Source organism: Amphibalanus amphitrite, unplaced genomic scaffold (genome assembly GCF_019059575.1).
Source record: "Amphibalanus amphitrite isolate SeventyFive unplaced genomic scaffold, NRLGWU_Aamphi_draft 000618F_arrow, whole genome shotgun sequence".
NCBI lineage: Eukaryota > Metazoa > Arthropoda > Thecostraca > Balanomorpha > Balanidae > Amphibalanus > Amphibalanus amphitrite.
This window is the reverse complement of record NW_024882112.1, coordinates 53,038-194,394: the sequence shown is the minus strand read 5'-3', so window position 1 is coordinate 194,394 and position 141,357 is coordinate 53,038. Positions and strand designations below refer to the sequence as shown.

At 48.6% G+C, this 141,357-nt stretch overlaps 7 protein-coding genes and 1 long non-coding RNA gene across 21 annotated transcripts; 5 read left to right on the top strand and 3 right to left on the bottom strand.

Moving 5' to 3' along the window:
* The first annotated feature begins 30,222 nt into the window (after positions 1-30,222).
* On the top strand, positions 30,223-101,443 carry LOC122363370 (gamma-secretase subunit Aph-1-like). Of its 6 annotated transcripts, none has more exons than XM_043332566.1 (6): positions 30,223-30,263; positions 97,390-97,525; positions 98,075-98,194; positions 98,606-98,703; positions 99,584-99,834; positions 100,161-101,443. In XM_043332566.1, exons 2-6 carry the CDS (start codon positions 97,413-97,415, stop codon positions 100,341-100,343), a joined length of 765 nt encoding a protein of 254 aa, XP_043188501.1. In that variant the 5' UTR covers positions 30,223-30,263; positions 97,390-97,412; the 3' UTR covers positions 100,344-101,443. The 6 variants fall into 6 exon arrangements, with proteins under 6 accessions (XP_043188501.1, XP_043188500.1, XP_043188505.1 ...); XM_043332565.1 differs by lacking the exon at positions 30,223-30,263 and adding an exon at positions 30,339-30,453; XM_043332570.1 differs by lacking the exon at positions 30,223-30,263 and adding an exon at positions 85,602-85,622.
* On the top strand, positions 36,269-42,053 carry LOC122363368 (potassium/sodium hyperpolarization-activated cyclic nucleotide-gated channel 4-like). 2 transcript variants are annotated; one of them, XM_043332560.1, is made up of 7 exons: positions 36,269-36,742; positions 37,235-37,392; positions 38,633-38,932; positions 39,288-39,427; positions 39,774-39,932; positions 40,185-41,268; positions 41,684-42,053. In XM_043332560.1, exons 5-7 carry the CDS (start codon positions 39,834-39,836, stop codon positions 41,710-41,712), a joined length of 1,212 nt encoding a protein of 403 aa, XP_043188495.1. In that variant the 5' UTR covers positions 36,269-36,742; positions 37,235-37,392; positions 38,633-38,932; positions 39,288-39,427; positions 39,774-39,833; the 3' UTR covers positions 41,713-42,053. The 2 variants fall into 2 exon arrangements, with proteins under 2 accessions (XP_043188495.1, XP_043188496.1); XM_043332561.1 differs by lacking the exons at positions 36,269-36,742; positions 37,235-37,392 and adding an exon at positions 37,983-38,019.
* Positions 43,817-49,632, top strand: LOC122363369. 2 transcript variants are annotated; one of them, XM_043332564.1, is made up of 6 exons: positions 43,817-44,438; positions 45,619-45,729; positions 46,153-46,325; positions 47,581-47,702; positions 48,351-48,582; positions 49,505-49,632. In XM_043332564.1, the coding sequence occupies exons 2-6, from the start codon at positions 45,627-45,629 to the stop codon at positions 49,568-49,570; spliced, it is 696 nt and encodes a 231-aa protein (XP_043188499.1). In that variant the 5' UTR covers positions 43,817-44,438; positions 45,619-45,626; the 3' UTR covers positions 49,571-49,632. The 2 variants fall into 2 exon arrangements, with proteins under 2 accessions (XP_043188499.1, XP_043188498.1); XM_043332563.1 differs by having other exon boundaries at positions 46,121-46,325.
* LOC122363371 lies at positions 65,823-71,672 on the bottom strand. Its single transcript, XR_006253345.1, has 4 exons — positions 71,576-71,672; positions 70,041-70,136; positions 68,068-68,891; positions 65,823-67,546 (listed from the first exon to the last, which is right to left on the bottom strand). It is a non-coding gene; the product is annotated as an uncharacterized LOC122363371 (long non-coding RNA).
* Positions 72,462-90,511, top strand: LOC122363366. Of its 2 annotated transcripts, XM_043332557.1 has the most exons (3): positions 72,462-72,659; positions 73,196-74,422; positions 90,335-90,511. In XM_043332557.1, exons 1-2 carry the CDS (start codon positions 72,544-72,546, stop codon positions 74,391-74,393), a joined length of 1,314 nt encoding a protein of 437 aa, XP_043188492.1. In that variant the 5' UTR covers positions 72,462-72,543; the 3' UTR covers positions 74,394-74,422; positions 90,335-90,511. The 2 variants fall into 2 exon arrangements, with proteins under 2 accessions (XP_043188492.1, XP_043188491.1); XM_043332556.1 differs by lacking the exon at positions 90,335-90,511 and having other exon boundaries at positions 73,196-74,598.
* LOC122363367 lies at positions 74,693-93,279 on the bottom strand. Of its 2 annotated transcripts, XM_043332558.1 has the most exons (3): positions 93,131-93,249; positions 77,127-77,218; positions 74,693-75,981 (listed from the first exon to the last, which is right to left on the bottom strand). In XM_043332558.1, exons 1-3 carry the CDS (start codon positions 93,213-93,215, stop codon positions 74,938-74,940), a joined length of 1,221 nt encoding a protein of 406 aa, XP_043188493.1. In that variant the 5' UTR covers positions 93,216-93,249; the 3' UTR covers positions 74,693-74,937. The 2 variants fall into 2 exon arrangements, with proteins under 2 accessions (XP_043188493.1, XP_043188494.1); XM_043332559.1 differs by lacking the exons at positions 74,693-75,981; positions 77,127-77,218 and adding an exon at positions 90,605-91,893 and having other exon boundaries at positions 93,039-93,279.
* Positions 101,444-113,434: 11,991 nt separating the features above from the next.
* Positions 113,435-119,844, top strand: LOC122363387 (EEF1A lysine methyltransferase 1-like). 4 transcript variants are annotated; one of them, XM_043332596.1, is made up of 5 exons: positions 113,435-113,574; positions 116,787-117,097; positions 118,440-118,590; positions 118,932-119,141; positions 119,415-119,844. In XM_043332596.1, the coding sequence occupies exons 2-5, from the start codon at positions 116,807-116,809 to the stop codon at positions 119,558-119,560; spliced, it is 798 nt and encodes a 265-aa protein (XP_043188531.1). In that variant the 5' UTR covers positions 113,435-113,574; positions 116,787-116,806; the 3' UTR covers positions 119,561-119,844. The 4 variants fall into 4 exon arrangements, with proteins under 4 accessions (XP_043188531.1, XP_043188532.1, XP_043188533.1 ...); XM_043332597.1 differs by lacking the exon at positions 113,435-113,574 and adding an exon at positions 113,582-113,654; XM_043332598.1 differs by lacking the exon at positions 113,435-113,574 and adding an exon at positions 113,647-113,728.
* Positions 119,845-121,373: 1,529 nt separating this feature from the next.
* On the bottom strand, positions 121,374-125,289 carry LOC122363386 (sorting nexin-16-like). 2 transcript variants are annotated; one of them, XM_043332594.1, is made up of 2 exons: positions 125,124-125,289; positions 121,374-123,024 (listed from the first exon to the last, which is right to left on the bottom strand). In XM_043332594.1, exon 2 carries the CDS (start codon positions 122,995-122,997, stop codon positions 122,104-122,106), a length of 894 nt encoding a protein of 297 aa, XP_043188529.1. In that variant the 5' UTR covers positions 122,998-123,024; positions 125,124-125,289; the 3' UTR covers positions 121,374-122,103. The 2 variants fall into 2 exon arrangements, with proteins under 2 accessions (XP_043188529.1, XP_043188528.1); XM_043332593.1 differs by having other exon boundaries at positions 121,393-123,024; positions 125,245-125,259.
* Between the last annotated feature and the right edge of the window lie 16,068 nt (positions 125,290-141,357).

Here is a 141,357-nt window from a genome sequence, read left to right as displayed (position 1 = left end):
CGCTCAACGAGAGCGGGGTGTGGACAAACGAGCGCAGATTGACCACCGCCGCCCCGATACAGGGGAGTCGTCGACACGCTCGACATGCACGCAAGCTGGATGAGGTCAAGAACAGCTTTACGGCTCGAGAGGTGTATCCACAACGCAGCACGTCGCCAAATTAAAAACCAAAGAAATATAAACGTGATAAGCTTGAGACCATCGACCAAAATGTATGAAGACCTTTCGCAGCATAAAAGTAATACCTATTTATCTATTCCGTAACTACACTGGGACCTGAACCAAAGCTAAAGGATTTAAAGGACACGGCTTCTTGAGGTCAGCAGGGTTCGTGGCAGCGAGCTGGTGATTCGTGACAAAACCCATCAGCGACATGTGATAAGTAACCATATTGACGAAAATTGTTACTGCCATTGCTTCCCTGAACCATCATTGAAAAAAAAACTTGCAATATATCTTTCTGGATTTATTGTAGGTCATTTTTACACATTTGTCGCCAGTTTAATACAATGATCGGCATCTCATTTAGGCAACTGCTAGAAACACTGGCGGATCCAGGGGGGGGCCACGGGGGCCATGGCCCCCCCCAAAGGACTAAAGTGGCCTGTTTGGCCCCCCCCCAAAACGTCAGAAAAATTTCTAAGAAAATATACCTTGATGGAGGTTTTTAGCCACTAGGTGAAGTAAAGTTTCCACAGCATAATATGGAAGCAATATGGTAGCAGTGAGGGTCAGTCAAAAGTTGCGCGAGCGGAGTCGACCTTCAAAAAAAGACTGTTGTTGGCACGTGTTTATGGCGCGGCAGCTGGTAGTTGGCGGTGTTTCGCGTGGTGTGGCATCACTGGCGGATCCGGGGGGGGGGGGGGGGGGTAGCACGGGAGCCTGAGGTGCCCCTGACAGGCCCGTGGTGCCCTTGCTAGGCCTGTGGTGCCGCTGGACCCTGGCAGGCCTGTGGTGCCTCTGGCGGGCCTAGGGTGCCCCTGCTAGGCTGCTGATGCCCCTGGGACCTGACAGGACTGTGGTGCCCCTGACAAGCCTTAACCCGCGACCTGGTAGGGGGGGGGCTTTTTTTTGCCCCCCCCCCCTCCAGACTTTTCGATATATCTCCAGAACCGCTGCGCCGATCGTCACCAAACTTTCAGTACCCTCCCGGACATCAATTTTACACATTGTGACCAAAAAATTTTCCAAAGGCTATGATAGGTTGGCCGGAACTGACGTCAGAGTGACGTCATGTTCTGCCGTTTTCGACCCAAAAAAGGGTTTCGCGGGAAGAGCTGTCAGGCCTATAGCTTTGCAAATACAGAAAAATGATTAAGACATAAAAGCTGTAGAATGAACAGGGCTACAAAACTGCTATCTCGGATTTTTGAAAATTTTGGATTTTGACCCCCAAAACTCAAAAAATATTTTTTTTGATATAATAATCCAAAAATCCAAAAAGTTTTTGAATTTCGCAAAAACCGGAATATATGTGATAGTCCTTACCGCCTTCCATCCACATACCAAATTTGAGATTGATATCTCTTTTTTGGCGAAGTTATAGCGAAAAAACTGTTCAAAATTGATGACGTCAAATTTTCAAACTCAATTTTTAGCAATTCTAGACCCCGTAGCGCAAAACAAAGACCACCATTAGACTCCCCGTGACGAGCTGCATCGAATCAATACCGATTTTATGCAAAACTATCAACTTTAAAATTTGACCTTTTTTGGCCTGACCTTGACCTGACCTTGACCTGCACTTCACCAGAAAGTGACCTAAGCCGTACCTCATAGTCTTATAACCAACACCATTCAGTTGGAAACGAAAAATTGGCCATAAAACATGCATCACACAACCTTAGTAAAGTTGGGCTCATGTGACCTGACCCGTGACCCTTGGTGACCTGACCTGTGACCTGACCTGGTATTGTCAGTGACCTCTAATAGCAACATATCTACTAGGCAACTGACGCCCTATCGCTGATTCTCGACAAAATGCGTTTTCCCTCGGTGTTATAGCGCATTCCCTAGAAGACCCGTGAACGGTGAAACATTTCATCTTTGACCTGACCTGTGACGTCATCGGTGACCCCGAGGTCAATGAAATTTGGTTTCCTTCGACAAATTTGACAGGCCTTTCGAACGCCGTTTGAATTTTGCGGATCCGTCCAGTAGTTTCGGAGATACGAGGGGGGGGCAAAAAATAGCCCCCCCCCCCCACCAGGTCGCGTTATAAACAGACCCCACCAGGGCGCGGGTTAAGTGCCCTCAACAGGCCCGTGATGCCCCCGACAGGCCCAAGGTGCCCCTGCGACCTGCGTGATGCCGTGATGCCTGCGAGGCCGGTGGTGCCCCTGCGAGGCCGGTGGTGCCACTGCGAGGCCGGTGGGGCCCCTGACAAGCCCATGGTGCCCCTGCGAGGCCGGTGGTGCCCCTGCTAGACCGGTGGTACCCCTGGCAGGCCTGTGGTGCCCCTGCTAGGCTGCTGGTGCCCCTGGGCCCTGACAGGACTGTGATGCCCCTGACAGGCCCAAGGTGCCCCTGTAAGGCCGGTGGTGCCCCTGTAAGGCCTGTGGTATCCCTACTAGGTCTCTGGTGCCCCTTTGACAGGCCCATGGTGCCCCTGCGAGGCCGGCGGCGCCCCTGGCAGGTCTCTGGTGTCCCTGACAGACCTGGGGTGCCCCTGACAAGCCTGTGGGGCCCCTCACAGGCCCGTGGTGCCCTTGCTACTTGCTAGGCCTGTGGTGCCCCTGGCGGGCTGGTGGTGCCCCTGCTAGGCCGGTGGTGCCCCTGACACGCCTGTGGTGCCCCCGGGCACCAAGGGGGGTCATGACCCATGTGGCCCCCCTTGGATCTGCCACTGATACATAATATATTGATTTGTAAAGGCGTTATGGCTTATGCAATATGCAATTGCAGGCACATGGTATGCCTCACTTATCCCTTATTGGGGGCTCTGGCGGGCTCCTGAGGGCCCACGTCTATCTCCGGGAGCCCTTGACAGGCTCCTTTGGGTCCTTTCAGTCCACTATAGCATAAGAGGTCTCCATGCGAGTCCTATATGTACATCTGAGGGCGTACCCTGACGTCTGAGGTACCCAACTGCAGCTCCAATGGTCTCTTACACTGGCGGATCCAGGGAGGGGGCATTTAGGGCCATGCCACCTTCCCAGAGGTCTAAAGTGGCCCGTTTGCCCCCTCCCCCAAACGATAATGAAACATAGTTCAATCAGTGCGTGGCCTAGGAGCCGAGTTAGACAGGGGGTGTTTTACCACCTCCCGGCCCGCAAAGGGACCCAAGCACTGCCTCGAAGCGGGTTAACTGGTCGACAAAAGCAATGGTAAAAGCTTACAAAGTAATATAAAGGCATGGGTCGGGTGGGCTACCATTTATATATTTTTATTTCTAGTTAAAAAAAAAAAATCATAGTGTCGGGGCTGTGACGAAAAATAAGTGGCCTAAATCCGATGAGAAAACAGGATTTGGGGGTACCCTAGGTTTGGCTCCAGCATGAGTTGGCCCCCCCCCAAAACGCAAGCCTGGATCCGCCAGTGGCTAGAAAACAACTCATAGAAAGCACCTGGCTTCCACCCACCATTGATCCTATACTCATTTTCCCAGACTTCATTGGCGCTCGTATGGCATTTGTCGAGTGAATTCTTATCGGCGATTTATAAGTTCGTCACTGGGAATGGTGCCGCCTCGCCGTCAGTGAATATGGCGCAAGCGAATGTAGGTACTCCCTGTAAGGAATGGTATTCGAGTGTGTAAACACTGCGCGAGCAAACATGCTGTCAACTGGGTGCTTCGTGTATGCGCCAAGGGTAACGGTTGCAGCCGACAACCGAACACCTTCCGCGACAGCAACTGAACAGTGAGCACCTACCTAAACGACATGAACTTATCGGCTGATGGCCTTAACCCCCCCCCCCCCCGCGCCGATTGCTCTGTGAGGGTAGCTGTAACGCCTCGTTACAATAGCGGAAAAAGACAAGTTTGTGATGTTGAGCAACCCCGTCTAGGAATATTATGGCCACTTATGATTGAAAATGCAAATTGTAGAAAATTTGTTAACAGTGTACACAGTGCGTTAGAAGGTGACAAAAAACAGAGCGGTCGCCATCTATATAGGAAATAAGATAAAGTCGAAGAACACTTGCAATCCAATAATAGATTATACGCTAAAATGAGCATCAAAATCCAAATTATTTTAAGTGTCTTAGCATCAATGAATTAATGAAGAGCAACAGAAAAGTCGAGCAGCATTTACGTACCACAATAATAATTGCTTCTCCGAGTTTACAGTCGTCAAGGTAAACGATCAAAACATACCGGATCCACGCTCATTCAGCTTTTGATGACGTCCCAAGTCCAGATTACATCTCTGCGAAGCGTTTGATGAGAGGTTTTAAAGAAATTAAACTTCTGCCCGGTTGGCCAACGGTTCAGCTAAGCCGATTGATGTATTATAACACAAAGCTGGGGCCTTGGTTAAGCTGTCGCATCTCCATTCTCCACGGGCCGCTGCCGGCTGCAGGCTCAGGGCGGTGGTTTTGTGCTTGGTGCGCAGACTGTGCAACCAGGCCACGTAACGGTAACGCAGGGCCTCTCTCCTGTAAACATGGCGAGGACCGGCATAGCAACTATGATACTGTTCAATGTTAGTCGTTTTGAATTACCGTATTTGCTTAACTTTTCTGTTTCCCCTCGCTCCAGTTGCATTTTCGGTACATTTGTCGTATGTTGTAAGTGTGAGAGTGCAATAACGCCGGGGTGCTTTTTCTAGCAACGATCATAGCGTCGTGATTTTTTTTTTTTTGTAAGACTCGTATTCAACTCAGCTCCCTTTCTTAACAAGTATTAGTATGGCATCCACGCGAATTATAGTATCTTATATTTCAGTTTTGTATCTGGACATTCCTCATAATAAGTATCATTGTATCATATCCATCCTACTTGTGAAGTTTAAGCTGTATAGCGACGGGCGGGCGTTTTTCACAATTTAAAGTCCAAACCGTCTGGCCACAGCGCTCCTCGAAAAGCGCTGCTCTCGTAAGCTGATATAGCGATGAATGCTCACATCTGCACAAATTCCTCTCCCAGCTAGGGGTTCTAAGTCCATGGCTCTCTCAGCCATCACACCCCAACGCTAATTCTATCCCGTTCTGTCCGGCGGGCGGCGCTGGACGAATTGATTTGCTACTCTAACTAACAAGGGCCGCCGTCCGAGTGTAAAATTAATTGGCCTAGTTCATTTATAGTCAAAGTTTGTTGGCTGGTTGGTTTGACGATTCATTACACGTCTGTGCAGCTGGTAGCGCGAATCGATCTTCGCCAAGATTGCGGCGGCCGTCTTTTCAATAGTGCTGTTAGTGAGCCGAATAGCCAACTCAATCGAAGAGCTGCATAGTGCATATCTTACGTAACGGACTAACGGTCAAGTGTTTTTTTTTAGACTCTCCATGTCGTAGAAGGAGTTAGCCCTCGCCGGCACAGGGGGGAGGGGGTTGATGCAGCCCCCCTCCTAAGGTTTTTTCGCGAATAACTCGCGTAAAAAGCGTCCGATCGCGACGAAGCTTTCAGTACCCTTGCATTGATCCATTTTACACCTATTCTGAAAATGTCATGACCTTGACCCATATGACCTTTGACCTGTGACCTACTTTCAGAGACTATGTATGTACTTAGACCTTTCCGATGGCTCTCCCTCGGCTCTCCTTGTCTGAGCAGCTCTGCCCGGCAGCTCGGCGGCAGCTCGGCCGGCGCGCGGCGCCACATTCAATCGTGGAGCGCGGCGGCGATGTGCTCCGTTCCGGTAATTGGGCGCCGACCGTTACAAAAGCGGCCGAATCGGCGCTGCCGGCGCGAAACTGGCGCCGTCCGGCTCCCGGGGGGCCTCTCGGGCGGCGGCTGACGAGCGCCCGTTCACCGTCCGCTGGGCAGCGGCGGCCGTTTCGTTAGCCGGCCGCCGGCGCCGATGGCGAGTGGCTCCCCTAACGACCGGCCGGCCGCCGCTCCGACCAGCGCTCATAACGACCCGAGCGGCGACGATCTATCTCAGCCGACAGCGCGGCGCAACTACTTCGATAATATGACTCGGCTACACCGAGGAGTCGCAACAACTACTCCGACAATATGGCTCGGCTAAACCGAGGAGTAGCAACAACTACTTTGACAATATGGCTTACCCTCGCCGGCATAGGGGGGGGGGAGTTGAAGCAGCCCCCCTAAGGTTTTTTCGCGAATAACTCGCGTAAAGAACGGCCGATCGCGACGAAACTTTCAGTACCCTCGCATTGGTCAATTTTACACCTACCCTGAAAATTTCATGACTCTGACCCAAATGACCTTTGACCTGTGACCAGTGGCGTATCTAGGATTTCTCTCAGGGGGGATCCGCAGTCAAAAGGGCCCTTGACTGACTGGGTTGAAAGGGCCCTTAAGTGGCAAAAGGGCCCTTGAAGCCTGAGTTGAAATGGCGTTAGCCCGCGCCCCGTAGGGGGGGGGGGGAGGGAAACGGCCCCTGTCCTCTTCCGTAGCTATCTCCTAAATGACTGCAGATATCGCCACCAAACTTTCAGGACCTCTCCGGGCATCCATTTTACACATTGTGACCTTTTTCCAGAGGCTATGATAGGTTGGCCGCAAATACGTCAGAATGACGTCATGTTCTGCCATTTTCGGCCCAAAAAAGGTTTCGCAGGAAGAGCTATCAGGCCTACAGAGCTGTAGAAACATGAAAATGTTCCGATATAAAAAGTGTAGAATTAACAGGCTTGGGTCAAATCTGAGCACAGTATCAGAAAGAGCGTTAAAAGAGCCAGCTTTCGGTCTGACGAGACCATTTCAGGGCCGGAGGGATGATAGGAATTGAGGGAGACATTGGTCTGGGCGGGCACCTTGGTGACTCACTGGGGCTGAGCCTGTCCAACAGGACAGGCCGACCAGCCTCCCAAGTGCTCACTGCACCCGGTTACGAGTGTGCTTCCTTAGGAGCTGCAGTGCGCTCCAATGGGAGCCGCCCGCATGGAATAAAGTTGCCCGTCCAGGTCCAGTCCGGATCAGGGGTTGCGGCATGGAGGAGAAGGATTTGAATGTCCTGAGGATGGAAACGGCGAAAGGGGTGTTAAAAGAGCTATTAACTACGCTTTTCCCCGGTACTGTAGCTCTATTCATTTCCGAATCATGCGGTGGTTTGTTGAAAATTGTCGAAATTGGACCTGAAAATTGGCGAAATTTAACCTTGGATGACCTATGTGAACTGAATTTTGAACTAAAAAGTGACAGGCGTAATTTCGTCATTATTGTTTGCTTGCGTCCCTTCGAACACTGCCTTAGGCGTGTTGGTACGTGGCTCAGAAGCCGAGTTATAGATGCAGGGGTGCGGAGCCGGAGCTGGAGCCGGAGGAGCCGCCGGTGCCGGCATATTTTGCCCGGAGCCGGAGCCGGAGCCGTGAAACAATATAGCCCGGAGCCGGAGCCGGAGCGGTAAAAAAGGCGGCGACTCCGGCTGTTTTTTTTTTGAAGAGGAAAAAAAACGGCCAGTCATCCAGCGGCCAGTTAAGGCAGTAAAATATGTGGTATTCAAAATAGCCTTGTTATGCAAATACAGAAGCAACGTGAACCAATCCTTCATCTTTTCTTTTCCACCCGTATTTATTTGTATAAAGGATGAACTGAGTACTGGAGTCGAAGCCGGAGCCGGAGCCGGAGCCGAAGCCGTTTTTTTTCTCCGGAGCCGGAGCCGGAGCCGGAGCCGTCTGAAATTTCCACGCCTCCGCATCCCTGGTTAGAAGGACCCTGGCCGGCCGGGGGGGGGGGGGCGTGGGTGCCACCACATCGTTTTTTTTTGTTTTGCGACAGCTCGGAACACGTCGGCAGGCAACAGAGAGCCAAAACTGGGCATAGCTTCCTGACCTTTGATGCAAACCGGGCCTTGTGACGCCCGCATTTTTACGGAAGGCCTCTGGTCGTCTTAAGGACCCTCTGTTACCCTCAGAGGGACCCTCTGATGGCCTCTGAAGACCATCACTGGCCTCAAAGGGTCCTCTAGTGGCCTCCATGGACCTTCTGGGTACCTGAAAGGTCCCTCTGTTTTCTCTCCAGGGGCCCTTTTTACCTCAAAAGGTTCTCTTTTACTTCAAATGACCGTATGTTGGTCTAATACATGAGGCCCCTAGTGGCCTAAAATAGCCCTCATATCATCTAAGGTGACCCCCTGTTTGCCTTAGAAAAGAGGTCCCTCCGGGTGCCTGAGAGGCCCTGTTTGTGTCCGAAAGGGTCCTTTGCTGGCCTCATAAGGCCCCTAGTTGACCTAAAAAGTCCTCTGATTGTCCAAGGGCCCTCTGTTCGCCTCAGAGGGCCAGCTTTTTCCTCAGAGTGCCTGATGACCTCATAGAGCCCATAGTGGCCTGACATAGCCTTCATATCACCTCAGAGGGCCCTCTGTTGTAAGGCTCAAGTGGCCTTCTCAGAGGGCTCCGACTGCCCTGTGACTGACAATTGCCCACTCTTATCCCTCTTTTGGGTGACCTTTTCCCCCTCTGACACCCAAGCCAAAATACGATTTTGGGACACTGACTCCGAGGGCCAGTTGATTTTCAGAGGGCCCTCTTTGAGGTGGATGTTAGGGCCCTCTGTTCGCCTCAGAGGGCCCTCTGGTGGAGTTAGACTTCAGAGGACCCTGTTTTGGCATCAGAGGGCGCCTCTCTGTGGCATCAGAGGCCCCTCGGAGGCCTCAAATGGCCCTATTACATCTCAGAGAGCTGTCTTTGACCTCAGAGGGATCTTTTTTACTTCTTTGTGGTGTCTAAGGGGACCCTCTGGCCTTTGTTCGCCTCAATGAGCCTTAAGGGGTCCTCCGATGACTTCCAAGGACCCTCTTTGATCTCAGAGGGCCTGATGACCTCATAGGGCTCATGGTGGTCTGACATAGCCTCATATCACCTCAGAAGGCTCTCCAGTGGCCTCAGAGGGCACTTTGTGACCTTTGAAGGCCCTCCATTCGCCTTAGAGGGCCCTCTTTGATCTCTTCGATCTCAGAGGGCCCTTTGTTCACCTCAGAGGGCCCTTTGGTGACCTCCAGGGACCATCTTTGATCTAAGAGGGCCGTCTGGTGGCCTCATAGGGTACCTTGTGGCCTGACATTGACCCTCGTACCTCAGAGGGCCTTCTGTTCGTCTTAAGGGGCCCTCTGCTGGTCTTAGAGGGCCCTTTGTGTGCCTGGGAGGCCCCCCTGAGTACCTGAGAGGGCCCTCTGTGTGTTTGAGAGGGCCCTCTGTGTGCCTGAAAGGGTCCTCTGTGTACCTGAGACGGCCCTCTGTTTGCCTGAAAGGGTCTCTGTGTGCCTGAAAGGGCCCTCTGTTTGCCTGCGAGGGCCCTCTGTTTGCCTGCGAGGGCCCTCTGTGTGCCTGAGGGCTGAGAGGGCCCTATGTGTGCCTGAGAGGGCCCTCTGTGTACCTGAGACGGCCCTCTGTTTGCCTGAAAGGACCCTCTGTGTGTCTCAGAGAACCCTCTGTGTGCCTGAGAGAGCCCTATGTGTGCCTGAGAGGGCCCTCTGTGTGCCTGAGAGGGCCCTATGTGTGCCTGAGAGGGCCCTCTGTGTGCCTGAAATGGCCCTCTGTGTACCTGAAAGGGCCCTCTGTTTGCCTGAGAGGGCCCTCTGTGTGTCTAAGAGGACCCTCTGTGTACCTGAGAGCGCCCTCTATGTGCCTGAAAGGGCTCTCTGTGTACCTGAGATGGCCCTCTGTTTGCCTGAGACTCATGAGAGGGCCCTCTGTGTGCCTGAGAAGGCCCTATGTGTGCCTGAGAGGGCCCTCTGTACGCCCTAGAGGACCGTCTGTGTGCCTGAGAGGGCCCTTTGTGTGTCTCAGAGGGCCTTTGTGTGCCTGAGAGGGCCCCCTGTGTGCCAGAGCGGGCCCCCTGTGTGGCTGAGAGGGCCCTCTGTGTGCCTGAAAGGGTCCTCTGTGTACCTGAGAAGGCCCTCTGTATACTTCACAAGGTCCCTCATTGGCCTAAATGTGTCCTCTAATAATCCTCAAAGGGTCCCTAAAAGAGTTCTACAATACTTTTTCTTTTAGCGAATAAAATGGGAAGTGGTCAAAAGGGCCCTTGAAGTCATTTCAATTTTTTCCGTGTTATAAAAAAAACTTTTTTTCTAGGCTCCAGGGGGGATCCTAGGGCCCCCAGGATCCCCCCTTGGATACGCCACTGCCTGTGACATCTTTTCCGAGACCATGTTTGGCCGGAATCGCGATTCGGCGTATGTCGGCTCGCATTAGCCGCGCGTTTGCAAGCTTTTCGTGGTTTCAAACGTTCAAACATGTGATTTGATGTTGCTCCCATACATTAGGGTGGGTGTCAAGGTCACCTGATGGTCAGGCCCCGACCCTAGTTCGATCCTACACCTGACGGCGTCGCTGAGCTGTGGACAATTATCTCACAACACAGCCTCGGCAGGTCCTGCCGTGAGTGGCCGCCGGGCGTGGCCAACGTGGAGTTTGAGAGTCTGCTCGAGGAGCTGATGGCCGAGGGCGACGCGCTGCTGGCCACCGACGGATCAGTCATCCGGGAGCCCCTTCCCCGGAGCGGCTGGGGCTGCTTCATCCGCTCGGCTGAACTCACCCAAAGCGTATCGGGAGCTACGCGGCTCGTGCTCTCGAGCATGCGGGCTGAGACGGAGGCCGTCACTGTTGGACTGAACGCCCTGAATCAGCTCCTACCCGACTGTCAGCACATTGTCGTCGCCACTGACTCGCAGTCTCTCTTGCGGAAATTGGAGGGCGGCGTGTCGCCCCCTGAATGGTGGACAGACAGGCGCATCACCTGGCTCTACTGCCCCGGCCACGCTGGCGTGGAGGTCAACGAGAAGGCAGACCGGCTGGCGGGCAATGGCGCGCCCGCTACCAGCAGGATCGTCCTCTCGTCTTCCGACTTCCAGCAACTACTCAAATTCAAGATGGAAACTGACGATGCCAGGAAGCCGAATCCAGGAGAAGCGGAAGTCGGGAGGATGGCCCGTGTCGGTCTGAGGCCGGGCTGGATCGCGAGATCGGGCCTCTGCGGCCCCCGTGGGAGGATGGCGTGCCAGCTCGCGTGCGGGACGGTGTCTCGACGAACCCTGGCCGACATCTGCACGTTGGGAGGAGCGGAGACGGCATGGAGGCGGATCTTCGGCTCCCGTTCCGTCGACGAAGCTGTCGCCGAGGAGTAAGAGTAAGTAAGTAAGATGGTCAGGTCAGGTCATTGACCTTTGGTGACCTCGGGTGACCTCGGTTCACTTTTTCGAGTTTTACATGTTTCTAGGCTAGTTTTTGGAGCTGAATTTGAATTTAGCAACCATTTGAACATTTACCAAGTAGTTTTGGTGCCTTCGTAACATGTTACGTAGCTGTCAGAGGCGGTTGACACGTATTACGAATACCCGTCACAACCCCTACCGGTTGACCTGACCTGACCTGACCCGACCTGGTCTAAATGCTTAAAGACATCATCTGTGATCAAAACTAACACGATATTCGTGATTAGCACCCCGGAAAACCACATAGCAGCCACACTTTACGACTTTCTAACTGATCCCGATTTTACCGGTTTTCGGGTCATTGACCTGACCTGGAAGGTCACCCGATAACCTAGGACCTTAAAATTGGGTATCATCGGCTTCCTCTCGTGACGGGCAACACGCTCGTTTTTTCCGCGAAGCTCTAGCTCGATCAGGGGCCAAACGCGAGGGGGGTCGTACCAACCCCCCCCCCTTCCCCTTGTGCCGTCGAAGGACGCAAAATGGCCTGTGCCGGCGAGGGTTAACCCGCGCGGGGCTGGGGGGGTAAATTTTACCCATCCTCGCGAATTTTTGCAATAACTCAAAAACGGCGGCGCGCAGCGCCGCCAAACTTTCAGTACCTTTTCTTACTCAATTTGACACGTTGCCTGAAAATTTGAGCGAAATCCGTCGGAATTTTTTTGAGAAATTGACGTTTTAGTGACGTCATGTTCGCCATTTTCGCCTCATAAACGGCAAAATTTCAAACGCCGCTAACATCTTCATTTTTAAAGGAATCAAGACGTAACAAAAAAGGTTAGGTATACGTAATTCTACTTTGTCTATCAAATGGCTATCTCAGTTTTTTGAAAATTTTGGATTTTGGCCCAAATTTTTTCAAAAAACTGACTTTTATGGGAAAATAATTATAAAATCCAAAATTTTGCGCGCATCGAAAAAACCGGAATATATGTCAGAGATGTGGTCTATGTGCACCTACATACAAATTTCTAGAAGAATCGGTTCAAAAATGTGGGAGTTATTAAAAATTTCATGACGTCACGACACACAAAAATTTTGAAAAATGATTTTTTTGGAAGTTCTAGACCTCGTACGGAAACAAAAATAGCACCATTCGATTTGCCGTGAAAAACTGCATCAGATACACACCTTTTTAGGCCTTAACAACCAACTTCAAAATTTGACCTCACTTGACCTGACCTTGACCTGACCTCGACCTGAAATTCATCCAGATGTGGTCAATATCACCTTTTGAGTGTGCCTATTGAATTCTATGAATAAAATGACCCATAAAACATGTGTCGCACATGCCCTTTTCTATATTTTGTTTTTGGTGACCTGACCTGACCTGACCTGACCTTGACCTTGACCTCCGAATGATATTTTATGCAGCGAATATTGTCTTGGTAGCCTAAGAACACGTTTTGGGCAATCAGTCTCAGTCCATTCTTCGGCAACTACGGTGCAAGGCCGATACTGTAGAAACTTGCAATTTGTACCATTGACCTGACCTTGACCTTGACCTCAAGGCTCAAACTTTAAATTAAGTACATGTTTTTAGTTGTTCGTGGTGAGATCTTTCGATTGGCGTTTGAATTTTCCAAATCAGACCATTAGTTCGGGAGATAACAGGGGGGGGGGGTAAAATTTACCCACCCCCAGCCCCGCGCGTTCGGCTAGAGACCCCAGCCCCGTAAAACACCGTCGAGTCTCACGACAGCTACCTCGTCGCATCGCATCACTTTGAAAGATTCAAAAACAGAGCTGTGTTTTCAATACCCTTGCATGGAAAATTTCGACAATTCGCAGACGTTAACTTCAATCTTTTCTATAAATTAAGTCCGAACCTTTTTGATAGGAAGGATTCACAAGGACAGAGCCAGCGCTAAGCGAAGCTTGTTGCGGTGGCCCTGCCCTCTACCCTCCGATCGCGCAACTCCGGTTCTATGGCAGAATTTAGTGTCCAAACTCTAAAGTTTAACGTGCGCACATAGCCGCGCACGGCCGGTCCCCTCACTGACTTCGCCTGGCTACGGCCTGCCACCAACCACAACCATACTCGTCAGGAGGCCCATAAATGTCAAGCACCCGTCGCGCTTCGAACCCGGACTGTTACAATCGGGAACGCGTGCTCTCACCACGCGGAGTCCAACGCTCTACCAACTGAGCTACGGGACCGGCAATCTGCTGCTAAAATTAGTTTTAAAGATAAAGACAAATTATAAGCATGACTGTGTGGCATAGTAGCTGAAAAAACACACACACACAAAGTAACTTTGGTGACCTGAGGCTAGGCCACCGGCACCAGGTCAGGTCAAGATCACCATGTCAAATAGATACTATAATCGACAGCGATTTTGAACCCACATAAAACCGGTACACGTATATATGTGACAGAAAAGAACGTGGTCTACGAGTATAAGTTATGAAAGTTTCAGGTTGCCTACATATAATCCCACGCCTATAGCCCCACAACATGCAGTGACCCTGACCTTTTGCATGGGAACATAACGGGACGAAACGAAGGACTCCTCTTTCGCCCTTATGGTTTTCGGGTTTGGACGGGTGTTTCATCTCGAACGTGGACTAGCTAGTCCAGATGACCTGATTGATGTCCTCAGCGGCTATCTCTAAGGGATCCCTTGCCGCTATGCCGTGCGTAACTTTTGGTTCCGTTTAACAGTTTTTGTTCGCGTTTGCAGCGCTTCCCTTAACCCTCGCGGGCCCGGGGGGGCCGTTTTTCGCCCCCTGGCGAATATTTGCGATAGCTCTCGAACGCTTAGCGATAGGAAAGCGAAGCTTTCAGTACCTTTTCTCCCATCAATTTGACATCTTCTGAAGTAAAAAATTTGGACCTAGCCCCTTGATGACGTCACAAGGTCTATTTTTCTAGACCCCTGCACGGCAATCTTTGGCGTCACAGACTCAAACTTCAAATAGCTGCTAAAAATAGAGTTTTAGAGATAAAGACAAATTACGAGCACGGTTGTGTAGCGTTTGACCTAGAGAAAAATAGAAAAGTAGTTTTGGTGACCTGAGGTCAGTGGTCAGGTCAACAACCCCAAAATGTGGTTTTAGTTTTTCGCAAATCGCTTCGACAAAAATGGCCCTAGAGCTACGGCAGTGGTACCATCGCATTCGCCTTGTCAAGTCGCGTCGGATGATATATATTTTTTTTTTTTGTTCGAAAAGGTCAAATTTTATGTTGACCTCATGTGACCTCGAATGACCTCTGGTTGACTTTGACACATGAAAGGTCGTTTATGATGGATAATGGATTTGTACCCGCTGATCACGAATCTGGCATCTATTTTCCTCTAAGCCTTCATTTAGAGCTTCCGGATGGCAAAATTGTCTTATTTATTATTACTAACTTGAATCAGTGAAATAGCCTCTAGCGACTAGCAGGGATACTCTTCTGTGACCTTGACCTTTGAGCATCCTTGTATCGTAAGATGAACCACAAATAGGGAACTGATAAGCCTCAAAACATTAGTCAAAACATCTTGGAAGCTAGCACGCAAGATGTGCGAAAAAGTGCCAAGTTTGAGGTCAATTTTGAGCGTGACCTTGACCTTGACTTTTAATTTTGAGCACATTTTCGGAATCCTCAGATTCTCTTCTTTCGTTTGACACCCTATTTTGCCGGTTTGATGCAGCCTGCCGTCCTCTAGAAGGCTTACTTTGAGATCACTACACATGTGCCGGTTTTTGCCTTTGACCTTGACCTCTGACCTTGAAAATTGACCTGAGGTCAAAAATTGTAGGTGCTTTAGAATCGTTACGTAAGGACCCTTCGTTTGGTATCACTTTTTTCCGTAGCTCCCTTATTTACGGAGTTAGACACGGGGCGAAAAACGCCCCCCCCGGGCTGCGGTGGTTGGGATTACCCCCCGGGCCCGGCCGGGTTAACACGAAAAACGAGAAACTTTTGCTCACACTCGAGTAAACAAAACACTTCCTCTCACTGGAGCAAAGATGAATTAGGTACTTCCGATTCACACTTCCGACATTCACTCTCCGCCGAATGCTCAGCTTAGTTACGATCGGCGGCTGGGATAAGTCCTAGGGGAGACCAGGGAGAAGTGGGACATTATTTTGACGTTAACTTTGAAAAATCGTAAAAATAGAATTTTTAAGATTTAAGTAAATTGATTGCATTTACTGATAAACGGTTTATTTCTACTTCATTCTTTACTGTGTTTATGCGTGTTTGTTCACGTGCTACTTCTCAAATTTAAATTTTAGGAAAGGTTTTTTTTAGGAAATTTTAGGAACGTCCAGGAGAAGTGGGACAAATAATGGGAAGAAATTTGATTCAAATGGAATACCTACAATTAAAATTTGATGACCCATCACGAAGATGACCCATCACGCCCATGACCCCCTACATGGGCGAGGGATAATTCTACCAGTCGTTTTTGTCACGAAATTTCAAATTTTCCAATTTTTCTGTAAAAAATTACATGTCATAACTAGAAGCAGTGGCGGATCCGGGGGGGGGGCAAAATGGGCATGTGCCCCTCCCAAACGGCATAATTTTAACATTACGCCTATGGACGAGGCATGGAAAGAATCGATAAATTATGGTTGGCATGGCCCCCATCAAAACTCTGAGCTGGATCCGCCTCTGGCTAGAAGGAAACCTTTGTCACCATCGGATTCCTCGCACCATTGCGCGTCGAATGATATGTAGGTAAAACTGAGTGAGTAAAGACTGGGGAAAGGCAAGTTTTAACACAAAAGTTGGTTTTGCCCAGCCAACCGAAAATCTCTGGCGACGCGACGCCTATGACCTAGTGACCTGGAAATCGCTGTCAACCTGCAATAAGGAACGAGAAATCGAATGAGGGTCTTTCCATCAAAATCGGTTCATTGATTTCTGAGTTTTTGCGCTCCCCGTCCGGATATTAACCCGCGCCGGGCCGGGGAGGGGTGTTTGAACACCCCCTGCGGTTTTTCGCAGATATTTCAAAAACGGTGACGCGGAGCGCCGCCGTTTTAGGCACACCTGTTCGTGCATTCTTTCCGCACATGTTGTGAAAATTTCAGACCCAGGTCGCCTTAGGTCAGGTCACCAGGTCACGCCAAGTGACCTCACCTCAGAAAAAATAAGAATGCCCGTCCTAGCTACACCGATTAATCGATTGCCTTGAAACTTTCAGCGATTGATTAGAGCAACATTATCTATAAAATGTATATCTCGGAATTTTGATATCGGTGACCTAAGGTCAGGTCAATTTTGCGACCTCTCCATATAGGTAATTCAATGGGAGAAAATTGAAAACCGTCTGTTTTGCACGAACCCTAATCTAGACACTCTCAAACATCAAGATATAGGTAAAATTGACACACTGAACCGGAAAATGGCATCTGTGACCCCTCGTTATGTCCCCGAGGTCATCTCAGGTCACGAACAGAATCTAACAGTTTTTCGCTAATAACTGCTGATAGAGGCATGCTAGAGCGCTGAAAACGCCTTAGATGTGTTCGGCTCGACGTTGCAGATCGACTGATATGCAACATGACCTTTTCCGGTCAGGTCATGACCTTGACCTGAGGTCAAATTTTCAAGTTGACCTTTCAAGGTCAAATTATAGTTCATTCGATGCGTCTCATGGTGTGTCAAAAGTGGAAATAGCCGGTGCGCCGTCTGGCAACCCGGCAGCCCGCCGCCATAGGGGAATGCATGCTTTTTGTCGCTTTTTCGCTCCTTATGAGTCACTTGATCTAATTAGAGCTTAACTAGGAACGAGGCGGGTCACTTGGACGTATTCGGGAGCCGAATACGGTGTTTTGGAGCCAATACCTTGGAAACCCTACCCGCCCAATGCGAGTTTTTAAGAGTCTGCATGCCCAAATTAACCCGCGCCCTGGTGGGGTCTGTTTATAACGCGACCTGGTGGGGGGGGGGCTATTTTTTGCCCCCCCCCTCGTATCTCCGAAACTACTGGACGGATCCGAAAAATTCAAACGGCGTTCGAAAGGCCTGTCAAATTTGTCGAGGGAAACCAAATTTTATTGACCTCGGGGTCACCGATGACGTCACAGGTCAGGTCAAAGATGAAATGTTTCACCGTTCACGGGTCTTCTAGGGAATGCGCTATAACACCGAGGAAAACGCATTTTGTCGGGAATCAGCGATAGGGCGTCAGTTGCCTAGTAGATATGTTGCTGTTAGAGGTCACTGGTCATACCAGGTCAGGTCACAGGTCAGGTCACCAAAGGTCACCAAGGGTCACCACATGAACCCAACTTTACTAAGGTTATGCGATGCATGTTTTATGGCCAGTTTTTCATTTCCAACTCAATGGTGTTAGTTATAAGACCATCAGGTACGGTTTAAGTCACTTTCTGGTGGAGGTCAGGTCAAGGTCAGGTCAAAAAAGGTCAAATTTCAAAGTTGATATTTTTGCACAAAATGGGTATTGATTCGATGCAGCTCGTCACGGGGAGTCTAATGGTGGTCTTTGTTTTGCGCTACGAGGTCTAGAATTGCTGAAAATTGAGTTTGAAAATTTGACGTCATCAATTTTGAACAGTTTTTTCGCTATAACTTGGCCAAAAAAAGAGGTATCGATCTCAAATTTGGTATGTAGCTAGAAGGCGGTAAGGACTATCACATATATTCCGGTTTTTTCGAAATTCAAAAAACTTTTTGGATTTTTTGGCTATTATATTCAAAAAATCTATTTTTTGATTTTTGGGGGTCAAAATCCAAAAATTTCAAAAATCCGAGATAGCAGTTTTGTAGCCCTGTCCATTCTACAGCTTTTATGTCTGCATCATTTTTCTGTATTTGCAAAGCTATAGGCCTGACAGCTCTTCCCGCGAAACCCTTTTTTGGGTCGAAAACGGCAGAACATGACGTCACTCTGACGTCATTTCCGGCCAACCTATCATAGCCTTTGGAAAAATTTTTGGTCACAATGTGTAAAATTGATGTCCGGGAGGGTACTGAAAGTTTGGTGACGATCGGCGCAGTGGTTCTGGAGATATATCGAAAAGTCTGGAGGGGGGGCAAAAAATAGCCCCCCCCCACCAGGTCGCGGGTTAACGTTGAGCGCGGCCGTTTTCGGTCGGTTTTCCGCGACCTTGTGGCGAAATCGCCTTATTTATTCAACCAGGGTGGGCTAATTCGCTTAACTAGGAATGAGGCGTTGAAGAGAATTATTCAAGGAATAGAGCTGTGCAAAAATATTTTTTGTATTGTTAAAACTGTATCCGCCCTCGAACGATAAATATTGTTGACCCATCAGGAACACATCCCCTTGAATGCGTTTGGACTTGGATCTAATATTAGCGAGTATCTGCTAATGCAGTTTCTTGGCTTACACAGTACGCACACAAGCATACGCACTTCCTGCCCTTGGTTATTCCTCACTTGAATGAAAAATTTGTTATAATAACTATTCCAAGCAGTTAACAGGTTTTAGTGCAGTGCCAAGTCGGAACCGTTCAGCGCCGCCAGTCTCCCAGGCGGCGCGTGACGGCCGCCGCCGGCCGCCGCGCCGCCGTCTGGCAGGGTGTTTGACTTCATATCTCTGTTGCTAGAAAAGTTGTGGACCGATTTACTTGATTCTTGCATGAAAAGATCCACCATTCAATTCTTAGCAGATAACGAAAATTTGACGTCAATTGCACTATCTGCTGCCCATATTGTGGTACACTGGTACTGCCATCTATTGACAAGGCTGGCGAACTAAATTGCTGGGCGGCTATTTCCACTTTTGACACACCATGCGACGAGAGGAACACGATGCTGGCAAAAGTAGGGGAGAGCGGGGCCAGTTGAACCACTTTTTATATATTGACATGCACAGCGAGATCTAGTTGTCATATCGAAAAATGCACAATGCCATGAAAAAATATGCTCTTTTGGCTTCATTTTAAGATATGTAAAATTATGTTTCAAGCATATTTTGCTGCAAAACGCATGCTTATAAAACAGCTCTACGCCCGTTTCAAATGACCCCGATGCGAGGGTCAATTGAACCAGCCCATGGGGTCAATTGCACCTATCCTTAACAATGGGATGTTTTCCTCTTTAAGGCCACTTTCTTAAGGAGATATTTTGTCCGTTTTACTTTTCCAAATGCTACATTCAATAGGTCGTTGGAAAGCTAAAAGTGCAAAGTTCCTCATAATAGGTGACATAAAGTACATAGACTATGGTAAAATGGGCGGATGAGGAAAATGAGTAATATGTCAGGCTATAGCAGGGCCTCCTCTAACATACCCACTGGGTGGGCAAATGCCTACCCAGTCACCACAATTGCCCACCCAGTGGCGTCGATTTGCCCACCCAGAAGCAAATGCAAAAATAAAGGTCCGGTCAGACGTCCGGTAGGAACTACCACTTCGGTTTCCCGGAAAAAAAACTTGTTAGCAGCCAGTGCCCCAGCCCCCAATCACTGCAGTGCAAGTTATTTTTTACAATGGATGCATCTGAATGCAGGGGCGGTAGCAGACTTGGCGTTTGGGGGTAGGGGCAACTTGGCAACTTTGCCAACCCTCGGAGGGGGGGGGGGGGGCGGTGCTAGCTTACAGGGGCCCATGGCCATAGCGGTCTCAAAGGCCCGTATGGAACCCCAGAGGCCAATGTGGGCTCTCAGAGGCCAGTGCGTGACGCCTAAAGGTGTAAGCCATGGGTCCCCAGCCAGACAACAAAATAGGGCCATCAGAGACCTTATAGGCTGATTGGGGACTAAATAGGGCCTCAATTTGGAGCCATCAGAGGCAAATGTGGGCCTCAGATATCAGTGTGAGGCTCTTATAAGACTGACATTGGTCCTCAGAGACCGGCATCGATCCTTCAGAAGCCAGTACGGGGCCCTCAGGGGCACAAAAGGGTCAGTCTTGGATCTCAGAGGCAGAAAATGGGCCATCAGCAACCGGTGTGGGACATTTAGAGGTCGGTTTGTGCCCTCAGAGGCCAGTTTAAGGCCCTCAGAGACCAGTACAGGGCCTGAAAATGGCAGTTTGAGGCCATCAGAGGCCGACTTAGGCTCTCAAAGGCTAATACGGGTCCTTGAGGCAAGGATGGGACCCTCAGGGGTCAGTGTGGCACCCTGAAAGACAGGCTTGGGCTGGTGTTGGACCCCAGAGTCCAGAAAAGGCCAAGTTGAGCCCTCAGAGCCGATGCAGGTCCTTAACCCGGCAGTTGCTGGGGTATTTCGCCACCCACCGTTTGCTGGGGGGGGGGGGGCGTTAAACGCCCTCAGCCGATATCTCGAGAACCAATAGGCGCAGCGAAACGCACGAGGCGGCAAACGAAAGAACGCGACGAGACGCTTCAGATGAGTACTTTAAAGTTGAATTTTGAGGTCACAGGTCGGGTCAAGGTTACGTCAAACACCTGAAATCGGACTTTCAGTAGCATGGACTTCAGGACTTCACAATGGGCGCCTCCCGTCATAAACTCTGTCAAAACGGTGCACAATCCATCATATAAGGCCTACAAGAGTGTCAGCTCCATGTAGGGGTCAGTCAAGCATAGGTCAGGGTCATGGGTGGAGAACCTGCCCCGGCCACCCCGGCCGTGGCCGGGGTAACTCTCAGTCTACCCCGGCGCGGCCGGGGTAACTTTTCCACTCTTGTGAATCCTAAAAAGCTGTCTCCATACGAGCAAAGAAAACTCGCTCTTCGAATGTTGACTTCCATGGGCGTACTATTGCAAATCAGGTAGGTATTTATGATTTACTTAACTTGCCATTATCTCCAACCCTAGCTTGTGGTCGCCAATGCCAAGGTTGCACTCAAATCCTGTTCAGTTTCGAAAATTTGGCGCGCCTTCGGCGCACTTTTTCACTAAACCACTCCTTGACTACACTTCCTTCGACTAGCCTGCCACTAACCGTAACCATACCCGTTTATGAGCGTACTTTTCGTTTTCAAAAACACACATGCACACATAATGCGAAATTGCAATTTGCAACACATGCGCTTAGCGAAAGCGTGCATTGATCATTTTGTCTCATACTCTACCGCGTAAGCATTGAGCATACTAGAGGGCAGGTCCATTTAATTGTCTCCCGTTTTTAGATTATGATAGCTAGGATATTTGACATTACCTACACAACGGATGGTGCTATGGACAGAAAGGTATAATTAGGGAAGGCATGGTTTTGAACATTTTTAGTGGTTGATGAGTGCTGACCCAGTGAGAACTTACTTACAACTCATCCTCATCTAGAATATAAAAAACTGGTTTTGTCGCGCTGAAATTGTGTTCAGCAATGAGGTCCGGTGTCATTGCCATCATAGATAGCATGCCGTACTGCTTATCCAGCCATGCTCGCCGGACTGGCCCGGCCGGTCTTGCCCCGCCGTAACCGAGCGAGTGAGGTGTGTCGCGCTCAAAGGTCACACAGGCGTCCCTGCCCCAGGCGCGGTCCCAAGCCTCGATGTCCGGCACCGCCTCAGCGCGGCTGACACGGCTCGTTTAGCCAGGCCACATAAGCCTGAAATGGTAGACTATCCCGGTGAACACATGAGTGCTGCAGTCAGTCTACCTTCCCGTAAACCTCGGTCTCGGCGCTCACAGCTGGGGTATTCACTACAGTGCAGCGGTGCGGCACAGCGAGGATCAAGCTTAATTTGGAAACAATAGTACCCGTCAGGGTGCTCATAAACACCGAGCGTCCGTCATGCTTCGAACTCGGACTGTTGTAACCGGGACGCGTGTTCTCGCCACGCGGAGTCCAACGCTCGGCGACTGAGCTGCGAGACCGGGACCGGTCGATATTCCTGGATCGACTCCCTGTTTGTCTTATTAAAGCCGCCCAACATTGAAAAAGGCTGCGTCCGTGGATGTCAGTGACCCATTTTAGTGCTTTGGTTTGATCATTCAATTTTCTCTGTAAAGCTTCTATGAGATGAGTTGTCTTTTGTAGCTATTTTGAGACACAATAAAAAGCTGAAAACGCAACATTTATTCAAAATGGCATATGATATGGGGTATGGTGTGAAATTGCAGGTTAAGTAAAAAAATCACTTAAAAGGAAATTGCCTTTTCAATCATTCCAAAAATGTTACGAATAATACGATGTCGGATACAACGCTCATCCTTGAACAGTTAACAAACACAACATCCATTGTTCAATTTCTATGGGTCAGAATCAGGGTTGCGGAGTCGGATTCGGAGTCGGTCGGAGTCGGCAGTTTTGCCCGAAGTCGAAGTCGGAGCTGGAGTCACTAAAATCTTACCGACTCCGATTCCGGACTTCCGGAGTTGGAGTAAAGACTGCATGGCGCAAAGTCATGCCTTGCACCTGGTTGCTTGACGATTTTTCTTTCGTTGACCTTTCAAAATCAGGTTATGTTGAATGTAAGGACCTCTTTTGGACCAGCGTTTTTATTGAAAAAAGCTGAAGAAGGCTGCTGCGTCAAAACCTGTTTTTATTTTGCATGCTATTTCAAGAGTACTCATTTGCGATACAAGGCCTTGGAGCGCGCAAAACTCCCGTTTCAGGCAAGATAAAAAATATCCAACATTATATGGACTTTATGAGCAATGCCCCGAGTCGGGGCTGGAGTCGGAGATGGAAACTGAGTCGATTTTTGAAGCCGGAGTCGGGGTCGGAATCGGAGTCACCTTAATATCTATCGACTCCGCACTCTGCAGCCCTGGCCCCTGGTCAGAATAGCCCTAGTTGTTCATGACGATCGTTTACAAGTTACAACAACGTGAGCAATGAGCATATCGTCTTTCCGACTATCGGTCGCCGGCCGGGGTAACTTTTTCAAACATTCTCCACCCATGGTCAGGGTCAAGGTCAGGTCAACCGGGTAGACACATATCCCCGAAAATCAAAACTGATATTCGCAGCCTGTGACACATGTTTTATGGGTAATTTGGGCCGTAGAACACGATGGTGACATTCATTTTATCATGTGTGTACGTGTTTGGGTCAAAAAGTTCAAATTAAGAAATGCATGTATCATGGTCGTGAAGTAGTCATGAGAAATTGCCAAGATTCAGTTCAAGATTTTGGAAAATGCGGAACGATAATCAATAATCGAAGATAGCCATTTGATTGTTCATGGTATTGGCAGTCTAATGGCGTTTACGGCATGTCTGTATGTCTATTCTGTGATTTTATATGATTTTTTGAACATATAACGTGTTTGGTCGAAAACCAAGAAAAAATGACGTCACTGAAACCTCGATATCTCAAAAATTTTCCGGCCGATTTTTTTGAAATTTTGTCACAATAAACGTCAAACAATTCCCTAGAGGCACCCAAAATTTGGCGTGCCTGCGGCGCGCCGTTTTTTTTTTTTGCTATGGCCCAGCGAAAAAAGTGGGGGCGTTTAACGCCCCCCCCCCCAGCAACTCGGGGGTAACCCTCGCCCGTATAGGGGGGAGTCGAACGGACCCCCCTCGATTTTTTGCGAATAACTCGCGACCTGTGACCTCTTTTCCGTGACCATGTTTGGCCGAAATCGCGATTCGGAGTATGTCGGCTCGCATTAGCCGCGCGTTTGCAAGCTTTTCGTGATTTCAAACGTTCAAACATGTGATTACGGAGCGAGCGAAGCGAGCGTAGTCTTTCCTTAGATTAACGGAAATTTCTGAGTATGAGCGGCCGGCCGGCCGGCCGGCCGGCCGTGGTCACGCTTTTGCGAGGCTTATATCTCAGCAACCACTTGACCGATTTACACGCGGTAATTTTTGTAGGGTAGCTTCATTCCTTCTACCAAGTATTGGACTATTCCCGATGCATGTGGGTGACCCCTTATGCACGTGCCACGTGCAAAACGAAGAGGTGTCAGTTTTGTAATTGTAGCAATATCTCGGTAACTACTTGGCCGATTGCGCTGAAAGCTGGCATGTAGGTAGGCACCCACTAGGCACTGCATATACATGTGCCAGAGTTGGGGTGCTGCTGCACGTGCGCACGTGCAGGGGTCGTTTCCAGATCTCGGGAACGGCTGGACCGATTGCGCTCAAATTTGGTACACGGTTAGGGACCGGTTAGTAGGGTGCCGTGCAAAAGTCAGTTGGGACCCATTTTGCACGTGCGCACGTGCAGGGTGCCGCTTCCAGATCTCGAGAACGGCTGGGCCGATTGTGCCCAAATTTGGCACATCGCTAGAGACCAGTTAGTATGGTGCCGTGCACAAGTCAGTTGGAGGTAACCCCTCGCAATTTCGCACGTGCAAGGCCCACCCTCTCGCTCGCTCCGTTAGTCGCCCCAAAAGGCGTTATACTGGTTTGATGTTGCTCCCATACATAAGGGTGGGTGTCAAGGTCACCTGAAGGTCAGGTCACGTCATTGACCTTTGGTGACCTCGGGTGACCTCGGTTCACTTTTTCGAGTTTTTTCATGTTCTAGGGTAGTTTTTTAGCTGAATTCGAATTTAGCAACCATTTGAACATTTACGAAGTAGTTTTGGTGCCTTCGTAACATGTTACGAAGCTGTCAGAGGCGGTTGACACGTAATACGAATACCCGTCACAACCCCTACCGGTTGACCTGACCTGACCTGACCCGACCTGGTCTAAATGCTTAAAACATCATCTCTGATCAAAACTAACACGATATTCGTGATCAGCACCCCGGAAAACCACATAGCAGCCACACTTTACGACTTTCTAACAGGTCCCGATTTTCCCGGTTTTCGGGTCATTGACCTGACCTGGAAGGTCACCCGATGACCTAGGACCTTAAAATTGGGTATCATCGGCTTCCTCTCGTAACGGGCAACACGCTCGTTTTTTCCGTGAAGCTCTAGCTTGATCAGGGGCCAAACGCGAGGGGGGGGGGGTCGTGCCGCCGAAGGACGCAATGGCCTGTGCCGGCGAGGGTTAAAATTGGGTATCATCGGCTTCCTCTCGTCACGGGCAGCACGCTTGTTTTTTTTCCGCGAAGCTCTAGCTCGATCAGGGGCGAAACGGCAAGGGAGGTCCAACGCCCCCCCCCCCCTATACGAGTACCTACGTTCGCGGCTGGAAAAACACCAATACAGGGGATGGTTAAAGGCCGGCATCGGGTCTTCAGAATCCAGTGCGGGGCCCTCAGAGGCTAATATGGGCCTTTACAGGCCAGCATGGGGCCTCAGAGGTCAGTGTGGGACCCTCAAAGACCGGCATGGGCCAGCAGGGTAGCGCGCTACAAGGCCAAGGATGTATTACAAGTAGATTAAGGTCAATAAAAGCCGTATTTAGATCAAGAGGACGCGCCAAGAGTAAGCTGACCATGCCTCCTAAAAAGAGGCAGCGAGCATCACCTTATACCTATTCGATTTCTGGTTCAAAGAGCAATCATAGTAAGTTTAACTCTACACTTTTGCAGTCTTCTTAAAATTTTAAATGTATGTAGACTAGAGATGTCAATCGGATACCAACTTTTTGGTATACCGATACCAAACTGATACCAACTTGGTATTTGGTATTTTGATCCTAATGTTGTTGGTATTTTGTTGGTATTACAAATCCGGCTAATGTATAAGAGGATACGAATTCGGTAAAAAGTTGGTATTTCCCTCATGTTCCCAAGTTGGTTTGGTTTCGGTATTTTTCATAGTTTTGGTTGGCATTTGGTTTGGTATCGGTATCCTGATTTTCCGTTATTGATATCACTAATGTAAACAATAGGCATACCTATAAGGTGAAATACACACGAAATACCATATCACACACGACAAACGTTAAACTATAAATGGCACAGTTGGTTGACTGTGAAAGTGACATAGGCCTTAACCCGCCCCCCCCCCCCCCAGTCGCAAGTGAAAATGGTTGCACCCCAAAACAAGTGACTGGATCTGCCCTTGGGCAGGGGAGCGGCGAAAAATTTTGTCCACCCAGTGAAAAATCCTTAGAGCGAGGCCCTGGGCTATAGTGTGCTTTCAAGCAAAAGGCTGGAGAAAAAGGGGTCAAAAATTGAGCTCTATTAAACTACTATTTCAGTTTAAAAGCTCATTTCAAAGGTGGACTATTTCCTTTAATGTTTACAGGCCAGCCCCTGAACAATAACCATTGCAAAGGTCACCGGGGTCCATTGAAACGGCCTGTGGCCCTGTTTCAACTGACCCTCAGAGAAGCGTTTCAATTGACCGCATCCGCTCCCGCCATCTCGCACGCGCCGTAAAGCACATGTCAAACGAGCTGGAGGGACGGCATCATGCTGAATGAAGGGCCAAATGAGGTGTTATTCCGGAGCCAGGAGTTCTTCTTTCAGAAAACAAAGGTATATGAGATATCACAAAATATTCATAAAAACTAGGTCACCCTCCCGCGCCTACCGGCGCTAATCGTCGTTTGAACTATTTATATACCTACACTGTGGTTTGAACATCTATATAGAAATCCCTGCCCGTCCTAGGTCACCCTCCCGCGCCTACCGGCGCTAATCGTCGTTTGAACATCTATATAGAAATCCCTGCCCGTCCCGTCCATAATGCCCGCTTTTCTCTCTTTCTTTCTTTCTTTCTCTCTCTCTCTCTCTCTCTCTCTCTCTCTCTCTCTCTCTCTCTCTCTCTCTCTCTCTCTCTCTCTCTCTCTCTCTTTCTTTCTTTCTCTCTCTCTCTCTCTCTCTCTCTCTCTTTTCCTTTCCCTTTCTCTTTCCCTCCCTGCCTCCATCCCTCTTTCCTCCCTCCTCTCCGCTCTCTGACTTTGTCGATCACTGATCCAATCGTATGCTTACTTACCCCTCCCCATCTGTCTCTCTCCCTCCTCTCCCCGTCTCCTTCATCGCACTTCTTCGCTCCCCCCTCCCTCCCTCCCTCCCTCCCTCCTTCGATTTCCTCCCCTTCCCTCCACTCCCTCCCTTCCTCTCCTCTCCCTTCCTCTCCTCTCCCTTCCTCTCCTCTCCCCTCCACTCCAATCCCCTCTTGGTACTGAAAAAAGTACTGGCTAGTGGCTTCTTCCCCGCCCGCGCCGCAGATACATATAAGTTTTTACATATGTCCCAGTTCAAGACGCTATATTGGTTTTGGTACGCTCCTTATACTAAACATGATCGCTAATTTTTCAGTATTTCGTGGAATTCTGTAACTAACCTATCCCAAATCTGAGTGACTCGCCCCGGCCCCCCCCCCCCCGACCCCTTTCCTTCCCTTCCCTCCGAACTCCCCCCCCGAGCCAACACTCACGATCGGTAATGTTTTCAGTGCTAAAGATATAATAGTGCCTGCTCTGTTTCCGTCTCCGTCTTCCCTCTCTGTCTTAGTGTCTCTGTATCTGACTTGTCTCCGATTCCATCCCCATCTCGGTCCTGGTTCCTGTCCCCGCTCCTGCTCCCGCTCCCGATCTCTGTCTCCGTCCCCGTCTTCGTCCGCCTCCCGCTGACCACTCCATCTCCGTCTCCGCCTCTGTCTCTGTCTCTGTCTCTCTCTGTATCTGTCTGCTCTCCGATTCGTCCACGTTTCCGTCCCCGTTCCCGCGCTCCCGCCCGCTCCCGCTCTCTTTGTCTCCGTCTCCGTCCCCGCTCCCGCTGGCCGCTAAATCTCCGTCTCCGTCCCCGTGCCCGTCCCCGTTCCCACTAAACATAATCGATAATCTTGTCACTATTTTGTTGAATTCTGTAACCAACCTATCCCAAATCTGGGTACCTCGCCCCCCCCCCGCCATTTAGGATCGGTTATGTATTCATAGCGGCCGAGTGCCGCAACTAAGCTACATTTTAAATACGTCTCTCGGCTCCATCCTCTTCACTTTTTCTCTCACCGACTTAATCATTTGCTCACTTACCCTTCCTTCTTTCCCACCATCATTTACTTTATCCGTATTTCCGCTGTCCGGCAGCGGCCGCTCTGGCGGCACCGCAGTTACCGCACCAACCCCTCCGCCCGCTCGCCCCACACTGCGCCGCCGCCGGCCCGTGACTGCGGCCGGTCGGTCACGTGGGGACCGCAGCGACCTCTACGGGGTCGCGACCCTAGCGGCCGGGTACTGCAACTAAAGATGTAAGTACGTTTTAAAAACATCCCGAGGTGGAATCGAACCAGCGACCCACGCCCCAGAAGTCCACCACTCTACCAACTGAGCCATCAAGGACGCAAACCTTGTCCCTTTGAATAAGCCGTGGTACTCTGCACGGCTTGATGACATGGTCTGGTGCGTATTGCGGTGTTTTACGGCGAAGTGGTTGGGAGCAAATTTGGTTTTAAATGAAGGTTATACGCCATGTTTCTTGGCGAAATTTTCAGAACAAGAGGGCAAAAGCAAGGCAGTACGCTGTAATTGGTTGTCCAGCGGCGACATGCACGTTTTATGATTGGCGATTGCCGGTCGTGTGAGCTGACGTCACGCAGACAGTCAGCGCCATCTCTGGAGCGTCGGACGACATAGTCGAGGGGCCGAGTTTGGCTATTTGGGGGGTGCAAATGCGATTAAAAATGTGCCGCGCACATAGCCACGATCGAGAGCTGTCGATTGGTGGTTGAATCGTGTCTGTAGGTGGTGTGGTTTGGGCGGTTATCCCAAAAAACTGAAACGCTTCACGTATTATTTATTGTCGACGATTTCTCCCAAACGCCCCTCAAAAACACAAAAACAAGTGTCAAATCAAAATTACCGTCCGTTTGCCGCCCAAACGCCGTTAACAAAGGAAGTGGTCGAGCGCGGATGCGCAGTGGTGTCGGCAACGCCATATGCTGCATACTGTTGAAAATAAAGCCATGTTTCATCTGACCCCGTGTTTCAACTGGCCCCGCTCTCCCCTAATGTCATGGTTCTTTTGAGTCAAAAGTTATTGCCGAAAAAGCGCTTTTCGTAAAAACGGCTATTTTTGGAGTTTTTGCCCTCTGGAGGCTAAACCGTTGACCTGAGGTCAAATCTGAGAACATTGCTCAGAAAGGTCCGTAAAAGGGCTTGTGGTAACCACGTGTGTCGCCGGCCGGCACGGGAGTTCCCGGTGCAGACCGATTCGCGCGCCGACTTGTGACGTCGCTACCCCGCCCCGGCGCTGGGGAGGCGGCCCAGGACGTGTCTGTTCGTGAACTTTGTCCCATCACGATGCGACCGCGTGTCTGCGGCCTGCGCTGCCGCAGTGCGTCGGCCAGTGACCAATCCGCGCTCCGATCGGCAGCCACGTGGTGTCCGAGTGCTTCTGCGCATGTCTGGACCCGGCCCGCTGCGTCGGGCCGCGCGCTACCCCGGGACTTCTAGGCCGAGCTCTTGACCCGAGCAGACGCGTCACGTCTGGCTCCGCGATTTGGCCCGTTCTGTCCGGGATTTATAACTTAGATTAGGCAGGGCATATTTGGCAAACTTGGATTTCATTCTCGTCTCTTCGTCGCTCCATTGTCTGATTCGCTGTTTTGGTTTTTGACTTCGTTTTGGTAATTTAAATATAACAACCCGCTCTTTTAATTAATTCTTTTACTTGGGGCCGTTTGGATCGAACTGATTGAATTTTTGGAACACGCACCAGGTTGATATTTTCCATTTCTGATTAACGTAAAATCCAGTCACTGATATGTGGTGAACTGCCCCTCAGCACCACAGGCTATCGAATGCGCTTTTTCGCGGCGCTGTAGCTCTATCGGTTCCCGATATAGCCGTTGGCAGTTTCCAAAATGTTGAAATAGTCAACATTTTACCTTTGCTGCAACCTCTGGTGACGTGACCTTTGACCTGACGGCTGACCCAAAAAATGACAGAAGTGTTTTCGTCCTTATTTTGGACGTTCTTTCGATTGCCGCTTACCGCGTGTCGCTACGTGGCCGAGGAGCCGAGTTAGAAAGGGGGGGGTGTTCAGACACCCCCCCCCTCCCCCGGCCCGGCGCGGAATCTCAGAGCACCGGCCCGGTGCGGGTTAAATTTTAGTTTCGCGAATATTCGCGATTATCAATCTGCTGCTCAATTGATGGACATGAATCCACGATCCCTGCATTTAGATGATGTTCGAAATTTGTAACGCTTTCTTGTTGCTATGGCGATTTGGCAAAACATACGCTTTTAATTCGTCAACAAGTGCTTGCGGAGCTAAGCTCACCTTTTTGAACACAATCTTTATGCGTCAGTTTGTACGACGCGTGAAACATCTTGTGAGGCTCCGAAAACCGTCAATCTATTTATCTCCTTATTTATAAGTGTATTGCAACATTTCGGATATGTTTTGGGGCTAAATTTTGGGCTCCATTCATCCTTTCTTGCGTGAGAATAGTCATCATTTGGAGACCAGTAGTTAAAAGCATAAAATAACGACGAAGAGAAGGCCAAGGTCACAGGTTTGGGGTCAGAGCTCACAGGTTTTGTTCACATTGTCCTTTCTTTCTTTATTTTTTTTTTTGTTTGGAAGCGCTGCAGAGAGAGAACACACACTAAATGAAAAATTGGCGGTACACATGGAGGTCCCCGCTTCAAAATTAGTTAATCCCTATAATATAGACATCATTCTATAGAGAAACTCATGTTTAGTAAGAATAATGTGGTTTCCAGTTATCTGATCGATGATTTTAAGACCAAAAGCTAACTAATCGTATTCTTACCACGATCTCGGTGGAGCCGCACGACGGTCTGTTGTCAACATGTCAATTGTTGTTAAATACCATTACGCAGAAATGTAGTATCTTCATAAAACCCAACACACTAGGGGAACTGTGGGAAACCGGGGTTTTGGGTGGGGGGGGGGGGGTACTATTTTTATGAAAAAGTGATAGATATACACAAATAATTTTGGAATTACGTTTCTGTATTTTTAATTTTTAATAGAAGAGAATTCGGTTATTTTCTTTTTCGGTAAAGCGCCTCACGAGATGCGCCAGATCTGTCGACGAATGATAGCGACTTTTCTGAAAAGTCTTCAGAAATGTTTCGTTCGTAAATATTTTCGTTCGTGCATTTTCTTTATTTTCGTTTTTTGGTCCGTGCATTTTACTATTGCCTGCAATCTATTCCTGCAAGTAACTATTTCCTTATCCGGTAGGCAAAAATCAGTAGGTTAGGTTAGGTTAGGTTAGGTTAGGATTCCCGGTAGGCAAGAATCAGCAGGTTAGGTTAGGTTAGGTTAGGTTAGGTTTCTTAATGCCTGGTAGGCAAAAATCAGTAGGTTAGGTTAGGTTAGGTTAGGTTAGGATTCCCGGTAGGCAAGAATCAGTAGGTTAGGTTAGGTTAGGTTAGGTTAGGTTTCTTAATGCCTGGTAGGCAAAATAGGTTAGGTTAGGTTAGGTTAGGTTAGGTTTCTTAATGCCTGGTAGGCAAAAATCAGTAGGTTAGGTTAGGTTAGGTTAGGTTAGGTTAGGTTAGGATTCCCGGTAGGCAAGAATCAGTAGGTTAGGTTAGGTTAGGTTAGGTTAGGTTTCTTAATGCCTGGTAGGCAAAAATCAGTAGGTTAGGTTAGGTTAGGTTAGGTTAGGTTAGGATTCCCGGTAGGCAAGAATCAGTAGGTTAGGTTAGGTTAGGTTAGGTTAGGTTAGGTTTCTTTATGCCTGGTAGGCAAACTCAGTAGGTTAGGTTAGGTTTCTTTAAGCTCGGTAGGCAAAAATCAGTAGGTTAGGTTAGGTTAGGTTAGGTTAGGTTAGGTGAGGTTAGGTTAGGACACCTCTTTGAATTTCATCGAGTAATAATCGCTTTTCTCAAATTTAAAGTTGTCCGCGCTTTAGACATAGCAATTTGAGAACCTTAGTATTGTTTGTCATTTCTGGCTGCGATAAAAAATTGTGCACGCGAAACGCATCTGATATTTTTGCAGCCTTGATTGTTTATAAATTGTGTTCATCCGCCGTAAGCATGGCGTCAGCGTCGGTTGCGAGGGGTGAGGCGGGCTCTGGTATTAACTGGATAATTCGCCAGCTGACGCCGTATGGTGGCGCTAGTGGAGCAGCACTGTATGACGTCAGCAGAAAACATCGTGAGCAGCTATGAAATGGGAGCGAGCACCACGGAAATATCGAAAGGTGATGGACATGTACTGACTTTGGTCATTCAAGTACCACCATTACCATACAAAAACCATATAATATCATCAAGACTGATTCTGGAATCGATTTGTTCGGGTATTTAAAACACATAAAAAATGTTTGCTACCGAATTCTGAAACAGTATAAGGATATTCTTGTTCCTTACTTTCACCTTGTGGAGTACTTCTACTTGCCTTCTAGTGCGCCCATCACTATCTTGAAATCTGGATTGCAACGCTGTAGGAAAACTTTTTTTCATTTGTCATTCCTTCCACTTTTGAGCAGTGATAATTTATTTGGTTTTATACATTAAATAATGAAGAAGGCTCCTAACTTTTTAGGGATCTGCAGTGGCCCAGAGAGCCAAATCAGATATTTTCTAGAAACTTGAGGCCACTATTTTCTTATTTGCTAGATAATATACAAATATTGACATGTAAAGAATGATACGGGTGTATAATTCTGCAGAAATATAAATTCAAAGTATTTAATTTTTCAAGAACCTTTTTAATATCTTCCATAATGACTTCTTTCAATACAAGGTGGAAGCAATTTCAGTTAACAATAAAGCAGCACAAGGCTGTACCTTGAGCTGCGATGATCCATAACCAATCGGCACCTGCAATTTGATTGATCTTCGAGATGTACCCTGCCTCTGTTCCCTGACTTTCCCTTTTCGTTGTACCGGGTGAAGTGAATATTCTGTGAATATTCTTCTGACAGTCAGTTTTTAGTCCTACATTATGTTGTCAATCAGATTTAATTGGTTCAAAAACCGTCGTATCATTCGCAGTCTACATCTCCACATGCGCACCCATACATGCTCAAAATTTTCACTACGTATGTACTATGTACGCTATGTACCCTGCAGCGTATCCTGATGAAAAATGTTTTGTTGAAATCAGAGACACTTCCCAAGGTAGGCCATAGTCCATGGCCATATATTTAAGTCAAAACAGATGAAACAGATAAACACGATTCCAATCATCAAGTCAACCAACATCGACAATCTGCACATAAGTTCTAAACCTATTGCAAGACTACTTTGTATTCAAACTTTGTATTGCAGAAGGGTGGAAGCTGCATGGAATTATGCGACAATTTCAGCGTGCATCCACGCTCGAAAGAGCAGGGTTAATTGTAACAATGTCAATACCATAACAATAACGTAATTGTAGGTGTTGTGATTCAGTTGTCTCTTGTCTGTGCTGGCCATTGCGCGGGCGGTCCAGCGGCGGAACTCGGCTTCGCCGCCGTGGCGCGCTGGCAGTTGCTTCTTCTTCTTCTTCTGCATCCCACCGCCAACCCGCTCAGGGGGCGGCGGCGCAGGCGGGTCGAGCGGCGGCTCGGTCCGCCCAACATCCTCGATGAAGGTAACGACCTTCGTCGCCGGGCCGCCGAGGACGTCGACCAGGCGAGGGTCGACACCCCAGCGGCGGCGGCGGGCCGCCTCATAGGCCGGACAATCGGTCAGTAGGTGCGCCGCGCTGTCGGGCTCCCCGCACGCGGGGCATTCGTCGTCGGCTTCCGGGCCAATCTTGTGGAGCGTGTCACGGGTCAGCGGTGATGTGCCGGTCCTCAGCTGGGACAGCGTCACCGACCCCAGCGCCAGGGAGTTGTGGCCAGGCGTGGGGTCCGGGTGCGGGTGGGCAGCGGTTGCCCTCTGTCGCGACAGCTCCCGGACATGGCGCGTGACGGCGGCCCGCGCACTCGACAGGTCGATCGGTGCGCTGTCTTGGTCGCCCGCCGTGGCCTCGCCAGCCAGGCGGTCGGCGGTTTCGTTGCCGTCCAGCCCGGCATGGCCTGGCACCCACTGGAGCACCGTCTCGGTGCCGTTCTCGGCGAGGGTGCTCAGCACTCAGCAGCCTCCACACCTCGGCGGCCAGGGCCATGGTCTGGTTAGCTGGGCCGCGGCCGAGTAGTTGGAGCCCAGACCTTGAGTCGGTGAGGAGGCGGACCGACTTGGTCGATGCCAACTCCCCGTCCTCCAGGCCGGCCACAGCCGCGAACGCCTCGCGCATGGCGGTCAGTTCTGCACTTAGGCTGGAGCAGACCGCCCCTGCAGGAGCGCGCACGGTCTCTTCTCTGTTGAGGTGGTGGAACTGGATCAGCGCATGCGCCGCCCTGTTCAGTCCGCCGCGAGCCGAGCCGTCCGACCAGATAGTGACGTCCGGATGCGGGAGCTCTGCAATGGCTCGCAGGGCAGCTTCCCTGCGGACTGCAGGCGGGTCCGACCGGCGGGTGGCCACGGGCAGGTCCACCCTGAAGGTGATGCCGCCGCGGTGGCCCAGCCATGGCGGGTCGCAGCTGTAGAACACCAAACCTGTAACACAATAGAATTGCAATTGTAACAAAGACCTGCATGGTCAGCACACATCTGCAGTGACTGTCATTCCAAGTTGGTATGAATTGGCACAAAGTTGGGTCATGGTAGCAGACGTAGCACAAGCTGTTGTGATATGCCATACCTTAGGACTTGTACTAGGTCGTAGGTTGTAAATTTTAGGTTTAAGGCTGTAGGTTGTAGGTCAGGTTAGGTAAGGTTTGGTTAGTAAGACGCATTCTCGTGCATCGGGCAGCTTGTGCTACATCTACCTTACCAATACCCAATTTGAATTCCCAAAATTGATGGATTGATGGCAAACAGGCTTTTTGTATAGGTAACAAGTGTGGTTAATTGTTCTAATCCCCGCTGCAATGTGAGGGTAACTGCTTTTCTACAATCACAATATTTGAATTCATATAGGTAGGTGTTTATATGTTCAGAAAATGATACAAAATATGACACAATTATAGCTGCAACTGGATAGTGGATACCAACCTCAACTAAAAGTTTCTGCAGCCTTATAACCTAACAAATGACTAAATTGCCAAAATAAATCCCTTAGTACAATAGCTTGACTCTAAAATAACAGAAATTTTGCATGCAGACCCTGAAATGGAGGGTTTATTAAAAATAACAAAAATAAACATTCACTAATATCAATATGTTGTTATAAATTTCATATGTAGCATAAGCGCCAATACTGCCTTCATTTACAATGTTGCTACTGTTTTCCACTCACAAACGCTGCCCTCCGTGGACAGCAGCAGCAGCAGTGAAACGTCACCCGTGGTGTGACATCATCACCCATGACGTAATGGAAATCCAGTTGTTACCAAGGCCCGGTGAGGCATGTGGTGTTTTGGGGTCAATTTTGCCAGCTTTAAATGGTAAGCTGTTGCATTTTACTGGCAGGGAATGTTAGATAGTTGGATTATAGCATGTTGTGATACTAATTGGATTCATATAATTAAAACGAAAACGCTTGGGGACCTCCGTGTTTCCGACCGAAAAATTTCCAACAACTAGATGAAATGGATCCCTAAGCTGTTGCCGGCCGTCAAACGCTGCCGGTTCACACATGCCCGTCGACCTGACGGCCGTCGCTCCGTCAGTTTCGGGCGTTTTGACGGTGTCGGGCCCGTCACCGGCAGACCTTACGGGCAAGTGTGAACTGCGTTTTAGAGCATGGGCGTCAAAAGTGGGGGGATGGGGCCGGGGGGACGTGCCCCTCCCAGCCGAGGGATCTAGGAGGACGTCCCCTCCAAAAAATCACTCATGAATGTTTTAAAATATATGTGGTATTTATCCTAGGATAAGGTTTATTTATCCTCATATTAGGAGGATAAAATGACTCAAAGTTTTTCCCTCACAACTCCCTTAGCACCCCACTGTCCCTTAACACCCCGTTTTAAGTTTTTTCAATGTCAGTCGTCAGATCACCAGGTCACTTTGAATGACCCAACTTCAAATTGCTTTTTTGCAACTTTGTCACAGTGTCAGAGCTGCAGTAAATGGGGAAGGCCTTTGAAAGTCACAGGATGTAATGAGGTCATTAGTAGCTACAATTTGTATATCTCAGAATTTTGATATCAATGACTTAGACTCAGGTCAATTTCTTGACCTCCCCATTATAAGTCAATAGGGCAAAAATCAACTCCCTTTTTTCCACTAAAATTCATCAGAATGGCCCAATATACCCTGAATTCTTTTAAAGGTATTATCAGGGTTTTTTCCGAAATTTCGGAGTTACTCAGTGAAACGTGTAGATGAAGGTGGCTGAGGCCCCGATCCGAAGTCATTCGTCTCAAAATTGCCTAATTTCCAAATGGTGGGCCTCCAAAGTTGATCCGTCTGCCAGCCAGTACCTGGAGGAGGCAGTACCAAGTACTCGGATACATTTCCCTATAAGTCCATAGGCTTAACACTAGCTAGAGACTTCTAGAGATATTTTGTATGCCAGATAAGGCCGTCGCATACCAGATAAGGCCGCAATGGCCGTTCAACGTTACGTGGGGAAATTGGAGAAATCTAAAGACTTTTTTCTCTCTGACGTCTCCACTCCGCAACTGGCAAGCGTTGTTAGCATTGGCTCGTGTCGTCGTAAATAAGATTTGTTTGACGGATATTCCGTTAGTTGAGTGTGTTGTTGTAATTTCTGAGGCTGTATGAGTTGGACGGAATGGCGCCATCCCGCCAAGTGCGAAATCGGCGGTGTAGTGTGAAGGGTTGTGGAAAAACAAAGGCTGATTGTCATTTGTCCCGATCTCAACTTCTTCCATGTTCCGAAAAACCGTGTCAAGTAAGTCCAATTTGAAATGCTGGAGATTGCGGGGCAGGCACTAAGTGAAAAACAGTTGCATATTTTACGAAATTGTATTAATATATTTTTTATGTCAAACATGCACAAATGTCATGATCAAATGTTTGAAGTGTTTGAAGTGTTTGAACACACAAATGTTTGAAGTGTTACTCATACATCAAACAGTAAGGCGTACGAGTAAATTGTGTGGATGAAGTCTGAGTGGTCCGAGGAAAAAAAAAAACAAGCGAACTTGACCTAAGTCCTAATATTACCTATTACCTAATAACCTACTAAACTACAGCCTCCCACGAACCTACAACCTACATGCTTCAGCTTACAACCTACAACCTACAACTCGGAGTTCATCTACACATATAACTAAAGTACTCAATGTACTATCTGTGGTTACTTGTTATCTGTTACTTGTACTGGAATGGCAAGCCTTGCAATTTTCCCAGACCTTTGATCACAAAGTCATGCTGTTTTTAGGAGACTTGGTTGGGTGGCTGTCCTAGAAGATGGCTTGGCGGACAAGCAGGTTGACGAAGCACTTGTGTGTAGCTGCTACTTCAACCCTCAAGATCTTTTGCTTGGAGAAAGGGCTAGAACGTCACCACATGCCGTACCGTCAATAGCAGTCGTGGAAGGTGGGTTTGGCATTTCCTTTGTAATTGAACTGGTTTTTAGCACAACTTGTAAAAGTGGCACGAACATTGTTACATTGAACACTTGATGTGATGTAGAACCTGATAGCTGATGTGGAGTCTTGCAAATTGTATGAACAGCAGCTGGTGCATTGAGCTTGACAAGTGACGTTGGCACCCTAGTAGTCTCGTGTTTGAGTGTGGTCACCTAAAAAACTTGTGTGTAACCAACCATAAAGTTTTTAAATATAATTTTGGGATAATATTGATGTGGTGTGTTTTGGTCATATGGCTTGGATGGTGACTAACACTAATTAAGGAATGCTTCTTCACGACAATCTCCAGTCTCCTGAAGCACCATCATCTATATTTTCTTCCCAGGGATTCATCCCTGAATCACAATCATTACCTAGGCCAGATAACTTTGCTGGGCCACATGGTCAAAACAGTTGCAGCTACAGGGTAGGTATACCAGCTGTACATGTATTTGACAGACTAAACATTCTTTCTGTACATCTGGACAGGTAAACTTGATAGGCGGCCGGCGCGCGCCCATCGGCACCGGCGGCCGGCGCGCGACCATCCCATCGGCACCGGCGGCGGGCGCGCGCCCATCGGCACCGGCGGCCGGTGCGCGCCCATCCCATCGGCACCGGCGGCCGGCGCGCGACCATCCCATCGACACCGGCGGCGAGCGCGCGCCCGTCCCATCGGCACCGGCGGCCAGCGCGCGCCCATCGGGCACCGTCGGCGGGCGCGCGTCCATCGGCACCGGCGGCCAGCGCGCCCATCCCATCAGCACCGGCGGCGGGCGCGCGCCCATCGGCACCGGCGGCCGGCGCGCGACCATCCCATCGGCACCGGCGGCGAGCGCGCGCCCATCCCATCGGCACCGGCGGCGGGCGCGCGCACATCGGGCACCGTCGGCGGGCGCGCGTCCATCGGCACCGGCGGCGAGCGTGCGCCCATCCCATCGGCACCGGCGGCGGGCGCGCGCCCATCGGCACCGGCGGCCGGTGCGTGCCCATCCCATCGGCACCGGCGGCGGGCGCGCGCACATCGGCACCGGCGGCCAGCGCGTGCCCATCGGGCACCGGCGGCGGGCGCGCGTCCATCGGCAGCGGCGGCCGGCGCGCGCCCATCGCCGGTGCGCACGCGCGCGCCCATTGCAGAGAGAGGTGATGTGATTGACCCTGTTGGCCCCCCCTCCCCCACCCTCTGACCCGCCCGCGCGCCCCGACAGGTCGTCGTGTAGCGCGGCGCTCCGCCAGCTGCTGTGCTGGGGTTGGCGGCGCTCAGCAGCTACCAGCTGATGCAGCGCGCCGTGCTCGCTCGCCGCGGCGCAGTGTTTATAGCGCGTGCGCCGGGCGCTGACGGCAGTCGTCTGGCAGCGACAGCTCTGCCGGTGACGGCACACGCTGCTGCTGCAGAAACTGGACAAGGGCCTGCTTGGGCTCCTGGTCCTGGATCGGTACGCCGGCTCAGTCACCTGATGACGGCGGCGCACAGCGTGACCTACCCGCCCTACAGCCGGCCCAGCAGGGTGAGTAGTGAACTGAGTACTGAGTAGCGCTCAGAGTTAGCTTGAAGTTGTTTAACATGATGCACTGTTCTTCATGAGTCGTCCCCATCGCTGCTTGTGACTTGCAAGTTCCTTCTTTTTCGGCAGTGCGTCCCAGCAGCGATTTTCACCTCTGAGAAGTATAGTTGCCGTACTAGTGAAAAAGTGTATATCTTTGAAATAAACATTCCGTTTCATCTGCCCACTACCACTAACGCCCCTCTGCCCTCTCCTGCAGCGGACGGGGAGATCCACCTGACCGCTCCTTCCCCCTGTTCTGCTGCAGGCGGGGAGGCCCGCCCTGACCTTCTCCTCTACCCTCTGCCCTCTCCCGCAGCGGACGGAGAGGCCCGCCCGGGCCCAGTGCCGCACGGAGAGGCGGTGGCGCTGGAGGCCAACACCCCGGCTCGCGACCTGTAGCTGACGGTGCTGGAGCCGCGAGTCACCGTGTTGGCTGGCCATGGAGACTTGGAAAAGGTGGGTCTCCGCGCAGCGGAGGAAGGGGCGGCGGCTGACAGTGGTGGCCGCCAACGGGGAGCTGGGCGGCGTGGGTCCATGCATAGCGGGAATGTTCGAAAGGACAGCATCAGCTGCATTGTTTGAAGAGCTGCTGCAGTTGGGCGTTGAGATATGATCGCAGACTTGCAAGGAGATGGGCTCCTGAGATGCGTGCTTTTTTTTTGCTCCGATGATCCGGCTGATCGCTGTTCTATGAGGTCGTATTACCCGCCCGCGGTCACCAGGCCGGGGAGGTATATACGTCTACAGCAGCTGTGTTATTTGTCTGTCCCGGTTGTATCACCCAGTCTTCCCCCGTCCTCAGGCCGGTGAGGTGCGTCTCCAGCTGCGCTGTCAGACGATCCAGTGGAACGAGCAGCAGCCCATGTACCCGTCCCGGCTGTGCCGGTGTGTCTCCCAGCTTGAGCGGCGCCGGCCGACCGCTGCGCTGCTCTACAACTGCCACGTCCACACACGATGCACGGTCAGTCATTATACCGAGTAATGCTAATTATAACCGCGGGTGTTTTGTTAGAATGGCCCTGAGAGTGTGCCTTTGTTGTGTGATTATTGTTGAGTGCGTTTTCTAGTTGTGAAGTACACTGTGGTAGGCTCGACATTACTACTCATCAGAAGTGGCGGGAACACTGCCCCAATGCCCTATTGTCGATTGGAAATGAATAACTACAGCCGCGGCTCCTGACTGTATCCCTTTTCCCCGTGCGCCCTATCGCAGGTGACGGCTGACCAGGCGGTGCTGGTCTCGACCGCGGCCGACGGCCAGCCCGCCCAGGAGCACCAGGTCGCCTCGCTCTCCTCAGCCTCGGTCTACTGGAAGGCGCTGCTGGCGCCGGCCCTGTGGGCCGGCTCCCAGCACCCGCTCACAGAGCAGGTGTGCCACGCCGACTGGCTGCACTGCGCCGACGACCGGGGGACCGCCGGCGCTGAGCCGGCCGGCTCGCAGCTGGACCTGCCACTAGAGACGGACCTGTGCGACCTGGACGTGCGGCTGTGTCAGACCGGCTGGTGCTGGGCCGGCGCCGCCCGGTGCGCTGTCAGGTGGACGGCCGGCCCGTGCTGGCCGCGCCCCAGGCGGCCGACGCGCCGGCTCCCGGCGGCGGCGGCGAGCGGGCGGTACGGGCGCTGCTGCAGCTGCCGACAGCTGCCGCCGCCGCGGACAGCTGCCCGCTGCTGGTGGTCGTCTCCGAGCCGGCCCTGCTCTGCTGGCAGCCGGCACTGCTGCTCTGGCTGTCCCTGGCCACTCAGCTGGCCAGCAGCTGAGTGGCCCGGCGCCGCCGCCACTACCCCAGCCGCCCGAGCCGCCGCCGCCGCCGCCATGGATGTGCCCCGGCCGCAAGGACACTCGGGTACCTCGCGATCGGCACGGAGCCACACCACGGAGAGGAACCTACCCGCAGTGTCACCCAACACCTCCGCTGCGGCGGCCGTCTCCCCCACTCCGCCGGCGCCGCCCGCCGCTCCGACTTTGGCCTGGCTGCCGGCCCTGGAGCGTCTGGAGGTGCGCCTTCAGATCAGCGCGGTCACCGTCACCGTTCCGGCCGGTCCAGAGAGCGGCGGCGGGGCGGCCGGGGACGCGGAGCGGACGGCGGACCCGCTCCCGGCCGCGGCCGGCCACCACCCGGCGCCGGTACCGGGCCGGGTCCGCAGCAGCAGCGACTCGGGCCACCGGTACTGCCTGCACGGACAGCTGGTCTCTGTGCTGCCGTCAGTCCGACTGGACAGCGCTGCGCTCAAATCGGCCGCCCTGCCGACAGTGCCGGAGGTGCCCGTCCGACTCACCAGACCTTCAGCGGCCGCAGGTCAGTCGCGGCCGCCGCACGGCCAGCTCATACCGGCCACTGAGGAGGGCTTTTCCATAAAACTCTCAGTGCTAGTGATTTTGGCATTGGCATGGGGGCGGGTATTGGTACTCACTACTCACCGTGCTGGGGCCGGCTGTAGGGCGGGTAGGTCACGCTGTGCGCCGCCGTCAACAGGTGACTGAGCCGGTGTACCGATCCAGGACCTCAATTATGATTATAAGTAAAACGGGATGTAGGGATGAAGTCAGCTTGTGCTCAAGACTGACGTCATGACAATCGACACGTGAATATAACGGGCATGTTTGCTCCTTGCTGTCGTGCGGGCGTTCGAATCTCTCCCAGTTTGTTGGCCCGTGTCTCTCTCCCGTCCCCCGGGTCTCTCCGCCGGCTGACTCCGCTCTGTCTGTTCCAGCCGGCTCCCAGCTGCGCTCGCCGAGCTAGACGCAGCAGGTGATGTCGCCGTCGGTCGTGGTGCGCGACTGTGCGTCCATCCCGTGTCCAACGCCCCCCCCCCCCCCCCCACACCGCGCGCTGCTGCCGGGCCCGCCGTCGTAGTTTTATGGCCTTGCGCCGTCAGTCGCCAGCTGGTGGTGGCGACCCGTGATCGCTCGCGTACGTTCGCCGGCGCGCCCATTGCAGAGAAGGGGTTCGCGCATGCCCATTGTAGAGGGGCGCGCCCCTTGCGGAGGCGGTACGCGCTACGCTGTAGACAGTAATGCTTGTTGGGTAGCCCCTTTGCACATTGTTTGTTCATGGATGTAAATACAAGTTACATGACTGATGAGTGTAATGCTTACATTTTTGAACTAAGACATGCCACAGGGCAGGTTACCTTGGTGAGTTTCTGATATCAACATACTGAACATAAGAGCAGAATAATTATCCATAGAGCGTTAAGGATTTTAGCCACCGAATTCACCAGTCAGTAATTGCACATGGTGGCACCATGAGCATGAGTACCTCGCCTTGTCCGATCCTTTTCACAACTAGCAAGTAGAATGTGGGAAAAGGCAGGGAACTTCAAAGCATGCGCATATGTAGATAGCTGATGATTCTCTCTGTTCAAGCACGATCTGGCACTCTGCAGCCTGTTCTGTTCCACATGAGTTGCCGGGACAGCATCACACATGAATTTCTGCATGCTTCAAACAGAAATGCCTTAATTTTCCTTAAAATATATTCATTTTTCACACAAAGACAACAAAAATGTACATGCAGGTGGGTACTGTGGCAAGAAATTACATACAAATGTATTTTGCCATGTAGGTAGGTACCCTCCTTTCACATCACAATCATCAATCATAATTAAGAGCACCAAGACGTTCTTTGCGACTTGCGAGCCCAGCCGTGTCAGACCAGCTGATGCAGGGGCTCTGTCACAGGGGGCACAAGGCCCAGTGGTTATGTCACAGCACAATGTTGTACAACCTGCTATTCAAGAACACTTAAATCTTGAAAAACCTGTAGCTCTCTTGTCACCTCACTTTTCGCACTCTTGACAAATCACTTATCAGTCAGATCAAGACTGAAAATTGAAGAGGATAAGCTCTTTTGTGGGATGTACTTGCAGTTTCAATTCAATGACATAAATTACTCGAAATTACCATTTAAATTGTACTGTACCATGACGAATCTACCATTGAAAGAAAATTGTATCATGACCCTGCTATAAAAAAACTGAAACAAGCTCCAATTGCATATGATAAATTTGGCGATGTTTATAAATCTTGCTGCCTTAGACAAGCAAATCTTCAATTTGTTTCAATTTCAGTCGAGTTCTTCACCAAAAATCCATCGTATATCGACAACCAATGCCTATCACCGAAATCTTGTAGAAATCCTCGGTGGGTGAAATCAGGGGGTGTCGAAGTCTAGTAGGAAAATCTGGCAAATTCCCTGCGTGACGTCACGTCGGGGATGACCGACGGCACCTTGCACTGAAAGATACGGCAGAGCGGCTATTTTTGAAAAATGATTAAAAATACTTTTGTGCTGTTATGACGCATAAAACGCTTATCAGCATGTTCCTCATCATGTGATAAAGGCATATCCGTGGTCGAAAATAGCTGAGCCCCTCCCAATTTCCAACCACCGGCCTCATAAGCAAAGGATGTAAGCGTAATCCTTAAGGGCGACTTTCCTATACATATCCGTACATATGCGTCCTTATGGAAATCGGTAGTGTGGCGATTGGCGACGCGCGCGACATCTGTGTGGCGACCAAGTGGCGACTGTGGCGACACCTGGTGGCTGCTTTTCTGCTGTATGTAGGCATTGGGGTTTTGCCAGATGTGGTTCCTACTGCTACACCACTATGTTGACCCAATACTAGAAAAGTTATTTTGCTAGTAAAAGGCAAGCAAATTGAAAGTTGATTTATAAAATTGCTTATAAATGATTACGAGATAATAATAAAGAAATTTCGATTGAATAATTATTTAAATAATCAACCGTGAAACTATATTCTGGTAGGTTTAGTAGAAATAAGTCCGTGCAACCTTGTATTTAGGGCCTTGGGTGAAATCACGTGACCAAAAAATGGCGGTGGGGTTCAACGATTTTTTCTTCTTCTAAAACATTATGTAAATCCTATGGACTTTTGTCAGGGTATTGCAAGGTGCCAAAAATCTTCATTTTACTGCCGGGGACATCTAATTTTCTTCCCTATCTCATATGAGGATGAACAGAACTACGTATTCATTCCATAAAAACAAAAATAATTTTTGATGCACCACTCGAACGATGGCACATTCCAAGGGCAAGAGGGAGCCTCAGTTTCTGTTGTTACAAATACTGCGCAAACAATACATTTATTCGATATATTCGCAAAACCGCTTACGGCTGCTTTTTCACGCTGAGTGACGTTAGCGCATCACGTTAAAGCCAATCAGCGCATTTCGTACCTTTATGCAAGTGCACTTTGAACAGCTTATCAGGAATGTGCATTGAGTCGCCCTTTTGGCCTTTTTCCCGCTTTTTCATCGAGTTTGAGTGCTGTTGGGGCGAATAATCTCGGAGATGAGTCAGTCTCACATCTAAGGAGCAAATATGCCTTTTTGTTTTGTGCCTCAATGCAGTCATTCCAGCGCCAGGTCCCAGTCAAAGTGCTCCTTCTTCCGATTGCCCCGGGACGAGGGGGAGTTGAAGAAATGGACTACACTGATGAGGTTCGTCATGCGACATTGTGATATCTCCTTTTGTTTATTATCGTGATATTGCTGCTTTTATGACGTTTTAGATATGCACCCCTCACACCATATGGTTAAGTACCTGCTTGGGTAACTTCTAGGTGATTTCAGGACAAATCTTTGAAGTACCTACCTACCTACCTACCTACCCAGTGTTCTAAAATTGGATTTTGATTGGGTGTGCTGATGAAGAAGAAAAAAATCCTAGGATGAGAAAAGGTACCAAATACCTATGGTATTTTTGCAAAAGGGCATACCGTCATTTTTAACGCCAATTGATAAAGCAAGATTTCATGTCAGGATCTCGGCAGGATCTGAAAGAAAAGGATCTAGATGCATCAACTATCAAGTCACATGTATTATGTAACTGCTGTTCAAATGCAGGAAACATTTTTTTCAGTGATGAAATATTGCCACTTTTCCTGATTTTTTGGATGAAAATATTTTCCTCATCGGGCATGATTTTGCACCCATTTTGGCATTAATAGAGCAGATGTCACGTGAAGGCCTTCCAACCAAAGATAGGCACTGTAGGTTTGTAGGTTAGGCCAGGTTAGGTTATGTTTATTTTCCGGTAAACGGGAGATCCCGAGTTTGGATTTCGGTGGTGCCTCCAGAACAGTGGGTGAAGGCGCCAACACCACCGGCGTTAAGGTTAGAAAGAAGCATCTCTGGGTATAGCGCCTCTCCTTAGCTGGAAAACCTTCGTGTGACGTCTGCTCCACTTGTACCAACCCAGTAGGTACATTTGGTTGTAAAAATTGCTGATTTTGCTTGGTGCTTGCTGGTGTGTATTTGTAGACTGGTTGATGTAGGAAGTCTGCTGGTGTGGATATGCTACTCTAGCTTGTTTGTCTTTTCAACTGTTTGTTTCCACCCTTTGCTTAGCATTGCTGAGCAGGGCCCTGTTTCACTGCATGCTGCTACCCACATTCAGGTTCAAATGGAAATGCTGACAAAATTCTGTCCAAATGGAAATGCTGGCAAAATTGTTTAGGTATTTCTGCACTGACATTTCTAAATTCTTTTGAAAATGAGCACCAATGCCCAGCTGCGGTGAGTAGGTAATACTAACTACGGCTTGCCGTGAAGCAGGGCCATGCTGTCTGATTCATTTTCTGCTAATAGAACCAACTTTATTGCTTTGCTTTTTTCACAGGAGACAAGATGCAAAGCCCAATGAGCATTCAAGAGTGTGCTCTTGTCATTTTAGGAATGGCAAGAAAGAAGCTGGTCCAACCCTATTTGCTTGGAATGACTTCAAGAGAAGGTAATCTTGTTGTTGTAACTAGCCTCATACTTATCACTTGTAAACTAGAATAATTCAATAATGGTAATGCTAAGGTGAAGGTCAAAGTGAATGCCAATAACTTAATCCAAACAGCTTAACATTAAATGAGCTTCAAATGATTAAATTCCTCTCATGTTCATGCACATATTGTCTTAGGTTTGTCAGTTTGGTTATATTTACATTAAATGGTGTTTTTGTTAGGCTCGTGATTCATTGCTTTCTGTTCATTGGGTTGATTCATGATTGCAATAATTTGCTTGTCTTGCTAGCCCCCATAAGATACCTTCTGCATCATACCATGAAAAGAAATTGTGTTATACCATGTGTACTATATAAGTGCCTAAAACTTGCAATATTGTCTCCCATTTAGGGTGCCAGCTGATGAAGTGGGCGATGGCACAGGAGGGGCTGCAGCTGTGGCCGCTCCTTCTCCTGTGACTCTCCTGGAGCAGGCTCAGAGAAGAGCAAGTGAGCTAGAGGCTGCCCTGGCAAAGAAGTCTGCTGAGCTGGAACAGGTCAAGAGCCAACATTCAGCTGAAGAATCCCAGATGCGTTCTGTTCTGACTGAGAACCAGGTTTGTCAGTTGTGGGTGGTCTGGCCTTTGGGGCTCTGCAATCTGCATCAAATGCATAGGTCTTGCTATAGGTCAACCGAAGGCCTCATTTTTTCATTTCTGCAATGCCATATGATGAACAACCAGGCCATTTTTGTCTGGTAATAGAGTAAGCATTATAATATTATTGCAAGCTAGAAACTGTGATGCATGTCATGTCACTGCAATGTCTTGCTTGATGCACATTGTAGGTTATTTAGGTATTTGTGCTGAAATATTCCTTTTGTAGATATGATCGTTACTTGTGTTCCTAGTTCTGACCTCAATGTGAACAACTGACGAATAGTGCTGAATGTCCTACCCTTGTCATCGTGCTGAGTTCATTACCCATGATTTGGACAATGGATGAACACTCCCTATTCCCCAACACTAGCGCCGGCGACCAAGCCGGCCGCCCTGGTGGCGGAGCGCAAAACATCGGTGGTCAGGGCACCGGCGGCCGCCGCAGTATGGCGCGTGCTAAAAACGCAGTAGCGGAGAGCAAAATTAGCGAGTTATAGCTCGGGAGACACCATTTGAGACACTTCAAATATATTTCTAGTCCTTTCTCATAGTCGGTGGGTATCCATTTTGTCACTATGACAAACGGAACCATTGCCCGGTGTCCATAAACTGGGTCAACATTCCTGACTCGCCGATGCAAATTGTCGCCAAATATCATCGTTCCTCAGCAATCACATAAGTCCTGGTTGATGAATTAACATTAATATCAACTTATTTTTGTGTTATCGCATAAAAATTCACTGAATTCCTAACATTGGCTCACCGTCTGTTATCACGAACTTTCACTTGGCAGCAGGATTTAAGCAATTTCTGGAATTAAAACTGTGAAAAAGTATTTCCAAGAGATTCCTCACTTCCTATTATACCAGAATCACAGGACTTTTCATCAAGATCAGTCACAAATAAGCAATAAATTGCAAAAATATACAAGAAGACGCGCTCCGCCCATAGCCCGCAATGTTAAAATGGCGCCGGCGCGCTGGCCGTCGTTAAATTGGGTGGTCGGAAAATCGGTGGAGTGTCCTATCCAGGAATACCTAATCCATGAATTGGATGTGAGATGATGGGAATGCATAGTGCATGCATACTGCATAGGTAGTACATAGCACACATGCAGCAAAAAAAGTTAGATAAGCTAGCATATATGCATATTAATTGATGTTAGATTAATTGGTTCTTCACCTAATATCTGTGGTTCTGCTTTTCCTTGCAGCTCACCATGCTGAAGACTGGGAGGCGACCCCATCGGTGGGACGATGAAAGTGTCATCAAAGCCATGGGAATCAGAACAAGTACCTCAAAAAGAGTCTACGAGTATCTACGTGAACAGCAGGGGTAAGCATCACAAAAAGTTTCTAATTTCTACATGAAACATATGAGTGTAAAAGCAATGGCCACTTCAGATTTTTTAATGCCTACCAATTTGTCATAGAGGCATGTTTGCTGGTCTGCCGACTTCTTATGTAAGTTGTGTAGCCCTACAGGAGATAGTGGGTGGTGTAGGTACACCTCTTGGTTTTGCTCATACTCCAACATCTATTAATGAAAGACAGTGGCTATCATGTTTATTGATTGAAATATTGTTCACATGATGCAGTTGTACTTGTAAGAAGAGATGAAGTTGTGTATGCCACTGTTAAAGGACAAAATGTTAGTGCTGACTGTGTCGGCCTGCCGCGGCAGAACAGAATACACTTGACATTGTTTTGACACGCTCAAGGGGATGGACAACCCCACTTTATTACTCTCACGAGAAAAAAAGCAACAGCTTCTTTGAGATGAAACGGACCCTATTACCTAATTCACTAATTCACCTTAGGTCCATTCTGCCACGACTTGGATCGGATGGGTGTCGGGTGATGATGATGCGGTATAGGACGCGTAGCAGCTTGGCCTAAGCGTCCAATACGGATCGGATGGGAAATTATTCAAAATATAATTGGCGATTCTGTGTATTTGAGCAAGTTATTATTTCGTTTCCAGATGGCCGCTTCCAAGCATCCGCAGCATCTCGAGCTGGGTATCGGGGCTGAGGATCGAGCCCTCGTCCATGGCCCAGTTTCTGCAGTTCCTGCAAGTGGCGGCCGCTGAGACAGCCCCGCTCGCCAAGAACTGCGCCATCCTCTTTGATGAGATGTCGGTAGACACGCGACTCTGTTACGACCAGCAGAGGGATGTGATCGTAGGCCCGCACAAGCAGGCCCAGGTGATCATGGTAAGTGACGAGAAGCGCAGCTGACGCCCACCAGGCCAGACGACGCGCGCTGTGGCATGGTGTGCGTGACGGCGGAGACTCCCGGCAATGGGTGCCCAATCACCAGTCCGGATGGGCGGGGGCCGGAGAGGGTACTAAGGGAAGCTGATGTTTAGACATTTATTGTGCCATTTGCCTAAGTCTTGAGCTGCACCTCTCATACCACGTTATTCGCCGAATGAACCGCTGGGTAATGTCGACGAACGAATGACATTCAAAACCTCTGTATTCTCTTCCATCCTGTCCTAGGTCCGATCCATCTGCGGTGCCTGGAAACAGCCCGTCTATGTCGCCTTCGACACCGCCATCAGCCCTGAGATCCTCATGCAGCTCATCCTTTCCCTCGAGGAGATGGGCTATCCTGTGCGAGCCGTGGTCTCTGACATGGGCTCCAAGAACGTCGGTCTGTGGCGGGCCTTGGGGGTCTCGTACGATGGCGAGACCAGCATAGCCAACCCTGCCGCCGCGGATCGGTGAGTCCTCCTAAAAACAAAGTTGGCAAATAGGGAAAACACATAATAAAAAAGAATGGTAACCAGTACGCATCACCTAAGCACATCCAGCGATACAGCCCGACGGCTGTTAGGTCCACTGCGCCTTTGGTGCGAGTGGACACTGGACACCCTCCCCTGTGTCCGGTGATCACGTAATCGGATCAGTGTTGCGCCTGTGGCGCCGGGTCAGGCGTCGGCTCGAAATAGGTTCATGGACATGTAAAAAGTGTGTGCAATGTTGCTAGATATAAATGTATCGGTATATAGTGTGTTCTGGTCCTCATTCATCTTATTGTTCTACCTATTGTTCAGTTACCCTAATATCTACCTATAGCTGCTTGCCGCAGGTGAACTCTCACATGCCACTGTTTTTTTTTTTTCGCTGGCAGGCGAGTGTGGTTCTTCGCCGATGTTCCGCACTGCCTGAAGAACTTGCGGAACCACATCCTGGATGACGGCCTGTACCTGGGGTGTGGTGGCGACCGAGGAGATCCGGTAGTGGACTCGGACCTGATGGAGGAGCTGGCGAGGGAAGTCTCTGCCACGGAGTTCACCGTGAATCGGAAACTGACCGCCCTGCACGTGCATGTAAGTTGCTGTTTTTTTTTTTGTCTGTTTATCAAAACTCAACAAGATGCTAGCACTTCCTGATACAGTATCAGGAAGTCAGGAAGGCGGCGAGCAGTAACTGCTCGCCGCCTCTCCATTGCTTCTGGAGAGGTAACCATATGGCCCATTGTGGGACGTGTCACTATATTATAGATGCCTGCAGATCAACCGTTTCCACTGATTTTCCTTCTCCCCGTGCTCAGTTATTTTCTTTTCACGAAAAATTTAGCGGGACTGGAGATGGGGGAACCTGCCCCTACCGATCTCTTGATGGCTGGATCCCAGCTAACGTACCTCGTCATGCTTCGATAATTCCAAGAGAATAAAAACAATTCCAAGAGAATAAATAAAAGTTCACAAGCCTATAACTTCTGGTATTTTGCTTGATTTCCGTTGTTGTGTAGTTAAAAGCATATCTTTTGCATTGAAAAAATGATATTTTCTCTAGGTAGTAAAGTTTCATAATATAGAATGCTGAGGTGGTAAGTTATCCTGCTTTGCCCTGAATCACCAGCACCAAGGCCTGGTGCATCTATAATCTTTCTGAGGCCGGAGTAAAGGGGGGGGGGTGGTATCTGATTTGTCTCTTAGTCGTTGTTTCTTATTGCTTTGTTATTTGCCCGAACATTATTAGTTGAAACTGTTAGGTTGCCTGTTTTCGTTTATCATTACAGTACCTAAAGGCAGGCATCGGTAAAATCCTTTTTGAAAGGATTGCATTCCCAATCCACATTCCTAGTGCCGAAGTGGATTGCATTCCTACCCGCAATCCCCTTTTTTCACTTGCATTGTGATCAAATCCGCAATCCTTTTTTGCAATCCTGTTGTATTATTATGTGCACAAGTGGATCTGGGGGAGGGAGGGGGGCATAGGGCCGTGCCTCCATCCCCAAATCACCCATTTCTAGTACCTAGTCTTGCGAGTAATTCCTATCTAAGGCACAGGTATTTTATGGGAAATATTTTTTGCCTCAAACACCCCCACATTTAAACCTCTACCCAACCAGTGTTTTATATTTTTAAAACTCGCCCTCAAGGATTGCAAAAGGATTGCAAATTTGGATTGCAAACATTGGAAGTATGATGCAATCCAATCCGCAATCAAATCCTGTTTTTTGGAATGGATTTCAAATCCAGGTGCAATCCACCAAAAAGGAATGCAATCAGGATTTTGCAATCCTGCAATCACAATCCTACCGATGCCTGCCTAAAGGATGTATTGTAATCACATTTCTTATTAACAGTTCCGTGTGCCCTGATTTTTTATCAATGATAAGGTTCACTTTATTGGTATCAATACGCCTCCTTATCTTTTCACATCTTCAAAAGAATGAGTTTTGCTTGCACACCTAGCGAGTTATGACGCCTTGGTTTTTCGTACGCACTTTCAATATAGTTTCTAATCGAATGCTGTCTTTCAGGCAGCGAAAGGAGACCGCCAGCGAGTCTATCTCGCCGCCCAACTTCTCAGCGAGACCGTCGCCAAATCCATCCCGGAGGTCTTCGAAGGGCAAGAAAAGGCAGCGGAGGTCATCAACATCATCGACAGCGGCTTTGATGTCCTCAATTCCCGGCGGCGGTACGCTGACAAGCCGCTGCGGTGCGGCCTGGGCGTGCACCTGACTGAGCAGTTAGCAGCACTCCGCAAGCTGGAGGAGCTCCTGCTGACGGCGCGATTTGGCAGCAGGAAGACGCTTCTTCCATTTCAGCAGGGCTTCCTGCTGTCCATCCGCTCCACCCTGGCGCTCTACAAAGAGATGGAGAAGGTGGACGGGTTCCAGTTCCTGCAGACTGCACTGCTCAACCAAGACGCCCTGGAGTCGCTCTTCAGCTCTGTCAGGACCAAGTTCGGTTCAAACCTGAATCCGACTCCAACCGAGCTGTTGTACCGCCTCCGCCTGCTGCTGATCGGCGCGTCTCCGGCAGCAGCGCGACAGACGTCTGTCCGACCAGCCAGCCTGCCTGAAGAGGGCCTCCTCAGCGCTGCGCGTGCCGGCCGGCCTCCACAGTGCGGCACAGAGGACGAGTTTGTGGTGCCGATATTCAGTGGCTACGATGCCACCACCATCAGCAGCACTACCATCGCTCCCTCCGTCGACCAGCTCAGCGCGGCCACACCGCCGGAGCCCGCTGTTCCGGTCGAGCTGCTGGAGGAGATCGGCGTCCCTCCGAACGGAGCTGAGACCGAAACCAGCCAGGCCATCAGCGAATACGGGATGCAGTACGCTGCTGGCTTCGTGGCTGCTAAGCGTGCCAAAGTCGACCCCACCCTCGGCACTCGCACCTGCGACATGGCTGAAGAGGACGTCCCGTCGGGGGCCCGCTGGATATACCTCCTCAGTCGTGGACATCTGACCGTGCCATCCGAGCAGTGGCTGGAAAACTTCAAGGAGTTTGAAGTTGTCTTCTGCGCCATACACAGAGGGCAAGGAATGGCTCGGAGGAACGGCACACTCGACCAGCTGTCAAGAGCCCCGGGTGTCGTCAAAACGCTGAGCGACACGCTGTGCCTCAGGTGGCCGCGGCTGGACGAGCGGGTCATCTCCCTGTACGCCAGGCTGCGTACCTTCATCCGGCTGCGGCACGTGGCCAAGGTGCGTCGAGGCGACCATCTGGCAGCTCTGGCGGAGGCCGCCGCGCGGCGCTCGGAGAAGCCGACTCCGACGCCAGTGGTGGGAACGAGGCGGCAGTTTGTGAAAGCGCGCCAGTTTGCTCGCGGTGCAGTGTACCTGTGACTGACAGAGGGACGTGAGCAGCTGAGTGTGTAGCGCCTCGCTGTGATCTAACGGAGACCACTGAATTCGATCAGTGTCTAGCATCATGCGGCCGGGAAGGGCCTTTCGCTCATCGAAGAAGGGTGTACTATGTGATGGTATGTTGTTTTTGTTTTACTGTTGTATTGCTGCATCGCTGTTGCACCTAAATACTGCGTCTCTGTGTTTTTGAGTGCCATACTGCCGAGTGCCGAGGGCCACCAGCTCAGTTCGCAGGCGTTTCTGGGTTATGCCGCAGTTTTGGCGGTTCTTGTTCGGGGGAGGAGGGACAGTTTTTTTTTGTCTATGCTCTTGTTCCGGTTCAAGGTCCGTGGTTAGGGGCCAGTGGGCGTCGTATCGTATGTTGGAATGCGTACTGTTCCTTCGCTGGAGGCTACCATATGTTGCATATTGTTTGGTGTGTTAAATATGTGGTCCTTAAAAAGAGCTCTGATTGAAAAATAATTACTTCGGCACGTATTTATTAACTTTAATTAATGATTCACAACGGTACAAACGATCAACGTACGACAGTGAATAATTATTCAGAATGTTGCACGCAGGGCACGGAACTAGGCACGTCTGTGGCTTAGCAACGAAAGTACTGGCCGGTGAACACAACACACGCATACGAGTACATCACAACATAACCTAGCCAGTGTGATGCCACACTAAGATGTTTCAATCTGAATTATGATTGCGTTCTTTGAAATTTCACATTCCGCAAAGGAGAAGTCCGGGTAATATGAGATACGATCGGCCGCCAATACATCAGTGTATGGGTAGGCTCAGAGTGTAAGCTTCTTTTATGCTCTCTCAGACCTGACAACAGGCGGACTTGGGTCTAATCAGAAAGGGTCATCAGAATGTGATATGGAACCTAGGGAGTCCAGAGCGATATAGAAAGAGGCAGAGAGAAACTGAAACGCCATAACCAAGGCTGGACTGAATGGTGGACCCAGGCGAGGCTGGAAGGAGGAATCAAAACCAAGGACAAGGGAGGTAGAGACCAAGGACGGCGAGGCAATCGTTGACGACGGGCAGGCGATGAAAACTTGGCCCTTGAGGCTTGACAACCCTAGTGAGCGCAATAAGGGCGGTGGACCTGTATGACATCGTCTCCTTCGCTCAGTTTTTTTTTTTAAAGCTGGTTTTCAAGACAGTCATGTTCATATAATGAGGATTCTGAATCAAATTAATCAAAGGCGTTGCCGTCCTGTTTTCTTATTTCACGGGCCACCAATATTATATAAGTAATAATAGATAGATATGAATAACTACCAAAAACTATAGCAATGCTAACATTTATTGCCAACAGTAAAAATTTGCTAGCCTGCATCCTCAATTGTAAACAATATCAAGAGGATTTTACCATTTTCCCTGCTTTTGCCAAATTGATTTTTCGGTTTATTCAAAAACAAAGATATTTGTAATTGTTATTATTATTATTATTTGCATTATAAAAGACTACATTTTGTGTAAATATTACTTACATATATCAATAAACTACGATAACTCTTGATATCTTCACTAACGGGCCTCAACCAAGGGGGGCGCAACTTCAACACCAAGCAGAAATTAGTCACGTGACTACCTGCACAACCTTATCTATGGAAATCCTCAATCCCGCAAAATTTCGCAAGGCCGCTCTTTGTTTACATTATAGTGATGGGCCAATCTGACCGCTCAAGTACTTGTTTTGCGGGAGTAAGTACATTTTTGTCGTTTTTCAAACGGCTATAACTTGCAAAGTATAGCATCAATAGGCATTTTATGTATATCGTTGAAATCGGCAGAGTCTGGAGACTTAACTGATAGGCAATACATTCCGATTCCTTTCAATTTTTAAACCCTGATAATCCCTTTAAGGCTCGTTGTATGTAAGGCATTTGATGATATCGTTTTTTTTGTTTTACTTTAATGACCTCCTTACAATGATAATGAAACTTTCATCTCAATTCGTTTATTTTTTATATGAATTTTCGGCCACGGGCCATGATCACATATACATATAGTCAAAAGCAAAGTCAAAAGTGTAAAAAGAGAATGCCAAAGAAACAACATTTTCGTCAGTTTTCCTCATCCTATGGTTACACGTGACTATTATGTGGGACACACTTTAGTGACCCTACACAGAGATAATATGAATATAGTGAGTACAATACAACAGGTGATAAGCTAGTGTAAAGGCGGTCATTGTGTTGGCCTAAACATTCAGGATCTTACATATACCTAGTTACACGTTTTATCACATTTTTTACCTCTCCCACCATCACTATTCACTACACTCTATACCTTTCTCACAAACGCAATCACACTATCACACACAGTCGGTCTCACATTATGTACCAGGATGATACATTTCGGTTCAGTAGCGGTCTATACTTTCGAATGAGGAGGGATTCGCATATTTTTCGGTGTGGGTGGTCACCCGTCTTCTGCAGAATTTGTACAGTTAATGGTATTTCTCTCCTTTGAACTTCGTAGTCATGAGGAGTGGCTATAAAGTGGTCCCCAATTGGGGTATCCGGAGTTTTGTTCCTAGCGCTTAGGACATGTTCATTGAATCTCAGCCTGATGGGCCGTTTTGTTTCACCAATGTACGTTATGTCTTGTCCCCTGCCCTGACATATGACACACGTTACCATGTACACGACTCCCGAGGTTAAGCACCTCCCCTTTAGTCCTGATTCGCACGCATTACAGACTCGTGTACCCGCCGGACACCCCGGCTGCGAGAAGGCCGAGCGAGTTAAACAAACAGCTCCTGCCAGAAGATCCAGCAGCTGTTTGAAGAAAACGGCTACAGAAAACAGCTGATACGGAGGCTGCAGCGAGAAGCCACCCAGTCACATCAGCATCCCGACAAGAACCAGCAGCCCAAACAAGCCCGACGCACAAAACACGTAGACGGGTATCTAACTCTTCCATATGTCGACGAGGGACTGTGCGCCAAAGTTAACTCTATCGTTCGAAAGTGCGACCTCAATTTGAGAGTGGCTTGGCAAAACACACACACTTTAAAGAGTCACCTAACTCGCTCGGCCTTCTCGCAGCCGGGGTGTCCGGCGGGTACACGAGTCTGTAATGCGTGCGAATCAGGACTAAAGGGGAGGTGCTTAACCTCGGGAGTCGTGTACATGGTAACGTGTGTCATATGTCAGGGCAGGGGACAAGACATAACGTACATTGGTGAAACAAAACGGCCCATCAGGCTGAGATTCAATGAACATGTCCTAAGCGCTAGGAACAAAACTCAGGATACCCCAATTGGGGACCACTTTATAGCCACTCATCATGACTACGAAGTTCAAAGGAGAGAAATACCATTAACATACGTTCCAGGACATCAGACATCAACATGTCCAGCTTCGTTGGACTGATCTTGGACCAGACAGACCGAACGTTCCTGGTCAGCATGCCTTCAGATTATTCTGGTGCCATTTTGATCACCTCTTACCAGCCACCAGGCGGGCCTTGGTAACAACTGGATTTCCATTACGTCATGGGTGATGATGTCACACCACGGGTGACGTTTCACTGCTGCTGCTGCTGTCCACGGAGGGCAGCGTTTGTGAGTGGAAAACAGTAGCAACATTGTAAATGAAGGCAGTATTGGCGCTTATGCTACATATGACATTTATAACAACATATTGATATTAGTGAATGTTTATTTTTGTTACTTTTCATAAACCCTCCATTTCAGGGTCTGCATGCAAAATTTCTGTTATTTTAGAGTCAAGCTATTGTACTAAGGGATTTATTTTGGCAATTTAGTCATTTGTTTTGTTAGGTAATAAGGCTGCAGAAACTTTAAGTTGAGGTTGGTATCCACTATCCAGTTGCAGCTATAATTGTGTCATATTTTGTATCATTTTCTGAACATGTAAACACCTACCTATATCATAGGCGGCGGAACGGGGAGGGCACCGGGGCACCGTGCCCCCCTTTGATTTTGACATTTCAACATTAGCCCTATGGGTGTTGCATGGAAAGAATGGGACCAAAAGTCGGCAGTGCCCCCTCTTAACTGAAGGTGTTCCGCCACTACTGACCTATATGAATTCAAATTTTGTGATTGTAGAAAAGCAGTTACCCTCACATTGCAGCGGGGATTAGAACAAGTAACCACACTTGTTATACAAAAAGCTTGTTTGCCATCAATTTTGGGAATCCAAATTGGGTATTGGTACGTTAAGGTAGATGTAGCACAAGCTGCCCGATGCACGAGAATGGGTCTTTCTAACCAAACCTTACCTAACCTGACCTACAACCTACTGCCTTAACCCTCGCCCGTAAACGGCGATCTGCCACCTTCGCCCATGCAGGGGGGGGGGTTGGTGCGACCCCCCCCCCTTGGCGTTTGAAAACGGAGCGTCGTAGAGCTTAGCGGAAAAGACCAACGGATTGCTCTCGCCGAGATCTCGCGATTGGTGGTATATTTTTTGGTCCTAGGTCAACATTTGACCTACTTTTGACCGGTCAAAGGTCAAATTTTCGGAAAAATAGACTTTTTTCAACTTTCCGCGGCGATTGCGGCAAAACGGTGGGAGATATCGACTTGAAACCTTCACTATCGTGTTCCTTGATCAATTCTCTATCGTTTGGTATGTATTTCGTTTCCCTAGCTCTAAAAATGGCGCGTTGGGAGCGCCAGAAGTCGGGAAGGTCACAGTCGGCGGCAGAAATTCGAAAAATCAAAATTTAAATTTTTGAAATCTGATTGTATTTTTGGATTTGGGAGGTCCATTTGCTCCCTATAGAAGCTAATATTGCTGCATATTCCCATTGAGGTGACAAGAATTAGCAAAATAGTGGTTCGGGCGCTTTTCAAAAATAGTACCGGACGCTGTTCCTCTTGTGACGTCATAGCTCCGTGACCTGACCTGACCCGGTCAAGTTTCTTATACCATATGATAGCCAATACTTGCCCCAACATGCATGGGAAGTTTCATCACGATCCATCAACCGATGTCCGTACCACCGGCAGGAAACCTCGGGCGTTGGCACTCAGTTTGTGAAAATCCGGCCGGAGGCTGTTCCCTTTGTGACGTCATAACTCCGTGACCTGACATGACCCGGTCAAATTTTTTTTATCAAAAGATGCGCAAGGTTTGCCCCATAAGGTACCCAAAATTTTGCGGCGCTGCGCGCCGCCGTTTTTGCACTATTTCCGAAAAACCTCAGGGGGGGTTGCACCAACCCCCCCCCCTACATGGGCGAGGGTTAAACCTAAAATTTACATCCTACTACCAAGTCCTATGGTATGGCATATCACAACAGCTTGTGCTACGTCTGCTACCATGACCCAACTTTGTGCCAATTCATACCAACTTGGGATGACAGTCACTGCAGATGTGTGCTGACCATGCAGGTCTTTGTTACAATTGCCATTCTATTGTGTTACAGGTTCGGCGTTCTACAGCTGCGACCCGCCATGGCTGGGCCACCGCGGCGGCATCACCTTCAGGGTGGACCTGCCCGTGGCCACCCGCCGGTCGGACCCGCCTGCAGTCCGCAGGGAAGCTGCCCTGCGAGCCATTGCAGAGCTCCCGCACCCGGACGTCACTATCTGGTCGGACGGCTCGGCTCGCGGCGGACGGAACAGGGCGACGCAGGCGCTGATTCAGTTCCACCACCTCAACAGAGAAGAGACCGTGCGCGCTCCTGCAGGGGCGGTCTGCTCCAGCCTAAGAGCAGAACTGACCGCCATGCGCGAGGCGTTCGCGGCTGTGGCCGGCCTGGAGGACGGGGAGTTGGCATCGACCAAGTCGGTCCGCCTCCTCACCGACTCAAGGTCTGGGCTCCAACTACTCGGCCGCGGCCCAGCTAACCAGACCATGGCCCTGGCCGCCGAGGTCTGGAGGCTGCTGAGCACCCTCGCCGAGAACGGCACCGAGACGGTGCTCCAGTGGGTGCCAGGCCATGCCGGGCTGGACGGCAACGAAACCGCCGACCGCCTGGCTGGCGAGGCCATGGCGGGCGACCAAGACAGCGCACCGATCGACCTGTCGGGTGCGCGGGCCGCCGTCACGCGCCATGTCCGGGGCTTGCGCGACAGAGGGCAACCGCTGCCCACCCGCACCCGGACCCCACGCCTGGCCACGACTCCCTGGCGCGCTGGGGTCGGTGACGCTGTCCCAGCTGAGGACCGGCCCATCACCGCTGACCCGTGACACGCTCCACAAGATTGGCCCGGAAGCCGAGGACGAATGCCCCGCGTGCGGGGAGCCCGACAGCGCGGCGCACCTACTGACCGATTGTCCGGCCTATGAGGCGGCCCGCCGCCGCCGCTGGGGTGTCGACCCTCGCCTGGTCGACGTCCTCGGCGGCCTGGCGACGACGGTCGTCACCTTCATCGAGGATGTTGGGTGGGTCATCGTTGGTTGGGTCATCGAGGTGGACGCACCATCCACCGCGCCGCAGCCAGGTCAGCGCGCGCCCGTACTGCCCAGGCCTGGCCGGCCGGGTGGTACAGAGACCTGATGGGCGGTCGACTCCCACCACCAGTATCGGGTGAGGACCGGTCGACCGCGGTGGATATCCACCAACTGAGAGCAGGCCACTGGTCCAACTCCAACCAGTGGCGTCACAGAGTCGGGCTGGCGCCCTCCCGGCAGTGCGAGCAGTGTTCGGACCACAGCTGCCCTGCGGCCCGCTGCTTAGTATGCCGGGAGGAGGCAGACACCCCAAGGCACGTCCTGCTGCGCTGCCCGGCTCTAATCACTACAAGATTCAGACTGCTGGGATCCATATACCCCGGAGAGGAGGACGTCCGAAGCAGCGACATCATGGCGGCCATAGTGACCGCGTACAGGTCGCTCCTGAGCCGGACGGCTACGTCCCGCTAAGGGACGGAGGGAACTACAACAACAACAACAACAGGATGTTGGGCGGACCGAGCCGCCGCTCGACCCGCCTGCGCCGCCGCCCCCCTGAGCGGGTTGGCGATGGGATGCAGAAGAAGAAGAAGAAGCAACTGCCAGCGCGCCACGGCGGCGAAGCCGAGTTCCGCCGCTGGACCGCCCGCGCAATGGCCAGCACAGACAAGAGACAACCGAATCACAACACCTACAATTACGTTATTGTTATGGTATTGACATTGTTACAATTAACCCTGCTCTTTCGAGCGTGGATGCACGCTGAAATTGTCGCATAATTCCATGCAGCTTCCACCCTTCTGCAATACCAAGTTTGAATACAAAGTAGTCTTACAATAGGTTTAGAACTTATGTGCAGATTGTCGATGCTGGTTGACTTGATGATTGGAATTGTGTTTATCTGTTTCATCTGTTTTGACTTAAATATATGGCCATGGACTATGGCCTACCTTGGGAAGTGTCTCTGATTTTAACAAAACATTTTTCATCAGGATACGCTGCAGGGCACATAGTACATACGTAGTGAAAATTTTGAGCATGTATGGGTGCGCATGTGGAGATGTAGACTGCGAATGAGACGGACTACGACGGTTTTTGAACCAATTAAATCTGATTGACAACATAATGTAGGACTAAAAACTGACTGTCAGAAGAATATTCACAGAATATTCACTTCACCCGGTACAACGAAAAGGGAAAGTCAGGGAACAGAGGCAGGGTACATCTCGGAGATCAATCAAATTGCAGGTGCCGATTGGTTATGGATCATCGTAGCTCAATGTACTGCCTTGTGCTGCTTTATTGATTGAAATTGCTTCCAGCTTGTATTGAAAGAAGTCATTATGGAAGATTTTAAGAAGGTTCTTAAAAATTTAAATACTTTGAATTTATATTTCTGCAGTATTATACACCCGTATCATTCTTTACATGTCAATATTTGTATATTACCTAGCGTATAAGAAAATAGTGGCCTCAAGTTTCTAGAAAATATCTGATTTTGCTCTCTGGGCCACTGCAGATCCCTAAAAAGTTAGGAGCCGTCTTCATTATTTAATGTATAAAACCAAATAAATTATCACTGCTCAAAAGTGGAAGAAATGACAAACGAAAAAAGTTTTCCTACAGCGTTGCAATCCAGATTTCAAGATAGTGATGGGCGCACTAGAAAGCAAGTAAAAGTACTCCACAAGGTAAAAGTAAGGAACAAGAATATCCTTATACTGTTTCAGAATTCGGTAACAAACATTTTTTTGTGTGTTTTAAATACCCGAACGAATCGATTCCAGAATCAGTCTTGATGATATTATATGATTTTTGTATGGTGTATGTGGTACTTGAATGACCAAAGTCAGTACATGTCCATCACCTTCCGATATTTCCGTGCTGCTCGCTCCCATTTCATAGCTGCTCACGGTGTTTTCTGCTGACGTCATATGGTGCTGCTCCACTAGCGCCACCATACGGCGTCAGCTGGCGAATTATCCAGTTAATACCAGAGCCCCACCAGGCGATCACCCTAAGATAGATTCGATATAAGATTCGTAAATAACAAGGCTATAGAACTCCAGGTAAGGACACCAGCCGTTTGACCTTGAACGCCGCCGGCCGGCCGATGACGTCATTGGAGGCAAGCCGGCTCGGCGCACACACAAGGCGAATGCATAACGGAGGGGCGTTGGAACGTTGCGGGAGCCGGGGAGATATTTTAATGTGGTTGCATACCACCATTTTTGTGTTGATTGATCTACAAACTGCATTCTTTTAAACCTCGATGCATCCTAGGCCTGGATGGTGCGTACATTCGTGGAACGATCACCCCGTCCGACGTCCGTGGTCGAAGCTGTCATAGTATTAAAGACACTAAACCGGGTGCAATGACGGCGATCCGATCCCGTCTCTGGCGAATCTAGAAGGGTCGTAAGGACCCAGGCCGAATCTGACCGTCTATTTTTAGGGAAACGGGGTGGGTGAATTGACAACCGATGGCTTAAGAGATGATGAGAAGGGATCCCGTCGTCGATTGTTGTTTGACAGACAACACATGTTGTACTGGGCGTATGACCATCACAGGTAATGCCTGAACGTAGGCAAGCATAATTGTTCTGTCATACTGTTTAGGAATATAAAATGGTAATGGAGATCACTGAGGATATGATCTCTACATTACGGGAATTCACTAATTACTACGGCCCATAGGGGCACCGCCGGAGCTATTGTTTTGCCATCGGTCCCAGGCAACTCCAGGGAGCTGCAGTTCCCGGCGGCCAAAGCGGCTACCTCGTTGACTCGCAGGTCCTGTGGGATTCCGTGATGCTTTAGTGCTTCACCCACAGAAGCACGGGTATCCAAATCCAAATCCAAATCAAAATCCAGTGTATTGAGGTCTCCATTTAAATGGCTTTTCAGCCCTCTCGTCGTGTACATACAAGTATTAAAATTCGCTGACAAACACGTGAATCATTACGCAGTACGTACATAAAAGGCTAAAATCAACGCAATAGCGAAACATTTAACACCAAAAGAAATAAAAGACATCTAAAATACATGGTTTTTCATCCGCTGCCGACCCCGCCAACGCTGTTCCACGTGGACACAGATCTGTAAGGGAAACAGCGCCTCGCTCGCTCACTCTTAATTTTAGGTAGCTCCAACTGATGTCCGTGGGAGCATCGGGTGTGTCTCTGTGACACGTCCGAGCGACGCTGTACAACTTATAGCAGTAAGATGTGGGGCTAGGTGTCTGTCCACCTCTTCATTGAAAGAACAACTGTATACAGCGCCTGGTCCCGCCGAAGCTCGGTATCGACCGTGACTTATTCACAACTGGCGGATCCAGGAAGCGGTCTTGGACACTGCGGGGGCTTACCCCAAAAAGGTTTCTCGGAATTAATTTAAAAAACTCGGATTTCGATTCCTTGCGCACTGCTGTGCAGCGTGATTAACCAACATTTCCTCAGAAAAGTTGTGTAGTTTTCTTTTATTCTCGAAAAGCGATTTCGGGCGCTGCCAATGTGGGGGAAGACATTTGCCCCAAATGCCTTCCCCTGGATCCGCCAGTGGGTTGCCCCACTCCGAGCTTGACTAAAAACGTCTTCAAACCCCACCAGAAACCGATGGTAAGGTGAATTTAAATCCAATAACTCATCTCTGTCTGCCCGCCTAAATATATGTACAACACATGGTACGGCACCCGGCCCTGTCTGAGCTATGAGCCGATCGTGATATTTTCGGCTTTCCCCATCCCAAGCTCGATTAGAAACGTTCTCCTTCCCCACCCGATTGCTGATGTCAATTCAAATTCAATACCTCATCTCTGTCTGCCCGACCATAACCCATTCATTGCACACCGTTCAGCGCCCGGCCCCGCCAGAAGTATCCTAGCGCGCTGAGCAGTTGCCTCCAGCCGCGTCATCGCGAGGCCCCGCGCGGCCCATAAATTAATACATTGCGCGAATAGCCGTGTCGCCCCCCTGGTAAATAACTGCGACAAAAATCGGCCCCCGCCGAAGTTAGTTGGTAGCACTGCTGCTCCACGGCGTACATTTCCTACCAGCCCATAGGGTTTACTTAAAGGAAGACTGCCACCTTCAAAAAGTTTTCTCAGATCGGCCCATGATTTTTTCCCTGGATAAAACGAAATTTTAGAATTCACCTGGCAAGCTATCATCACGTGAATCGCGTAAAAAAATTATCGATTATCATAAATTATCAATCGGATAATGTCTAGCGACAATGTTGACACATCACTAGACTTCAAGGTCATAAGATATGGAAGCGGGTTTTGTCGCCATAAACGGCGCGCATGTTACAATTGAAATATACAATGATCCTTGCTTTGGTTATGTATGTCGTGTTTACGCTTTTGGAATTGCCTGTTTTAATGAGTTATGTTATCTATATCTTAAAATATTCCAATTCTGATTCATCTGATAGGTATATATATACATGTATTTTGGCATGTGATATTAAAAGCTAGACTATTTCCAGGTTTATATGAATAGTGATAGACTAAGTTGAGACAAGTGCTATTTGAATAACAAATACCTATGGTATTGGAAAAATTGTCATGAATCTGATAGTGTTTCCATTCCAGCACCAATTTCCCAGTCTTCAAAGTGTGGCAGGGAGCTCAATCCGTGACAAGATGTTTGGGACAGTCAAAACATTGCCCCAAGCGGAATGCCGAGACCTGGGCAACCCAATTCCTTTCATGAGGGCCCCTCATGAATATGATGAAAATGATATAATGATGAAGTGCATCATTTAATAAGTATGAGAAGCGAAATGAATCAATGCTGTGACAAGCTTTCAACTTCTGCCCCAGATTTCCTTGCTTCTGCCCCAAAATTCCTCAAACCTGCCACAACCTGTGGTGTGTGCCCTGACAACATATTGTCAAGACCTGCCACGTTTTGCAGACTGGCCCATTTCTGTATGCCTACCTTCCAGGTGAAGATGCCTGGTGAGCGAGGGAGAGGACGAGGACGGGTGAGGAGAGGAGGTGGTCGAGGGGCAAGAAGAATTCTCAACTTTTCACCCACCGCCCAGCCCGAGCCCCAAAGGTAAATAACTGAATGTTTCTTACGATGCGATGTGAAAGTATGAAACAATTGTTAATATTTATTTAATTGCCATGTGTGGCCTAGCCTTTATCTAGGTTGCTAGCCAATATATATTTTAAGGTGATTATTGCAATTAAAATTATCATGTACCTACCTTGAAAAGTCAGGTACACTACAAGCAGAAATAATACAACCTAATCTAACCTTACCTAACCTTACCTAATGTAAGATAATCTCACCTGACTCATTGTGTGGTTTGGTGGAAGTTATAAATGTTTTGTGAAAAAAATATGGTTAGTACACAAAACATTTCTAAGGATGTGTTCTTTCTAATCATGTTTTAATTTTGTGAGTCTCTTCATTTTCTAAAGAGTGCAAAAGGAGGTATTCAACTCTGCTCATGATAATTCAAAAGGAATTCTTAAATACAATGCACCCATAAATCACTGATTTTCACTTTGTGGTTCATCAGAAAACACATTCAACATCATTGTCTTTCTATAATGAAAGATGGCACTAAAACATGAACCACTTTTCTTTCAGAAAAGTGGTGCTAGGTGAACTTGATACAGGTGAACTTATTACTTAATACTTAGGACACATGTCTTGACACAAGTCTTGATCTTATCGTGGGAGGCGGCTCGGGTTGGAGATACACGTACACTGGTTATTAGGGAGACCATTAGGTACCATTAATGATTTTACATTGCTGTGCGATACGAGGTTGTACCTAGTGATGTTGCGTCATTTGTGGACTTCCCCCCTGCGAGTTGTCTGGTCCTAGGATTTCATGCACATCTTCCTTCACTTCAAACTGGGATTTACCGGTGACGTGTTTTCTCTGTGTGCGCCAGGTGTACCAGTGGAAGCTCCTGCACCACGTCTTTAAGGACCACCTTGTGATGCTGAACCCGGTGCACCTTTCCCTACAAGTGCACCGTCTGTACGGCCACATTCGCATATGTATACAAACAGTTCGAGAATGACGTCTACAGCCCTCACTCTGTCGTCGCCAAGAAGATTATGGAGTCGTTTGGCCGTAGGAAGGCAGCTGCGGCGGCGGCCGCCACCGGACAGCCCATCAAAATCAACAACGAGATCACAATTCACAATCATCCCTCACACGGGCTCGGGCGGTGCGGCAAAGGGCTCGTCTCAGGCCAGCTCGACGCCGGTGAAGCGGCGGCGACCGGAGTCGGCGCCGGCTCCCGTGGAGCGTGAGTGCGAGCTGTGCGAGCATCGCGCGCTGCCGTGGTGCAGCCGCGGCCGCTGACGGAGCACTACCTGCGCCAGGCGCCTGCACCAGGGCCGGCCAGAGCTCGAGTTCACGCCGCTGATGCGCGACTCCAAGTGCGCCACCTTCGTCACAGAGGAGATCTGTGAGCAGCTGCGCCGGCGCGCCGCCGCCGAGGACTCCGACAGTGGGGTCGAGGTGGAGGTGAGCGACGCGAAGGACGGCGCGGCCGGCGGCGCCCCGTCCGCCTCCGGTGGCAGCGCGCTCAGCAAGCTCAACGAGGAGACTCACGCCTATTGCCGCGGCGCGGCCCCGCCGGCTGGTGACCGTCCGGAAACCCAAGCCGTTCATGGGTGACTGAGTGAAACGAATGGACGTGCATGTGCGTTTTTGTTCTGTGTATGCGTGCGTTTGGAAATGGCGTCTCTATGTGCGTGCTTGTTTTGTAGAAGCGCTAGCGGTGCCGACGGACCCAGCGATGGCGCGGAGGGCTTTGATGTACCGTGTGTCTTTGATGTTGATGCATTCTCGTGTTTTGTTGGTCGCGCGCCCAGCAGCACCGTGTACCTAGCCGGGGGCGTTCCTGCTCGACGCCACGTTCTGTTCGTTGTATCTCAATGCCAGCTTTTTGCTCCAAGTCCCGCTCGTGGAACACGCGACTCGCTCGATTCAAATAATAAATATACACTTTATTTCTCTGACAACCTGATGTCCTCTCTCTCCTCTCTCCTCTCTCCATATAAAAAAATACGGCCACGGTGAGTAGGTGCCGGCCGGCGTTAACTGCCTCCGGCCGGACGGTTCTCAGTTGATATGTGACAACAGTTAGGAATGTAACACCGCCATAGTACCCTCCATCACTGCCGGGCGCGGCGGTCCCCGCACACAGGACCGGCGGGGGGGGGGGGGGTAGCGACCGCCGCCAGCTGCTGGCCGCCCATCAGCTGCAACACCAGCTGCTGCAGATGGACAAGCTGCTGGCGGTCCTCGTTTAGCGCGATCAGCTCCTGTTCGCGCGCCGCCGACACAGCGTTCACAGCGCCGCCGCCGATGAATTGCTGCAGCCGCGCGCGCAGCTCCTTTCGCTCTCTGATGAGACTGAGACTGAGCCAGCCAGAGCCAGAGTCGAGACTGAGCCAGCTGAGTCTTGACAGACCGGACAACACACAAGGCGCCAAAAACGAAGCAACATGATTGGTCGACACATCGAACCGTCTGTCACAGCGACTGTGCTTGGACCACGGCCATCCCGCAATAGTGACAAGACAAGGCATTATCCTGAACACGCGCAGAATCACGCCCAAAGTCAATCGACACACCAAGAAACGTAAAAACATGCAACGGAACCAGAACTAATTTATTGAAATTAATACACAACCCAACACTAGTCAGAAACGCAACGATACCATTCAGCGTCCTTGGACATGAAAAGAAAATCATCTAAATACGCCAAACACCTGACGTTAAATCTCGACTCTACAAGTTCACTGAAAGCATCTGTTAGGTACTGCATCTCCGAAGGAGATGCAACTTACCTAACTGCATCTCCTTCAGTACCTAATAATGCAGTACCTAATAATGGTACTGCATCTCTACCTAATAATGCAGGAGATGCAGTACCTAATAGGGCCCATTGGTAACAGAGAAAAGGTATAAGCACGTTTTACCATCATACAAAACACCAAAAGGACGTGTGGAACGTGCGCGAGAAATGTGATGAAATCCATCTTTTAAATCAATCTTGATACCGGTATAAACCCCAAAACGATAACTCTAACGCATCCCCAATAGACGGCAAAGAGCACGGCCGGCACGGCAAGAGGGGCGTAAGCACTGACAAATCGTATACCAGTCTGGCCACAGTCGCACTTTTTGGCACAGTAGCAGGCCAACTAAACAGCGACTCGCTCGCGACCGGTGCCGACGGCGATGAAGATTCGTCGTCACCAGCGTCCTCCCCAGGCGCGCTGCCGACGGGGCACGCCGCCACCGGCCCGCCAGCATCACCGTCGACCGATGATGTCTTCAAAGAAGAGCCGTTCCCCTCAGTGGCGGCAGCAGAAGAGACCGCAGGCGGCGGGGACCCGGAGCAGGGCACAGAGACGTTGCCCCCCGCCGCGCCTCAAACGCCGACCTAAGCCGGACGTCTCGGCGAGCCGGGCCCGCGGCGCGCGGCGGAGCGCGCAGGCTGGACGGCCAGGCGGGGCGCGGGCGTCGCCAGCTCCGCCGTCGGGTGAGCTCCGGAAATGATGATGGAGAATGATGGAAGGATGATGTCATGGAGCCGCGGATGCTGCTCCATGGCAGAAATCACCTCTGCAGCTGCGCCGTGCGGATGTTGGTGGCGAACGCCCCCTGGGCTCTGAGTCAGCTGGCTGGTGGCTTGCGCGCTCTGTGGGAGAGCAGGACAAGGTGTAAAATGCTGCTACGGGACACGTAAGCAGATGTAATACCTCTGCTCGAGCTACCACATGCAGATAAGACTAAAGTCTGTTCCATTTCAAGCCTGCAGCCGAAGTACCATGCTGTAAACAACACATGCTTTATGTGTGCATAGCTCCTACATTAACCCTCGCCCTGGCAGGACATTTTTCATAACACGGCCTGGCAGGGGGGGGGGGGTGATGCGACCCCCCTCGCGATTGGCTCCTATGGCACCTAGAAACACCAAATTTGGTAGGTAGGTGGGCCCCCTGGAGTTCTCGCCCCTGCGCAAATTTGGTTGCTCTAGGTCAATATTTAGGGGGGTTTTGGGGGGTATAAATGTAAAAATTTTGCTGCAGTATGCTCGAGGCACGTCCATGGTCAAAATAATAGATAAAGCCCAATTTGAATAATTCTAGCAGAAAGACACCAGAATCACCCCTCAAGCAAAAAAGAAAAGTTTGTCATAAATAGGTTGCCAGTTCTCACCTGCTTCCACTCCACCGCCGTTTACCAGCTCGCAGCTGATGTCCATGCGGTGTTGACACCAGCGGCGCAGGTGACGTCGCCGACCTCTCCGGCACTGGCAGAGTCGACGCCACGGCCGTCGCTGGATGGTCCAGTGCCGCGGATGGTCCAGCTGGTGACGGCGTCACGGCCGTCGCTGGATGGTCCAGGGCCGCGGATGGTCCAGCTGGTGACGGCGTCAGGGGTTCCGCGGAACTCGCAGGTGACGTCGCCGTCGTCTCCGGCACTGGCAGAGTCGACGCCACGGCCGTCGCTGGATGGTCCAGTGCCGCGAATGGTCCAGCTGGTGACGGCGTCACGGCCGTCGCTGGATGGTCCAGTGCCGCGGATGGTCCAGCTGGTGACGGCGTCACGGCCGTCGCTGGATGGTCCAGTGCCGCGGATGGTCCAGCTGGTGACGGCGTCACGGCCGTCGCTGGATGGTCCAGTGCCACGGATGGTCCAGCTGGTGACGGCGTCACGGCCGTCGCTGGATGGTCCAGGGCCGCGGATGGTCCAGCTGGTGACGGCGTCACGGCCGTCGCTGGATGGTCCAGGGCCGCGGATGGTCCAGCTGGTGACAGCGTCACGGCCGTCGCTGGATGGTCCAGTGCCGCGGATGGTCCAGCTGGTGACGGCGTCACGGCCTTCGCTGGATGGTCCAGTGCCACGGATGGTCCAGCTGGTGACGGCGTCACGGCCGTCGCTGGATGGTCCAGTGCCGCGGATGGTCCAGCTGGTGACGGCGTCAGGGGTTCCGCGGAACTCGCAGGTGACGTCGCCGTCGCAGGTGACGTACCAAGGTTCTGAAATCACAGTGCAGAGAGAGGTTGGTGAACTACCAGAGTGTTTACCCGTGCCCTGCTGGGGGGGGGGGGGGGCGTGCCAATAATGTCTTTTTGTTCCAATGGGGCGGATTTGCAAGCCTTCGCCCCATCAAAAGACGGCACAATTACAAAACAACGCACAACGTCATAACGTCACAGCCCACAGGCACTCATCTCCATACTATTGACTGACGCACCACCCCAAGGTCACATGCACTTGGCCCATGCCGAAAAAAAGATATTATAACATTAGAACACATTGTGTCACATTATAAGCGTCCTTCTCTTTGTCAGTGGCGCCCAGCTCTGCACCATATACCGCCCCATGGGTAAGCCGCCTCTCACTCAGACAAATAATAGAACCACCCCACCGGCACGCGATTACGCGTTCGAGCAAAATACGGCCGTCCGCACCAGCTGCTTTCGCGTCTAACACTACCGCTGGAATTCTCTCGGCCACGGAGCGCGCTTACCTTCGAGGGTACAGCCTCCGGCTGGAGGAAGCGATTTGGGGTGTAATCGCTTGATTTCTCAAATTCTTGGTAATAAAGCAGGTGGTTTCTCTGTGCATTTACATTTGTGCCACAATAAATGGCGACAGCCTACATAGGTTGTTACGAGCGAGCAAGCGAAGCGAAGTCTTTTCAATACTAGATGCAGGCAGCGCTCGTGCGTTGCCTTGGGCCAGAATTGGAGGGATGGTGCCGAGAGCATGCCGGGCCAGGGAAAAAACAATAAGTTAGGTCTTGGGGGTAGACTGAAAGATAACCGAGACCTTTTGAGACTGTAACGAACTGAAACGTCTAAAGAATTATTGAAAGCACGTGAAATTGATATGGAAATCTACCTACAGTATAGGATATGAATTCATTGCACGTGCAAAGTGAATGTCCCAAGCACCCCGGTTCATTCATTTTCATAACATACTGTAGAGTGTGTCTAGTTCTAGCAGTGTGCCAATTTTGTGTCGATAGCTGAAAAATTCCCGAAGTCAGAGGACCCCTTGTCAAGAAAAGCTACAGTTCTCTCGCTCGTTCGGTCTTCGCCCAAAAGGCGTTTATCTGGTAAAATATAACCCTCATGATACTGCATTTCAAATACTGCAATGACGGTGGCGAGATCACATACCTGTGTAGTTTCCATTTTGCACCCTGCTTATGTTGGGGCTTGTAATCAAAGTGTTGCTTGCATGTCTTGACACAACAACGGTTTACCATGTTGCTGCTGTAAAAGAAAAGCTGTATTTGTCATTTAAAGTTGTTATACAATTAATATTAAGAGGTGCAGCATGACAGCTTTCAGCATGTCTGAAAAACGTGGCTGCCACGTTTTTCAGACTGAGTCAGGTCAACGGTCGCTGAATGGTGATTGACAAATACTAATTTTTTATAACTATTTATAATTATAAGCATTCATATTTAAATTATTTATTCCTAGTTTGGTCATAGCCCTGCTCACTTCAACTGTTTATTGGTCGATCAATATTTGGATTTGCGCCTAGTAGTTTCCCAGTCTGCAAAGCATTGCAATTTTGACAAAAGCTTGTCGGTGCAGGCTTGTTCAGCTGGTGCTGATCTGATGCGGCGTGGTGCGGATTTGGCTGGTAGGGTGCAGATCTAGTGTAGCCCAGTGTCCCAAGATTTGGGTGGAAAGTGAAATCCTTGTGAAATTGAATAGTCCACTCGGTCCACTCTCACCTTTAATTTTCCAGGACAAGTTGCCCTCCCAACTTTAACAACTAAGATCATCCGCATGTACATTTGCTGGCTGGCTTGTACCTACATTCAAATTCCATTAAATCATCGCAGCTCCCACGTCCTGTAACATTCACATAGAAAATGGTGATCATGTTTTCATTCTTCTTTGTATCTTTCTGACTGGCAATTTTCCACTTTCAGTCCTCTTTGTAGTGAGGAATTTTACCCTCGAACACCCAAGCCAAAATATCCCTAATTTTGGGACACTGGTGTAGCACATTGCAGATTTGCTTGTTGATGGACATGACAGACCAGACAAGATATATGAGGAAAATTGAAAAACATTGCTGAAGCTGAAGCCATACTTTGCAGCTGTGCGCAGCCATGCTGCAAAGTATCGCTCGCATGTCGACGAAGGGCACTAGCCCAAGTTCACAATCCGCACCAACCCTTCAAAACCGGAAAATCCACCCCAAATAGGGTAAGGGTAAAAGATCCGCACAGAACCCAAAAATGACCAGCAGTTGCACACTCATTTAAACCCAGGGGACACTGAATTACACATAAAAGCTCCAGCAATGTTTTTCGATTTGCCTCATCAATATCGTCTTGTCCGTCAAGTCCATCGCCAAGCCAAATCTGCACTGTGATCCACTAAATCCGCACACCAAGCGAAATCCGCACCACGCCGCAACAGCTGAACAAGCCCGCACCGACCAGATCTTGTCGAAATTGCCATACCTTGCAGACTGGCAGTTTCCAGCATGGGTAGTTTCCCCAAGTCAATTGTATAAATTTGAATTTTGGCATGCTCATCCTCAATTGCATGATTAGGTATTCACTATGCCAGCATTTGTATTTATAACTTCAAGTTCAAAAAAGAGATAATCGATCTTTTTCCAAAACTAAGTGCACACCCGTTACTTGTTACTTGAGAGATTCCGGCACCGTTGTATATCAACTTACCACGATGAAAACCATTAAATATTAGCGCACAGAGACCGTAGAAATGAGGATGAAACCACTTTCAGCATCGCCTATAGGGCTGTTAAGTGATGACGTCACGGTTCCAACAGCTGACTGCGCTAATGTTGTAGAGATAGGCCAAACGATTCATAACTAAAATGCAAGAATTTGGGGACGTTTACCGATGTTATGTCATGTTTCAATAATGGAAATGGTATTAAGTTGTCATTTTGGTCGACTTAAATGCATTTATATTCATTGATTTGCACAAAAAACATGATTTTTTTGCACGGCTGCTAAATTAAAAAAACTTGTGCGATTCTGGCGCAGAATAGACATTGCGCCATTACGTTTATAACACGGGCACCAATGGGCAAATGTACTAGCTGTGAATAGGTAGTGAATTGGAGTGGGTTATTAATTAGATATATTGTGTTTCTCAGACCTCAGGTCAGCTATCACAAGACGCACGCTTGTTTTAAAGGGACCCTCCCACCTTAACATTAGTTTTGAGTTGAGATAGCCAAGTTTGCGGCCAGGCTCAGAAACCACCATTTATCCTGGTCGCAACCCCCGCAGCTTTATGGTGTTCAAGAAATTTCTTCCCTTTACTTGCAGGGTGGGACCAGCGTGGTCCCTATCTCTTAACCATTACGGGAATCTGATGACGTCATCAGGCTTTCGATCGTCCGTTAAATGTTTGACTAAAACGTTTTGTAGCACGCGGTGGTATATGCTGCTTTGCGCGCAACAAATGCCGCACTTTCAAATAAAGTCGCTAGGAACAGCGGAGATCCCAAAAAGTAAACAAAAGTAAAAGTCTAATATCTTGAAAACCGGTGAATATTTTTCGATGAAATTTGGTAGATATTCGTTTTTGCTCTTTCTGAACCGAGCGACATCACTTTCATGCCAATTCATTAACTTTTTTGAAGGTGGGAGGGTCCCTTTAAGCTTTGAACATCGAGATGGTGAATTGCTGTGTCCCAGGCTGTACGAACCGGTCAGGGGACAAAAACAAATATGCGTTCTACAGGTTTCCCAGCAACAAACTGATCCGTCAACGCTACATTCGTGCGATAAGGTTAGTAAGAATTTTGAGAATCAGCATATTTTACACGTCAAGCTTTCATAAATCCCATCATAAATCTTTTCCATAAATCATGCAAGGGAAATATGGCATCTTACCTTTTAATAAAAACATCAAATTATTGTTAACTATTTCTATAAAAGCTATAAAAGTGTATATAATATCAGATAATGATAAATATTTATTTTTGGCATCATTACGGAATGATTCACAAGGTTAACTCGGAGCCTTGATCGTCAATCACTTGTGCATGGTGCGTAGGTACTCCATAAATAGCAGTAACAGTAGTCATAGCACAAATATATTTACCAAGTCTGTTGTATGTTTTGGATATGAACATTGAAACATTTACATTTTGTAACATTCAAATTGAAAATTATTAATAAACTGACAAGCTTCATTTCAGAAAAAAAACAATCGCACGAACCTGTTTTTGTGGATATTTTCTACTTGAAGGGCTTGTAACTTGCGTCATCCTAATCATGCATGCCTAATCTAAATCATCATGTAATCCCTTTTTTCTGTTGCAGGAGGGAGAACTTCACCCCTACCGAACACACAAGGATCTGTTCGTGGCACTTCCCTAATGGCAAAAAAGCAGGTCCAGTGAGGTTTCCATGGAATGAAGGGAAGCGGATCAACTTGCCTGATGATACCAGACCCCATCACTCTTCTCCTGGAAACAGAAGACAAGATGCAGCTGTGGAAATGGAAGATGCTGTCCTTGGACCACCTGTGCATAGTGAGGCCATGTTGTCTGCCGAGAACGAGCTTCTCAAACAGCATATCAAACGACTTGAAACTGCAGCAGCTTATCAGCAGCAGAGGTTCTGCTACAACCAGATTAGCCATAGCGAACAGCTAGTAACTTACTATACTAGTTTGAGCAGAGCAATGTTTGAAACCCTAGTCACATATGTGAGCATGTGTGATTTTACATACCACACCTTCAAGGTCACAACGATGACATTAGAGGACCAAATTCTCCTGGTGTTGATGAAACTGCGACACAACTTTGGGCACACAGATCTAAGCGTGAGATTTAACAAGAGTGTAGCCACCGTTACAAATGTCTTCAGGACATTTGTGTCCATCTTCGCTGAGGCTCTGTTCAAGCCTATTTTTGGGAAAGGTATGCCTAGTAGAGAAAAGAATTCTCAATCTATGCCAGCATCGTTCAGGAAGTTCAGGCACTGCAGGACGACACTTGATTGCACAGAAATTAGGATTCAGCGACCTGATAGCTGTGAGGGCCGCTCAAGTACCTACAGTGCTTACAAAGCTGCCAACACCTTCAAGGTCATGGTTGGGGTGGCACCCAATGGCACTGTGAACTTTGTCAGTGACGTTTACGGCGGCAATGCCTCTGACAAGCACATCGTGGAGACTAGCGGCCTGTTGGAGCAGCTAACCACAGGCGACCTCATCCTGGCTGACAAAGGTTTTCCTATCAAGGACATTGTACCTGATGGCGTCACCGTCAACACACCTGCGTATCTATTTCAGCCTCAGTTCACCAAGCAAGAGGTGATGCACAACAGGGAAGTTGCCGAAGCCCGCGTGCACGTTGAGCGCGCGATTCAGCGGCTGAAGTATTACACCATTTTAGATGGCATACCCCACCAGTATAGGAATATGATAGACAACATAGTTCGTGTCTGTGCCTTCCTCACCACCGCCCAGAGCCCTATCATAAGCCACGAGAAACTTAGCAACATGTCCTCTTAAGCCGGGTAGCAAACTGCGCGTTATTAGTGGTGTCACTCTGTTAGATGCAACGTTTGCGTAGTTGTCAATTGAAGTAAGTCAATAGCATTGTCTGTGTTTTTCTCACCAACGCCCGGAGTACTATCGCGGGAAACTGTGCATTTTGTCCTAAACTGGTTTGCGAACTGTTTGATATGTTAATGTCTTCACTGTCTGATGAAACACTTCTTGAGTTATAGCTGTCATGGAAGCATGATAATCTGGAAATTGTTTCAGCTGTGCGCTGTGGTACGCGACATTTACTTGTCAATAAAACTGTCCACAAACATGTATGTTTATTATTTGCATTATTTACACACAGTTTGACGTTTGAAAGTGAAACACGACAACCAGCCTGGCGCGCACCTGTACAGTGACACACATTTACTTACGCACCTGTACATTACACACAGTTTGACGTTTGAAAGTGAAACACGACAACCAGCCTGGCGCGCACCTGTACAGTGACACACATTACATCACAGTGGCAAATCTCATATCGCCCAGCAGGCATGAGCCCTGCGGGTTAAGCGGACCCGATGATGCTCGGCACCATGTGGACCCTATAGAACTGTTTTAGGAGTTCTAGGTTTACAGTCCATGAAACGCTTCTGGTGATGGTAACGATGTGTAAGTCACGAGTCGTCCAGACAACAAAGTCACACTTGGTGAAGCCACTTAACCACATCTGGCCCTGTACCTGGTGGAAGTAATCGTGATCTTCTTTAAGATTCAGGTTTTCGTCCAAGAAAAACTTTCCATCTGCTTGCACGGCTTCCTGGATCGTTCGACCCCTGTGTGTCCACGGACACTTCACCTCTAGGAGTGTATCCCCCACTACACCATCTGGAGAGGCTCCAAGCATGCCATCTTCAGAGAGAAAAATCCCATTCTCTTCCACCTTTTTTCCAGTGCGATTTTCATACGCTCGCTTTGCAGCTGCTTCGTGGGTTCGTCCCCATTTTACTGCTGCACTGCCGGATGGGTCATAGCCACCAAGGAGCCTTTTGAATAGTGACTTTGGGTATCTTCCTCTGGCAATTGCCTTCAAGACGAGGCCGAAGTTGCTCGATGTCAGCCTTCCCTTTCTAGCAACAAACCACTTGGGGTTTTTGACCTGACCACTGGTCACCCTCTGCACCTCTGCAATCTCTTCCTTTGAAAGAGACAGCATTGCTAAAAGGAAGTGGGACTTGTCAGCTGATGCATGAAACTCAGCACTAGTTAGGATGCTGTCGATGTTTGGTACCTTCTCTTCTGGGGAAGACTGAGACTCTGGAGCCAACAGCCATGCCAGCCCACATGGCTGCTCCCTCACCTGATCATACAGCCATGCCAGTTGGTCCTCTTTGACAGAGCTCACCAGCAAAGAACTGTCTTCCTGGGGGAACATCTCCTTTGCTTTCAACATTGTCGCGTTGCTGGATCCTCGGTTCCATTGACACTGCCGATCAGTCTGCGACCAGTTCTTCTGTGCATACAGAAGGATGGCAGCCATGTGGGAGCACCGATGCTGACCATTTGGGCATGTGCAGCTTCCATCCACTGGCTTCTTGTTCTCGACAGTGACCTGAAACACAGAATAACAACAATTTACACCTTTGCAGCAGGTAATCAGCAAGCCTTATTCAGATTTTTATTAAATACCTGCATGATATTTTTCTAACACATTAGTTCAAACCATATTCAATTAATATCAAAGTGGACGTTTCACTCAAATGAAATGTTTATCATGAAAATAAGTTCACAAAAAATGAGCACAATTGATTGCAGCTGTTTATATTCATAGAACCTTCCAAATATGCATTATAATCATAGTTGATATTACAAAACATGAATGTTTTGGACAATGACTTGATGTTAGATTTTAGCAAAAAGGGATTGCTTTTTAAAAGTATATGCTGTATATCTGGGGATGCTTTAATAAAAGTAAACAAAAATAACTGAAATTTGAAAGCAAATTTCTTTGAGTGATCTTGAATGAAGTGAGACTGAAGATTAGATACATTGCCTAAACCAAATTGCCATTTCCATTTCAACTTATAAAACCCTCCTATCCATTTAATTCCACTAAATGTCCATGGTTGCACAGGATGCCACACAAGTCTGCCGCACACTTGCTAAGTAGATCAATTGATCTATCATTTTACTATACACTTAAATTTAAAACCAAGCTAACATCAACTACACTCCGGGCTGGAGGAGGTCAGGTCCTCCACAAACAATACCAAGTGGCCTCGGTACTGGTAGGGTGGACATAGCACGAGCTGCCATGTGAGATATCATAGGTTGAAGGTGGTAGGTTCAAGGTTGTAGGTTGTAGGAAGTAGATTGTAGGTCAGCTTACGTATCTTTGGTTAGGTGTTTTGATTTGGTTAGCAAAATGCATTCTGGGGCATATGGCAGCTCGTGCTACGTCTGCTACCGTGGCATCTCAATTTTCCTATTCAGCTTTTGTTAAGGTAAAATAATGCAAGATGCCTGTCACATGGGGATAATATAAAGAACTATGGAGTATGTAGACTCGAATGAAAATATATAATGAAATGTTTCTGTAATTATTATCTCTGGTCATGTTCACTCAATACTTTTGCCACATTCACCTCATTCTCAATTGCAATTGCAATTTTGTTCCCACATTCATGCCACGATTTCATGAAGGCAGATTTCATAAAGTACTTCAAATGCCTATCACAAGCATGAAGAAATACTCACTTGAACATCATAGGTCCTTTTCTTCATGCTGGCCTCAACAGAAGCCACAATGTATTTGCCATCCTGCAGGGCAATGGATCGGATTTTGCCACCATCCAATGCTCTTTCACCCTTCTCAATCACACTGGACATTTGTTTTCACGTGGTTTTCACCAAATGTCACATATGCGCCACAAATGCTGACACCATTGTGAATTTAGTAGCCTCACATTTCTTAGGGCTTTTTCAGCCAAATTTCGATGAAACTTGAAGCAAATCAATTTCAGAAATGTTATTCATCCATCTAAGTTTCCAAATAAATTCCAAATCAGGGTCGGACAATTTTTGAATCGCCACAATACACCTTTCTAGATAATCCCCTATCTCTACAGCATTAGCGCAGTCAGCTGTTGGAACCGTGACGTCACACTTAACAGCCTAAGTGATGACGTCACGGTTCCAACAGCTGACTGCGCTAATGTTGTAGAGATAGGCCAAACGATTCATAACTAAAATGCAAGAATTTGGGGACGTTTACCGATGTTATGTCATGTTTCAATAATGGAAATGGTATTAAGTTGTCATTTTGGTCGACTTAAATGCATTTATATTCATTGATTTGCACAAAAAACATGATTTTTTTGCACGGCTGCTAAATTAAAAAAACTTGTGCGATTCTGGCGCAGAATAGACATTGCGCCATTACGTTTATAACACGGGCACCAATGGGCAAATGTACTAGCTGTGAATAGGTAGTTATAGCGTTTCCTCTCGCTTCAGCCGCACCGCCAGGTCCCACACGCCGCGCCACCACTCGTCACTAAACTGTATTCTCGCTCAGCATTGCCAGTATGGCGGCCAATAGAGGAGCACGTAATAGAGAAACAAGTACCCACTGGCGATAGTACTCGGTACAAACGAAACGCTTAATTCTAATCGGGAAACACTACATCCCCCCGCACTTAAACTTAAACTCCACGAGTTCAGCTGTCACTCCACGAGTTCAGCTGGATAACAATCACACACGAGTTCAGCTGGAGAACAACCACACACGAGTTCAGCTGGAGAACACAATCACAGGTCCAAGCGAGTCGGCTTAAACCTACGACGGCCTCGCGACGACGCGGTAAGTTCGCGGTCACTGCGGTTAGAGGCAGGTAGTCCACGATCACTGACCCGAGGGTCCACTCGGTTAGCCGGGTCGATCGGTGGCGCTAGTACAGGTGGCGCCGGCGGACACGGGGACGCCACGATCGCGGTCGCGCTCGGTAGCTCGCTCGGTAGCGCGCTCGGTAGCGGGCCCGGGGCCGCACCGACCGGCGGCGCCGGCGCGCAGGCGGTCGGTTCGCCGGCCAGCGGATCGCGAGGTGCGGCCGCACCGGCCGGCGGTGAAGACACAGGAGCCGCTGGAGACGACACGGACGAGGCCGGGGCCGCCGCGACCACAGGCGGCGGAGACGGCGGCGGCGGCGGCGGCGCAGGAACAGCTTCAGTGCTGACCGGCAGAGTCGGCGTCGACGGGGCGGCGCCGATCTCCCTCCTGGCCAGGTGAGCCACGTTCCAACGCGAACCGTCGGAGAGACCGAACGTAGCGGGTCCGTGACGGCTGACGACGCGGAGCGGCTTGCTGAACTTGGCGCCCTTCTTCTGGACGTGACCGGGCCGGCGGACGCAGACCGTGTCGCCCACAGCGATCTCGGTCGGCCGCGCCCGGTGCCGGCTGTCGTAGTGGCGACGGTTGCGGCGCTGCTGCTTGACGACCCGTCGTGCCACATCAGAGGTGACGCAGTAGTCGTCGAACACCGGCAGGTCCAGCCTCATCTTCCTGCCGTGTAGCAGCTCAGACGGCGATACACCGGTGGTGCAGTGCGGCGTGGCTCGGTAACGCGCCAGTCGGCCCTGCAGGTAGGCCTGGAACGGAACTTGGCTCTGCTGCGCGGCCGCCTGGACCCAGGACTTGAACGATCGGTTGAATCGTTCCACGGCGGCGTTGCCCCTCGGCCAGTACACAGACGACTTCAGATGCTTGATCTTCCTCTGCTGTAGATAAGTCTCGAAGTCGCGGCTGATGAACTGGGGCCCGTTGTCCGTTGCGATCTCCTCAGGATATCCTTCGCGGGCCCAGATCACAGACAGAATCCTGATGATGTCACTTGTCTCGACTTTCGCACAGAGTCCCACCTCCACCCACTTGCTGTAGTAGTCCGTGAGGGTGACTGCATAGCGTGCAGACTGGGGAACTCCGGCGATAGGTCCCACGATATCTACACCCAGCTTCGACCACGGCCTTGTGGGAAGCGGGACTGGCTGCAGCGGCGCAGGTCGAACCTTCTGTGACAGCACTTTGTCGCTCTGCTGGCACAGGTCGCACGCCTTGACGACCTCTGTCACGGCACGGTCGACTCCAGGCCACCAGCACAGACTTCGGAGAAGCTGTTTCATCCTGACGATGCCGTCGTGAGCGCGGTGAGCCAGCTGCAGGTACCGGTCGGTCAGTGCGGCCGGCACGACCACTCTGTCCGCTCCACGGATGACCACGGCGTCACGGCGCACGTGCAGTTCGTGTCGGACGTGGAAGAACGGCCGCAGGTCGGGCGGGCAGTTCCGTGCCGAGTCCGGCCAGCCGGCAGCGATGACGGACCGCAGCCGCTCCAGCGTGTCGTCCAACAGGGACGCTTCTCTGACGTCATCTTCGGAGATCACGTCGGCTGCATCGTCGGTCACCAGGGCGATGACTTCATCATCCTCCTCTGCTGGTCCGGTGTCCGGCAGGGGAAGCCGGGACAGCGCGTCGGCCGCTGGGATGCGGTGTCCCGGGACGTACACCACGTCGTAGGCGTACGGGAGGAGCCGCGCCTGCCAGCGCGCGACGCGCGCTCCCGCTCTACCCGAGAACTTGGGAGAGAGCAGCGTGGTGAGAGCGGAGTGGTCGGTGCGGAGAGTGAAGTTCCTCCCCCACAGGTACACCTTCCACCTCTCCACGGCCTGGACGGCGCTGAGCGCCTCGCGCTCGGAGACCGAGTAGCGGCGCTCCGTGTCGGTGAAGCTGCGGGACCAGAAGGCGACAGGATGCTCGAAGCCGTCTTCCTGTATCTGGGAGAGGACGGCGCCCGCGCCACGGTCCGAGGCGTCTGACGTCACGATGGTCGGCAGCTCGGGCTGGAACGGCTTCAGCACCGGCTGGCCGGCCACCAGCTGCTTGATGCGCTGAAAACTCCGTTCGACGGATGGAGTCCACTCGAAGGGTGTGTCCTTCTTCAGCAGGCTAGCCATGGGTCGAACCACCTCGGCATAGCCGCTGATGAAGCGACTGAACCAGCCGGTGAGTCCCAGGAAACTGCGGAGATCCTTCAGAGACTCTGGGCGCGGGGCCTCCGTGACGGCCTGCACTGTCGAGGCAGTCGGCGTCACTCCTGTTGCAGACATCCGGTGTCCGCAGAAGTCGACTTCCTTCTGGCTGAAGGACGACTTGGCGTGGTTGACTGTGACGCGTGCTGCTCGGAGACGGTCGAGCACCGCCTGGAGACGCTGGTCGTGCTCAGCCTGACTGGATCCGGAGACGAGGATGTCGTCCAGATAATGTCCGCATCCTGGAATACCGTGCAGCAGGTCATCCAACAGGTGCTGGAAGGCACTGCCAGCTGAGACGAGTCCGAAAGGGACACGCTTGAAGCGCATGAGGCCCTCGTGGGTGATGAAAGCGGTTACATCACGGCTGTCGGAGTGAAGCTCAAGTTGATGGTAAGCTGACCGAAGGTCTATCTTGCTATAGACTGATCCGAGGAGTCGAGACTGAAGCTCCTCTATGGTAGGGAGCGGGTGCACCTCAGCAACAATCTGTGAGTTAGGCCCACGCAGATCAACACACAGTCGGATCTGGCCTGACGGTTTTCTCGAAACCACCAGTGGACTCACCCACTCAGAGGCGTCCACACGCTCGATGATGTCAGCGTCCAGCAGGCGCTGGAGCTCAGCACTGACTTCTTCCCTCACTGCCAACGGCAGACGACGCAGTCTGTAGGCAGTAGGCCGGGCATTCGGCCTGAGGATGATCTTGTGCGTGTAGCCCTCGATGGCTGGGAGCTGCTCGGACTGGAGCTCCACACTGAAGATCTGTCCAGACGCCGGGTGAAGCGTCAGGCCCAGCTGCTGGATCAGATCGAGACCCATGATGGCCTCGGTCGATGGCGTCTCTACCAGGAAGAACTGGGCGTCAGCACACTTATCACCAAACGTGACAGTCACAGGGAGCGTTCCTGCTACTGGTACTGGCTTCCTGCCAAACCCGAAAAGCCTGGAGCTACTCGGCTGAAACTCCTTCCCCTTGAAGAGATCTCGGGCGTACTGAAGAGACAAAAGTGAACAGGTAGCTCCAGTGTCGACCTGGATGTCGACCGAGTGCTGAATGTCACCCACAGAGAGCGTGACAGGACAGAGCACCTTCTGAGGGGAGTCACTGACCTTCAGCACGGTAGCCTCCTTAACTGTGTCCTTCAGGCGTCGTGGGGCGGCAGCTGCGGTTGAAGCAGAGGCGCTTGACCTGCAGACTGCGGCGAAGTGCCCCCGCAGGCCGCACGAGCTGCAGCTGCGACCTCGAGCTGGACAGTCCTTGGAGCCGGTTCGATGTGACGATCTACCACAGTTGGTACACGGGGCCTGACGTTCAGGCAGTCCGCTGTGTGCCTTGACTTTCTTCGGTTGACGAGGGTGGGACACCTTGGCGACGACTGGAGCAGAAGATTGCTGGCCCGCCATTACTGCCGATTCACGGAGGGCCCTCTCATATGCGTCGGCTGTAGCGAGCGTCCTGTCCAACGTGAGCTCCGCATCTTGGAGCAACTTCTCTCGCAGGCGTGGGTGGATCGTCTTTTCCACCACCATGTCGCGGATCATATCATCAGTCATACTGCCAAACTTACAGTTTACTGCCAGACCTCGCAACACTGATACATACTCTGCGGTAGACTCCTGCGGCAGCTGCGCTCGTTGTCGAAATGAAAAGCGTTCGACAATGGCATTCACTCGTGGGATAAAAAATGTGTCCAGCTGGCGTAGGGTCAACGTGAAGGCATCGTCTCCTTCCATCTTCACGGCTGGAGGAAGCGTCTCCTGGATGCGCTGGCCCTCCTCGCCTAAACAATGTAAAAGAATAGCTCGCTTCCGCTCTGCGGCGAATGCGTCACCGCCCGTCGCCAGCAGGTAAGTATTAAAACGTAGCTTCCATGTCTCCCACGGTACAACTGGTTTACCCGGAGTGGGTAAAAAGGCTGAAGGCGGCCTAAGCCCGTCGAGGTTCATATCTCGTCGCCAGAAATATAGCGTTTCCTCTCGCTTCAGCCGCACCGCCAGGTCCCACACGCCGCGCCACCACTCGTCACTAAACTGTATTCTCGCTCAGCATTGCCAGTATGGCGGCCAATAGAGGAGCACGTAATAGAGAAACAAGTACCCACTGGCGATAGTACTCGGTACAAACGAAACGCTTAATTCTAATCGGGAAACACTACAGTAGTGAATTGGAGTGGGTTATTAATTAGATATATTGTGTTTCTCAGACCTCAGGTCAGCTATCACAAGACGCACGCTTGTTTTAAAGGGACCCTCCCACCTTAACATTAGTTTTGAGTTGAGATAGCCAAGTTTGCGGCCAGGCTCAGAAACCACCATTTATCCTGGTCGCAACCCCCGCAGCTTTGCATATTTACGTCTGGACAACGAGTTGCGTTGGAGAGGCCGGAAATAGTGGCGATTTCAGGACCGCAAGAATGGACCGTCATTGGAATGATTCTTTTTTAAACCGTGCACTGTTTTCGGCCGGAATGTAATAGCTACTACAAAATATTTTGTAATTACGTTTCCACCAAGAATGAATGCCATCAGGGCTAAATCTTTAATACTATTGCATTTTGTCAAGAAGCATATAGTGCTGTTATATTGCAGTTTTAGCGCGTTTGTTACAAAATATGAAGCGAATAAGCGTCAGTGTAATTTTCATCAACAGTGCCAGAAGTTAACTTGAGGGAAAGCTATGCTAATTGCTCTTGTCCATCCACTAAAATTTATTAAATATTTTGCTTAGTGTATTCGAAAAGGAGAGGGAACTATTTCATTTGTGCCTTCATGTCAGAATTGAAGGTGGATCATTAAATTTTCAACGCAGTTTACAAACAAGCATTTGGTCTTTCTCGTTTATAAGCAGTGGCTAAGAAAAGGTTGATCAATCCTGAAATTCAGTCATCGTACCTCAACTTGGCAGCAAGATCCCCCAAGGACAGAGGATATATTGTATACATGTCCTGTAAATCAAAACAAGCATTTAGTCCTTCTCGTATATAGGCAGTGGCTAAGAAAATGTTGATCAATCCTGAAGTTCAGTCATCATACCTCAACTTGGCAGCAAGATCCCCCAAGGACAGAGGATATATTGTAAACCTGTCCTGTTAATCAAAACATTTTTGTGCCTTTAAAGGCTTAAGTTATCTGTGGTGTGTTCGGAGTTAGGCTATATGGCCGTTTTTGTTGTATGTTTATGTGGAGATTGAATATAACTGTGACCCTGTGCTTGTTTGTATACTTACGGTCAAACAGGGAACAGCACATTCACATAACATACTCACCTAGCACCTAACTCATAGCTGTACCCTGCAGGATCTGTACTTGTTCATGTCTCGAACATTAACAAAGCTCTAAAGTAGCTTAGTAATCATTTCCCACATTTTCTGAGCATCTAACATGACATACAGCAGTGCAGAGCAGCTTCAGAGAAGAAACACTTTACATGCAGACTCACACCAGCCACCCAATGAGCCAGTTCCTCAGTGGACTGTTTCCCTGGACACAGCTTGGCAATGTGAGCTAACTTTTGGCAAGTTGAAGGTTAGCAGGTAAGATTGAGTTAGGGTGAGTACCTACCTATAACTGGGTGCTACTGCCATGCAGGTCTTGGGTAGGCTGCAAATATGTGTGATGATTGAGGTTAGGTCAGCTGTCAGGTTAGTCAGGTTCAGGTATGCTCATTGCTCAGGTCACATTTTTATGGACATTTGGCAAATTAAAAAACTAACAATCTGATCTAAGCTAACCTGACTAAACATACACAACTACTGACTATAGGAACTGAGCACCTACCTACTTGTGCCTACATCTCATACCATGTCAAAGTAGAGTTCCTTGGTGGAAGATTACCCTCAGTACTTTTTATCCCAGCCCTGTGAAGAAAACTAATACTTCTAACTAGCTCTGAGTCACTGCTGGCCATCCACAGGAAGAAACACTGAGACTGAGAGCTTTGCCATTGTATATTGGACCAATAATGACTATCACGAATGACTATGAACACATAGTCATACAGTGATGATGATTAACATCAAAATCAACATAAAGTGGATTTAGTGATCCAAGCATTCTCCTCCAGTAGCAATGGAATGATCGCATGTTTCATTTGCCAGACACTGAGTACCTGATGCACATTACAATCTGCATAGCATCTAAGCATAGTAAAACTGCCCAAGTCCATTCATTCTAGATTTTAACTTGATAGTTAGCACTAATTTATTTTGCTGTTGTAAGTTATCATTCAATATTCATACCAATACATCAATATGCGCTCATCAGTCAACATTTTCTGGCATGATCCTGCTCAGCGTGCTCTTCAGTATTGCTCCAAGTCCAAGGTCTGCAATATTATAGCTTGTTTTTGGACAATAAGCTTTTTAATTTTACTTTTTCTTGCTGATATATGAGCCCGATCAACTTGCGTTTATCAACCAAAATTTCATAACTTGTTCAACTTGATATTGATATTGCTCAGTAGTCAGGACCTCTGTCAGCCTCCTGGATACTTCAGATTGTTTTCAGTCAACATGCTCCTTAAATATGATATAAGTCAATCTTAAGGGATTCAAAACATCCAACAAAACGACGTACAAGAGCAAGAAAACCACCAGATAAACTAAAAAATGGCCTTGGAACAGAGCCAAGTGGTGCTTCATTTGTTTGTTTACAATTATTGTAGTGCTGATGTATTTTTAGGACTCTGAACGTCGGCTTATAAAAAAATGAAACGTTTTTACAAAAGTTGTAAGGCAAGTAATATTTATCTGAAAGAACTAAAATATTCAAAAGCCAAACACTATGAAATACATGAATCGGAACGAAAAAGTAACCCAAAAATCCAGCCTAATAACCGGCTCCTAAAACTGCAACACAATCAGCACTTTTCCCCGCAACTCGTTGTCCAGACGTAAATATGCCGCAGCTTTATGGTGTTCAAGAAATTTCTTCCCTTTACTTGCAGGGTGGGACCAGCGTGGTCCCTATCTCTTAACCATTACGGGAATCTGATGACGTCATCAGGCTTTCGATCGTCCGTTAAATGTTTGACTAAAACGTTTTGTAGCACGCGGTGGTATATGCTGCTTTGCGCGCAACAAATGCCGCACTTTCAAATAAAGTCGCTAGGAACAGCGGAGATCCCAAAAAGTAAACAAAAGTAAAAGTCTAATATCTTGAAAACCGGTGAATATTTTTCGATGAAATTTGGTAGATATTCGTTTTTGCTCTTTCTGAACCGAGCGACATCACTTTCATGCCAATTCATTAACTTTTTTGAAGGTGGGAGGGTCCCTTTAAGCTTTGAACATCGAGATGGTGAATTGCTGTGTCCCAGGCTGTACGAACCGGTCAGGGGACAAAAACAAATATGCGTTCTACAGGTTTCCCAGCAACAAACTGATCCGTCAACGCTACATTCGTGCGATAAGGTTAGTAAGAATTTTGAGAATCAGCATATTTTACACGTCAAGCTTTCATAAATCCCATCATAAATCTTTTCCATAAATCATGCAAGGGAAATATGGCATCTTACCTTTTAATAAAAACATCAAATTATTGTTAACTATTTCTATAAAAGCTATAAAAGTGTATATAATATCAGATAATGATAAATATTTATTTTTGGCATCATTACGGAATGATTCACAAGGTTAACTCGGAGCCTTGATCGTCAATCACTTGTGCATGGTGCGTAGGTACTCCATAAATAGCAGTAACAGTAGTCATAGCACAAATATATTTACCAAGTCTGTTGTATGTTTTGGATATGAACATTGAAACATTTACATTTTGTAACATTCAAATTGAAAATTATTAATAAACTGACAAGCTTCATTTCAGAAAAAAAACAATCGCACGAACCTGTTTTTGTGGATATTTTCTACTTGAAGGGCTTGTAACTTGCGTCATCCTAATCATGCATGCCTAATCTAAATCATCATGTAATCCCTTTTTTCTGTTGCAGGAGGGAGAACTTCACCCCTACCGAACACACAAGGATCTGTTCGTGGCACTTCCCTAATGGCAAAAAAGCAGGTCCAGTGAGGTTTCCATGGAATGAAGGGAAGCGGATCAACTTGCCTGATGATACCAGACCCCATCACTCTTCTCCTGGAAACAGAAGACAAGATGCAGCTGTGGAAATGGAAGATGCTGTCCTTGGACCACCTGTGCATAGTGAGGCCATGTTGTCTGCCGAGAACGAGCTTCTCAAACAGCATATCAAACGACTTGAAACTGCAGCAGCTTATCAGCAGCAGAGGTTCTGCTACAACCAGATTAGCCATAGCGAACAGCTAGTAACTTACTATACTAGTTTGAGCAGAGCAATGTTTGAAACCCTAGTCACATATGTGAGCATGTGTGATTTTACATACCACACCTTCAAGGTCACAACGATGACATTAGAGGACCAAATTCTCCTGGTGTTGATGAAACTGCGACACAACTTTGGGCACACAGATCTAAGCGTGAGATTTAACAAGAGTGTAGCCACCGTTACAAATGTCTTCAGGACATTTGTGTCCATCTTCGCTGAGGCTCTGTTCAAGCCTATTTTTGGGAAAGGTATGCCTAGTAGAGAAAAGAATTCTCAATCTATGCCAGCATCGTTCAGGAAGTTCAGGCACTGCAGGACGACACTTGATTGCACAGAAATTAGGATTCAGCGACCTGATAGCTGTGAGGGCCGCTCAAGTACCTACAGTGCTTACAAAGCTGCCAACACCTTCAAGGTCATGGTTGGGGTGGCACCCAATGGCACTGTGAACTTTGTCAGTGACGTTTACGGCGGCAATGCCTCTGACAAGCACATCGTGGAGACTAGCGGCCTGTTGGAGCAGCTAACCACAGGCGACCTCATCCTGGCTGACAAAGGTTTTCCTATCAAGGACATTGTACCTGATGGCGTCACCGTCAACACACCTGCGTATCTATTTCAGCCTCAGTTCACCAAGCAAGAGGTGATGCACAACAGGGAAGTTGCCGAAGCCCGCGTGCACGTTGAGCGCGCGATTCAGCGGCTGAAGTATTACACCATTTTAGATGGCATACCCCACCAGTATAGGAATATGATAGACAACATAGTTCGTGTCTGTGCCTTCCTCACCACCGCCCAGAGCCCTATCATAAGCCACGAGAAACTTAGCAACATGTCCTCTTAACCCAGGAACGCCCAACTGGACATTTTTGTCCAACCATGTCTCTCTGCAGTGCAGGGGCCCCACAGCGTGCGACAGTGGAGCCATCTTTTAACAGCGGCCGGTACAAGTCGAGAAAGATCCAGCAAAACGTTTTAGAATGATTCCGAGCTTATCGGTCCAGTTTTGAGCGACACGTCGAGCATCCAAGTCGCTCGCTGGATTTAGACCCCAAATCGCGATGACGTCACATGACGAAAGGTAAGATGTCATGGCGCTGGAGTATTAGCCAGGTAAATTAACAGTGTATTCATGTTTGGGAGACTTTGTCCCATGTTTTGATGCGCTAGCTTGTTCTCCCAGTTGCGTTGCATGATCATTAGAAAAGAAATTGCAAAAAATGGACAAAATTGTCCACGTGGGCATTGCTGTGTACAAAATAGAGCTGGCTTGCACAAATGCTTATTTGGTATTATCTGTTACAGCACTTTCAATGGCTCCATTCCTGTTTCAGACACAAGACAAAGACACTGAATGATGTCCTTGACATGGTTGAAGAAGATGCCAGCGGAGATGAAGCGGACGTCATCCTCATCCCTCCAGAAGGTGACGTATCTGACGGCTACTCCGGACCGGAGGACGAAGGCGAGGGCGACCCCGACCATCTTTCTGCCCCCATCCTGAAGTCTGAAGCTGAACTTCAGCGTCGCAGGAGTTCAAGGACTGAGACCACTCACCAGCCTACCGCGCGACGTCATCAAGCTCATCACACTGTGACGTGGATGAAGCCAGCGCCTTCATCGGGAAAGCCTACCAGGCTTTTCCCTGAGGCTAGCTTCAGCCAGTTCTCGGGGATGAGTCCAAACGAAATGGTAACACTCTTCCTTGGTGAGGAGATCTTCGACCTCACTATCAAGGAGAGCACCCTCTACGCTCTTCGAAACGGACGCCAAGATCCACAGCTGAGCAGGGAAGACATCGCCATCTTCATCGGCATCCTCGTCCTCACTAGCTACCTGACAGCAGTGAACACCAGGTTCTACTGGCAAGAGGCTGCGGACACTCACAATGAGCTCATATGTCAAGCCATGACGCGCAATCGCTTTGACACGATCAAGCGGAACCTCCACTTCTGCAGCGAGGAAGATCCTGCTGACCGCTACTGGAAGCTCCGTCCGCTCATCAAAATCCTGCAGGTCAAGTATATGGAGCATTTTGTTCCGCAGCAAGCTATCTCCCACGACGAGGCCATGATCGCCTACTTTGGGCGGCACGGTCTGAAACAGGCGATCCGGAACAAACCGATCCGTTTCGGATTCAAGGCCTGGGCACAGAACACGCCAGACGGATATCTCCTGGCGTTCGACTTCTATCAAGGAAGGGGAGTCGCGGAGCACACTGACGACAACGTTCAGCTTGTTGGAAAGAGCGGCGCCACCGTGCTCGATCTGCTGGAGCACATGAAGCAGGAGTTCCGCGAGCTGCCCTTCCAGTTCTTCGTGGACAACTATTCCATGTCCATCCCCCTGATGCAGGAGATGACGAAGAGAGGATACGACGTGACAGGCACGATCCGGGAGAACCGCATCCCTGGCACGACTGGCCTCAGTGCGACGAAGGAGTTTAGGAAGAAGGAACGAGGCATGCACCAGGCTGTCACCAGTCGGGACGGGAACGTGATTCTCGTCAGGTGGCAAGACAATGCACCCGTCACTCTGGCCTCGACATGCTACGGCGATGTTCCCCCAGGCAAGGTGCGCCGTTACAGCCGTGTGCAGAAGCGACATGTGGAAGTTGACCGCCCTCATGTTGTCGGGAAGTACAACGAGATGATGGGCGGTACTGACAGGATCAAAATGTCAACCACTGCAGGATCGCCGTCAAGGGCAAGAAGTGGTGGTGGCCGATCTTCACATGGCTTGTGGACACGGCAGTCCACAACGCCTGGCGTCTTTACTGCCGCGCTGGCGGCACGATGACTTATGTCCAGTTCCGTCGCGAGTACGCCTGCACCATCCTGCGACGATGGGCCAGGGGAGCAAGCCCATGATGAACCGCAACCTTGCGGCTCCAGGATCCGAAGCCATCCGCTTCGACGGGATGGGACACATCATCATCAAGGCCCCGTCACGGGGGACCTGCCGGAATGAAGGCTGCACGGCGAAGGTGGGAACCAAGTGCGTGAAGTGTGCTGTGTTCCTGTGCGTCAACTGCTTCGCCGGCTTCCATGGCGTCGCCCAGTGAAAAGATGTTCAGGCTTCCACTGGTGGACGCCCGGCGATACCCCTGCCAAGCAGCGACAGTGCTGATGGCCCCAATTTGGGTTTTGTCTCAGTTTGCTGCTTGATCTTAAATTCGTTGATTGATAATCTGGAGTGACTGGATGTCACCGGTGTGTTAACAACATGAGCATGGAGAGCAAGTTGACAAGGAGAGCATGTTGACACTCTGGTTGATTTTTTAGAAATACACTTGCTTTTTAGCTGAATGGAGTTTTTTTACAGAAAACTTAAGTGGTCTGGTGTGGTTTGATCTAATCTTCCGCAAAGCACCATTTTTGTACATGGTAATGCCCATCTGGACATTTATGTCCAGTGCTATACGTCGAAAACTACAAAAGGTACAGTGATAATTTCTTCGGCTGTTTACAACACAAGTATAGGGGGGCAAACATGTGAATTTTCATTGGAATCGGAAAACTTTTTTTCTCTGGGCACTGGGGGGTTAAGCCGGGTAGCAAACTGCGCGTTATTAGTGGTGTCACTCTGTTAGATGCAACGTTTGCGTAGTTGTCAATTGAAGTAAGTCAATAGCATTGTCTGTGTTTTTCTCACCAACGCCCGGAGTACTATCGCGGGAAACTGTGCATTTTGTCCTAAACTGGTTTGCGAACTGTTTGATATGTTAATGTCTTCACTGTCTGATGAAACACTTCTTGAGTTATAGCTGTCATGGAAGCATGATAATCTGGAAATTGTTTCAGCTGTGCGCTGTGGTACGCGACATTTACTTGTCAATAAAACTGTCCACAAACATGTATGTTTATTATTTGCATTATTTACACACAGTTTGACGTTTGAAAGTGAAACACGACAACCAGCCTGGCGCGCACCTGTACAGTGACACACATTTACTTACGCACCTGTACATTACACACAGTTTGACGTTTGAAAGTGAAACACGACAACCAGCCTGGCGCGCACCTGTACAGTGACACACATTACATCACAGTGGCAAATCTCATATCGCCCAGCAGGCATGAGCCCTGCGGGTTAAGCGGACCCGATGATGCTCGGCACCATGTGGACCCTATAGAACTGTTTTAGGAGTTCTAGGTTTACAGTCCATGAAACGCTTCTGGTGATGGTAACGATGTGTAAGTCACGAGTCGTCCAGACAACAAAGTCACACTTGGTGAAGCCACTTAACCACATCTGGCCCTGTACCTGGTGGAAGTAATCGTGATCTTCTTTAAGATTCAGGTTTTCGTCCAAGAAAAACTTTCCATCTGCTTGCACGGCTTCCTGGATCGTTCGACCCCTGTGTGTCCACGGACACTTCACCTCTAGGAGTGTATCCCCCACTACACCATCTGGAGAGGCTCCAAGCATGCCATCTTCAGAGAGAAAAATCCCATTCTCTTCCACCTTTTTTCCAGTGCGATTTTCATACGCTCGCTTTGCAGCTGCTTCGTGGGTTCGTCCCCATTTTACTGCTGCACTGCCGGATGGGTCATAGCCACCAAGGAGCCTTTTGAATAGTGACTTTGGGTATCTTCCTCTGGCAATTGCCTTCAAGACGAGGCCGAAGTTGCTCGATGTCAGCCTTCCCTTTCTAGCAACAAACCACTTGGGGTTTTTGACCTGACCACTGGTCACCCTCTGCACCTCTGCAATCTCTTCCTTTGAAAGAGACAGCATTGCTAAAAGGAAGTGGGACTTGTCAGCTGATGCATGAAACTCAGCACTAGTTAGGATGCTGTCGATGTTTGGTACCTTCTCTTCTGGGGAAGACTGAGACTCTGGAGCCAACAGCCATGCCAGCCCACATGGCTGCTCCCTCACCTGATCATACAGCCATGCCAGTTGGTCCTCTTTGACAGAGCTCACCAGCAAAGAACTGTCTTCCTGGGGGAACATCTCCTTTGCTTTCAACATTGTCGCGTTGCTGGATCCTCGGTTCCATTGACACTGCCGATCAGTCTGCGACCAGTTCTTCTGTGCATACAGAAGGATGGCAGCCATGTGGGAGCACCGATGCTGACCATTTGGGCATGTGCAGCTTCCATCCACTGGCTTCTTGTTCTCGACAGTGACCTGAAACACAGAATAACAACAATTTACACCTTTGCAGCAGGTAATCAGCAAGCCTTATTCAGATTTTTATTAAATACCTGCATGATATTTTTCTAACACATTAGTTCAAACCATATTCAATTAATATCAAAGTGGACGTTTCACTCAAATGAAATGTTTATCATGAAAATAAGTTCACAAAAAATGAGCACAATTGATTGCAGCTGTTTATATTCATAGAACCTTCCAAATATGCATTATAATCATAGTTGATATTACAAAACATGAATGTTTTGGACAATGACTTGATGTTAGATTTTAGCAAAAAGGGATTGCTTTTTAAAAGTATATGCTGTATATCTGGGGATGCTTTAATAAAAGTAAACAAAAATAACTGAAATTTGAAAGCAAATTTCTTTGAGTGATCTTGAATGAAGTGAGACTGAAGATTAGATACATTGCCTAAACCAAATTGCCATTTCCATTTCAACTTATAAAACCCTCCTATCCATTTAATTCCACTAAATGTCCATGGTTGCACAGGATGCCACACAAGTCTGCCGCACACTTGCTAAGTAGATCAATTGATCTATCATTTTACTATACACTTAAATTTAAAACCAAGCTAACATCAACTACACTCCGGGCTGGAGGAGGTCAGGTCCTCCACAAACAATACCAAGTGGCCTCGGTACTGGTAGGGTGGACATAGCACGAGCTGCCATGTGAGATATCATAGGTTGAAGGTGGTAGGTTCAAGGTTGTAGGTTGTAGGAAGTAGATTGTAGGTCAGCTTACGTATCTTTGGTTAGGTGTTTTGATTTGGTTAGCAAAATGCATTCTGGGGCATATGGCAGCTCGTGCTACGTCTGCTACCGTGGCATCTCAATTTTCCTATTCAGCTTTTGTTAAGGTAAAATAATGCAAGATGCCTGTCACATGGGGATAATATAAAGAACTATGGAGTATGTAGACTCGAATGAAAATATATAATGAAATGTTTCTGTAATTATTATCTCTGGTCATGTTCACTCAATACTTTTGCCACATTCACCTCATTCTCAATTGCAATTGCAATTTTGTTCCCACATTCATGCCACGATTTCATGAAGGCAGATTTCATAAAGTACTTCAAATGCCTATCACAAGCATGAAGAAATACTCACTTGAACATCATAGGTCCTTTTCTTCATGCTGGCCTCAACAGAAGCCACAATGTATTTGCCATCCTGCAGGGCAATGGATCGGATTTTGCCACCATCCAATGCTCTTTCACCCTTCTCAATCACACTGGACATAGTTTGAAAAAAATCACCTATGGCTGCAACACTAACGAAGGCCATGATAGCTCATACCATGCCCAAACACGTCAAACACAGCCTGCAGCCCAGAAACGTGCAAATGTCCGTAACGTAATATTGTTTTCACGTGGTTTTCACCAAATGTCACATATGCGCCACAAATGCTGACACCATTGTGAATTTAGTAGCCTCACATTTCTTAGGGCTTTTTCAGCCAAATTTCGATGAAACTTGAAGCAAATCAATTTCAGAAATGTTATTCATCCATCTAAGTTTCCAAATAAATTCCAAATCAGGGTCGGACAATTTTTGAATCGCCACAATACACCTTTCTAGATAATCCCCTATCTCTACAGCATTAGCGCAGTCAGCTGTTGGAACCGTGACGTCACACTTAACAGCCCTATAGAGGCCTCCACGGTGACGTCACAAACTATTTTTCGTAACTGGCAACGCTGACTGGTAGGCAAAACAAACCGGGCGATCGCGGCCATTTGCACTGGCGTCTCGTGGTTTATCGGATTGTGAGAGCTGTTTTCGATAGTTTTTTCTCTAGTTTGTGTTTTTGTTCGTGATGTACGACTCCTCACGATACAAAGCAAAGCTCTGCCTGGGAGAGAAGGTATTTCCTGATCCGTACAAGATCGATGAGGCCTACTGGATCTCGGACAGTTTCGAGAAGCTCCCACTCGTGCTGTTTCCAGATATATTTGCGTATCTGGTCTCCACTTCTGGCACTTTCACGTCCGACAACTTGAAAGCTTTCAAGTCACTAGATGCTTGGAATGTGTTTTTGTCTAGTCATGTTGGCCCACTCAAGCTCTGCTCAGTGGATACCAGTGGTGTTTTCGTGAAGGCAGAGGTACAGGCCAGTCAGACGGCTTCAAAGTCGTATAATGCATGGGTGCTCTGCCACCCCAATGGCAGTGTTATGTCTGCCCACTGCCAATGCATGGCAGGACTTGGAGAAGTGTGCAGCCATGTGGCAGGTGTGCTCTACAAGATCCAAGCAGCCGTACTCCACGGACTGACAGAGAATGCACCAACAAGCAAGGCCTGTCAATGGAATCATCAGACAGCTACGAAGAAGGTGGAGCCCAGCAAGGTCCTTGACATTGCAGCAGACATGGGCATTCCTGCCAAGCGAAGCAGCGTCGAGTTCATCATGTCTGATGCTGCATTTCAGACAGAGCTGCAGGATCTGCCTGCTGGGTGTGCGCTGCAAAGCTCTCTGCCAGTCAGTGGTGATGTTGTGGATGGCAGGACTGAGCTGCCATATCCCATCTACAAGATGTTCTCCATCTTGAAGAAGATAGCTCCTAGTGATGCTGAGCCATCGAGGAAGTACTGTGAGATGCTGGTTAACAAACTGAAGAAGATGTACCCTAGTGATGTGATAGGGAACGTCGAGCGAGCTACTGTGGATCAGGGAGGATCGAAGGAGTGGCTTAACCAGAGGCATGGAAGGGTGACTGCTTCAGTGTTTGGTGAGGTGGTGAGCCATGTCGAGGGGGGACGACAGAGTGCATCATTGGTGCGTAAGATCGTGGAGCCAGCGTCCTGTAAGCTTACAGTGCCTGCTGTAGTCTGGGGACATACACACGAGGCAGATGCTTGTGTTGCTGTAGAAGGGGTTCTGAGCTCTATGCATAGTGAGCAAGCAAATTAGCAATACATTTGACACGTGCCCCGAAAAAGTCTTCAATTTTATCGCGTCGTGTTTGAAACAGAGGTGGAAACATGCAGAACATGGTAGCAAACCAAAAATCCTTTACCACTTACCTTTGTCATAGGGTCTGCTCCCTTCACTAGTGTTGAAGAGATCGGACCTCAGGTCTTCCCTTTACCACTTCCCTTCAAGTAAAAAAAGCATTGTCTTCTACCACAAATTTGCTAATTAACAATTTATCGCCTTTGAATTGAATATGTGTGAATAAGAAAAGATAAATAAAACCCTTTTGACGAGTTTTTCCTTAAAATTTGTATAAAATGCTCTTAATTAAAATCGACAAAGTTTTTCCTTTCCCTGAAATCCTTCACAATGCTAAGAGATCGGCCTTTCTTCATGCTAGTATACTAGGAAACCTTCAACATTAATTTGCTAAATGTACGTCTTTGCTGTTGAAATTAATATTGGTATTACGAAATTTGTCACAACATTCAAGAAAAATAACAATGAATCTCTATGATGCCAAAATGTAATGAAAAGTGTCATACATGCTATCGTAGTGATGAGCATTTTCACCGGCGAAAAAGATGGCATCAAATGGAACTTTGGGAGGCGATTGCGCGTTACAGGGTGAGGATAACGGAAAATGGACTGGACATCTGTGGTGAGGGCGGGCACCTCTTACGAAAACCGGTAAGTGAAAAAAAGGTGACAGTCTACCTTTAAATGGCCTGTTTTCGGCGAGCGATATCTCGGTCAACCTTTGAAGGAATCAATGGTTCTTAGTCTCAAATGATAGATCGATGAATTTTCTTTCGACAATTCCTCTACCATTTTTCACGAAACCCAGCCGATCTTCTACGGCGTACAGGGTAAAGATTTCTCTGCACGCCAGCACCCACGATCAGGCTCTCCGATCGTCGGCGCGCGGTCCTTGGTAGCGCAGTCGGTAGCGTATCGGGCTACGGATCCGAGGGTCGCGAGTTCGAATCCTGGGAGCGCCGCGTGATTTCGGCTAGAATTGAATGATGTAGATTCTTGAATGTTTGCATAATCAATTATTAATAGCTAATTGAATGTATCTGCCCACTAATCGGCCTCTAAAGCCTGTTATTTAAGAAATTTAATAAATGAATGTCACGTGCACGTCACGACTGCCAACCATGAGCGCTACCATATTCTAGTTTGAACTAAGTTTTTGCTAGTCCCGACCACATATAGTATGTTTTCTAGTAGTTATACTAGAAATTCCTACCAAAGTTCGTCCTACCCTTCACTCAATATACCCTGGACAAAAATGGCCCTAGAGCTACGGCAATGGTACCATCGCATTCGCCTCGTCAAACCGCGTCGAATGATACATATATTTTGTTTGGAAAAGGTCAAGTTTTATGTTGACCTCATGTGACCTCGAATGACCTTTGGTTGACCTTGACACATGAAAGGTCGTTTATGATGGATTTACTAACTTGGATCAGTGAAATAGCCTCTAGCAAGGATACTCTTCTATGACCTTGACCTTTGAGCATTCTTGTATCATAAGATGAACCACAAATAGGAACCTGATAAGCCTCAAAACATTTCAAAACATCTTGGAAGTTAGCACATAAGATGTACGAAAAAGTGCAAAGTTTGAGGTCAATTTTGAGCATGACCTTGACCTTGACCTTTGATTTTGAGCACATTTTCGGAATCCTCAGATTCTCTTCATTCGTTTGACACCCAATTTTGCCGGCTTTATGCATCCTGCCGTCCTCTAGAATGCTTACTTTGAGATCACTACACATGTGCTGGTTTTTGCCTTTCACCTTGACTTCTGACCTTGAAAATTGACCTGAGGTCACAAATTTTAGGTGCTTTAGAATCGTCTCGTAAGGACCTTTCGTTTAATATCGCTTTTGTTTCCGTAGCTCCATTATTTACGAAGCTAGACGGGGGGGGGGGGCGAAAAACGCCCCCCCGCGCTGCGGTGGTTGGGATTACCCCCGGGCCCGGCCGGGTTAATGGGATGTCCAACACTGAAACGCACGCCTTTATGAAATATTAGGTTGCATTATGAAAGCAAGATTATTGGGGGACCCCAATAATCTTCCCCCAAATCCGGACCCCCGCGACGCTGCACCGACGGTGGAGCCCCTGCTCACTTTCATTGGAATAAGTAAGGCAATGAGGAATGCTAGCTTGTACACTTTTATTGCAGGGGAACCGAACATGCAGTGCAGCTGCACTGCAATACATGCTTTTTTGATGAAAATAAGTGACCCCGGTTCTTAAGCCACCGCTTAATAAATCCAAAACACCTTGTCACCAAGATGGATTTATTAAGCGGATCCCACTGTATTCTGATCATATTCCATTCACTGATCATAGCAGTGAATGGAATAATTGAATTTCATGCAGATATTTTGTCAACCACCTTCAGGTCTCAGGATCTGGTCAATGGTCATTGATGCATGGAGGAACAATCAGATAAGAGCGTTGCTCAAAATACTTTCCATTTCTGTCAGTTTTGTCTGTGTTCTGACTTCTAACTCTCTTCCATTACAGGAAGCAGTCGTAAAGCAGCCACCATGACAGTGATGGAGTTTTTTGGATGTGGTTTTCTGGCATTTGGCCCACCCTTAGCAATGTTTATCATCACCATTGCTAAAGATCCAATAAGAATTATTATCCTTATGTCAAGGTATGCATAATGTTTAATTGCTAATATTATTATTGCCATCCTACTTTTTCTGCTGTCTAGACCTGGAATTACTGGTTTCAAAAGTAACTCGAGAATATGTATTGTACCTAACTAGATTTATTGTTACAGATGTTGAATTGTGCCTATAAAGATGACGTGCTGCTTATGTTAATTGCTAGTTTTTGGCAACATGGTTTTAGGTGCATATAATGTCCGTCATTGTTGCTGTTGATTGTTTTCTAATTGCACCTGCTATGGAAAATCAGTTGCCAAATGTAACCTACAATTCATTTGACAATGCAGTATAATAACTTCAGTCAGTGATACTTTGATGCGCAGATTCCGTGTCTACCCCTGCCACTGTGAGGTACTGCCACCTGGGGTCTGCATTTCGAAGGTGGCAGCCCCAGTCAACACGATTGTGATGTCCCTACGGCCTACCTCTCCCGGACGTGAATTTGAAGTCAGGGGGTCTCTGACAGACTATGTCCGCTCTCCGCCGCTGCTGAGTTACTCATTGAGCTGACGCTGCTGTCCGCCCGTCGCCAGCGCATTCTTCTGGCTACTGTCGCTGCTGTTCTCGTCTCTGCTCTGGTTCGCCGTGGTCCCTCTCCGCACCGAACTGGCGTTCGGGATGGTGTTCTCCGTGCTGCTCCAGGAACTATTCAGGTGCGACCGCCGAAACGATTACTTGTGGGCTTTTCCAATGTATGTCAGCTACATCTGAGGTTTCTGGTTCTAAGACTCATGGCTCTTAAAGTGAAGGGAACCTGTTATTTATTGAAGCTTTGTGATCTTACCCAATGATAACATGTGTTTATGCACTAGTGATAACATGCGTTTTATTTTTGTTGAAGGGCTTGGATCGGATTCAGAACATATTGATAAGTGCCAGTGGATTGTTTTAACTTTTTTCAGATCCACTGGTGTAAACCATAACCACTGTTTGTCTGCAAGGGCTAAGATGAACAGACTGCCGAATAACTTAGTAGCCAGTAGGTTACTAAAATAATATGCATGCCAGTCATGGACCCTGCAGTCACCTGCAGTAAGTTTAATGACCGGTGCCCCCGTTCTCAGGTTCCTGCTGTACAAGCTGCTCCGTCTGGCCGAGAGCGGTCTGAAGAAGGTGACCGACAACGACCAGGTGGTGACGAACCCACACATCATGTCCTACGGTCAGTAGCGGGGCAGACTGCTGGCTGCAGTAGTATTGCAGTGCTTCCCCTGCACTCAAACATTGAACTCTGATAAACACTGAATGCCATCAAATATTGTTACCGCTATTATAATTACTCTCTGAAGCAATCGCTCATTTTTTTAACACAAGTTCTGAGGCGCTTGATGCTGCTAGGTACTTGGAATTCAATATCGTTGCCGAAATACTGCAGTACAAAAACATCAGAATGGGTACTAATTGGGTAAGGTAGAAAAAGTAAATTGGACGAAAGGCTCAGAACGAACTCTGATAGTTCCTATGGAGCAGAAAAGTAACGGACCATTACCATTGACGGTCATCACATCGTACACTTTTTTTTTGCGCATGACGTACAAGATGCTTAAACACATTAAAGACAGAACTTGTAAAGGTATTCTCGCTGTTTTTGTCGTTGATGGCTATTGTGCGTTGTCAAGCTTCAGTTTCAATGTTACCCGTTGCGTGATGCACCACTTGGAGGAAACTTTGACGAACTGACGGTCACAGCTGAGACCGGTGGTGAGCACTCGATATATATATATATATATATATATATATATATATATATATATATATATATATATATATATATATATATATATATATACATACATATATTATATTGTCATGTCATTTCTTTCGTTTCTTCCACGTTTGATGACATGCAAATATGCATGCGATTTTCAAGTAGTACCTATTTGTAACGATTGATGTAGATCCAGCGACAAGTAACAAGTCTGTTCCCCCCATACTCACAGACCACCGTTAACAGTATTCGAACATGATTATCAATGGGCCTATGCTCATTGAAGTCTGCATCTAATCGTGTATTTTGATCTCAATCTCTCACTATCCGGCAGTGTGCGGTCTCGGCTTCGGCATGATGTCGGGGGCGTTCTCGCTGGTGAACGTGCTGGCCGACTCGGTGGGCCCGGGCACCATGGGTCTGCGCGGCCACTCGCCCTACTTCTTCCTGGTGTCGGCCACCCTGACACTGTGCTTCATCATGCTGCACACCTTCTGGGGCGTTATCCTGTTCGACGCCGTGGATAGAGGCAGCGTGCTGCGGACGCTCTTCGTGGTCGTCTCCCACCTGGCTCTCTCCTGTTTGGTGAGTTCATCGACAGTTGTTGAGAGTTTAGTGTATCGTCGCGTGGTGGAGAGTTTAGTCAAGCCTACTTCTGAGTATTAGCTAGTACTAGTCAAAGTTTGGTATGGGTAGACAATATCCCTAGCTTACATCAAGACATGTGACATAACACTATTTATGATACAATACAAGTCACATGCAGTCGATGTAATAGCTGCAGACCAGACCTAAACGCCTTAATGAATGACTTATTCGTGGTCAACTGATAGAAAATATTGTACTTCCGTCGTTTCCACGTTAAACACACCTTACCTTGTCTGACCGGTCTCTGGTGCCTGTGTGGGCAGACGCTGCTGAACGCCACCTCTCTGTACGCGGTGACGCTGGTGGCGGCCGTGGCGCTGACCGTCATCACCGGCTACGGCGCGCTGCTGGTCACGGGCGGAACGGGGCGCCGCCTGCTCACCTGTCTCCGGCCGCGGCCCACCCAGCTGCAGGTGCCCGAGCCGCCGCTGCCCGACCGGCAGTGATCCGTGGCGCGGCCGACCGCCCGGCGGCCACAGCCGAGAGAGCTGACGGCTGGCCACTAGCCTGCTGGATGCGGTCTATGGGTCTGGGCTGTGGAGTGGGGACGGGCTCCGAGCAACATCTATTGCTAGCTGTGGTTGTGTGTGCTTAGGTATGATTATTTATCCTAAATGTTTGTGTTCATTAACTTGATGTGCGCGCCATGTAATGGCATGCTGATAATTATTAATTTGATTGGAAAATTCGTCCGTACCTACAGAGCGAATATCTCCTTGCGTCATTGTTGGAATATTTCTATGCTGTGTAATGGTGTATATGTGCTGGCTGCTTGGTCGGCCCCTCCAAGGTGCAACGCGCCGGCTACATTTATTCAAAATCTAAAAGTCATATTGCCTTTTGCTACGCTTCGCATAGGTCATGCTGTGCTATCTGTTTTTGGACTTTTGGGATACGTTTATCACTTAGTTGTCACGTTAGATTTTTAGGTTAAAGGGGCGGCTGAACATGTCTAACTAGAAGGCCGACTTGACATTTTAATTGCTTTTGGGCGGACTTATGTATAGCTCCAACTTTCAATGATGTCCGTTCTCTAATTGTAAACACCTCTTTATCTTGTGTGCGCCGTGGGCATTGTTGTGGTAAAGGCATTGGTGTGCGTTTTGACGCCATTCAATCGCTATTTTCAATGAATCAGAAACTTTAGGCCAGTTTCGACTGAGTATCGTTATCCCCTGCGTTCGTAACACCCCTGCGTACCTGTCCGTCGAATGGACCATGTCCTGCAGTCCTCTCTAGAACGTCCCGGTCGTGCCGGCAGGTCCCCCAGCGCGGCGTGGTCTCGGACCGCCACGTCACCCTGACCTTCCCTGGGTGACGGCGTGACGTGGATCATCCCACGCGCCCGGCGCGCTCCTCCGTTCCTGGCTCGGCGACCTGCGTTCCTCGTTCACTGACTGATCCCGCCATCCGGCCGCTCCTTACCTCGCCGCTGACACCGCGGTGAGTCTGGACGGACCGCGGCTTGTCGTCTGCTTAACTTGCATTAATCGCCGTTCATGTTTTTCACTGACGAAATGTGTTAAATACATTCCACTTCTACTCAGATAGATTACCTAAAAGATTCTGAGTAGTCGAACAGATAATATGTGAAGATATCGTAAAGCATAGACCTCCTCTTATCGAAGTTTAAGAAGTCATATCGAAGCCCAAGAGTTCAAGTTCAAGAAAAAGTCACTGGCGGGCATAATGTAACCCAAGCCGGCTAAAAGCTATCATGATTGAAGTGTTCCTCCTAATCCATGCCTAGACATAATGTGCTCCATCTCATACCAGATGAAACACAATTTGAGACGACGAAGGTTTACCCCGAGGGGTGTTCATGGGCACCGCACACTGCTGCGTGCGGTGTGTGCGGTGCGTCCAGCAGGCGTGGGGGGTAGGGGATGGGTAGGCGGTTCTGACGTCACGGCTGCGTGCGGTGGACGGTCCGCTGTGGCCAGTCCCGACCGGCCACAGCGATATGTAACGGAAGTTGGCACAGATTCAGCACAGATTCAGCACAGCACAGATTCGGTAGGGGGAAAAAAGGCCCCGGTAGAGGGAAACCTTTATGACCCGTTTTCCCCTAGAAATGACGTCACAAAGAGGTAAAAATGGGTATCAATCGAAAGCTCTCGTTTACCCAGACACAGTCCTGCAGGAAAATTCCACTTTTTCCCCATAGGAAAGTTTTTACGGGAAAATCAAAATTTCGGGTCAATGGGGGGTCCCCCCCGATTTCGTTCAAAATCGGCACACAGGTGCCCCACCACCAGCCGAGAAACTTTCCCCAAAACGGTCCCCGTTGCATTGACGTTTAAGGCCCTTAAAGCCCCGTAAACTCGTAAAAAATCCGTAAATTCGCCCTTGTACGGCCAAAAACGGGGCGCTAGGGTAAAAATGGGTATCAATCGAAAGCTCTCGTTTACCCAGACACCGTCCTGCAGGAAAATTTCACTTTTTCCCCATAGGAAAGTTTTTACGGGAAAATCAAAATTTCGGGTCAATGGGGGGTCCCCCCCGATTTCGTTCAAAATCGGCACACAGGTGCCCCACCACCAGCCGAGAAACTTTCCCCAAAACGGTCCCCGTTGCATTGACGTTTAAGGCCCGTAAAGCCCCCTAGACTCGTAAAATATCCGTAAAATCGCCTTTGTACGGACAAAAAAGTGGTGCTATGGTAAAAATGGGTATCAATCGAAAGCTCTCGTTTACCCAGACACAGTCCTGCAGGAAAATTCCACTTTTTTCCCATAGGAAAGTTTTTACGGGAAAATCAAAATTTTGGGTCAATGGGGGGTCCCCCCCGATTTCGTTCAAAATCGGCACACAGGTGCCCCACCACCAGCCGAGAAACTTTCCCCAAAACGGTCCCCGTTGCATTGACTTTTAAGGCCCGTAAAGCCCCCTAGACTCGTAAAATATCCGTAAAATCGCCTTTGTACGGACAAAAAAGTGGTGCTATGGTAAAAATGGGTATCAATCGAAAGCTCTCGTTTACCCAGACACAGTCCTGCAGGAAAATTTCACTTTTTTCCCATAGGAAAGTTTTTACGGGAAAATCAAAATTTTGGGTCAATGGGGGGGTCCCCCCGATTTCGTTCAAAATCGGCACACAGGTGCCCCACCACCAGCCGAGAAACTTTCCCCAAAACGGTCCCCGTTGCATTGACGTTTAAGGCCCGTAAAGCCCCCTAGACTCGTAAAATATCCGTAAAATCGCCTTTGTACGGACAAAAAAGTGGTGCTATGGTAAAAATGGGTATCAATCGAAAGCTCTCGTTTACCCAGTCACAGTCCTGCAGGAAAATTACACTTTTTTCCCATAGGAAAGTTTTTACGGGAAAATCAAAATTTTGGGTCAATGGGGGGTCCCCCCGATTTCGTTCAAAATCGGCACACAGGTGCCCCACCACCAGCCGAGAAACTTTCCCCAAAACGGTCCCCGTTGCATTGACGTTTAAGGCCCTTAAAGCCCCGTAAACTCGTAAAAAATCCGTAAATTCGCCCTTGTACGGCCAAAAACGGGGCGCTAGGGTAAAAATGGGTATCAATCGAAAGCTCTCGTTTACCCAGACACAGTCCTGCAGGAAAATTTCACTTTTTTCCCATAGGAAAGTTTTTACGGGAAAATCAAAATTTTGGGTCAATGGGGGGGTCCCCCCCGATTTCGTTCAAAATCGGCACACAGGTGCCCCACCACCAGCCGAGAAACTTTCCCCAAAACGGTCCCCGTTGCATTGACGTTTAAGGCCCGTAAAGCCCCCTAGACTCGTAAAATATCCGTAAAATCGCCTTTGTACGGACAAAAAAGTGGTGCTATGGTAAAAATGGGTATCAATCGAAAGCTCTCGTTTACCCAGACACAGTCCTGCAGGAAAATTCCACTTTTTTCCCATAGGAAAGTTTTTACGGGAAAATCAAAATTTTGGGTCAATGGGGGGTCCCCCCCGATTTCGTTCAAAATCGGCACACAGGTGCCCCACCACCAGCCGAGAAACTTTCCCCAAAACGGTCCCCGTTGCATTGACTTTTAAGGCCCGCAAAGCCCCCTAGACTCGTAAAATATCCGTAAAATCGCCTTTGTACGGACAAAAAAGTGGTGCTATGGTAAAAATGGGTATCAATCGAAAGCTCTCGTTTACCCAGACACAGTCCTGCAGGAAAATTTCACTTTTTTCCCATAGGAAAGTTTTTACGGGAAAATCAAAATTTTGGGTCAATGGGGGGTCCCCCCCGATTTCGTTCAAAATCGGCACACAGGTGCCCCACCACCAGCCGAGAAACTTTCCCCAAAACGGTCCCCGTTGCATTGACGTTTAAGGCCCGTAAAGCCCCCTAGACTCGTAAAATATCCGTAAAATCGCCTTTGTACGGACAAAAAAGTGGTGCTATGGTAAAAATGGGTATCAATCGAAAGCTCTCGTTTACCCAGACACAGTCCTGCAGGAAAATTCCACTTTTTTCCCATAGGAAAGTTTTTACGGGAAAATCAAAATTTTGGGTCAATGGGGGGTCCTCCCCGATTTCGTTCAAAATCGGCACACAGGTGCCCCACCACCAGCCGAGAAACTTTCCCCAAAACGGTCCCCGTTGCATTGACGTTTAAGGCCCTTAAAGCCCCGTAAACTCGTAAAAAATCCGTAAATTCGCCCTTGTACGGCCAAAAACGGGGCGCTAGGGTAAAAATGGGTATCAATCGAAAGCTCTCGTTTACCCAGACACAGTCCTGCAGGAAAATTTCACTTTTTCCCCATAGGAAAGTTTTTACGGGAAAATCAAAATTTCGGGTCAATGGGGGGTCCCCCCCGATTTCGTTCAAAATCGGCACACAGGTGCCCCACCACCAGCCGAGAAACTTTCCCCAAAACGGTCCCCGTTGCATTGACGTTTAAGGCCCGTAAAGCCCCCTAGACTCGTAAAATATCCGTAAAATCGCCTTTGTACGGACAAAAAAGTGGTGCTATGGTAAAAATGGGTATCAATCGAAAGCTCTCGTTTACCCAGACACAGTCCTGCAGGAAAATTCCACTTTTTTCCCATAGGAAAGTTTTTACGGGAAAATCAAAATTTTGGGTCAATGGGGGGGTCCCCCCCGATTTCGTTCAAAATCAGCACACAGGTGCCCCACCACCAGCCGAGAAACTTTCCCAAAAACGGTCCCCGTTGCATTGACGTTTAAGGCCCTTAAAGCCCCGTAAACTCGTAAAAAATCCGTAAATTCGCCCTTGTACGGCCAAAAATGGGGCGCTAGGGTAAAAATGGGTATCAATCAAAAGCTCTCGTTTACCCAGACACAGTCCTGCAGGAAAATTTCACTTTTTCCCCATAGGAAAGTTTTTACGGGAAAATCAAAATTTCGGGTCAATGGGGGGTCCCCCCCGATTTCGTTCAAAATCGGCACACAGGTGCCCCACCACCAGCCGAGAAACTTTCCCCAAAACGGTCCCCGTTGCATTGACGTTTAAGGCCCGTAAAGCCCCCTAGATTCGTAAAATATCCGTAAAATCCTTAAAATAAATCCGTAAAATATCGACACTTGTGTGCCGACTTTGAACGAAATCGGGGGGACCCCCCATTGACCCAAAATTTTGATTTTCCCGTAAAATCTTTCCTATGGGGAAAAAGTGGAATTTTCCTGCAGGACTGTGTCTGGGTAAACGAGAGCTTTCGATTGATACCCATTTTTACCATAGCACCACTTTTTTGTCCGTACAAAGGCGATTTTACGGATATTTTACGAGTCTAGGGGGCTTTACGGGCCTTAAACGTCAATGCAACGGGGACCGTTTTAGGGAAAGTTTCTCGGCTGGTGGTGGGGCACCTGTGTGCTGATTTTGAACGAAATCGGGGGGGACCCCCCATTGACCCGAAATTTTGATTTTCCCGTAAAAACTTTCCTATGGGGAAAAGTGGAATTTTCCTGCAGGACTGTGTCTGGGTAAACGAGAGCTTTCGATTGATACTCATTTTTACCATAGCACCACTTTTTTGTCCGTACAAAGGCGATTTTACGGATATTTTACGAGTCTAGGGGGCTTTACGGGCCTTAAACGTCAATGCAACGGGGACCGTTTTGGGGAAAGTTTCTCGGCTGGTGGTGGGGCACCTGTGTGCCGATTTTGAACGAAATCGGGGGGGACCCCCCATTGACCCAAAATTTTGATTTTCCCGTATAAACTTTCCTATGGGGAAAAAGTGAAATTTTCCTGCAGGACTGTGTCTGGGTAAACGAGACTTTCGATTGATACCCATTTTTACCCTAGCGCCCCATTTTTGGCCGTACAAGGGCGAATTTACGGATTTTTTACGAGTTTACGGGGCTTTAAGGGCCTTAAACGTCAATGCAACGGGGACCGTTTTGGGGAAAGTTTCTCGGCTGGTGGTGGGGCACCTGTGTGCCGATTTTGAACGAAATCGGGGGGGACCCCCCATTGACCCAAAATTTTGATTTTCCCGTAAAAACTTTCCTATGGGAAAAAAGTGGAATTTTCCTGCAGGACTGTGTCTGGGTAAACGAGAGCTTTCGATTGATACCCATTTTTACCATAGCACCACTTTTTTGTCCGTACAAAGGCGATTTTACGGATATTTTACGAGTCTAGGGGGCTTTACGGGCCTTAAACGTCAATGCAACGGGGACCGTTTTGGGGAAAGTTTCTCGGCTGGTGGTGGGGCACCTGTGTGCCGATTTTGAACGAAATCGGGGGGACCCCCCATTGGCCCAAAATTTTGATTTTCCCGTAAAAACTTTCCTATGGGAAAAAAGTGGAATTTTCCTGCAGGACTGTGTCTGGGTAAACGAGAGCTTTCGATTGATACCCATTTTTACCATAGCACCACTTTTTTGTCCGTACAAAGGCGATTTTACGGATATTTTACGAGTCTAGGGGGCTTTACGGGCCTTAAACGTCAATGCAACGGGGACCGTTTTGGGGAAAGTTTCTCGGCTGGTGGTGGGGCACCTGTGTGCCGATTTTGAACGAAATCGGGGGGGACCCCCCATTGACCCAAAATTTTGATTTTCCCGTAAAAACTTTCCTATGGGAAAAAAGTGGAATTTTTCTGCAGGACTGTGTCTGGGTAAACGAGAGCTTTCGATTGATACCCATTTTTACCATAGCACCACTTTTTTGTCCGTACAAAGGCGATTTTACGGATATTTTACGAGTCTAGGGGGCTTTACGGGCCTTAAACGTCAATGCAACGGGGACCGTTTTGGGGAAAGTTTCTCGGCTGGTGGTGGGGCACCTGTGTGCCGATTTTGAACGAAATCGGGGGGGGACCCCCCATTGACCCGAAATTTTGATTTTCCCGTAAAAACTTTCCTATGGGGAAAAAGTGAAATTTTCCTGCAGGACTGTGTCTGGGTAAACGAGAGCTTTCGATTGATACCCATTTTTACCCTAGCGCCCCGTTTTTGGCCGTACAAGGGCGAATTTACGGATTTTTTACGAGTTTACGGGGCTTTAAGGGCCTTAAACGTCAATGCAACGGGGACCGTTTTGGGGAAAGTTTCTCGGCTGGTGGTGGGGCACCTGTGTGCCGATTTTGAACGAAATCGGGGGGGACCCCCCATTGACCCAAAATTTTGATTTTCCCGTAAAAACTTTCCTATGGGAAAAAAGTGGAATTTTCCTGCAGGACTGTGTCTGGGTAAACGAGAGCTTTCGATTGATACCCATTTTTACCATAGCACCACTTTTTTGTCCGTACAAAGGCGATTTTACGGATATTTTACGAGTCTAGGGGGCTTTACGGGCCTTAAACGTCAATGCAACGGGGACCGTTTTGGGGAAAGTTTCTCGGCTGGTGGTGGGGCACCTGTGTGCCGATTTTGAACGAAATCGGGGGGGGGACCCCCCATTGACCCGAAATTTTGATTTTCCCGTAAAAACTTTCCTATGGGGAAAAAGTGAAATTTTCCTGCAGGACTGTGTCTGGGTAAACGAGAGCTTTCGATTGATACCCATTTTTACCCTAGCGCCCCGTTTTTGGCCGTACAAGGGCGAATTTACGGATTTTTTACGAGTTTACGGGGCTTTAAGGGCCTTAAACGTCAATGCAACGGGGACCGTTTTGGGGAAAGTTTCTCGGCTGGTGGTGGGGCACCTGTGTGCCGATTTTGAACGAAATCGGGGGGGACCCCCCATTGACCCGAAATTTTGATTTTCCCGTAAAAACTTTCCTATGGGGAAAAATTGGAATTTTCCTGCAGGACTGTGTCTGGGTAAACGAGAGCTTTCGATTGATACCCATTTTTACCTCTTTGTGACGTCATTTCTAGGGGAAAACGGGTCATAAAGGTTTCCCTCTACCGGGGCCTTTTTTCCCCCTACCGAATCTGTGCTGTGCTGAATCTGTGCTGAATCTGTGCCAACTTCCGTTACATCACAGCGATCGCTGTGTGCGGTGACGGAAGGCTGACGTAGGGACGAAGTGGGCGGAGCTTGGAGGCTGTGTGCGGTCCGACCGCACACAGGGCCCGTGAACAGCCCTCCGCGCTCGATGTCTCCCGGACGGCGAAGATTCTACGCCGTCCGGCCAATCACGTTCCACAACCGCAGCCGAGCCCCCGCTGACCTTGGACGGGATTGGCCGGACGACGTAGAATCTTCGTCGTCCGAGAGACATCGAATGCGGGGTTAGTCAACTGGCAGCGGATTCGCGAATATTAAACTACCGCCAGTCCGACGGACCGCGCGGAGGTGGTGTCTATTTGGCGTATTTGGAATTTCCGACCTCGACGAGCGTCTGTGGTAGAAAACCACCACTTTGGTAGGGGAAACTACTGCTGTCGGCTACAATTTGCACTGCATGTCAAGCTATTGTAGCGACATCTGTGCATATACATTTCCGACCTCGACGAAAATCTCGCGGCGCTTCGCGCCGACCCGCCCCGCCCATTCATACTGGAGACCAAAAGAGATTATGAGTTCAGAGTTGTGACAAATACCTAAAGCAACCACCACGTATGATGAATACATTAACAGTTAACTATCAGATTGACGGCATGTGTCAACAATTATACCCTGATAGAAGACCGGAGGCTCTGGTTACCCGTGTAAAAATGAATACTTCAGACGCGCACCGCGTATGAATTCAGCCAGTATCGTTGAACAGATAAGGAATCGGCCTGAAAAAGTACGGTAACGATACCTAATTTTGGGTTTTTAGTCGGCCCCCTGTCAAAAATTTGTGGCGACGCCCCTGGCACGTAGGACAAAAGTACGTATCGCAAATGTTCGTACAGTATAAAGTACGCATGGGCAAAACTACGCCAAGGACAAAAGTCCGCATGGCAAAAGTACGTACAGTATGAAGCACGAATGGATAAAAGTACGTCAAGGACAAAAGTACGTATCGAAGAAGTACGTATACGGTGGATTATTAAGTACGCATGGACAAAAGTACGTCAAGGACAAAAGCACATAGGTATCGTAAAAGTGCGTACAGCACAAAGTACGTATGGACAAGAGTACGTCAAGGGCAAAAGTACGTATCGCAAAAGTACGTCGAGTATAAAGTACGTATGGAATAAGTACGTCAAGGACAGAAGTAGGCGTATCGCAGAGATAGGTACACTACGTACAGTACAAAGTAGGTATACCTAGACAAAAGTACGTCAAAGAAGAAAATACGCATCGAAAAAGTACGTAAATTATGAAGTACGTATATCACTAAGGTACGTACCCTTGCTGGCTCTCTCTATCGCCTGGATAAAAATAGGCCCCGCCCATCCCAATCAGCTGCTGCATGACGAGTTGATGACGACAACCACTACTTACCAGCAACCAATCTAGGGATAGCGTACGTGACAGTAATGGTGCAGCGGTTGCAAAATATTACATTGTTATTCAAACGGTTTTTGCTTTTAGGGCCTTGTTAGATGAGGATGAGGTTAGATTAGATGAGGTGTTGATGAAGGCAGGTATTTTTTTAAATATTTTTTTTGACAATTTTTTGCCCTTGTTTTACTTTATAGCTGAACCCGGGACCACCTGAAGTCTAAACCTTATTTTATATAACATGTCAATGCTGATGCTGTTTTGAAATGTGAAATTTAGGCAATGGTAATAGGAATAATGAATAGCAATTTCACCAACAACATTTTAATCTCTAGGAAGTGCAATTAAAATTAAAATCACTGTCTGCCACACTGCTCCATCCTGGTCATGCAACCAACGTTCATGGGTGGTGTTTCACGGCAGAGCACGCACTTGCAGTGCGCGCTGCGTGTGTCAGAGCATTGGGTTTCCATGGCAGTGTCAACAAACTTCACTGTGACGCTAAGCTATGACAGCATCCCAGAACGCTAGCATGCTGCGGTACCAGCACCAGCAGCATGCTAGCAGTATTTGAACTCAAACCTCTGTTCTTGGTACGGTTTTTCAGAACCTCTCACTCTGTTCCAAACGCGATTGATCATAAACTAAGAGATCACATGCAACGTCATTTGAGTGATGCTATGGTATGCCGTAGCTACCAGTGCGCACAGTGTCTGGATGGTGAAACAGGGCCATTATTAATCACATTTGCTTTGCTTTGTTTCAGCAGAAACCTGTCTGCACATGGGAGGAGCACAACAAAAGCCCATCAAGTTCATGCATGGCAGTGGATCTCAACAGGAGAAAACCAGAAAGAACATGGATGCTTGTAGATTGCAGTTGTACACTGCTGTTATCACCTGATGTGCGTGGCTGGCATTGCTCCTGGCAAGAACCACCTGCAAGTGATGAGATGGTGCCTCAGTTGTTGAGTGTGCTGCAGTGTGAGAGGCGCCCTGATCTCTACTTTGTGATGGGTTTCCATTGGAGGTTCAACTGAGAAGTGAGAACTGACTGTGACCATGCTTGAGCATGCCAGTGGAGCTTTACATGCTTAGGGCAGCTTTTGAACAGATGCTGACCATGGCATGTCCCATCCAGTTATCACGTGCACAGAATGGTGGGGGAGGGCAACTCTGGGCTCTTGAGTCAGCCCTACTGCACAGGGGGTACAGATGGCCGCTTACGTTTGGTGTGTCCTGCACTGCATTATCAAGCCCAGTCTGCGCCACAGGCAATGGGTCGGGCTGCACTATATTAAAGGCAGACTATCTTGCAAAGGAGGCTGGCATCCTCTCCCATAATGACACACCAATTGGCAATCATCGCTGCGATGATCACGAGGGTGTCTGCTTATCTAACATGGTGAGGTGGAGAGCCAGTTCAAGCTGGCCTGAGGGATGGTTTTACTTCATCTGAGGTCCCCTTTCCCCGCCTGCCAGGTCCGGTCAAACGACCGCTTCACAGTGAACGACTTGCAGTGGATGCCGTCCCACAGCGCAACGAGCGCGCCGACCAGAGGCGGCGGCCAAGAGGCGGCCGCGCTCCCCCAGTCGACGGTCCCGGTGGACGTCGGCAACGCCCACCGCGCGACCATCAGATCGGCTCGCGACAGCGCCGTCGCCGACTGACCGCATGACTGGTATCTGTTCTTGATGTGGGACCGACTGCCACCGCCGGTCGCGGAAGGGCATCGCTCATCGGCCATCGACGTCCGCCAGCTTCGCGTGGGTCACTGTTCGGGCTGCCACCAATACACCGAATCGGATGGAACCCTGTCGGCGAATGCCGGCGGTGCCCCGACATCGACTGCGCGGCGGCCAGTGCATCGCGTGCCGGGAGGAGGCTGGCACCCCCGATCGGTCATTGGTCACAAACCGTGTCCCAGCTCATGACTGCATCCAGCGCAGCTCTGTGAGATGTTCTGCAGCTGCTGCAGTCTGCCGCGTGTGTTGAAAGAAGAATGAACATGAGAAAACCTCAAAACTTTATGCCTATTCGTAATTGACCAGTATTGGAATAAGTTTGGATTTTGAGAATTTGTGTCCCTGTGCTTGTGCCTGTGTGGAAAGGCATGCTTTACGGTGTACCATCTCAATGTCAAATCCCGGCTGCGCTGTGCGGATTTGTGCGGCTGCTGACAGGCCACCTGGGTGCCAACATATGTGCGAATCCGCGAATACGTTGTGTTTCGTCAGTCAGTATCGTTCTGAAAATATTGACTGCAATAGGCTATATAGCGTATGACGGTTCAGCCCAGCAGTAATAACTGACCACTGATTGGGCGAATTTTGTGTGGTGGTTCGCTAATACATAACCTAAAGAGTGTTTTGCCGGAATCGTTTAGTAGCAGAACTGACCGGAATATATGTAGAATGCAACGGTTTGAATCGTTAATTTGTTGAAACGATTGCTCTCTGAGACCACTGTGTAACTTTTGACCTGAGAATCACCAATTATAACGACAATGGGGAAGCAGTAGGCTGTACTGTAGAGTGTAGGCAACACTATATAGTTGGCACACTTACGGAAGCACACGACTTACGCAGTGGACATCTGCATCATGCATGTTAAGGCTTACTGGGAAGAGTGAGAAATTAGTCAGAATATAACTGACTAAGGAAAATAGGCGATATTTCCTATTGAGCTGGGGCGGAGAGGGGGATGGGACGTGTGGTCAGCTATGCCAATAATTCATTCTCTTTATGCAGCTGTGTAAAAGGGCGTCCGTTTTTGGGTTAGACCTTCCCCATCGGCCATTTCCAAGTTAAATCGTGGTGGAAAGTCTGGAGACCTCAGCCTCGGTAGTCGGTACCCTGCGCGCTGCGCCACCTTGCGAAACATAAAGCAGCAGTCCTGACATCTACAGGCGTGACTTTTCATGAAAGCGCAGATGTGTTCGCGCTTATGCGAAGAAAATTCTTCCGAGTATGGTTGATAATGAGATTAATTGTTGTCATTTATTTATTAATTCATTGGCAAAAGTACCCTGATAAATCGGTAAAATAGCTTGAACTGTATCGTATTTCCTTGGGAAAAAATGACGAACTCATCCTAAGACATCCAGATTATTGGATGCGTTCGTCAGTTGTAAGTAGTTCAAGTTTTTGGGAAAATTTGCTTGTGGAAAATCATAATATTTCAAAGATATGCCTATTTTCGAATAATTTATGCATTTATCTGCATTGAAAAATGATTGTAAAGCAAAAGTGCAAAAGATTATTGTCTACTTATTTTCTCAAATCACGATTTACGAACGCACAAAACTCCAGCTTTTAATTTAGTGCGTGTGCGAATTGCGGTCAAGAAAAAATAATTAAACTGTCTATATTCCTCTAAAAACAATGAAGGATGAATGAGGAAATCGCTGTTTTGAACAATTGTATATTTATTTTTTCTTAATTAAGCAAAAGTACAAAATTTTCAACTATTATTACATTTGCTCTCACAAAACCCATCACTTTTTAGCATGACGTCATGTCAGCCAAATTTACTAGCGCCATCTCTGGAGAGCATCTTTCGAAACCTCCAGACGATAGAGAGAGCCCCCTTGCTGACTTGCATAGATGTCGCAATAGGTCGCAACGTCGCAACTATCAGCGAGACATGCAGTGCAAACGGTAGCAGACAGCAGTAGTTTCCCCTACCAAAGTGGTGGTTTTCTACCACAGATGCTCGTCGAGGTCGGAAATTCCAAATACGCGTCTATTTGCTATTTGGCAGCACTCGTATATTCTGACAAGGATGACGCATACAGTCATTTTTGGCGCAGTCACATGGGCAAGTTTGAATCTCAAGGTTTGGCTTATTTTCGATAAGTGGTGATATGCATGGTGAATTGACGGCTGCGTGGTCGCTGGATTTTTAGGTAAGTTGAATGCTTGTTACTTCATTGAATCCTGTGTCATCCTTTTTTGTGGCAAGTGAAAGAAATTAAGCCATGGTTAGGTAAGCCCCAAAGGAATCTTGGGCATAGCCTATACTGATATACCGTTTGCTGCATGATCATCTCATTCTGAACCGTTCGTTGCATGTTGGTGTAATCTGAGTAATATTTCTCATTCAAGAATGGCCCATACTTTCTGAGTGAAGTGCTATTCACAGGGTAGACTCTGATTTTAACGTTTGGACCTTGGTAATCTACCGCCCTGTTGTGAATTACAACATTGGGTTAGGGATAGTCTGCTAACAATGACAACATCACCTACTAAATGGAGTGTATTTTGATGGTATCAGGTAGGTACTTTACAGTGGCGGCGGAAGGTAATTTTGGATGGGGGTGCAAAGTTTTCTCAAGCGGCCCCTCTGGAAGTTGTGGGCCCCCCTTCATTTTTTTTTTTGAGTGATTATTATTGATTTATGAAAAACGAAGATTTTGGAAAACTATCCCCATACGCACAAGTTCTGTAAAAGGTTTGAAATTGCAGTGCACCTACCTATCTCAAATAATATCAGCATAAAGAAGCAAATGCAGCTAGTTTTTATCGACTGATCTTTTAGTCTAGCCACCACCCGCAGCGTCTCAAACCACTTTTCTGGATCCGCAGTGGACCATTGAGGGCTCTACGAGACCGTTCCAAGAAAACCGTGTTTAGAAGCCCCTTGAATCCGACCACATAGAGACTCCTCCAGAGACTTACATGACTCCCCAGACTGAATGAGCCCTCCGATCAGGGTTGGTCCCTTGAAAGTTGCTGAAAGGTTTCAGAAGGCAGTATAGGCTCGAAAGTCTTTTGAGGGCTCTCAGAAACCGGCATCGGACCCCAAAAAAGCCTGTATGGAGGCCCTCCAAAGCCGGGACTGAGGCCACAGGAGCCGATGTTTATCCTAAAGAGCCGGTATGGAGGACTGAATAGAGGAAAGGGGTCTCAGTGGGGCCTTCAGGGGCAAGCGTTGGAGCCCAAAAAGTATGTGTGGGGTCTTAGAGGCAGGTAGACCCCTGGGGTATACAAGGGGTCCCAGGAGCTCGCGTGTGAGCCCAAATATTCGGCTGGCGGCTACCAGAACCAGCATGGGATTCTTAGAAGTTAGAAGCCGCTTAGATCCACATTTCATGGGTCCTGAGTCCCAAGAGTCGATGTAGGGGCCATAAAAGCCGGTGTAGGGCCCATGGCCCAATAGGTTCCGACATTGAGACTCTCAGAGACCGGCGACGGGGCACCAAGAGCAGATAAAGTGCCTCAACAAGCCGACATGGGGCCTGAGAATCAGTGTGGAATTCCAGGAGCCTGCGTGAGCTCTCCGAGACCTTCGTATTTCGTAAGGTCCACAAAGGTCGTTGGGTCCTCTGAATCTGAACTCTGCGGGACCCTCAGAGGCCAGCATGTCTCCTGGCACCTGTCTGCGTTGAGTTGAGACCCTCCGAGGCTGTCGTACGGTTCTTCAGAGGCCAGCGTTGGCCCTTGAAGCCTTTGTTAGGCCCTAGAAGCTGTCAAGAGGGCCCTCAGAGGTCAGCATGGCCCCTGGAGCCGCCTGCCTCCGTCGAGGCCCTCAGAGGCCGTCGTGGGGCCCTCAGACGCCAGCGTGGGCCTTTGGAGCTTGCGTTGGGTCTTAGAGACCATCATGAGGGCCCAGAGAGGTCGTCGTCAGGGTCTTCAGCCCCTTAGGGACCGTCCTGGGGTCCTCAGAAGTTGTTGTGATGGCCCTTAGAAGCCTTCGGAAGGATCATCAGAGGTCGTCATGAGGGTCCTTGGCCATAGTGAGGGTCTTCATGGGCCCTTAGATACCTTTGCAGGGCTCTCAGAGGCCTTGGTAAGACCGCTAGAGGCCATCATTAGGGTCCTCAATAGACCGTTGCAGGGCCCTCAAATGCCAGCATAGCCCCTCCAGCCTGGTTGTGTTGGGGCCCTCAGAGGCCGTCGCTGGGCCGTCTAAAGCCAGATGGGCCCTCAGACTTGAGTTAGGTCTAAGGCCGTCACGAGGGCCCTCAGAGACCGTCATAGAGGCTCTCAGAGGCCAGCGAGGCCCCTGGAGTCCTGTGGAACCCTCAGCGGTCGTCATGAGGGCCCTTAGTGGTCGTTATAGGGCGCCAGGGGACAGAGGTCGTCGTGGGAGCCCTCAGAGATCGTCATAAAAGGGCCCTCTGAGGCCGTCGTGCGGGCCCTCAGATGCCGCATGGAGCACCAAACGCGGCTCGGGACACTTCAAGCCGGTGTGGGGGCCCCAAAGACTAGCATGGGGCGCTCCTGACCATAATTGGACATCCCGGATGATTCCACATCAGTGTTCGTTTCCCGATCACCGGTTTTCGGGAGAAAATGTATTGGATGGTGCGACGGGCCCCTTGTACGGATTTTGGGGGTGCAAAAAGATATGTTTGCACCCCCATGTACTTCGATGGGGGTGCAGCTGCACCCCCTGCACCCCCTATTCCGCCGCCACTGGTACTTTAACTTCTGTAAAATAATTTGAGGAAATTGAGTCATTAGTTGGTGATGTACATATTATATTGTTTCATGAAAAAAATTGCATCACCCCATGAAATGTTTCAGGATATGGTGCCATTTGCAATGCTAAGGGTCAGGCATTTCAGTCATGATATATTCTCAATTCGTTGAAAATATATTGTTTGGAAATCCTCAGCAGTCTAAAAGGAGAGATAAACTGAACAGGGAACTGACTGGATGCATCCTTGAATGTTTATTTGTTTGATAATCAACAGAGTTGATAGCAGTTTGCCTCCCTTCAAAACTGTTTCACTGGTTCTGAGCATTTTCTCCCATGCTTTGCATTGCAAAGGGTTTCAGTTTTGGCAATATGGGAGATGCATGAAATCAGGCAAAATGCGCTTGGAGCGCCACCTGCAAACCTATAGTTCTTTGATTCGCCCCCAGGTGGATCGAGGTCGCTAAATGACAATCGTGAGAAACCCAGTCATCTCACCTGGCGTTGTCTTTAGATCGGTATTATTTTTGTTCATCAGTATTTTCCTGCCCAATCATTTGAATTGTTTTAAAGATATCTGACAAGCAAGCTGAGTAATTCACGAAACACATGGGAGTCAGCCCAATGTGTTATGAATGAGCGCCACAAGGGGCATAACTCTTCGACATGTGGTATAATTGACTTGCCTGTTTTCAGACCTTTTGAATTTCGAAGTTATGTCTGAAGTTAACGTCAACGAAGCATACCAAGAAGGCAACGGCGCCAAAATAACATCAACTAGTAAAGAAGAGATCGACCAGAGTGAAGATGTAAAGGAAAAGCGATCACCAGCCGCTGAAGATCAGGACGAAGAGGATGACGTGCAGCTGTCGGCATTCACCATGTCTGCGCTGCAGGAGTTCGTCTCCGAGCAGCTGGAGCGGGAGCAGCGTAGGCAGCAGGCGGAGCAGCTGGCGCAGGACGCCGCCAAGGACCCCGACCAGCTGGCAGATTTCGAAGAGGACTGGGTAAGCTTGAAATGAGCGAGTAAATGGACAGTTGTAATTGCTAACGGACGGTGACTACATGACGTGTTGACTGGGTTTCTCAACCCTCTATACGTCTTTTTCCAGGGATACTAGGGTGGAATATATCGACACCTTTTTTTAAACCCCACATCTGTTCTCCGGTGAATTTCCGGGAAGCACGAAAGATCTCTTTTTAGAAGTGTCCAATCGTCCGATCCTGATCAAATTTGTGTGTTCGTAAGCTTGCTCTGGCATTGCTTGATCTGCCAAGTAGTGGTGTCAATTTCAGAAAACGTATGTTTAATGTCCGTCCAATGTCCAATACTTACGTCGACTGTCCGTCCAAAAATGTCCAAGCCAGCCATTTGTCCAAAAATGTCCGACATCTAGGTAATAGTTTACACTCAACACCGTTATTTAATTCGCTTTTAATGTATCGTTACCAGCTCAAAAGTGTTAATCATATGGAAAACTGAGCTTTCTAATGGCCAATCAATGTTAAACACGATTACTTTATAAATGAGGTGTAGCAAGCGATTGTCCAAAGTTGTCCAAAGCCTGCTGTCATTGTCCAACCAAATTCCGAATTGGAAATTGGACAATATCGGAATTCCGAAGATTCAAGTTCCGATTGACACCACTACTGCCAAGACAGACAAACCTGAGAAAAATCGAGTGACTGTACCTTTTTTGAAACTTTCTAAACAACTAGCCGGTCCCGTAGCTCAGTAGCCGGTCCCGTAGCTCAGTTGGTAGAGCGTTGGACTCCGCGTGGTGAGAGTACGCGTTCCCGGTTATAACAGTCCGGGTTCGAAGCGCGACGGGCGCTTGACATTTATGGGCCTCCTGACAGGTATGGTTGCGGTTGGTGGCAGGCCGTAGCCAGGCGAAGTCAGTGAGGGGACCGGCCGTGCGCGGCTATGTGCGCACGTTAAACTTTTTACTTTGGACTCTAAATTCTGCCATAGAACCGGAATTGCGCGATCGGAGGGTAGAGGGCAGGGTCACCTCAACAAGCTTCGCTTAGCGGTGGCTCTGTCCTTGTGAATCCTTCCTATCAAAAAGGTTCGGACTAAATTTATAAAAAAAAAAACTTGTCTGAACTTCACGGGAGAACAAATGTGAGCTTTAACAAAAAGGTGTCGATATGTTAATAAAAATTCGGCTGATTTTTCCTTTTCCTTTAAATTTCATCTTGTCCTTTTTACCGTCATATTTTAAACGAACGTCATACGTGTGATGACGGCTGTTTCTTTTGACAACTTTTTTGTCATTTTTTTTGCGTCCGCTAGGAGATTTACCTCGCATTGTTTTACTATGAGACCGGCTCTCCTCTTTTCAGCAACTGAGTCAGTTCTGGTACGATGAGGCCACGTGTCGTGTTCTGGCGTCCGAAGCGCTGCGGCTAGCTGGTCCGTCGGGTCGTGTGGCCTGCCTGTCCAGCCCCACGCTCTACCGGCACTTGCGCAAGGTCCGACCGCCTGAACTGAAACGTGAGTAGCTGATGTTTGTCTAAATGACAGCCGTGCATCCGATATGCTTTCAACGGTCCGAACTAAAAGTATAATATTTCTGAGATGTGATTTTTTCCAACTTTACCCTAGCAGACATGTAATTGATACGTAAACATAGCTCACATAAAGTCATTTGATTACTTAAAGCTTTGGAACCGACCTGGAACACCGAATAAGTGAGTCTGAAACAAAAATAACGGTAAAGTCTCCGGCGGCGGGAAGCATTTTAACCCGACCGCGCTTGCTTTCGGTATCCCCTTTCTCTGCGCTTTCACCTTGGTTTGCATGTGTTTGTCATTCACCGGCCTCTTGTGTTTCAGTGACACTGTTTGAGTACGACCAGCGATTCAGTGTGTTCGGCCCAGAGTTTGTTCTGTACGACTACCGCTCCCCGCTGGATGTACCTGGTGACCTACGCGAACAGTTTGACCTCGTGGTCGCTGATCCACCGTTCCTCTCGGAAGAATGCCTCACAAAGACCGCAGTCACCGTTCGGCTGCTGGCCAAACAGCACATTCTTCTGTGTACTGGTACGATTAGCAGCTGTAGCCTGTACTTGTATTGCTTCCTCTAGCTTGAACTGTTCACTTTATCTGGCGTGCTAAACTGATATTTCCAGCCTGTATTCTTGTTTGGGTTGCATTTACAGGCTGGACATTTTTATTAGCTCTTATCATTGTGTTTTTAAAGTCACGTCAGATCATATGTAGCCTACCTATTTTTACCGTATGCATCGGAGATTCGGGTCTTCTCGGCTTTTTTGGCTGTCAGGTTCGTCATCGGTTTGCCTTCTGTGTCGACAGGTGCCCAAATGGCCCCGCTGGCCGGTCGCCTACTCGGCCTCCATGAGTGCCGGTTTCGACCAGCGCATGCGAACAATCTGGCGAATGAGTTCCGCTGCTTTGCCAACTATGACTTGGACAGCCACGTCTCGAAGGGTACTACATGACACCAGTGCAGCAGGGAACCGGGGGGGGGGGAGGGGGGAGGATATTAGGAACTGATGTTATTCGTCTGGCACGTGACAAGCTGGCAAATAATGCGTAAGCAAGAGTGATAACAACAGCTGGCCGATGCAATAGTACTTCATGTCGTAAATTAAGTCGATTCGTGCTGGCCTGGCCCTGGGTTTGTTCAGGAAAAGCGTGGCAAATTGCAAGATGTGTTGTCATTTACGAGAAATGTTCTGATGTATGTTACATAAACAGTAATTAATACAATTAAATTCATCCATTTTAGATTAAAACGTAGTCCGGCGGCGAGGCGCCGACTTGAGACACGTTTATAAAACAGCCATCTGTAGCAATATGCATGCAACAAAAAATGACAGCATGCCGTTGGTACTGTCTAAAAATTTTGAATGAAATTTTGGAAAAAAAATAAAATAAAAATGTTGTTCTTTACAACGCACCATCTGGTTTACCTTTCCCACCAGTCGTACATCTTGGCTGATTAACCCGCGCCCTGGTGGGGTCTGTTTATAACGCGACCTGGTGGGGGGGGGGCTATTTTTTGCCCCCCCTCGTATCTCCGAAACTACTGGACGGATCCGCAAAATTCAAACGGCGTTCGAAAGGCCTGTCAAATTTGTCGAAGGAAACCAAATTTCATTGACCTCGGGGTCACCGATGACGTCACAGGTCAGGTCAAAGATGAAATGTTTCACCGTTCACGGGTCTTCTAGGGAATGCGCTATAACACCGAGGAAAACGCATTTTGTCGAGAATCAGCGGTAGGGCGTCAGTTGCCTAGTAGATATGTTGCTATTAGAGGTCACTGGCAATACCAGGTCAGGTCACAGGTCAGGTCACCAAGGGTCACAGGTCAGGTCACATGAGCCCAACTTTACTAAGGTTGTGTGATACATGTTTTATGGCCAATTTTTCATTTCCAACTCAATGGTGTTGGTTATAAGACTATCAAGTACGGCTTAGGTTTCTTTCTGGTGAAGTTCAGGTCAAGGTCAGGTCAAGGTCAGGCCAAAAAAGGTCAAATTTTAAAGTTGATAGTTTTGCATAAAATGGGTATTGATTCGATGCAGCTCGTTACGGGGAGTCTAATGGTGGTCTTTGTTTTGCGATACGGGGTCTAGAATTGCTAAAAATTGAGTTTGAAAATTTGACGTCATCAATTTTGAAGTTTTTTTTTTTTGCTATAACTTCGCCAAAAAAAGAGGCATCAATCTCAAATTTGGTATGTGGATGGAAGGCGGTAAGAACTATCACATATATTCCGGTTTTTGCGAAATTCAAAAAACTTTTTGGATTTTTCTATTATTATATCCAAAAAATCTATTTTTTTATTTTTGGGGGTCAAAACAAAAAAATTCAAAAATCCGAGATAGCAGTTTTGTAGCCCTGTCCAATCTACAGCTCTTATGTTTTATCATTTTTCTGTATTTGCAAAGCTATAGGCCTGACAGCTCTTCCCGCGAAACCCTTTTTTGGGTCGAAAACGGCAGAACATGACGTCACTCTGACGTCATTTCCGGCCAACCTATCATAGCCTTTGGAAAATTTTTGGTCACAATGTGTAAAATTGATGTCCGGGAAGGTACTGAAAGTTTGGTGACGATCGGTGCAGCGGTTCTGGAGATATATCGAAAAGTCTGGAGGGGGGCAAAAAATAGCCCCCCGCCAGGTCGCGGGTTAAGACATCAAGTAACGATTCGCAATCTATCTTCGGAAGCGCAACTTGCCAGTCAACATGACTCATGCAAGCTCATTCAACGATTCTTTATCTTTCTGGTATTGAAGTAAAAGGCTCCAACAGAAAATAAATTCTCCAATGTGTGTTTTATTCCCACAGAATAATCGTTCAAGCACACAAACTATTTACTCTTGGTCGAATGCATTTCTATCTTGTTAAATAATGGAAGACTTGTAGTACATTTAGTTGCAATATCCCATACAGTATAAACATAACCGCAAGTTGTTTGAAATAGATAACACTATTCGTTAGGATTGCGTTTTCTATTGAAAACAACCGAAGCAGTTCGAGGTTGGGGTACGGTTGTGTATAATGATACCTACGCCTCTCATGAGCCTATCGCTCATAGATATTTTACAAGCAATAACATATGACATCAGATACCTATCTACCTTATCAAATATAGTCAAGATTTTAAAGAGCGAGTTATTCAACAATGTCTTGTTCTAGGCGCCTTATCAAGATTGATAACGTGATAAACTTGGACTCGCGGCTAGAGCAATGTCTTCCTTGCTGATGGAAATAACTTACAGCACGAACTTGTGGTAAATAATTGTCAGAAATGCACAAATCCCGAAAACCATCAAAAGCGTAAAATGAAATAACTCCAATAAGCATAGCGAAACCGAAAACTCAAGTGCTCGTATAAAGCTGTCTAGTGTTCACACAGGCCCCAATACACAGCCAAGAGGGTAAGCTATCCAGGACGGTGACCCACAGCTTATGAGATAGACCTTCAGATCAGAGCCCACAAGCCCACCACTTGTTACCACTGCTATTTTGTCACTGCCGCTCGCATGAAGGAGGAAGCGGTGCCAGAGGTGGCTCCCGTCCGTCGGAGTCGCTGCCAGGGAGGTCCGTCTGACTGGCAGACTGGGTGCCGTCAACTCCCAACAGCGGCCCCAGCCGACGGCGGGCGGACCCCGCCGACCCCGGTCGCCGCCCACTCCTCAGACGAGCCACGAGAACATCGTATTGCTGTCGTACCATGGCCAGCTGGGCACGCAGTCTGGCGATCTCCAGGTCCCGCTGTTTCAGCAGCAGCTCCTGCGAGCCGGCTGTCTCCTCGAGTGACTCGCAAAGCAGACGGCTCTCCTCGAGGGAGTCGCGCGGGTCCGGCGGCTCGTCCAGACAGAAGAACTGGCGCACCGCCTCGTGCCGCGATATGTCTGGATGACTGGTGATGTTAGTGACGAATGCTTGTAACCCAAGCATACGGTCCTCCAAAAAACACGGATCAAAGTTGTCGCCGAACCAGCGCTTGGGCGGTAGCGCGAGGCGCAAACCAGGAAACGATAGTCGCAACTTCTTGTTGAGCCGCGCGAAGTCTGTGTAGCGTCGAAACACAAACCATTGTTGTTGTGATGCCACATGCTGCACCTTCATCTTAAAGATGGTGAACTTAGATCGTGCCTCCATCACTTCGTAACCTTGGATGGGAAATACAAACTCTCCGTGGAGGGCCTTTCCCGGCGAAGCGAAGAAGGGACCGCGGTTGAAGCCGCCTGACAACATGGAGTCCGTGTCAGTGGTAGTCATATGAAGGGAGCTGGCCGACAGAGTGTCGTACTGTGGCAGCGTGCCGCGGACAGGCACGCGCCGTTCCAGTGGTGGAAGGTGGCCGTCCTCTGCTCCATCAAGCTCTTCTGTGCCAACGTCTTCACGGTCTGCACACATCACAACGTTCCAACAGGCAACCTTGCACTGAAAAGAGATTAAGCTAGGTAAAGATAAAAACCTCAATGGCTTTTAGCATAGTCAGTAAACATTTTTCACTCATCAAAACACTTTTTCACGTACATTTTTATCCCAAATGACGATGACATACTAAATCCATAGCATGCTTATTTCAGATGAGCCTGTTTGATACCTATATGTTCTGTAAAATGTAATTTAGACCTGTGGAATTTATTAAGACCACCATCCACCAGGCATTAAAGATTCCATTTTATTGAGCTTCTTGATGAATTTTAGCTTTATTCTCAAGTGGCATATTTTAAGCATTTTCCAGCAGGGGTGGAGCTTCCTATTCACTTGCTGGGGCGCCTGCCCCACCAACTTGCCATTTTGCCCCACCAATAAACGTTTTGCCCCACCAACTTAAGCCGATTTGCAGGACTTTACTGCTTAGCAAACCTATGTTTTTCGCATTGAGGAGCTTTGAAATGTCTGTGTAATGCAAAATATTATCTCTGTAATGAAAAGAATTGATTCATTGTTGAATTTTATCTAATTTAACAATCGGACATTGTAGGTTTGACAACTTTTTGCCCCACCAACTTTCCTGGAAAAGCTCCACCCATGTTTTCCAGTGCTTTTACTGCCTGGCTTTCAATGCTATTAGGTTGGGGCAGTGACAAAGAGCTCAAATGTTCCCTTAATGCAGGTACTGATTTCAGGCAGTTTTAGCAAAAATGTTAGGGAGCTCAAGTTTGTTTTCAATAGATACCTAAACACAAGTCTAACAAATAGTGTTTTAAGTTTCAACTAGCAAACACAAACCTTCAGTTAAATGATGATATGGCATATGTAATTGTGTTCAAGGCAAGCTTATTGGGCAGTCTTATAGCAAGCATCTCACATGCTGCTACACATTTGTGAAGTCGCTCAACTCTCCAGTTCTTAGATATTTACACAAATTCTGCTGTGGGTTGAAGGTTGTAGGTTTGCTAAATGCCAGGTTTCCTGGGTTGAAGGTATGCGAGAAGGTTGAAGGTAGGGGTTTGCTGAAGCCAGTTGGTTGCAGGTTGTAAGTTAGTAGGCAAGGTTAGGTCAGGTTAATTATGTTTTGTTCTGTAGGACTATTTGATAATTATTAGATTAGGTTAGGTTAGGTTAGGTCTAATCAGCAAAATTTGTGTAAATGGAGAATAGTGTCTATAAGTGCGACCTTTATAGTGCTTATAGTGTTTATACCTTATAGTGTTACAGTGCTTATAGCGCGACCTTTCACAATTGGGTGGTGGCATGTGAGATGCCTGCTATAATGATGCCACCTATTGAACTTCATTTCATATAGCTTTGGGATAAAAATGTTTCTTTCAGAACAAGAAGTAATGTTTCTTTCAGAACAAGAAGTATTAGGGAACAATAGCTTAAAATATAGTTGAAACATCCAAGTTTATGCTAGCTGGTGGCCTTGCTGGAAGATTGTCACATGTGCACCTTAGTATGATGTGCCAATTGTTGCATAGGTAGGTGCACCTTCACCTAGGCACACAATCAAAAAGATAAAACGGTGACTAATCATGCATGAATAGGCTTTACAATGATTTAGAGGTCAAGGTGTGTAGCAATCATTCTGGACTAGTGCCAGATTCCTCATGAAATCCAACTTATCCTGTTACAATATGCCTTAAATATTGCCCAACATGTAGTAAAGAGCAAGTAGCATACAAATATATTCAAGTAGCAATTACATATAAATACGCGATATAATATTTATAGATAAATACGCGTATTTATATGTAATTGCTACTTGAATATATTCGTATGCTACTTGCTCTTTACTACATACCTGTCCAATATATCTACAATTGCCCAACATGCATAGGCTGCAGAATGGGGAGGGCACCAGGGCACAGTGGCCCCTTTGATTTTGGCATTTTCACATTAGCCCTATGGGCATTACATGGGAAGAATGGGACCAAAAGTCGGCAGTGCCCCCTTAATGAAAGGTGTTCCGCTGCTACTGCTAACATGAAACATAACAGGACAATGACAGAGGGCATGCAACACACACACAAAAAAAAACAGATCATTCATCAAACAGCACAAACAACACAACCAATTACACAACTTACACAACCAATGTCCTACACTTTTCAAAATACACCACACATCAATCAGGGCATATAGAAAACTACATCAATAAATAACATAGCTTGAATGAGAAACATCCCATTTAATGAAAATATGCAGAACCAAATCAAAATGCAACAGCACAACCTGAGCCAAGGCTAACCCCTCAGGGGGATGTCGTCCCGGTTTTCCCCATGCATTATTCGCCAATCAGCTTAACACTACCAGTGACGTCACTGGTGGATCGCCAATCGGGGCCGTCCGGCCGGCCGGCCGGGCCCGTAGGCCAAACGCAGACGTTTTCAGAAAAGCGTAAGCCGTATAGATACAGTCGTGGATGGAGTTTTGCTGTGATTCGGCTCTCCAAGAGTGCGTCAGCGGACCAGGACCCGGATAAAGGTCATAGTGAACCGGCATCTGATAAAATCCGCTCACGGCTTAGCAGCCGACTTCGACCCTTCGCCCTCGTAAAGCACAAAAGCTTGCCGGTCATTAATCCACCTGCATCTTCTCATCTGCGACCAGCTACTGCAGCCGTTTTGGAGCGGCTCACGGCCAATAACACGCCGGGCGTGCGCTAGCCGCCGGTGCTAAGCGCTAACCATTGAGTGCGCGTGGCCGACTGCCGCCCCGATGGCGCTGGCCCCCGGCACCGACACCGGCGCGGCGCCGCTGACCCATTGGGGGGGGGGGGCTGCTAATTAGTTGAGCCGGAATTGGGATAGAAGCCGGTATGGGATTGGGATAGAAACTCAGCGAGACTAAGGGATTGTGTTGTGCCTTCGGTAGGCCCCCAAAAATCACCGGTGTAGTGCCCTCAGGGCCACCGGTTATGAAGCCTTTGGAGGCACTGGTGTGGGCCCTCAGAGGTAGGTACCGGTGTGAGGCCCTCGGAGGCATTGGTGCGGGGCCCCAGAGGTACCGCTGCGGGCCCTCTGAGGTGCTAGTGTGTGGCCCTCAGAGGCGCTGGTGAGGGTCCTCACAGTTGCCATTGTGGCCTGTGGGCCCTCAACTGCAGTGTGGGGTCATCACAGCCGGGTGCGGGACCCCTAGAGCTGCTGGCTCGAACCCTTTATAAGCCGACAGGGGCTCTCAGAGACCGACAAGGGGCCCTCAAGAGGTCTGCGGTGTCTTCAGGAGCCCTGTGGAGTCCTCAGAGACCAGCAAGGTACTCTCAGACGCCGGTGGGGGCCCTCAGAGTCGTCGGTGTGGGGTCCTCAAAAGTCACCGGTGAGTGGCCGTCCGATGCGAAGGTCCCGTCTTAGGCCGTAAGAGGCTCCGGCGTTGAGCCCTCAGAGCCGCCGATATATGGCCTTAAGAACAGACTTGTGCCGTGACCAAAAATCAAGATCCAGGATCCTCAAGGTCCCACGGCAAATTCAATTTCTAGAAGAAGCACTGGTTTGGGCCTTTGGAACTTCATTCAGGGATGCCGGTTGAACTCAGAGGTGCCAGTGTGGGGCCCTCAGCTGGGCACCGGTTTGGGGCTTTCACAGCCACCGGTGAGGGCCCTCGCAGGCGCCGTTGTGGGGGCCTTCAACCATTGGTTTAGGGGGTCATCACAGGCGTGTGTGGAACCCTTAGAGCTGCTGGTCCCTGATAGGCCGGTAAGGGCCCTCAGAGGCCGGCAAGTAGCCCTCAGAGGTCGCCAATGGGCCCTGAGAGGCCGGCAAGGGCCCTCAAATGCCGACAAGGAACAATAAAAAGCCGGTGTGTGGCTCTTATGGAGAGAAGTGTGGCTATTCGGAGCACATAAGGTATTCTTTCGAGCCCTGTGGGGCCCTTCTGAGTCGAAAATGCCAGCGTGGACCCTCAGCCGCCAATTGGCGTCGCATGCGATGCCAAGGGGCCCTGCAGGGCCCCTCGGGCCCGAGAGGCCCCCTGATCCGATGGGGGCACGTGCCCCTGCCCCCCCCCCCTCCGGGTACAGATAGAGAATGCAATCGGCGGTGCGGGACACAACAATTAAATCGTTCCTTCTCCCGTCGCGAGGTCGCCCATCCGACCCATATCCCAAGATTGTCAACCGTGGGGCTCGGGTCGGCAATGTATCGGCAAGGAAATCAGCTTTAGGTGGGTAAAAAAGTTATTAAGGGTCATAAGTGTTACGTTCAGTAATAACAACGATGAAGTGCCAAATGTACCCGACGTACGGCTTGGAGCCGGGCGCCGCGCGGTCTCCACCAGTGACGTCACGCTAATGCTTAGCGACCGGTCCATTGGAAATTGCGGGATGATTCTACCTCTCTTATACGGCCTTGGCTAACCCCCGAGCGCGTATTTACAAATTGCAACCGAGCTCCGCCGTAGGGTATTTTATTTCCGCCGTAGTGTATTTCACTTGGGGGGTTTTCTACCATACATCTGCCTAAGCTTAGGGTAATTACAATTTGTGGGCGACGTTCAAAAATGATGCACCTTTTTTTCGCAGTATAGGATATCGCATGTGCATATTTCTGCCTTTTTGGGTGCGCTTTATCGGTTTTTCGTGAGTAACTCGCGTAAAAACCGTCCGATCGCGACGAAACTTTCAGTACCCCGATTTTATCAATTTTACACCTACCCTGAAAATTTCATGACCCTGACCCAAATGACCTTTGATCTGTGACCTATTTCTCGAGACCATGTTTGGCCCGAATCGCGATTCGGCGTATGTCGGCTCGCATTAGCCGCGCGGTTGCAGTCTTCACGTGGTTTCAAGCGTTGAAACATGTGATATGATGCTGGTCCCATGCATTAGGGTGGGTGTCAAGGTCACCTGAAGGTCAGGTCAGCTCAATGACCTTTGATGACCTCGGTTCACTTTTTCGAGTTTTACATGTTTCTAGGCTAGTTTTTGGAGCTGAGTTCGAATTTAGCAATCATTTGAACATCACAGGGGGTGTAACGAAATTATCCGGACACCTTTCTTCCCGCTGTAAAAACAAAACAATCTGGTACCTTTTCTTTGAACTGAGATTGTAGCCACCTTTCATAAAAAACACAGTTTACTCACCTCGTTTACTCACCTCGTTGGTTTCTGCATATCTTTGGAGTGGTTTCAAAGGACAGTCAGAGAGGAAATGAGGAAACCACACAGTGGCGAATGTTCTGGAGCATTTCAGCCAATGGATTCTCCAGCACACTGGCTTTGATGCGGACCAATGCCGTCTAAACCTGTGCCTGCGGTTGAGCAGTGCTTATGGCGGGTCATGGCGGGTGGCTCTTCATACACCTGCTAAACAAGAGCCCACAGGTTTTCGATTGAATTGGGATCGCGACTTTTTCCAAGTCATAAGCGTTAGCCCAGAATGATTGAAGGTTCTATCGGCATCACTTCCCGTTCTTTTAGGGACTTTAAATAGCGCGCCGCCACGCATGAAGACAGCGTGGCTTGAATCAGGCATCAGTGCGCGTTCAGAAACCATGCCCTCCTATGCCGGCTGGTTGAGCGCCCCCAATCATGCTCCACCACCTTCCCTGGAAAAGCTCCACCCTTGCCTATGGGGCAAAATATAAGGGACAAAAACACAAAACAAGACAGATAAAAACAAAGCAAAATTAACTCATTACCTAATGAAATTCAGGCTGGAGCAAAAACATAGGTAATAGATATCTATGTCAAATTAGAATGAAAGATTAAAATCAACCTGACCAACCCTTACGGTCTGACCGGGTCCTAACCACCTGACCTTACTTCGCCTAACTTGACCCAATTCAACCTAGCCTACCACAACACCTGCAGAGGTACCTTCCTGGAAAAATGACGCCCAGGGAGATGACTGTCCAACTTATTGGAATACTACCATAATTGCTTGTCAAAATGTGTGTCATCATGCTCTTGTTTGACAAGTGATGTATAATAAATGTGATATTTAATAATTATCTCCTGACTATTGACTGTTGAGTGATCAAAATATTCAAATAATCAGGGTACAATCCTGTGCATAGTGCACACTAATCATTGTTATGTTTTGGTTCGTTTCGAGTGAAAGAGCACACAATCAATGGAAAACGCGATTTATTGTACTGCGATACGTTCAGGCCGAAAGAGTGTCCAAAAGAGAAACAAGTATGGCGAGCGCCGCGCCTCGTCGCCCGCGCCAGTCTCGCCGCTCGGCGCGCACCGTCAGCTGGCGGCGGCAGAGGCGCTCACAGGCACGGAGCCGGGGCGGCCAGCGGTGGCGGCGGCAGGGGCGCGCGCAGGCGCGGCCAGCAGCCGTGCGGGGGTTGGACCATAACACAACAATCATGTTGTTTTTGTGTAGGCCCCCTGCACATTGTTGTGTGCACTGCTATGTGCACCTTAAGTAAAAAAGTGACTGGTGGTACATGACAAAAGGTTGAGCAATTGTGAAGTTCATGCCCTTGGTCTTGCTGGTGCCAAATGCCTATAGCTATATAGATCAGTGAGGGTTGTAGACATGCTACATACATTGTGCATTTAAGATATTGGCACAAAGTTCATCCGTAATTACTATGCTTAACACCTTATGTAAGAAGCGACATAAATGCCCAGATGATAAAGCTCTCTGGTCAACATCACACAAATTTATTGACAAACTTTGCAGGAACATATTTACATCCATGGCAAATACTTTCGAGTTGATTCAGAAACTAGTTGCTAGTAAGCTTGCATTTTTGTAGGTACAACAACGGCCATATATTAAATCATAAAAACCTTCTCATGGCATTCATCACATACCCTTTTACTGAACAAGTACCTTATACCTAGCTACCCTGCAATGATTCTAAAATTTGTCCGCAATCCATCTATATCTCAACTGACACAATGAATTTCAAATACCCTAACAAAACCTATAACTGTACATAAGAAGAATGCAATACTACAAGAATTATGAATTTCTGAAGTTATTCTCACATGCTGGAATGTTGAAACTCTACTTTTGTCGTCCATTTCCATGTTTGATTGAGCCATCATATAGAACTGTTTTCTCGTTCTTCAGTCACAAGCTTTCCCACAAATCTTGAATTTTTACACATCATCTTGAACCATGCTCCAGTCTTTCCAACAAGGTACTATGTAACATCAAAGCAATTTTGATTTGTTACAACCGCTTCAGATCATGATAGGCTTGAACCAGGTAAGATAACCAGGTAAGGTTTGTTACACCATTTGCCAGACAAATCTCTACAAAATGTGTATCAATTTCCAAACTAAGTAATTGATCATATCAGTATTTGCAGTTTCCACACAATGTTTCATAGGGCCTGTTCCAGCGCCTCCAGTAGAAATTCTTGACTGGAGGCTCTACCAGAGGTTTCACTGGAGGCACTGGAACGCAATCTGGAGATTTCTGGAGATTAGTGTCACAGATACCAAAAGAATGACGATTGTTCTATCATGAAACGCAAAATTTGTTTTCAATTTTTGAAAGAAAGATTGACAAAATTATAGCAATGTAATTTTCTTTACATTCAAGTTGTAGAATTAGCAGCCAAAAGTCCTTTGTTTACATTCGTGATTGTCACATGTGCGCCATGATTGTAGACCAGAGCCTCCAGAGAAATTGGGACCTCCCAACTCTCTGGAGGCTACTGGAGGTTTCTGGAGCTTAGGCGAGAGCTTTCTGGAGCTTTCTGGAGGCGCTGGAACGCTCTCTGGAGAATTCTAGAGCTTTCTGGAGCTTTCTGGAGGTTTCTGGAGGCGCTGGAACAGGCCCATAATACTATTCTATGTTTATATAAATAAACTCAAATAATCCACAAATTGCTATTGAAACACTCCCACTTCAAGAATTCACAGCAATAACAGTAGAAGTTCAGAAGCAAACAAACATTGCGCTACATTTCGTATGAAACGCGCCATCGTCCTGAAGTTTCTACCACAGACGGTAGTTCAACCGCAGCCGTAGTGCGAAAACCCCTGCCCACCTTACCCCACGGCGGAGCTCGGTTGCAATTTGTAAATACGCCCCCCGAGCACAACAGCGCGCGTGGAACCTGTTATCAAGGATCGCTGATATCGTTTGGTATGTTCGTCAGATTGGTAGCAGCTTGATATTTGCAAGTTTGCATCTGGCAGACAGAATCGCCGTCCCCGAATAACATTTTGATGCTTTTGCCAGAATAAAAAATAAAACAGCATAGCTACAGTGCGTGAAAGTAGCTGTAAGTAACTTGAAGTAGCTGAAAAATAGTAACTTGAAGCTGAAGTAAAGTAGTTACGTAGTTGGGAGCGTGCCTTACCTACCTACGTCGTACGACGCTTCACCATTAGCAATGTCAGATCCAGAAAGGTGTTTTAGTTGCTACACGGGTGGGGCGGGGCATAGGTACCGCAATTTCGCCAAAAAGGCTATCTTGTATCCAAAAACTTAGGGTTTAATATTTGCCTCGCCACTCCCACGCTCGTACCATAAGGGGTTCGGATGGATCGATACCCCCGTCGGTTTCTCGCGCATACGTAACTTATGTAAAAGAGACCGATCGCGACCAAACTGTCAGTACTTTCGTCTGACCCAAATGACCTTTGACCCGTTTCCCGAGGCCGTATGTGGTATGTTAGGCCAGAGTCGCGACTTGCCCCGCGTTCGATGTCTCTCGGACGGCGAAGATTCTACGTCGTCCGACCAATCCCGTTCAAGGTCAGCGGGGGCTCGGCTGCGGTTATGGAGCGTGATTGGCTGGACCAAGGCCGGACGACGTAGAATCTTCGCCGTCCGAGAGACATCGAACGCGGGGTTGGTGTATGTCAGCGCACATCATCCGTGCGTTTCCAGACTTGTGATTAGAAATGTGTCAGCATGTGAAATGATGTTTGTCTCATTCATAATGGTGGCGTATCAAGGTCACTTGAAGCTTAAAGGTAGTGTGCCAGCTTTCTTGGACCGTATGGAGTTAATGGCCCAGATAAGGAGAACCGGATTTTTAGAACTTATCCATACCTTCAAAACTCATGGATACGTCTTAAATTCTTCAAATTTTGAGTACCCCAGTGCGAAATTCGCCCCGACGGGTTGTCGGTCGTACCCCAACCACATTTCACACCACTATGAACAATAAATGCACACACTGAAATCGCTATTACCGATATGCTCATCCAATCAAGTTTCGATAAACCCGTTCATCATCATCTCCTGCGGTTTCGAACACGCCTGTTAGGTGGCTTCTGATGCTCGTCGAGGTCGGAATTTCCAAATACGCGTGGTGCGTTGGGCCGCGCGCTCTGACTTCGGCCAAGAAAATGCGTCAGCTGATCATTGTCATTTCTGCCACTTGCGTGTGGTGAAATGGGGTCATAACTTATAAGACGGCTTTTTCATATCAATTATTTTACATAAAATCATATTTCAAACCATAAATAATGTTCGACAGCCAAATAAAAGAAACAATACCAATACGGGCTTACAGTTTAAGGCTCGACATTGTGTTGTCTACGATTAGACAGCTGATAACTCATTCCCGTACGTCGTATGGTCGTAACACTATAATGACCTTTGCTTATTGTCACAAGTGCGCCGTATTCGCGATTGTTGCCCGACGCCTGTTTGCAGGTGAGCCCACTACAGTTGTTATCAGGGTTACTTTTAAAGGGGGGGAAGAGGGGAATTTCCCCCCTTCGAAAATTCCGCTCCCCCTTTCAAATCGTGTCTGAACGGCTAGGGAGGGAAGGGGGAATTTCCCCCTTTCAAATTTATTTTGGAGCCCATTTTCAATCAATTCGCTATTCAGATTCTATAGTCATCGTTAATCAGATTCTCGTCATCAATCAACGTTGCTGGCGTTAAGATAATTATTAATTTTCAATTTTCGGTTCCATCCAACCATTTTACGTTCAGTGCAGCAGGAACTCCAGATTTGACCCGATACCGATCGGATAGTCGGTGGGACCGTCTCTTGTCTTGTCTCTTCCGTCTTTTCGCAATCACTGACATATCGGTACAGGTGTCGGCGTAGAAACCGGCGGGGGACGGGATTACCTCTCCGAACCAAGGGTGGATACAGGGGGAGGGGGGCAATGGGCCATGGCCCCTCCTTTGACGCAAAAAGAAGGTGACCCCCTTTTGGACCCCCTTTTATATTCTGTGTTCTTTCTCAGAAACGACCCATTTATTCACGATTATTTTCACTTTTTCATCGACGCCAAGGCCAGACATCTAAAATTTTTGTCCCAATATGACAATGGCCGTGTTTAACCATCCTCCAAACCGGAATCATTGAAGGAAAAACAACGTTAGTTTTGTCCCATAGGCATCAAAGCTTTGAGTAATAAATGACTTTTCTCTTTATGCAGCATTCACGTTCATCTGCTTTGCATGCAGAGCAGGGCGCAAAAAAAATGTACCTCATCACAGCCGGCTTTCCCAATGGAACTTTCACTGCTCACTAATACCTACTAATAATAATAATTCAAGTTTTGTGCTTCATTAGTTTTTGTTCGGATATCACTGCCCACCTTGTAGTTGTAGAGGTTGCAGTTTTGTAGCGCCGTCGTTTCTCTACATACACGACCACACAAAGAACTTTGGAATTGCTTAACTGTAGCTTTTGTGAGCGTTAAAGAATTTCATGTTTTTTGCTCATTTTTGCTCGAACAGTTTGACATCAATTACTCCTGACCTAAGGTGACCTAAGACTTGAAATTTTGTGCGAAGGTTTCAAATTGATGCCCGGTAAGGTACTAAAAATTTGGCGGCGCTCCGCGCCGCCGTTTTTCGCTTTTCAAGAAAACCCACATGGGGGCCAAAATGACCTCCAATCAGGGCGCGGATTAACCTCTCTCTTTAGAAAGGCGTTACTTAATGTTTGGCCGGGGTATACCTACTAGTTATTGATACCACTGATAGGTTGATACTACTGATTGGCATTTGCAAGGGCGCAGTCAAGTTGGGACCTCCCCGCCCCTTACAGCCAAGGTAGGTGCGTATATTTTTTAGCAAAATTATTTTTTGGCAACCTTCCAAAATAAAGTGGCTGAAACCCGAGGAAAGAATAGGATTTGGGGGTAGGTAAGGTTCTGCGGGCTCCATCCTAACGAAAAACCTAATGGTATTGCCGCCCACCCCCCTTTCAGATGCCCCTGGATCCGCCTTTGCCCCGAACTTTATTCCCCCTCTCAACTTTTCCTGTAAAAGTAACCCTGGTTGTTATACATATCTAAAAACCGAAAAACTTTTAGGCGAAAAAGGCACTATTCCAGGCCCATTTTTGATTTTTTTTTTGCGATATTAGGTAAAAACAGAAGCTTCTTATCCTAGGAAAAATAAAATGGGAAATCTTTCAAAGGTGGCACACTACCTTTAAGCCGAGGTCATCTACAGCTTTGCGGACTCCTTGGGGACTTTCGAGCTTCGCAACTTCTGTGGTTAGTTTTTGGAGCTGATTTCAAATTTGTCATGCATTCGAGCATTGAGAAGTAGTTTTGGTACCTATGCAACATGTTACGAAGCTGTCAGTAGTGGCTCACACCTACTATCGATATGCGGCTGCCGACTGGACGCCTTCTGGTTGACGTGACTAAACTAAACCTGACCCGACATACCCCAATTTCACGAACGCATCATCTCTGATAAAAACAAATAGGTACCGAATTCGAAATCAAGACCCCGAGTCCCATAACTACCTTTCTTTGAGAAGTTCTAGTGGGTCCTGAACCTGATATCCCCGACTTTTGGGTCCGTTGACCTGACCTGGAAGGTAAACCGATGACCCAGGAGCTTAAAATCTCATCGCGGGCAGCACGCTCGTCTTTTTTTCGCGAAGCTCTAACTCCAGGAGCCTAACGGCTGAAGTTAAGCCCCCCCCCCCCTTCGTCAGCAGCTGACAAAACACCAGTAGGGAAAAGGGCTAAAACAAACTTCCTCATAGGTAGAAGTTGTAAATTATTTTTTCATGCGAGGAAAAGGGCGAAGTTGTCAATGTCTGGCGGCGGGTGCTGCGGGAGAGGCAAATGCCTCTAATGCCCACCTCCCTCTTGGAGCTGTAAAGTGAAGTAAAGGGGCTACTTCAAGTAAAAGTTTCTACAATCTACATACATTTGATACAATACAGCAGGCAGGTGCAAATTATTTAATGATTGATTGAGGAGCTGGCGTAGGGGACGACTGAGTAATCACAGGTAAGCATCTCACAGAAGGGTAACAGTCACGATTTCGTCGAGGAGCACATCCCGTTACCATACACTCCGAAATTCGAACCTACAATCGATGCCACTCCAATATTTCAATCGCTGTTTGCCATTGGTCTTCTCGGAGATCCATCGAATACCTTTATTACCGTCGAAAAGCCCTTGAGTGCCTTCATTTCGGGAACTGTCGAGCGGCTTTGCCCCGTCAGGCCGCGGTGCCGTCTCACTCGCTGATGACCGACTAGGCCGGACTCGAGCGTCGTAAGAGCCTCCGCCGCACATCCGCGCCGGCCGTTCTGTTTATCCGCGGTTAAATCATCTGCGCCACCCAAGTTGGTCGACTGGACGCTATTTTCGCACAGCTCTCGGCGGCGATTTTATGGGCTCATTTTGGGCGCCGACGACCGTTTGTCGGGCTCTGGTGGGGCCGGCAGCCATTCTTCGGCCGAGAGTGCCATAAAGGCCCGGCTGATGAAGTGCACCCGCCTTCGGCCGGCCGAGCCACTCAGCTCCTGTGCTTGCGGTGGATCCTCCTAGGGAGCATTGATTAGGGTCCGTCTGACTCTTGAGGACATCCATCAAATCCTTTTAAGTACAACCGATTGGCTTGGCTTGACTCATACAGCCATGTTAAATAGCCGGCATTTTAGCCAGATAGCATTCGCCTTGTGCGGTGTGTAATGGAGTACCTATACATACCTAAAAAGGTTGGACCTTGGGTTTGAGCAGGCTTGGGACCTGAGTCTTTGACTTCGAAGAAAGTGAGATCCATGGTATGTACCTGAGCTTATCAGAAAGCACCATATTTTCCTCTGAATGTTAGGTAGGTAGATAGGGTTTGATTTAGATGAAAGATTAACAGTTATGATTGCGTGTATGGTAACATATTTTTGATTCCCCTGCGTTTGGAAGTACCTACACATTCAGTGTGTCAGTTTGCCCTGTCGCCGTCATGGACAGCTGAGGTCGCCGTCGAGAGATGACTGAGCTCAGAGTTGGTGTTGACGCGGAGTGACGGGAAGCCGTCGCTGTGAGGTGACGGAGCCGTCTCTGTGAGGTGATAGATGGCCCGGCCGCCCGCCGGGACGAACCGGCGCTGAGTGAGGTCCTGCGGCACTCCAATCACCGGCCCGCTCCCCGGAGAGGAGGTACAGAGCCGTCCGGGGAGGTAAAGGTCGTCTCAATGGCAGCGCCGCACACGGCCGACCTCATGCATCGTTCAGTGCTTGCAAGTCGTTCGCTCGACACCGGCCGGCGCAGGTGGCGTTCCTGTGAGGGTCGGACCGCGGAGCGGCGCCGTCCAACTCTGAACTCTCCGCGGTACTGCTGTCGCATCGGAGACGCGACCTGCTCACCGAGCTCAGCCTGGCCGAAATTCCCGCTCACTGGAAAATGTCACAAGGACGCTGTTCCGGGCTGGCTATAAGTGGAACGCGCTCTGGGCGGTGGTGGAAGCGCCGTGACAAATGGCAGCGCGCCTCTTGTTTAAATGAAGCTCATTGGACACAAGATTCATGTTCATGAGAACTGCGCAACCACCGCTTCGTTAGATTAAGTCCGGGCATAATGCACATGGCTGGTATTTGCATATCAACTACATTGAAAGGAATCTTTATACTGGCGTCCTCATGGTCCACCTTTTAATCTTATTTTAGTTTAAGCTTCTTGTTTGACAATACATAGAGCCCGTATCATGGTTCATGATACGGGCTCTATGTATCATTGCACCTAGCTATATGCTTTCCCTGAGACAGTTTTGAGCAATCCAAGGAGACCGGTGGCTGAGCTCACAGAACTACTGAACTGCTATCAATGGCGTCTTTTCTTTTTCCAATCGCCAAAACTATCGGCCATTGGTCACCGTACATACTGTATAGTGTGGGCAACACAACAATAAAACACGATTAATTATTATGTAGACTACCTACGTGCATTGCATCTCGTGCATCGTCCAATACACGGTAGCCTATAGCCGTGAATCGATGGTCATCTCGTTGGACGAGGCCTGCTGCAGTATTGCGCCACCCATCACGGCGCCGTCCACGGCACGGTAATGGGGGCGGCCCGTGCGCCGTGAGCCGAACCCACTCTGTCCAGCCACACCGTCCGACGCGCCGACGCGCCGAACGACTTCGCGTCCCCGAGGGAACGCGCACCCGCGAGAGAATCCGTCAGATGAAAAGCTCCTGAGAGTCCTCTGAGCAATGGAAGTGTCCGGGCTTCCATGAAAAAAGGGTCATCTATGTAGTGTAATTTTGTCCGTGGCAGAGGATTGGAGAGAGAGAGAGAGAGAGAGAGAGAGAGAGAGAGAGAGAGAGAGAGAGAGAGAGAGAGAGAGAGAGAGAGAGAAAGAGAAAGAGAAGAGAAGGAGAAGAAAGAGAAGGAGAAGGAGAAGGAGAAAGAGAAAGAGAAAGAGAAAGAGAAAGAGAGAGAGAGAGAGAGAGAGAGAGAAAGAGGGATGGAGCGGAAAAAGAAAGAGCAACAAGCTTAGTAGGGCTCAGAGTTGATTGATGTTTGCCGGTGTCCGGTATCTTCTAAACGGAGGTATTCCTTAAAAAGTGCTCAGGGTTGTAGTCGTTTCTTTCTGGCGTATTCCTTAAAAAGTGCTCAGGGTTGTAGTTTCTTTCTGGCAGTTGTGACGATGTTTGATGAGTGCACTTAACTAGCGGGTGCTGGTACCTACGTTTTCCAATTTCCAGGTTTCCTAAAAACAACTTCGCTGAAGTTGGATGAACAATGAACAGCTTTAAATAGTTGTGTTGAAGCCACGTCAAATGTAAATGACAAATGTTAACAGCCTAAGTTTGTGTACGCCAAGTTTTAATTGATCATCTTAGTCCCGCGGAGCACGTCCTGACTTCGACAAGGCTGAAAGTCATTCTACGTTGCAAGTAATTACATTTTGCCCAGGGGAGCTATGATGAAAGTTTGTCTGAAAATGAAATTAACTCGTACCGAGGTCGCGCGCAGCATCTTCAGGACAGGCTCATGTCGTCTCCTAAATGTTAACGTTTTTCGAACATGGGAGTTCCCATGGGCTTGAAAATGTTTTTCATTATGAAGTTGTTTTGTAATGGCATCGAGATCAGCTGAGTTGAGGTTGTTTTTAATGCTTTTTTTACTCTTAGCTTCTAAAGGGGACAGCACTATAACTACACGCATTGTCCCATGAGACATGGACGCAGACGGATCGTCAAGACTTTTCGGGAGGCAGCCAATAGTTTTCTGTTGGGCTAGATTAGTTTCGATATTTCCCGATAAATGCAATGATGGCTCGTATTTAGTTGGATATTTACTGGAAAGTAACCACTAAAGCGGTTAGAATCAACACGATAAAAAGCCGCCATGCGATGTGTGGGAGTGTTTCTTTCTATACGGCTAAACGCTGAGGTAAGGTGGCTTCTGACACCATCAGGTGAGCCGAATGGCGTCATGCACCTTGGCTTGGATATGGTTATGGCTCCTTTTAGAGCCCATAACCAGGATGATTGACTTTCAAACGATCAAACTTTTAGTTTTACTGCCAAACTTATTTCGTATGAAAAACATCAGAGAGGAGTTTTCATCCACCTTCTTTCATATTTTATTAAGGCTGTTTTAGACTGTGAGCGTTGCTGGTACTGCCTAACTGCTAGCAGTGCTAGTGTTGTTTTTTTTTGCTATTTTTCCTTATTGCATTCGATGTCATGAACCATAGTAACATATTTTTTATGTAATGTATGTAAGTACAAGCTCAAGTCTAGAAATTACAGGCAGAACAGGGCGCAATTAGTTTAGTTACGAGGATAACGTTTGCTTGATATGTTCGCTGCCATCTCATTTCTTGGTCTTTGGCGTGCTGGCTTACGGTTGCGTCCGATGCTGTCCCATCAGTAATGGTCTCAGAAGCGGCACCCGAACCCGGTGTTATACCTACCTTGGCGCTGACCCGGAGTCGGCGCCTCCGCCGAGGCCGCGTTCACATGAACCACCCGGCGCTGAATTCACTGGGAGCTGCCATGCCATATGCACAGCGGTGCTGCCGGAATGGCTCGAACAGCCCTCCAGAGACCCGGAGTATGTGCCAGGCTATAAAGGAGCCCCCGACAGCGCGCATGGTTATGGGCGAGACGAGCGGAGGCGGCGTTGTAGGATAGTGATACAAGATACCTACTCGTTCAGAACAAATTCACGTAACATTCGTTACAAAGTGGGAGTGTCTATGATAAGTAGTTACTGATTGATCCCTGTTTAGTACCTATGTGTATTTTCGCTATTGCCCAGGGTCTCCTGCATGGGAACAGGAACAGCTTTTTGATTGTCTGCATAGCAGCAGACAATCAGCTGCTACAGAAAAAAAAAACTGGCAGTCATGCTTAGCTAAGAAAGACGGAGTAATTTGCTATTTTTACGTTTTGTATGGTCTTGATCCTCGCGTCGCTGCCAATTAGGTAAAAGGTGTGCTTGGACCTTCAAGCTGCCTTGAATTTGGTTTATGTCAACTTACTCACGCTGATTCTGAGAATGGCTGCACCTTATCCACCAGTAGCATTGATCGGATGTGTTGCTTCTGCAGGAAAAAAATGGGCTATGTCTTCAGAAGCCGGTAATGTTCGACAAATCAGCAGGCGATACGGAGAACATCTTAACCCGCGCCCGGCTGGGGGTCCTGGATTTCCACGCCCTGCTGGGGGGGGGGGTGTTTGAACACCCCCCTTGTAACTCGGCTCCTGGGCCACGTAGCGATACGCGGAAGGCGGCGTTCGAAAGAGCGTCAAAAATAATGACGAAATCACTTCGGTCAATTTTTTGGTCAGGTCAAAGGTGAGGTCACCAGAGGTCATTGAAGGCAAAATTTCGCCGATTTCCAGGTCGAATGTCGAAAATTTCCAAGAAGCCAACGCATAACTCGGGAACCAATAGAGCTACAGCGCCGCGGAAAAGTGTATTCGATAGCCCTATTAACGCCCTTTCTGAGTAATCCTCTCAGATTTGACCTAACGTCAACGATTTTGCCTGCAGGGGGCAAAAACTGCAAAAATAACCTGTTTTTTTTTCGGAAACAGTTTTTCTGCAATAACTTTTGACCCAAGCCTTGTACGAGCTTACTTTCACCGGCATCGTGTTCCTCTCGTCAAGACGCATCGAATGAACTATAACTTGACCTTGAAAGGTCAACTTGAAAATTTGACCTCAGGTCAAGGTCATGACCTGACCGGAAAGGGTCATGTTGCATATCAGTCGATCCGTATCGTCGAGCTGAACGCATATAAGGCGTTTTCATCGCTCTAGCATGCCTCTATCAAAAGTTATTTGCGAAAAACTGTTAGATACCATTCGTGACCTAAGATGACCTCAGGGCACAAACAGGGGTCACGGACACCATTTTCATGTTCAGTGTGTCTAAACCACTTGTAATTCGGTGTTTGACAGTGTTTATAATGTCTTTCGTCCAAAAGAGGCGTATTGCAATTTTCTCCCATTGACTTATAATGGGGAGGTCGCAAAATTGACCTGACCTTAGGTCATCGATATCAAAATTCTGAGATAAACATTTTGTACATGCTATTGCTCTTAGCAATCGCTGAAAGTTTCAAAGCGATCGGTCACTCGGTGTAGCTATGACAGACATTGAAACTTTTTATGAGGTGAGGTCACTTCAAGTGACCTGGTGGCCTGACCTTGAATGACCTTGGTCTGAAATTTTCACAACATGTGTAGAATTGATATATGATAAGGTGTACCAAAAACGGCGGCGCTCCGCGCCGCCATTTTTGAGATATTCGCGAAAAACCACAAGGGGGGTGTTCAAACACCCCCCCCCCAGCAGGGCGCGGGTTAACGGAGTTATGGGGAAGCTATTCGTCAGTACGTGAGAAGAGACGTACTGAAGTAGGTACTGAAGACGTACTGAAGTGGTGTCGTGGCGAGTGCCATTTCTGGACCCTTCAAACGCAGATGATAGTCAACTGCGCCCAGTCGCCATAAACTGGAACGGCTGGACGTCCTCTCCGGGTGGACTAACTTTGTGAAAGTTAGGGCGAATCGTCAGGCTCCTGCCGAAGTTGTTAACTGTCTGTAAATACGGACGGGCTGGCCGACACGCCCCGAGTGTCTGACGCCTCCGATATATTCCAGCGCGAGTTTATGGGCTGTCCCCGCGGGAGAGGACTAGGCCGCTAGTTATG

Excerpts from the sequence above, each read along its gene's own strand:
- LOC122363368 (XM_043332560.1), top strand. The coding sequence starts at position 39,834 with ATGTACCCGTCCCGGCTGTGCCGGTGTGTCTCCCAGCTTGAGCGGCGC. Across the intron at positions 39,933-40,184 it reads ACGTCCACACACGATGCACG|GTGACGGCTGACCAGGCGGT; the intron begins GTCAGTCATTAT and ends GCCCTATCGCAG. Across the intron at positions 41,269-41,683 it reads CAGACCTTCAGCGGCCGCAG|CCGGCTCCCAGCTGCGCTCG; the intron begins GTCAGTCGCGGC and ends TGTCTGTTCCAG.
- LOC122363369 (XM_043332563.1), top strand. The coding sequence starts at position 44,320 with ATGCCTTTTTGTTTTGTGCCTCAATGCAGTCATTCCAGCGCCAGGTCC. Across the intron at positions 47,703-48,350 it reads TATCTACGTGAACAGCAGGG|ATGGCCGCTTCCAAGCATCC; the intron begins GTAAGCATCACA and ends TTTCGTTTCCAG. Across the intron at positions 48,583-49,504 it reads AGCAGGCCCAGGTGATCATG|GCGAGTGTGGTTCTTCGCCG; the intron begins GTAAGTGACGAG and ends TTTCGCTGGCAG.
- LOC122363366 (XM_043332557.1), top strand. The coding sequence starts at position 72,544 with ATGGTGAATTGCTGTGTCCCAGGCTGTACGAACCGGTCAGGGGACAAA. Across the intron at positions 72,660-73,195 it reads CGCTACATTCGTGCGATAAG|GAGGGAGAACTTCACCCCTA; the intron begins GTTAGTAAGAAT and ends TTTCTGTTGCAG.
- LOC122363370 (XM_043332568.1), top strand. Across the intron at positions 97,526-98,074 it reads ATTATTATCCTTATGTCAAG|CGCATTCTTCTGGCTACTGT; the intron begins GTATGCATAATG and ends GCCCGTCGCCAG. Across the intron at positions 98,704-99,583 it reads CCCACACATCATGTCCTACG|TGTGCGGTCTCGGCTTCGGC; the intron begins GTCAGTAGCGGG and ends ACTATCCGGCAG.
- LOC122363367 (XM_043332559.1), bottom strand. The coding sequence starts at position 93,215 with ATGGCCTTCGTTAGTGTTGCAGCCATAGGTGATTTTTTTCAAACTATG. Across the intron at positions 91,894-93,038 it reads AAAGGACCTATGATGTTCAA|GTCACTGTCGAGAACAAGAA; the intron begins GTGAGTATTTCT and ends TCTGTGTTTCAG.
- LOC122363387 (XM_043332595.1), top strand. The coding sequence starts at position 113,918 with ATGGAGTGTATTTTGATGGTATCAG. Across the intron at positions 113,943-116,786 it reads GTGTATTTTGATGGTATCAG|ACCTTTTGAATTTCGAAGTT; the intron begins GTAGGTACTTTA and ends GCCTGTTTTCAG. Across the intron at positions 117,098-118,439 it reads CAGATTTCGAAGAGGACTGG|CAACTGAGTCAGTTCTGGTA; the intron begins GTAAGCTTGAAA and ends TCCTCTTTTCAG.
- LOC122363386 (XM_043332594.1), bottom strand. The coding sequence starts at position 122,997 with ATGTGTGCAGACCGTGAAGACGTTGGCACAGAAGAGCTTGATGGAGCA.